General features: G+C 38.5%; 5 protein-coding genes across 11 annotated transcripts in view; 3 read left to right on the top strand and 2 right to left on the bottom strand.

Annotated features, from left to right (window-relative positions):
• The window catches only part of LOC121387629 (bestrophin-4-like), a 50,087-nt gene extending 15,944 nt beyond the window's left edge, over window positions 1–34,143 (bottom strand). Inside the window, exons 1-6 of one of the 3 annotated variants that reach the window (XM_041518799.1) lie at window positions 34,019–34,143; window positions 5,197–5,457; window positions 4,477–4,611; window positions 2,780–2,946; window positions 1,597–1,751; window positions 357–434 (exon numbers count right to left, since the gene is read on the bottom strand). In XM_041518799.1, coding sequence (XP_041374733.1) covers window positions 357–434; window positions 1,597–1,751; window positions 2,780–2,946; window positions 4,477–4,611; window positions 5,197–5,375 — 714 coding nt within the window. In that variant the 5' untranslated portion in view covers window positions 5,376–5,457; window positions 34,019–34,143. Of the gene's footprint in view, window positions 1–356; window positions 435–1,596; window positions 1,752–2,779; window positions 2,947–4,476; window positions 4,612–5,196; window positions 5,461–5,946; window positions 5,964–34,018 lie in introns of those variants that run through there. The other 2 variants (XM_041518800.1, XM_041518798.1) reach the window with 2 other exon arrangements.
• Window positions 34,144–39,733: 5,590 nt separating this feature from the next.
• LOC121387683 (coiled-coil domain-containing protein 103-like) lies at window positions 39,734–51,710 on the top strand. The gene is given in 5 exon segments (XM_041518872.1): window positions 39,734–39,861; window positions 42,503–42,657; window positions 45,896–46,031; window positions 51,301–51,444; window positions 51,446–51,710. Coding segments are annotated over 4 exon segments (684 nt in total). The 5' UTR covers window positions 39,734–39,861; the 3' UTR covers window positions 51,695–51,710.
• A 4,557-nt stretch (window positions 51,711–56,267) lies between these two features.
• On the bottom strand, window positions 56,268–118,311 carry LOC121387353 (DNA topoisomerase 2-beta-like). Of its 5 annotated transcripts, none has more exons than XM_041518403.1 (33): window positions 118,255–118,311; window positions 116,728–116,762; window positions 113,511–113,768; window positions 101,854–101,947; window positions 100,770–100,833; window positions 99,306–99,451; window positions 97,290–97,387; window positions 95,646–95,858; window positions 93,530–93,703; window positions 91,677–91,778; window positions 88,375–88,512; window positions 87,736–88,032; window positions 85,699–85,935; window positions 84,586–84,691; window positions 82,733–82,935; window positions 81,856–82,092; window positions 81,515–81,663; window positions 80,333–80,564; window positions 77,524–77,723; window positions 76,682–76,817; window positions 75,360–75,555; window positions 74,554–74,651; window positions 73,685–73,825; window positions 71,959–72,042; window positions 70,174–70,365; window positions 69,560–69,746; window positions 68,015–68,167; window positions 65,912–66,038; window positions 65,287–65,423; window positions 64,747–64,866; window positions 63,371–63,490; window positions 59,876–59,986; window positions 56,268–58,880 (listed from the first exon to the last, which is right to left on the bottom strand). In XM_041518403.1, exons 2-32 carry the CDS (start codon window positions 116,752–116,754, stop codon window positions 59,919–59,921), a joined length of 4,734 nt encoding a protein of 1,577 aa, XP_041374337.1. In that variant the 5' UTR covers window positions 116,755–116,762; window positions 118,255–118,311; the 3' UTR covers window positions 56,268–58,880; window positions 59,876–59,918. The 5 variants fall into 5 exon arrangements, with proteins under 5 accessions (XP_041374337.1, XP_041374336.1, XP_041374340.1 ...); XM_041518402.1 differs by lacking the exon at window positions 118,255–118,311 and adding an exon at window positions 117,186–117,251; XM_041518406.1 differs by lacking the exons at window positions 63,371–63,490; window positions 118,255–118,311 and adding an exon at window positions 117,186–117,251.
• Window positions 118,312–121,312: 3,001 nt separating this feature from the next.
• On the top strand, window positions 121,313–128,498 carry LOC121387556 (ubiquitin-conjugating enzyme E2 G2-like). The gene is made up of 5 exons (XM_041518711.1): window positions 121,313–121,438; window positions 123,220–123,301; window positions 124,051–124,169; window positions 124,560–124,700; window positions 128,158–128,498. The coding sequence occupies exons 1-5, from the start codon at window positions 121,396–121,398 to the stop codon at window positions 128,268–128,270; spliced, it is 498 nt and encodes a 165-aa protein (XP_041374645.1). The 5' UTR covers window positions 121,313–121,395; the 3' UTR covers window positions 128,271–128,498.
• An 8,700-nt stretch (window positions 128,499–137,198) lies between these two features.
• The window catches only part of LOC121387666 (mitogen-activated protein kinase kinase kinase 13-like), a 103,141-nt gene continuing 96,160 nt past the window's right edge, over window positions 137,199–144,179 (top strand). Inside the window, exon 1 of the mRNA XM_041518853.1 lies at window positions 137,199–137,319. The gene's annotated coding sequence lies outside the window, so the exon portion shown is untranslated. The remainder of the gene's footprint in view (window positions 137,320–144,179) is intronic.

Genomic DNA, 144,179 nt, shown 5'->3' with positions numbered 1-144,179 from the left:
TCAATCTTTTTCATTCTGTTGATCATACAGTTGTTATTGTTTTGTTTTTAGTAATTTTTATTGTTTGAATTTGCGATTTTCTGATATAAAAAAAATTCCACTTCTGACCCCAATCGTCCTTCAATATCTTTGGTGGTCATAAAACCTACTGTAATACTGAACTACCGGTTGTAATGTTTGCCCAATTAATTCACTATTATCATATAACTATTCCCCACAGCTAATATACCTTACAATTTTTACAATTGTAAATTCTTTTAAGAGTATATGTGGTGTAAACAGAAATAAATAAACAAAATCCACACAAACACAAAAATAATCTGCAAACAAAACAGCCACTGTCACTTCGAACTGACCTGTGTATAAACGAGGGGAATGCTGATCCAGTCATACACAAAACACAGAGAGCACTTGTCCCGGAAATCAGCTAGTTGCTACAAGTAAATAAAATATTAAATACTTAAACTTAGTGTTAATTTTCACAGGTTGAAACTAGGATCTGTCCCTTTAACTAAACGTAGTGTTAATTTTCAGGGTTGAAACTAGGGTCTGTCCTTTTAAAAAAACAAGGTTATACTCACATTGGTGGATCCAGTAGGAGGTCAGTGGTGCAGGGCGCACATTAAGTCAATACTTTCCTTAATGTGCCGGGCAAGTTGCTTCCCTCTATTTGGCAAATTTAAAATGGCGGTGAAATTTTGTATGTTGTTGTTGGAATATTTATTTGGTTAATAATGATGCAAGTACTTCAATCGGGATTTAGTGAGTATGGTAGGTTATACATTTCTGGTTTGTGTGACCATTTGTTGCACTATTTCGGTTGAGAAACGGTTGAAACATGATGCCACAAGTTTTGAATACCAGCTATATAAAGGGTATGTAACAATATTCGGACGTAGAAAGAACCACACTTTCTACGTCCCTTCGGACTAGGGGGTCACATCAAATTATCTTCACCCCCATACAGATCTCGCTATCTTTGGGAGCTAGACCAAACAGTCTGGTTTTTTAGAATTTTGTGACCCATCGTTTATAAAATTCTGGATTTCAATTAAGTTGTATCTTCGGGTGATTAATTTTGAAAATCAAATAATTACAGTTAAGGAGCCTTAGTTAATTTTATTACATTTCACTGAAACTGAAATTCACGAAAAATTATCATTTTTGGCATGCTTCCATCAGATAACTGTTCAAGCTCGCCTGTCGTGGACACAACATCTGACTCCAGCAGATAAAAATTGGGCGTGGCTACCAAAAAGATCGCAAGATGGCTGCCCCCAGTTAGTAACAAAAATCTTGGTTTTTAATTAATTCTAAAATTACGCGTTTTTTCTTTTCTTTTTTTTAAACTGTCGATATGTGTTACTGGACCGAATATGCATCTTTCCAATACACCAGGCTCATATTTGAGTTTACCCTTCCTTTAACACTGGCGTAGCCGGGATGGAGGTGCATGTTATGAGGGCCATGTCCTTCAACTCGACTCATAAACAGAGTGGTTGACCCCTCCCACTCAAATGTGGGTGTTCACCACCCCATCCCATTATGTCAGTAACTGACTGGGCCCAGCTTAAAGCCTGGGGTCCGACTGATTACCTCTATAACCATCCTGAGACCGAAATCTGTCTCTATCTTGTTTTCTTTGCGGGACTTGACGAGGATGCTGTTGGCCCAGACAAGTGGAACCCAAAACTTGTTGTATTCACACTGGGCGTCCTCATACGCTATGGCCTCTTCCTTCGTGATGAAACCTGCAATATTTACACCAGAAAGTAAATCAATAATCACCTTTAAAATTATGTGTCATAGAATTTTTTTTTTTTTTACAAAATTAATATGAAACACTCCATTAGAATCGGTCTCAGTGGTTTTTCAAATACATTATACTTGAAATTGTAGTATCAACCAACTTTTATTTGCATCAATAATCACCTTTAAAATTATGTGTCAGTATTAATATTGGATTTCTGATTAAAACACTCCAATTAGAGTATCAGCCATCTTTTATTTGTATCAAATGTCTGACTAATGGGATATTATACGAGCCTAAAACCTTCCAGTCAAAACCAGATGAAGCCACTACAATGGCATCTATAACGTCTGCCTGTCTGTCTGTCTGTCTGCATGCCTGTTTGTCTGTTTGTCAGCCTGCGTGCCTTCCTTCCTGCCCGCCTGTCTGTCTCTGTCCATAGGCATACGGGCTAACAACATTTATTGATATTAGCTTTACTGCCAAAGAGCTATATAGGGTTGCATACGAATCACTGCGCATTCTTACTAGTATGAATGATCGAAATGCATGGTAAAAAGGTCTCAGGTTAGCACATTTTTTCGATTGTTTGTATTAGGGTGGATAAGATATTAAATTCGTTTTGGTAAAATATTCGACCGTTAACACACACACACACACACACACACACACACAGAAAGAGAGCGAGAGAGAGAGGGGGGCGAAGCGTGGGAGGGGGTGCACCGGGGCGGTTGCCATGGCGCACAATTCTGGACTGGTGGAAGGGACTCGGGGAGTGCTAACGGTCCACTGGTTAGGAGCCGCAATACTTGCCTTGCTCCATGGCGCTGTCAACCCACGCTATGCCACTACACACACACACACACACACACACAAACAGATTTAGGATTAGAGTTAGTTTTTAGGTTAGTGCGAAGTTCCCTCTTCATACATGTATCAATATAATGAGGTGGGGGGAGGGGGTAAGGTAACAGGAGAAATATTTCCTTTATTTCAAAATCACGTTTATTGTTTTAATTTCTCAGTTACCTGCCTCACAAATATGCTCGATGGTGGGGAATCTCTTCATGACGGCCACACTGACGGACCGACAGATGAGAATCAGACCAAACAGCATGTAGCGTGCAATGGAGCGACGCATGATCCGTGCCCGTTCGTCGTGTCCGTGCAGATACGTGTTCAGGATGAACAGTGTCCTGAAAATAGTTTTTATATAGAGTACTTTTTTTCTCAGAAATTATACATGGAAAGGTCGGGAGGAAATAATAAAATTATTTTTAAAAGAGAAGAACAAAAACTGCAGCAGTATATATATATATATACCCATATCAGTCATAAAATAATAAACAGGGAGCCTCCCACCTCCCCATGTAATAAATACCTAACGCCATTCCGTGTCAGTGTACATATACACGTACTCTGTAAAAAAGAAAAAGAAAAAAAAAGCAACTTAAGTTTGGGTGAGGGAGTTGTTTTCTTCTTCTTCTCCAGAAATTATCATCTTTCCAATTGTATGTCGAACTATTTTGACAATATCAATAATATATCATAAAATATTTTTAAAAATTTGGGAAAGTATATATTATTTCAGCTTTCATTTAAGCGGGTGAGGCATGCGTAATCTTCAGAGTTGGAGGTCCATTGACCCCTGTCCCACCCCACCCCTTCCCATGCGCCTTTATGGAGGAAGGGTACCAACAAGTACAGTTTGTACATTCGTGAATATCTTCATAATGTTTAGTGGCCCACTAAGACAAAAACGAAGAGAGAGAGAGAGAGAGAGAGAGAGAGAGAGAGAGAGAGAGAGAGAGAGAGAGAGAGAGAGAGAGAGAGAGAGAGAGAGAGAGAGAGAGAGAGACAGACAGACAGACAGACAAACAGAGAGATATAATAAATTTTTATGCGATATTGTGTATCGTACTGATTTTACGAAACAAGTGTCAGGATTTGTGTATTGTCCGAACGAGAGCGAGGTTAATACATGAATTCTGACAGGAGTTTCGTAAAATCAGTACGATTCACACGCGAGTTTAATAATTTCTTTATTATCTGTATTATTTATTTTATTTATGAATAACAAGGTATACTGCTCATGTATTTATTAATTTGATTTGGTAAGCGACTTTATCTTCCCTATCTTAGCTCTCTGCATTCTCATAACTGTATTTAGGTAGAACACTATTTGTGAAAGTTAACTGAGATTTATTTATGAATGAAAGCCTTTTTGCATCCAGGGCTGTAGCTAGGATTTAAAAAAATATTTTTGAGGGGTCGAAGGGGGGGGGGGGGGGGGCAGATGAAATCTTGGATCGAACGAGGCATGCCTCCCAGGCAGTTTTGAAATCTAGAGACTCTGAAATACCATTTTGCAGCCATTTCAGGGAGGTTAGATAGTTAAAACCAAGAAGAGGATTTTCTTTAAGTTTTTATTATTTTTACCGGGTTTTTATTTATTGACTCCCCCCCCCCCCCCGCCACCCACACCCCCACCTCACCCCACCCCATACCCCGCTAGCTACGGTCCTGGCATCTATGTTTTTCAAAATAAAGAAACAAACAAGTGTGTGACCCTATACCTGGGAAGGTCAATGTCACTTTGAACCAATCAAATGCGCCGTAGCTTCTGCAAAGACATGGCATATTGTTATTACACGAGTGCCTCGTATGATTTTTATTAACTCGGTTATGTTCAACCATGTGGATAATAAAAAAAAATATCCACCTACCTATCTGGCCATGGTATGTTCATGAACTGTTGCCACCATCGGCTCACCACAATGGCCACAAAGAAGCCGAGAACGAAAGACACTGGAATGAGGCTTGTGAAATGGTTGAAGTGAATCACGATCTGTTCAAATATTCTGAAAATAAATAAATAACAAAATGAGCGTTTAATTTTTGTTTTGTTTTGTTTTGGGATGTTTGTTTTTTCGTTGTTGTTGTGTTGTTTTGGGGGGGTTTTTGTGTTTTGTTTTGTGTTTTTGTTTTCTTAGTTTCTTTATTAAATATGTACTTTTAATCTTTCATAACTGCTTACTTAAACTCTTATTAATTGTGTCATGTGTACTTTTATGCCTCGTTGTATTATTTGTATTGATGCATTTTGTTATGGGGTTGTTGTTGTTTTGGGGGGTTGTTTTTTGGGGGGCGGGGACTATGTTGTTTAATTATGTTATTATTATTGTTGTTGTTGTTATTTTGTTTGTTTATTTTTTTTTGGTGGGGGGGGGGAGTATTTTTGTTTTTGATGCTGGGTTGTTGTTTTTTTGTTGTTGGGGGGGGTCTTTTGGGGCGATTGTTGTTTTTTGGGGGGTTGTTGTGTTGGAGAGGGGTCTCTTTCTTCTTTTTTTCTTTGTGTTTTTTTTTTCCTTTTAAAAATAATTATTTTGATAAAAAATTATATATATTCTAAACTGAACTAAATTCCGCTTAAATTAAAGCAGCACCTCCTGTGCGGTTCATTGAGTAGCAGACGATAGATGAGGCTGATGGCGGTGTAGCAGACGACGAAGAGGATCATCTCCTTGTACATGAGCTTGTAGACGCTGCCCTTCCACGCCGCCAGCAGTTTGACGAACCCCCCTAGGGACGCCGTGGCCACGCGGTACTGGTAGGTGATCGTCATGGTGAACCGTGCACGCGGTTAGCATGCCAAGCGGGTCGTGGGTGGGCGGGAAACCGGGCTCCACTTCACACCAAGCACGTTCCTAGAAGAGAAGAAAGAGGTTTCAGTTTTTAGATATCAGACTGACTGACTTACCTTCTAACTTCAACTTATTTTCGTGCTTATATCCAAATAAGGTTCAAGCACGATGTTCTAGACACACCTCAGCTATCTGAGATGTCTGTCCAAGGTCCCGTTCTACAAAGCGATCTTAGCCCTAAGATCACCTTAAGTGCATAGCTACCTTATGCACTAAGGTGATCTTAGTGCTAAGATCGCTTCGTGGATCTGGGCCCAGGACAGTGGGTTAGTGGTTAGTGAGAGAGAAAGAAGGAAGGAAGGACATGTTTTATTAAACGACACACTCAACATATTTTATTTTCGGTTATATGGCGTCAGACATATGGTTAAGGACCACACAGATATTTGGAGAGGAAACCCGCTGTCGCCACTTCATGGTCTACTCTTTTTCGATTAGCAGCAAGGGATCTTTTATAATTATGCACCATCCCACAGACAGGGTAATACATACCACTGTTTTTGATATGTCAGTCGTGGTGCACTGGCTGGAACTAGAAGAGAAGAAAGAAATTTATATATCAGACTGACTTACTTAGGGGCCATTCATAATTTTCAACATTTTCACGAGCGTACAAACCGTACCTGGGGGGGGGGGGGGGGGGGGTTAAGGGCCAGCGTACATTCTTTTTGAAAATGAAAAATGTCCATCAACATTTTTCATTTGGGGGATGTACACATTTGGGGGGGGGGGGGGGTTGGTCAAAAGTGTACTCTTTGTACACTTGTGAAAATGTTGAAAATTATAATAATTCAACTTATTTTCGTGCTTATATCCAATTAAGGTTCAAGCACGCTGTTCTAAGCACACACCTGAACTATATGGGCTGTGTGTCCAGTATAGTGGGTTAGTTGTTAGAAGAGGGTGTAGTGGTCTTACATCTACCCATTGAGTCGATAAAAATCGGCCTGGGTGGGAGCCGGTACCGGGCTGCGAATCCTGTACCTACCAAGCCTTATGTCCGATGGCTTAACCACACCACCGAGGTCTGGTATCAGACGTAAGTGTTTGAGGTGCGTGAATGCGATCGCGCGTAAGTGCTCTCCTTAATTCAGGCACAAGGATGTGAAGCCCCTTATTTCAACAAAAATCATTCTTCTCTAAATGCGATTATTTTCAAAAGTAGCCCTGTTGTTTTCCCCATCTTGCGAATTTTTCTCACACATGAAATACATAATCGTTTTAAAAATAAATTTTTATGCGTGACGGTGTGGCGTCATTCTATATAATTTGAGTCAGGACTCTAAAAATTTTAATGGGGCGAGAAGTAGCCCAGTGGTAAAGAGTTCGCTTGATGCGCAGTCGGTTTAGGATCGATCCCCGTCGGTGGACTTATTGGGCTATTTCTCGTTCAGTCAGTGCTCCACAACTGGTATAACAAAGACCGTGGTATGTACTATCCTGTCTGTGGGATGGCACATATAAAAGATCCCTTGCTGCTAATCGAAAAGAGTAGCTCATGAAGTGGCGACGGCATATTTCCTCTCTCAATATCTGTGTGGTCCTTAACCATATGTTTGACGCCATATAATCGTAAAAATAAAATGTGTTGAGTGCGTCGTTAAATAAAACATTTTCTTCCTTCCTAAAAGTTTTATAAGCACGAATTATTCTCACCTATCGCACGTTTTGATATATTACCGGCCTCGGTGGTGTCGTGGTTAAGCCATCGGACATAAGGCTGGTAGGTACAGGGTTCGCAGCCCGGTACCGGCTCCCACCCAGAGCGAGTTTTAACGACTCAATGAATAGGTGTAAGGTCACTACACTCTCTTCTTTCTTACTAACCACTAACAACTAACCCACTGTCCTGGACAGACAGCCCAGATAACGGAGGTATGTGTGTGTGTGTGTGTGTGTGTGTGTGTGTGTGTGTGTGTGTGTGTGTGTGTGTGTGTGTGTGTGTGTGTGTGCCCAGGACAGCGTGCTTGAACCTTAATTGGATATAAGCACGAAAATAAGTTGAAATAAAACGTTTGGATATAGATTCACGAGCTTCTGAATGAGTTTCGTCTTGTACAAGTTTAAATAAACTTTTTTATTTTTTTTTATCCCACTAACACCCCCCCCCCCCCTTTCCTTTTTGAATTCCATCTCATTTCTTCCCGATCTAGCAACTCCTTCTATCTTTCAACTTCTTTCGCTGTTCACCTCCACATCCCATTCCTTGTATTTCCAACCGCGACATGTGCTTGTCTCTTGTTGCTTGCTATCTGTGCCACACACCTGCCATTCCCCATCAGCTTTTAGCTTTGGGCTTAGTCTGACCACTTCGGGGAGTGTTCAGTAGTTACTTCTGGCATTGTTAAAACGATGATGTCAGGTGAGTGCAGAGAAATACACAGAGACTGCACCCGTGGAGGAATGTTGAGACAGGTACGCGATGGTGTGGACAGCTCAGAAGACAGAGTCGGAGGAAACTAACAGAAAGGGTCGAAACAGACTGAAATCGTGGGAGAAATTGGAAAGTTTTTTATATTAAGAATATGAGAATGATAGGCAGAAGGTGATAGATGAGAAAGATGAATGAATGTGTGAGCCAGCTTTGACGGGAGTTGAACCACTGTCGTCAGCTTGATAGTCCAGCAGCTTATTCACTAGACCACGGAGCACACCTTAAATAAACGTTGTCTTTAACCAGTTTTCAAAGTGGCAGTCCTCCCACAGACACAGTAGGAAGAATGTGAAGTGATAGTCAAAACCGTTGACACAGCGGCCGTGATATTGTCAACATGTCATTTTTACTTTGCCTTGTGCAAAGGTATGATTTTGAAAACCTAACTAATGTTTTTTGTCGTTCAAATAATAATGAGTTCAAGCAAGCCTGTCTTCCACACACCCTGTACTGAAGATGTATCCAGGAGAGGTGGCCACCATCTTGTTATAATGGAGACATTGTATGACAGTTCTAAAATATCTCTATTTATCATCCATTAAAGGCTTTTGTAGGAGATATCGCTGGCACTAGAATTTGTGATATCTCCATTTCTTATAATCTTGATTGGTCAAATTTTAATCACAAGACAATGTTTTGTTACGTCACTGTGTTTGTTTCAGCGCTAAACCTACCATTAGTGACGTCACGCCACTGCCGTTCTGCTAGTTAACGAGTCTACCGCTGACATTCAACCCACATTACTGACACTGTTTACAACTTTCGCAAATGAAAAGGATGATAATGGATGATAAAAAGAATACCCCCCTCGTGTCTTGTGATATCATAATTTATCAGCACTCGTTGATAAAAGTATAAAATCCTCGGCAAGCCTCGGATTTCATACTTTTATCAACTCGTGCTGATAAATTATATCACAAGACACTCGGGGAGTAACCTCTATCTATACAAAGCAAAAAATTTAAAGTTTAGTTTCACGACACCACTAGGGCACATTGATCTATTAATCATCCACTATTGAACGTCAGGACATTTGGTACTTACGACACGTAATCTTAGAAAAAAACCTTTTAAATTTGTTCATAGGTAGCAAGTGATCTTTTATATGCACAATCCCACAGACAGGATAGCACATACCACGGCCTTTGATATACTAGTCGTTGGGCACTGATTGCGATGGGGAGGGGGGAACAGTCACATAATAGATCCACTGAGGTGGTTCGTTTCTACAACCTAAGCACATTAGGCGAACGTTCTACCGACTGAGCAATATGTCGCCCCTGTACACGAAGCAGATCGTGTCATTCTGTGTGTACTAATATATATATATATATATATATACTAGTATGGTGATGGTGATATATATATATATAATTTAAACAGCTAGGTTGTGTTCATCCATCTGCTAATGATTCATGATATTGACGAGGAGTTAGGAGATGAATGTGATGATGTTGGCGGAGGTAGTGATGGTGGTGGTAGTAATGATGACGATGATGATGGTGGTGGTGGTGGTGATGATGATGGTGGTGATGGCAGTGGTGGTGACGATGATGGTGGTGATGGTGATGATGATGATGGTGGTGGTGGTGGTGGTGGTGATGATAATGGTAGTGGTGGTGATGGTGATGGTAGTAGTGGTGGTGGTGGTGGTGGTGACGATGATGGTGGTGATGATGATGATGATGATGATGGTGGTGGTGACGATGATGGTGGTGATGATGATGATGGGCCATCGTTCGATGGTATTTGAGGAATACAAATGTACATATATAATATAACAGCATCAAGATGACAGGGTTTGAAAAAAACACATAAACTGTAAATAATGAAAGTCTTAGGAGGAACAGAAATGTTTGTTGATAATAGTTGAATATATTTACATCTATATTCTGTAAATTTTGTACATATAAATAAGCAGTACAATAGATACATTTCCTGTTTTCATATAAAATATTGGTCCATCTTCCTGTTTCAATAGGTAAAAAGTGGTTAGCTATACGAAATCTAAGAAATGTATTACACATAGTTTTATCAAGTATATTAAGATATGTTTTAAATACTAAGTTCTCTTTAAATAGTCTGTAAGTTAAACCTTTACTGGATTTTGAAATGTCGCTTTGTCAATTCTGTAAAAAACTGGTCTGAGGCTTTGTTTGACTAATGTCTTTAGCCATGCTACTGAACTAAACATTTGCTTGTCCCAGATATTATTTAGGCCAAGCTTATAAAATATATCTCTAACACTGATAATCCATTTATGGTTTGTTCCACATTGTATATAGTCATGAAACAATAATTTATAGATTTGTACTGATAGCTTGGAACATTTACCTGTCAGAAGGCGAGCCCCAAAACCACACAATACGCATGGACATCATAAGCAGTAGTGGTTTCTTCCAAACTCTCCATATAACATATATACAGGTGTGCTTTTTCTTGCATTTGCTAAATATCGTACAAACTGGATATGTACACTTTCTAATATAATAATATTTTTAAATCCACAGATTTCACAACCATAGAGTAATATAGGAACAACAATTGTATCAAATAATTTTAAACGAATTTCAATTGACAAACAATATTCACTTGATTTCTTATGATATAAAACATGACTTTGCCAGCCTGTTGTGCCAAGTGTTTTTTTGCATAAATTGAATTTATGAGGGGGGGGGGGGGGGAGGTCGAACCATATTCCCAAGTATTTGTATTCATTTACATTCTCAATCTCAAAATTGTCTAAATAGAAAACTTTCTTGTAGTCCTTTTTCGAACCTCCAAATATGACAATCTTTGTTTTTGACACGTTTACGGTTAAATTCCATATATTACAATACTTGTCGTAATCATTTAACATATGTTGAAGGTCATCTTCGTTTCTAGCCAAGATGCCAGTGTCATCAGCATATAACATAATAAAAATCGTTAGACCTATGTCAAGATATATATCAAAATCAAAGGCATTAATTGTAATACCTTTGCACTGCTGCAACTTTAAATAGACCTCCAAATTATTTAAAAACAACCAGAATACAATAGGGGATATATTTTGTCCTTGTCTCACGCCTATGTCGCACATAAAATAGTTTGATAGTTCCCCGTCCTTTCTGATACATGATTTAATTCCACTTTACATACCATGAATCACTCCGAAACATTTCCTATCAATGTTATATTTTAATAGTTTAGACCACAATCCTATTCTCCAAATGGTATCAAAAGCTTTTTTGAGATCGCTAAAAGCACAATATAATTTTTCTCTTTTTTTATTTTATTTTTCCCATGACACTGATATTTATTTTATAGGTCTGGGTTTGCCTCCGCATTTTTTCCTCTCTGGCTACGCCCCAGATATGTCACTCCTATCGACATATTCAGTTAGTCTGTTGTTAAGAACGTTCGCGAACAGCTTACTAAAACACGATAATAAGGTTATGGGTCTATAGTTCTCAACATTGCTCATATTTCTGTGCTTTTTACATATTGTTCTCATAATTTCAACCATTCGTTCTTCTGGGAAGACACCTAATAGCCGATGTATTTTTCGTGATGGGGTGTCGTTAAACATTCATTCATTCATTCATTCATTCATTCTGGGAAAGTTCCACTGTCCATAATTAAGCTTTTATGCAGCCCTATAGTATGTTCGCCAATTCACTTCATTAATGAAATATGTACTGTCATAACAATGCTAAGTGAGCGCAATTTGATGTATGGTGATTGATGTGTTCAACATACATAAGACGGGGTCAAATTAACATAATTTATTATGATTAACATGATGGACACGTCTAGCACGTGCTGGCCTCTCAATGAACATCTCGCCTCATTTCGTAACTGTCTGATTGGTAAGTTAACGACGTTGTCAACGGCAACCGACAGTCGACCATTGAATAACAATGTCACCGACAAACTGACAGTGTCAGAGATTTATCTTCATAAAGAAAGAGCTAACTCAATCAAACACGACCTGGAGGTTTCACTAGGACAAATCAATTCCCAGTGCCGATACTGTTAACAGACTCTTAATATCGGTAAAACTGATATAAAAAGTGTTGGTGTTTTAACGACACTACTAGAGCACATTGGTTTATTAATTATTGGCTGTTGAATGTCAAACATATGGTAATTTTTACATGTAATCTTTGATAGGAAATCCTCTACATTTCTTTTCATTAGTACTTAGCAATGGATCTTTTGTATGCATTTTTTTCACAGACAGAACAGCACATACCAGGGCCTTTGATATATCAGTCGTGGGGCACTGGTTGGGACAGAGGGAAAAGCCAATTAGATAGTGGGGCTACTGAGGAGGTTCGATCCTACGACGCAAGCAGGCAAGCCCTCTATCGACTGAGCTTTTAGAAAAAATGAATTAATGTTTTAAGATCCATAAACGTACGAGACAGGGGGTCAGGGATGACAGCCCCCCCCCCCCCCCCCTTTCACATTTCGAGTACAGACAATGGAGACGTTCGGCGGAAATGTGCTAACCTGAAATCTTTTCACCATGTATTTCCATCATTCTACCCGCAATATTAGTTGTAATCCATGAACAAATACGTAGTGATTCGTAATGCAAGCCTGTACGTCTATAGGTGTGTCTAGCAACACCTCAGCACGAAAAATACATCGGTTATTGGCAGTCAAACAAAGGTAAATATCTGACAGACAGACTGACAGAAACAGACAGATTGACACAAAGATGGAGACAGGCACAGAGAGAAAGGCAGTGACAGCATAGCCGTAGATAAGGGGGAAGAGTGGCAAAAACAAATCCGGTAAAAATAATAAAACCCTAAAGAAACTCCTCTTCTTAACTGTTTGAGTTTTAGGTATGCGCATAATTTATCTGCCCCCCCCCCCCCCCCACACACACACACAAAATCCTGGCTACGGCCCTGGACAGAGAGATCTATATGGATTTGTATCTGCCTAACTGGCTTCTCCTTCCGAAAAGCAACGAGTGATATCTTGTTTAAACTTTAACAGTACTCCATGACTAGTATGCATATTATTTTGTAGCACTTGTTGAACCAAAGTTACGATGGTGGAGATTGGTCAATCCTATGACCTTCCACACTGTGTCTCGGAGAATAACGGTTGAGAAGAATTCTGTTTTGATTTTCACCGCTGAATTGTTCACAAAAACATATTTAGCCTACTTGTGCATTCCATTCAGTTGAACTATGTAGGCGGGCCTTTAATACACCAGCGACGGGTCGAGAATGAATGCACTGTGGGTGCACTTTTTAAACTTTGCATCCCTTCCCTAAATATTGGACGTGCCCTTTTTGAAACGTTGCAGCCACTCTCTAGAAACATGCTGCATCCAAGAGACTGATCTATTTCTTGGGGATGGGTCAGGCACACACACACACACACACACACACACACACACACACACCCTAAAAAAATATTATCGTAATTATCCATTGGGATGCCCTTTTGATGAGTTGGTCTATGTGTTCTTTTCCCATTAGTCCCCACCTCCACCCCCTTCCGCAAAATATATCCTGGATCCGCCCCAGCACCAAGTTTGTATTACCGTTATACAAGTGGTCAATGGAGGACCGTAGCATTCCCTGAACACTATTTTAACAGTTCTTTTTTGTGTACATGAAAAAGACCCTCTGGGGAAGACGGCGGGACATAGCCCAGTGGTAAAGCGAACGCCTGATGCGCGGTCGGTCTGGGATCGATCCCTGTCGGTGCACCCATTGGGCTATTTCTCGTTCTAGCCAGTGCACCACGACTGGTATATCAAAGGCCGTGGTATGTGCTAACATGTCTGTAGGATGGTGCACCTAAACTTTATTACTCTGCCCTGATTATCTCTGGTATTGCCACCCCGTTTATCTTTGGCTAGGTACGGTCCTGTTGTGGCTGGGACAAAGTTAAAGTTTGTTTTGTTTAACGATACCATTAGAGCACATTGATTTATTAATAATCGGCTATTGGATGTCAATTTTTACATGTAGTATTAGAGAGGAAACCCACTACGTGTTTCCATTAGTACAAGGGATCTTTTATATACACTATCACACAGGAAGGATAGCACATACCACGGCCTTTGATATACCAGTCGCGGTGCACTGGTTAAAACGAGAAGTAACCCAATGGGCCCACCGACGGAGATCGATCCCAAAACGACCGCGCATCAGGTCAGCGCTTTACCACTGGGCTACGTCTCGCCCTCTGGCTGGAACAGAACTACCAACACTACAAAAGAACACTCCTGATGGCAACAGCATGCATAATTTAACCACTAGGCTAGTTAGGCCATAGGAAACGGTAAGTCTAGGCAAGGTTCACCCCCCCCCCCCCCCCCCCCCTCCCCATCCTCGTTCCATACGCTTATGCTGAACAAGTAAAGAGAGGTTAGTCATATAATAAAGTCACAAACACACCTGACAGCTGGGCCCAGGAAAACATCGCAATACGAACGTAACAATATTACGCAATTTGATTATGTCACAGGCACTTACATTATATCTCAATTAGGCCATACTTAAAATAATGGCTGTGTGTTAAGGTATTTCGCGCTCTAGGCGAGTGTCTACATATTATGTATAAGGTTTGATAAGTTAATGTTACTAAAAATCCTTATCTTTAATTGTTCTCATGTGCCATAGGCCGGGTTTTCATGTGCATCATGGAACAGACTGATTTTTGTTTGTTTTGTTTAACAATACCACTAGAGCACATTGATATATTAATCATCGGCTATTGGATGTCAAAACACACACACACACACGCGTGCGCGCTCGCACACACACAGACACACACGCACCTAGTTATTTTAGGCTAGTGACGGCCTTTGTTATTCTTATGCATATGCATGACTTAATTTGTAATAAATGGATGGTGGAGTTAATAAAAATAATTGCCTTCCGTCTTGACAGTGCTTTTCATGGATTTATGTTTGGAACAACCCTGAGAGGATATTTATATTTTGACAAAACGCGCAATAATTATTATAAAGTGAAGGCGGATCCAGAGGGTGCGCTGTTTCTGACTTAATTTAAAACCTGACACTTTATTCGGTATACTCAGGCCTTCACACGACAACATATGAAGGATCGAATCCCCTCGGTGAACCCACTCTTTGACTGGTTTTCACCCAACCTAATCAGCTGTGGTATGTGCTATCCTGTGTAAGGAAAACTACATATAAGAGATCCCTAAAACATGTAATCGGTTTCTTTCGAAGACTACACAATGACCAAATGTTTGACATCCAATAGCCGATGATTAATAATCAATATGCTCTAGTGGAGTCAGTAAACAAAACAAACTTTAACAAACATTTCCCATCTGCTCATTCGTTGACTAGTTTTTACCTATGTCCTAATCAGCCGTGGTATGTGCTGTCCTGTATGTGGGAAATTACATATAAAAGATCTCTGCTACTGGAAAAATGTTGCAGCTTTCCTTTGAAGACCGCTTGTCAGAAATATCAAATGTTTGACATCCAACAGTCGATGATTGATTAATAAATGTGGTCTAGTGGTGTCGTTAAACAAAACAAACTATAGCTTTGTGAACAATGTACCAACATTTCCCACCTGCCCATTCGTTGACTAGTTTTACCCTCGTCCTAATCAGCTGTGGTATGTGCTGTCCTGTCTGTGGGAAATGTGCATATAACAGATCCTTGCTAATGGAAAAAAAATGTAGCGGGTTTCCTCTCTAATACTACTTGTGAGAACTACCAAATGTTTGACATTCAATAGCCGATGATGAATAAATCAATGTGCTCTAGCGTAGCTCGAGTGTCCTAACAAGATAGGCTAATATTTCACAGCCCCTTTTTCAAAGACCCCCGTATCTACTACACCCGATATGTTGTATAAAAATACTTATATGTGTAAACCGAATTTGTCTTTTTCTTTCAATGAATTTGAAACATAAATCCATTCTAAAAAATGTGGAGTTGCAATAACACAGGGGTTTTTTTTATCTATCTTTGTTTCTTTTTCTTTATTTTGTTTATGTATTCTAAACCTCTTATTAAAATGGTAAAAAATAAACCAAAAAACCCCCAAATACTTACGATACGTGTAAACAGAATGTTCTTTTTCTTCCAATGAATCAAAACATAAATCCATATTGAAAATGGCTGAGCTGCAATAACACAGGGTTTTTTTTAAATCTTTCTTTCTTTCTTTTCTTTTTCTTTCTTTATTTTGTTTTTAATGTTCTAAACCTCTTATAAAACGAAGAAAAAAGAAAAAAACCTACACGCGATTTACGTTGCACTTGTTTTTTCCATTCCAGTTGTGTTTTCTCAAAAAATGGAATGTGTTTTCTTTAAACTTGTTAAAGAGGCAGTTCTGAGTCGGGCTCGCCTTCTATTGTTGAACATGTGTGAGTTCTGTGCTGGTCAGCTGGAAAGAGTTCTGATCCTGACTAGACTTTCCAAAGTCTAAAGGCGGCGCCACACGGTACGATAATAACAGAGTGCATAGCCACCTATGAAAAAAGTTTGTTTTGTTTAACGACACCACTAGAGGATATTGATTTATTAATCATCGGCTATTGAATGTCAAACATTTAGTAATTCTAACATGTAGTCTTAGAGAGAAACCCGCTACATTTTTCCATTAGTAGCAAGGGATCTTTTATATGCACCATCCCACAGACATGATAGCACATACCACGGCATTTGGTATACCAATTGTGGTGCACTGGCTGGAAAAAGAAATAGCCCAATTGGCCCACCGACGGGGATCGATCGTAGATCGACCACGGATCAAGCGAACGCTTTATTATTGGGATACGTTCCGCCCCGTAATAGAGTAGCCACGAGCATAACCGCGATCGGTAAATAGGATCGAGTCCCGTCGGCGGGACCTATTTGGGCTATTTCTCGTTCCAGACAGAGCTCCACAACTGATGTCACAAAAACCGTGGTATGTATTATCCTGTCTGTGATATGAATGGTGCATATATATAAAATATTTCTCGCTGCTGATCGAAAAGAGTAGCCCATGGCGTTACGGCAGCGGGTTTCCTCTCTCATTATCTGTGCGGTCCTTAACCATGTCCGAAGCCATATAAGTAACCTTAATTAAAATGTGTTTCCTTCTTTCCAAAATTTAAAGGGTGTACACCACCAAAGCAAATCACTGATTAAAAGAGTAACTAGTGTGGGGAATCGGTTGGATTGTTATTATCGATCATCGGTTATAATCGGTTGGGACCAACCGATCAACGTTCTATTTCACAGCCGGTTATAATTACATTAACCACGGGGGAGGGGATGGGGGGGGGGGGGGGGCAGGAATAAGCCCAGGGGGTAGAGCGCTAGCCTGCGATGGGTCGAAGAATCGATCAACCTGTGGACGGGTTTTTGTTTTTTCTTCTTTTTCTTTTTTTCTGTCTTATCCAGTGCCCCAAAAATTTTATATCAAAAATCACCTGGTCAATGGCCGTGTTATGTGCTGTCCTGTTTATGGGAAAGTGCATATAAAAGATCCCTTGCTGCATTAGATCAAATGTAGCTGGCTTGCTCTGATGACTACGTGTCAGAATTGCCAAATGTTTGACATCCAATAGCCGATGATTAATTAATCAATGTGTTCTAGCGGTGTCGTTAAACAAAACAAACTTTCTTTTTGATATATCCAAAATCGTGGACATTGGTTAGATTCCTTGCTGCTTTATCGATAGGTGAAACATATATGGCGAAAGCGGGTTTCTTCTCATTGCCATAGGCGTACGGGCTCCCAAATTTTGTAGTGGGTTGGGGAAGGCTGATTTTTGCCCGAATTAAACGAAAATGCACTAGTCTGAATTATAACATCTGTTTATATTAGTATTACTGCCAAACAGTTATTTAGAATGGTAAACAGATCACTACGCATTTTTACATGGATTACAACTAATAGTGTGGGTAGAATGATTGAAATATATGGTGAAAAGGTTTCAGGCCTGCCCGAATATCTCTCGTGTTTGCCAGAATTTGATATTTTGGCCGTCCCCTGTCTCATACGCTTTAATAGTCTTTCTGTCTCTCAACAAAATGTCGAAATAACCATATGTTACACACTAAATAGCCGTTTAAAATGCCTCTAGGTCTCGTCAGTAAATAAACATTCCTTTCCTTTCCGTTCAAACCTCTAATACACGCCCTGCTCATTGGGATATTTCTCATTCCAACCAGTGCATGGCCACTGGTATACCAAAGGCCGTGGTATGTGCTATCATGTCTATGGGGAAAGTGCATATAAAAGATCCCTTGCTGCTAATGGACAAATTTTAGAATTACCAAATGTTTCACATCCAATAGCCGATGACTAATAAATGTGCTCTAGTGGTGTCGTTAGACAAAACAAACTTTACTCTTAGACTGTATATCACGCCCCATTCAAATAAAACCAGTCTAACCTGGGCGAGTTAGACGCCATATTGGTATTTAACATTCGTAGAGAGTAAAAGAAAAACAATGCTTCAAGTTCTCGCTAGCTTCTCTCTCTCTCTCTCTCTCTCTCTCTCTCTCTCTCTCTCTCTCTCTCTCTCTCTCTCTCTCTCTCTCTCTCTGTGCGTCTGTGTGGCTCTGTGTGTGTCTGTGTGGCTCTGTGTGTCTGTGTGGCTCTGTGTGTCTGTGTGGCTTTGTGTGTGAGTGTGTGTGTGTGTGTCTGTGCGTGTGTGCGAATGTAGCGATGACGTATGTGTCCTGTCAGTCGTGTGGAAACCATAACATAAATAACGGTCGCCACATTGTTCTTCCTCTTCCTTTTGTTGTTGAAAATAAACAAGTAGGGCGGATCAAGAAAAGAAAATAGTTTGCTGGCGGGGGTGGGGGGGGGGGGGGGGGAGATGACTAGCGGAAAATGGGCACATGGACCCACTCATCAAAAGGACATTCAAATGAGAGAAAAAACTAAAGACGAAAAAAGGACAAATAGAATATTGTTACGGGGCGGGGTTTTTATTTTTCGGGGGTGGGGGGGGGGTCCGTTCCAACCAATGCTTCACGATTAGTATATAAAAGGTATGTGCTGTCCTGTAGAGTGGTTTTGGGGTTTTTGGGGGGGGGGGGGGGGGGGGGGGGGTAAATCTATATTGTAAAATGTAGCTCGGTGGGCCATGATATAAGATTTTTCCCTGTTGGTCAATCCCAAAAACCGCTTATTTTGTATGACGGTAATAAATAAATCAGCATTTGCGAGGTCAGCCGGGACGATTTCTGATGTGTGTGAGTGGGGTCGGGCTACACGCAGATCAAGGCGTTTTAGGTACTCTACGGTAGTTGGTCTTTACCCCAGTTATTCGAAAGTATACAATATGCAGTCATCTTATACCAATGATCAAAGATATGCTATATTTGGTAGGAGAAAATGATAAATTTTATGGAAATGGTTTGATTCCATCCTGAACTTGTTTTAAAATTCTTATGGAATTCAGAATTTTATTCCAAATTTTATAGATAGTTAGAGAGAGAGAGAGAGAGAGAGAGAGAGAGAGAGAGAGAGAGAGAGAGAGAGAGAGAGAGAGAGAGAGAGAGAGAGAGAGAGAGAGAGAGAGAGAGAGAGAGGGAGAGGGAGGGGGAGGGAGGAGAGGGAGAGAGAGAGAGGGAGGGAGGGAGAGAGGGAGGGAGAGAGGGAGGGAGGGAGAGAGTTAGAAAGAGAGAAAGACCGAGAGCGATAGAGATGACTGGGAAAAAACCTACATATTACGATGACTTTAGTCTTTTATTACACTTCGCTAGATACGTCCTGCTTATGTATTGTGTGATACACACACACACACACACACACACACACACACACACACACACACACAGAGAGAGAGAGAGACGGATAAAAACAGAGGCCGATCAAGAGCTCATGCATAAACCCACCCGTTTGAATATTTGGAACCGCCCCTAAGATGGTGTCATAAAGCAACTATTATTAGAGTCGTATAACAAAGCATGTAGTCTTTCAAACTATGTGCATGATATTATAACGTTAGTCGTAAAAAGAACATGCATATTTAATGAACTGCATGAAGTAAAATATGCGCATATTTAATGTCTGTATACTTCGTCTTAGGAAATTGTTTTCAAGACACTATCTGGCCTTAGCAGGATTTTACATTTCTACTAATATAACAACAACAACAACAAAAAATAATTAAATCTTAGGCAATTGTTTTAAAGACACTATCTGGCCTTAGCAGGATTTTACATTTCTACTAATATAACAACCACAACAACAACAACAACAACAACAACAACAAAATTAAATCTTAGGCAATTGTTTTAAAGACACTATCCTGCATTAGTGGGGCGGGACGTAACCCAGTGGTAAAGCGCCCGCTCGATGCGCGGTCGGTCTGGGGTCGATCCCTGTCGATGACCTCATTGGGTTATTTCTCGTTCCAGCCAGTGCACCACGACTGGTACATCAAAGGCCGTAGTATGTATTACCCTGTATGTGGGATAGTGCATATAAAAGATCCCTTGCTGCTAAACGGAAAGAGTAGCCCATGAAATGGCGACAGCGGGTTTCCTCTCTCAATATCTGTGTGGTCCTTAACCATATGTCTGACGCCATATAACCGTAAATAAAATGTGTTGAATGCGTCGTTAAATAAAACATTTCCTTCCTTCTTTCTATCTTGCATTAGCAGAATATTACATGAGAAGGAACAGATAATTTGTTTTGGTACGGAAAGTCGCAGTGGCTTCCAAATTGTAACTCCGAGTGGTAATAATATGATTAAATACAAATATTTATTGCATAATGAAAATATATCTGTATTCTTATTGCTCAAAAACCAGTCACATGACCTTCCGTAAATAGTGATATTGTCCTGAGACGGTCCGACCGGTCCGATAAAAAGTGATATTGCCCTGGGAGATTTAACCAATGAAAATAAAGATGAAACAAAATTCTATCCAATTAATGAGTAGGTAACGTAATGCAACGTCAACTGCTAAATCTAATTTAAACAACCTCGGTCAGTATCAATTTCTTCGGTCCATAAAACCTGATATTGCCCTCAATGACGGTCAATAACTGATAAATATATGACTGGTTTTGCTGTTTCGGGGTACCTTTGGGGAAAATGATATATCGCAAGACCACGCAATTTAGTAACTCACTCTTTACTAGTTTCAAGAGAAATAAGAGGATGTGAAGATATGGCTTATTAGGAACTGGTTGACTCGTTTAAAAAACAAAAAAATAAACAAACAAACAAACAATAATATATTGGAGGTATCAGGTTTTGGCTTAATGGTGAAGAATTCACTACTGATAAAACAAATTAGTAGTATTTTATTTTGCAATGGTTAAACGAAAAATAACCTAGTAACTTTAAAAATGATATTTTAAATTTTATTTTCTTTACCCTTGAGTGGCAGATGTCTGTGTAGCTATACCGTGAACTGATGTCTTTTCTAAGTTTCTGTGTCCATGTGGGAAATTGGATGTTTTGCAGGTTCATCAAAGGGGTGAGGGTGGGCAAGGTTAAATGTTCACTATTTGCTTCTAGAAGCCAGCAACTGATCTGGGGAAGAATGTTTTCAAAGGCTTTTATATATTGCTTGGAATGAGTGTCTACCTTGGCTATGCTACCATGGAGAGGGGTTCAGTGCTGACTATGTTCACCTTTTGCTTCTGGAAGCCAACAATTAACCTGCGATATGTTTTTAAAGGCTGTTTTATATTACTTAGAATAGGGCGACTGGTTTGGCTATGCTACCATGGAGAGGGGTTCAGTGCTGACTATGTTCACCTTTTGCTTCTGGAAGCCAACAATTAACCTGCGATATGTTTTTAAAGGCTGTTTTATATTACTTAGAATAGGGCGACTGCTTTGGCTATGGCACCACAATGGAGGGGGGGGGGGGGGTGTCAAGGCTAAAAATTGTCCCACTTTGGCTTCTTGAAGCCAGCAACTAACCTAGGGAAGAATGTTTTCAAAGGTTTTATATATTGCTTGGTACGGGTGTCTACCTTGGCTGTGGTACCATAGAGAGGGGGGTCGGTGTTAAATATGTCCACCTTTTGCTTCTGGGAGCCAACAGGTAACCTGCGATATGTTTTTAAAGGTTGTTTTATATTGCTTGGAATAGGGCGACTACTTTGGCTATGGCACCACAGTGGAAGGGTATGTCAAGGCTAAATATGCCCCCCCCCCCCCTCCCGTTGCTTCTTGAAGCCAGCAGCTAACCTAGGGAAGAATGTTTTCAAAGGTTTTATATATTGCTTGGAATGAGGCGACTACCTTAGCCATAGCACGATAGACGTCATCATCATTTGTTGCATACTTGAACGTTTTGTTGAAAGCAAATATTCAAGGCTGGCTCATGTGCAATCTGATTAAAATTAGTTCTACTGGGTCTAGCCAGTAGATCTAACAGCATTGCATGGACCGGAAATACTTAATCGTAACCAGCAGAATGTAACATCTCGCGAAATGCGATTTTAAGCTAAGTCCTCTTTCGTAAGCCACGCCCTCATATCACAAAGGAGTCTAACGTTTTCGCGGGAAATAAACATACATATGAACGAGTAGGCCTAATTCCCTACTATATTGGTAAATTATGCCAAATATAGATCTGTGTTATTGTAACGAGCATTTAATAAAATATGAAGTAATACAAATCAGTTCTATAACTCAGCGTTTTTCAATGTGTTGTTTTCTTCTAATCTGTACTTCCGATGTTTTGACGTACCTACGTAGTCCGATACAACTGCCGTCAATTCAGTAACTGAGTTTATGACAGATGTATCGGACTACAAACAACGCTGCATAGTTAATCGTTTGTAAACGTGACACAATATTAATAATACGTGAATAATATAATATATCGCATAAGTTTTTGTTGTTGTTTTTTGTTGTTGTTTTTTTAACGCCTGTATCAGATATGTAAATATGAATATATATACACAGTATATGTAAAAATTAATATATAATCGTGAGTTAATTCATTATCTATCACCTACAGGTAAGGTGAGGGAATGGGGTTAAATGACCTAACAAATGACCTAACAATGTGGTACGTGCTATTTGGCTAATGTCAGGGTTTTAGATTGCACCAAAGCTGCACATGTAGTTTTTGCAAAAATTATAAACTTTAGATTTCAATTTTATCAGGGTAGATTTCCCATTTTATATGTAATGTTAATTTCAGCTAAATAAATGTCTTCTTATGCAGACACTGAAAATTAAATATGAATATGATGGATTAATCCATTATCTAAATGATCAATTTGTTATTTGTAATTCTCATTTTCTATTTTTGTAAAAGTAGCCCAGTGGATTAAGCGTTTGCTTGATGTGAGGTCGGTCTGGGATCAATCCCCATGGGTGGACCCATTGGGCTATTTCTCGTTCCAGCCAGTGCTCCACAGCTGGTGTAACAAAGGCTCTCGAATGTACTATCCTGTCTGTGGGACGGTGCATATAAAAGATCCCTTCCTGCTAATCGAAAAGAGTAGCCCATGAAGTGGTGACATCGGGTTTCCTTTGTCTATATCTGTGTGATCCTTAACCATATGTCTGATGCCATATAGCCAGAAAACAAAATGTGTTGAGTGCGTCGTTAAATAAAACATTTCCTTCCTTGCTTTATGTTTGTAAAAATATACCGGGTATGTGAATAACCTTACTGTATGTTTCCTATCCGTGCTAGGAATAGTTGTAGGAAAATGAGACACTTAAGAATTTAATAGGTTGGATTTTAGAGTACCTTAACCACCGACAGTACAAGATCATCCACTGAGGGTACTTTTTCCTTAATATGGTATATTAATTTTTGTATTTGTTAGCTATTGTATATTTCAACTAAGTAAACACCTTCTTATGTAGACACTAATAATTAAATATGTATACCCATTATCTATAAGAAGGGTCGATTTTCAAATTATAAGAAATTATTATTTTTTCTATTTTTATTATTATTATTTTTTAATATTTGTGAATAACCGTACTTTATATTTACTATCAGTGCTAGGGATAATTCTAGGAAAATGAGACACTTAAGATTTCAATAGGGTGGATTTTACGGTACCTAACTATCCGAGGGTACAAGATCATCTACCGAGGACACTTTTCCCAAAATATGGTATATTAATTTACTTATTTGTTAGCTATGGTGCATATAAAAGATCCCTTCCTGCTAATCGAAAAGAGTAGCCCATGAAGTGGCGACATCGGGTTTCCTTTCTCTATATCTGTGTGATCCTTGACCATATGTCTGATGCCATATAGAATTTAAGAATTTAATAGGCTGGATTTTAGAGTACCTTAACCACCGACGGTACAAGATCATCCACTGAGGGTACTTTTCCCAAAATATGGTATATTAATTTACTTATTTGTTAGCTAATATATATTTCAGCTAAGTAAACACCTTCTTATATAAACACTAACAATTAAATATGTATATGATGGATTTCCAAATTATAAGAAATTATTACTTTTTTTATTTTATTATTATTATTATTATTATTATTATTATTATTATTATTTTAACTATATGTGAATAACCTTACTGTATTATCATCCACCAAGGGTACTTTTTCCTTAATATGGTATATTAATTTATGTATTTGTTAGCTATTGATTTCTCATTCCAGCCAGTGCACCATGACTGGCATATCAAAGGCTGTGGTATGTACTACCCTGTCTGTGGGATGGTGCATATAAAAGATCCCTTGCTACTAATCGAAAAGAGTAGCCCATGAAGTGGCGACAGGGGGTTTCATTTCTCTATATATCTGTGTGGTCCTTAACCATATGTCTGACGCCATATAACCGTAAATAAAATGTGTTGAGTGTGTCGTTAAATAAAACATTTCCTTTCTTTGTTAGCTATTGTATATTTTATCTAAGTAAACACCTTCTTATGTAGACACTAATAATTAAATATGTATAGGGTGGATTAATCCAATATCTAAATGATAAGGGTAGATTTCCAAATTATAAGAAATTATTATTATTATCTTTTATTTTTTATTTTTTATTTTTAAAAATATATGTGAATAACCTTACTGTATGTTTACTATCAGTGCTAAGATTAGTTCTAGGAAAATGAGACACTTAAGATTTCAATAGGGTGGACTTTATAGTATCCAACTACCGGGGGTACAAGATCATCCACCGAGGGTACTTTTCCCCAAATGTGGTATATTAATTTACTTATTTGTTAGCTAATATATATTTCAGCTAAGTAAACACATTCTTATATAGACACTAACAATTAAATAAGTATATGATGGATTAATCCATTATCTAAATGATCTGGGTAGATTTCCATATTATAAGAAATTATTATTATTATTTTTTTATTATTATTATAATTTTAAAAATATATATATGAATAGCTAAATGCCAATTTGGGTTCAAAGTGTGCACAATTTGGTGTACATCAATAATCTACCGGGTACCACCCGGGCACCCTTGAAGAAAAATCCAAGGTGGCAGCCAAAATGGTGACCAAATCAGGGAAATAGCTATAGCTTGCTTATGAATTGACAGATAAACAACAATTATTGCATCTACCCTATGCTTTTAGGAGGGCACTGGTGCTATCAAAATTCAGATTTAAATAAATGGGCCATTTAAATACATGATGGTCGCCAATATGGTGGTCCAAATTGAGAAAATGACAATAACTTCCTTATTATTCGGTACTAAAATGTAATTCTTGCATCTAACCCATGGTTTTAGGGGTCATGGAATACGATGAAAGTAGTTCAATTTTTCTATACAAGTTAATTTTAATTAATTCAAGATGCCAACCAATACAAGCAATGTACCTAAGGAGATGGAACTGTTAAAAATAAAGTGCCACTGTATATTTGTAAAATGATTAACACAGTCATTAAAAAAAACCTGTGGGTTTAAGATAATCAATTAATAGTAATAAAATAATTTGACAGATGTAAAGAAGAAGTTTGTTTTGTTTAATGACACCACTAGAGCACATTGATTAATCAATCATAGGCTACTGGATATCAAACATTTGGTAATTCTGACTCGTAGTCATCAGAGGAAACCCGCTACATATTTCTTAATGCAGCAAGAGATCTTTTATATGCACTTTCCCACAGACAAAAAAGCACATACCATGGACTTTGACCAGCTGTGGTGCACTGGTTGAAACGAGAAAGAACCCAATTAGTTGAATGGATTGACAGATGTAAAATGCATTGTAACATTATTTTACAGTGACCTTTTCTTGGCCAATTTAAAACTCTAATAGAATGTAAGATATCTGGTAGTGCTGTGCATGGTGTAGTATGTATGATGTAATTTTGTTAATTTGCAATGTGACAGGCCTCGGTGGCATCGTGGTTAGGCCATCGGTCTACAGGCTGGTAGGTACTGGGTTCGGATCCCAGTCAAGGCATGGGATTTTTAATCCAGATACAGACCCGGAGTGAGTGCTGTGCAAAGCTCAATGGGTAGGTGTAAACCACTTGCACTTGCGCTCGCTTGATGTGCGGTCAGTTTGGGATCGATCCCCATCAGTGGCCCATTGAGCTATTTCTCGCTCCAGCCAGTGCACCACGACTGGTACATCAAAGACCGTGGTATGTGCTATCCTGTCTATGGGATGGTGCATATAAAAGATCCCTTGCTGCCAATCGAAAAGAGTAGCCCATATTAAAGGAAAACTACCCTCGGTGGATGATATCCATGTACCCTCGGTAGTTAAGTATGGTAAAATCCACACTTGAAATTTTAAGAGTTTCCTTTTCTGAAAACCACTCCTGACATGGATAGTAAATAAGCAGTAAGATTATTGACATCTTGTTATTAAAAAAATAAAAAATAAAAAATAAAAAATAAAAAACTTTCACACATGGAAAGAAAATCTACCCTGATCAGTTAAATAATAGATTAAGCCATCACATTCATATTGAATTGTCATGTCTACATTAGAAGGTGTTTACGTAGCTGAAATATACATTAGCCAACATATGTGTAATGTAATATAACATATTAAAGGGAAACTACCCTCGGTGGTAGATATCCATGTACCCTCAGTAGTTAGGTACCATACTGTAAAATCTACCCTTTTGAACTGTTAAGGATCTCCTTTTCTGAAAACTACTCCTGACATGGATAGTAAATATGCAGTAAGGTTATTCATGTCTATTTTTTTTTTTTTAAATTAAAAATTAAATTTTACATATGAAAAGAATATCAGTTAGATAATGGATTAAGCTATCATGTCCATATTGAATTGTTATGTCTACATTAGAAGGTGTTTACTTAGCTGAAATATACATTAGCCAACATATATGCAATGCAGTATACCATATTAAAGGAAAAGTACCCTCGATGGATGATATCCATGTACCCTCGGTAGTGAAGTACCATAAAATCCACCCTTTTGAAATGTTACGTGTCTGTTTTTCTGAAAACTACCACTGACATTGGTAGTAAACATACAGTAAGATTATTCACATCTACTTAAAAAATAATGATATAATTTTAATGGAAATGTAAATGCACATATGTAATAAATGGAAATTTACCCTGATCAGTTAGATAGTTGATGAATAATTCATATTCATATTTAATTTTCAGTGTCTACATAAAATGGAGGGGCCGGACGTAGCCCACTGGTAAAGCATGGTCGGTCTAGGATCGATCTATTTTAATTGGACTATTGTGCTATTTCTTATTACAGCCAGTGCACCACAACTGGTATATGTATATCAAAAGCCATGCTATGGTGCATATAAAAGATTACAGGTCTGCTACTAATGAAAACAATATAGTGGGTTTCCTCTCTAAGACTATATGTCAGAATTACCAAATATTTGATATCCAATAAATCAATGTGCTCTAGTGGTGTTGTGAAACAAAAAACCCACAGTGTTTAGTTATGCATATGTATTTTCTGGTGGTGCAAAAACAATAGGTTCATATTCAAACACCCCCCCCCCCCCCCCCCCGGTCCATATCACGCTACGCCCCGTGTGTATTATTCTCGAGTGTAACCGGCGTCATCTCATTTTTTGGCAAGGGGAAACCCCTCTCTCCCCCCCCCCCCCCCTCCGCCTACGGCTCTGCGCCTTCGGCGCTCGCGTTTGATGAGTTCCGTTTACATGAAATTTCGATTCCCCCCCCCCCCCCCCACCCTCTCCCCGCTAATCATGCTGGCTACGGGCCTGAAGTTATATACACTATTCATAAGTTAGACCAAACATCAAATTAGGATCGTATCGGGTTGCATGGGTCTACCACACCGGAAAAGTTGCTGCACTTTATATTATGTATAATCATGTACGTTATAAAAACGTGTGATACCTGCATACCATATCAATATATAGGACTTCGCCCTATGCTTGTAAATGTGTATCAAAGAGCTGATGGTATCGCTAACGATCTCGACCAATGTTCTCAGGTACAAAATACAAAATAGTAACCAAACACTATTGTACATACTGATATATTTTTACTTCAAACTGATCTTCATGTACAGAAGAAGATGTCATCTTCTAAATTCTTCAAAACAAACAACGCAAACAGCATGTCAACTTTTATTTCCGCGTTTACATGTGATGTCAAACTTTGAGCCGCGTTTACTCGGTTTCTGACGTCATGCTAAGTTGTAGGTTTTCGCCTGTGACGGCTCATATATAATTGGGCCTCTAGAGCTGAGCTTTGTACCCACTCCTGTTGTCTGTGGTAAAAAGAATGTTACATTTTTATTCCCATATGCAAACTACGGACAACATTATTTTACAACATGCTTTCTTTGAATGCACAAGCCTTGAAAAGAAAAATATTGGTTGGCTTCACAAATTATATTATTACATTGGTGAGTTGAATCAAAAACGAAGCACTGTCAATTATCCCATTCATCTTATAAATATAATTAAAACTAAGTATCACAATATTTTAAAAGAAAACCTTATAGCTCCAGCCAAAAGAGATGGATCCAGTAATAAGATGTGAACGTACAAATTATATAAACACAATATTCAACTAGAGCCATATTTATTACACTGTATACATCCAGAACACCGTAAAGCTTTTACTAAATTACGTCTCAGTGACCACAAATTGAAAATGAGACTGGGCGCCATATAAAACCCTTCACTCCAGTGGAAGAACGTTTCTGTGACCACTGCAATGTAATTGAAGATGAATACCATCATATCACAATATGTAAGAAATATAATAGTCAACGTGTCAAATTATATGCACATCTAACTTTCCATAATTACCTATTTACAAGTATGAGTATGCAAGAAAAAATTATATATATTATGCAAAACCAAAATCCAGCCTATGCTGGTGCGATATGCAAATTTGTTCACGATTATACACGTATTGCCCATAATTAGTCCTTATTTAGTCATTTTGTTTGTTTCTTGTTTATGCATATGTTTTGCATCCAGTTCCGTATGTGGAATGTTTATATGCAATAAAGTTTTTATCTTTTATCTTTTATAATAACTATGTTTTAAAACTTAGTAAATATCAGATATTATTTCAAGTGAAGTTGTATGTATCTGATAAAAATGATGGTGAAAATAAAATAAAATAAAATAAAAGAATAAATAAAATAAGATAAATAAATAAGTAAATAAATAAATACATAAATAAATAATTTGTGGATAGACATGTAAGATTGATTAGTAGTTGTACGACTGTCTTTTTTTAATGAAACGATAAGAGGAAAATAGAGCTGTGATAAAGGTCTGTGTAAGTTAGGGGTTTTGTTGGGTTTTTTAGGGGGAAGGGGAGGCATATTTTATTACTGATACATGTGGAGAATTAAACATCACTGGAAATCCGCGTGAGTATTTAATTATAATTCTAATTGTTAAAAGTAAAAAAACACATTCCACTAAAGTTAATTTTATTGTATGAATCTTTTAATTTTGCGTTGTTAAAATACTCTTGACAGGCAGCTCCAAAGACTTCGTCTAAGTTAATATTTCACTGTTTTTGGTCTTAAACTATTCCGATGTAAACTTTAGTAGACCGTTTTACGCAGCCATTTTAATATCTTATACGAAATATGTACGTTGGTCGCTAGAGATTCACAGCTCCTACGAAGCTACTCACGACACTCATGACAACTGTCGATCATGCCCCCCAATTTGTATATAGCCTCGATACCGTCCAATTCGGCAAGGGACGGTACTTTGTGCGCACATGCGCAATGGGAATGTGAAAGAGGTCTATTCCTGACGTGACACGTTTGGTATTACGTAACTACCAGCTCGCCAGAGGGCGTATTCACTGGGAGGGTACAAAATGGCTGCGCCCGTTATATATAATAGCCGTCACATTTAACCGTTTTATTAATTAACTATACGATTATACTTGTTGATATTAAGCAATAATGTGCATTCTGTATCGTTGAATATGCACACCAGTCCAAAAGCCTTGCTTTAGTATTCCTTTAACCACTGCGCCACCGAGGCAGGTTACACACACACACTCACATTCACACACAGAGACACACACACACACACACACACACGTACGTATGTATGTATGTATGTGTGTATGTATGTGTATGTATGTATGTATGTATGTGTGTGTGTATGTATGTATGTATGTATGTATGTATGTATATGTATATGTATATGTATATTAAAGGTAAATGAACCTTCAGTGGTACTTTATTCAAATCTATTTAATAAAAATCATACTTTAAAAAATAAAGAAATAGAAATCTACTCTGATCACTTAGATAATTGATTAATTTTGTGCCTACAAAAGTAGATTTTTACTTTTAGGAAATAGACATAAGCCAAGAAATGTGTAATTTGTTAACTACATCAGTGGATGACTTCATGTAATAGGCCTACTTGGTAGTGAGATAATGTATTTATAATCCAACCTACTGAAATCATAAATTTATAATTTTCCAAAAAACTACCGTAACTACGGTTGTGTTGTTGTTGTTATTATTTTTATTTAGGACAATTGTTATTACAAATAATTATAATTAAAAGTAGTGGACAACATTTTTCTAATCGGTTTGAGCTGTACTCATTTATACAGTAATTATTTTAAATTATATATTCCGTACTTGTTGGATGATTTTTGTTGTTGTTGTTTGTTTATTTGTTTATGAAATTAAATTGTACAGACGTGCATTACAATTTTGACGTTTTGATAACCGTAACAACTGGTGTAAAATTCATCAAAATATCGGCGGAATTATCCCACAGAAGAAGAGTAGGAAAACAACAAACAACGACATTGATATACGCTACGTAATATTCAATTACACAATTTATTAACCACACTGTATATTATTAAATATTTGTTATATTAATATCTACAGTTGGAATAATTTTTTTATATACACCAGGACATTACTCGATGTCATAAAATCTCGATGTCGATCAACCGTTTGCTCATGAATATTCAGTAGACTCTCACTAGCTGACGACTCTCAATGTCTACGATTTAGTCTCTCCCTTGCATGGATTGCCATGTCCAGGTGACATTTCATCTATAAATAACAATTTAAATATCGACCAATTACACTTCGCCTTTTATAGCGTTATTCGGAAGCACACAAATTCTAAAAATATCGGGCGAGACTATTTATGTAATAGGCGAACTTGTTGGTCTATTTCAACATTGAAAAAAAGGGGGAAAAGTGCAGTAATAAACTTTGGATTGTATACTAGTATAAACAGATTTTATGGCTATACCACCACGGGTTTTTTTTCGTCTTGAAACAAATTTTATATAAAATTTTATATTGTAATTAGTTTCCGGCATACTTCATAATTCACCCGAATCATTTCGTATACCCTCGGCATAATCCCGAATGTTTTCAAATTCTTTTCAAATCACTGGCATGATTTTGCAAGTAAGGTTTTGATTGGTCGAATGAAAGGTCAACTGGACATGAGCTCCAACGGGCTGCTGTTAGATCCACATGTAAAAGTGGAGCTAATTTTAATTAGATTGGCTCATGTGCTGTAAAGACAATAGTTGCACCTCAATCTACTAGCTTCTGGTACAGCTGCTGGAATGCTGGGGGTCACTTGGGTGCACATGCAATTTGTGTGACTCAGTCAACAGATCAAAGACAGGTATGGCTATATCAAAATGTAATGTAGCATAATGAGAACCTTTAAGATACTTCAAATCCATCTCAATGAAGCATCCGCCATGCAGGCTGATAGATCTCCTGACATCCCGATAGTCTGTGCTTCATTCTGGAGACTGGGCGGGACGTAACCCAGTGGTAAAGCGCTTGCTTAATGCGCGGTCGGTCTGGGATCGATCCCCGTCGGTGGGCTCATTGGCTATTTCTCATTCCGGCCAGTGCTCCACGGCTAGTGTATCAAAGGTCGTGGTATGTGCTATCCTGTGTGAAATGGTGCATATAAAAAGTCCCTTGCTATTAATGGAAAAAATGTCACGGGTTTCCTCTCAGACTATGTCAAAATTACCAAATGTTTGACATCCAATAGCCGATGATTAATAAATCAATGTGCTCTAGTGGTGTCATTATACAAAACAAACTTAATTTTGGAGATATGATCCCTCAAAATCAACATGGTAGAAGCATACTCATTGGTAAGCATCAGTTATCAACTGAATTGCACAGTCAATCGATGGATATGTGAATGTTGAAGCACGTCTGTTATGGTCATACGTGCTTGAAATGCTCATCGTTGAGGCTGACAGACTTGTCTGGTTTTGGGGCGCTAATGGGGATAAAATTAATTTGCGTGATTTCCATGGCTTGTGGTCACAGCCGAGTCATACAGTCAAAGACTTGTTAGTAATGTTTGTTGCCATTGTTGGTTCAGTGGCCAAAACATTTGAGTACTCGGTGGCGCAGTGGTTAGGCCATCGGACTACAGGCTGGTAGGTACAGGGTTCGCAGCCCGGTACCGGCTCCAACCCAGAGCGAGTTCTTAAGGGCTCAATGGGTAGGTGTAAGGCCACTACTCCCTCTTCTCTCTCACTAACCACTAACCAACTAACAACTAACTCACTGTCCTGGACAGACAGCCCAGATAGCTGAAGTGTGTGCCTAGGACAGCGTGTTTGAACCTTAATTGGAAAATAAGTTGAAATGAATGAGTACATAGGCCCTATTGTCTCTACCTAACATCGCCTATTTCAGACCATGATATTATGATGATACTTATAGATCTGTTACGCATTAATTCTGGGGGTGATACATTCATTGTGAAGAGTAAAGTAAAGTTTGTTTTATTTAACGACGCCACTAGAGCACAGTGGCGTCGTTAAATAAAACAAACTTTACTTTACTCTTCACAATGAATGCAATAACAGTTTTCAGTAATTTTCAAACGTTTCAGTTGTCACAACTTTCAGGGTATGTACGGGGGAGGGGGTTAGCATCAGTTAACTGATAAACCAAAATAAAGGTTGTTTTGTTTAACGACACCACTGGAGCACATTGATTAATTAAACATCGGCTGTTGGATGTCAAACATTTGGTAATTTTGACATAGTCTGAGAGGAAACCCGCGACACTTTTCCATTAATAGCAACGAATTTTTTTATATGCACCATCTCACAGACAGGATAGCACATACTACGACCTTTGATACACTAGTAGTCATCAGAGGAAACCCGCTACATTTTTCCAAATGCAACAAGGGATCTTTTATATGCACTTTCGAACAGATAGGAAAGCACATACCACGGCATTTGACCAGGTGTGGTGCACTGGCTGGAACGAGAAAACCCCCAAATCAGTTGAATGGATCCACTGAGGTTGTTCGATCCTGCGACACAAACACCGTCTGAGCTAAATCCCGCCCCCTGATAAACCAACGTCAGTTTTGCAATTAGATTATTCCTATGTTTTAGAGAGATATTTAGCTGTTTGGGGTTTTTTTTAAATAAATAAATAATAATAATAATAATAACAATTTTTTTAAACATTTTCAAAATAACATAATATTATAATACTGTGGACACCATCAGACGTCAAAGTATCAGGATGCCAAACACACCCACTACATCACCATCTTTGATAGCAAGGTGAACCTCAAATATGAACAAAAGTGTTGAAGAGTTGATGACGGGATTTTGAGAAGGTAGTGGGAAACTTGAAATACAAATATTCATGTACTACACCACTGCCCATGACAGCGTACTTGAACCTTAGCTATGATGATCGTTAGACTGTGTACTTACCGAGGTAAGAGCTCGTCCTTTTTGTTTGGAATAAAATCCGGTAATAAAGATTTCCTTTTTGAGACACTCCGCGACGTCATGATAAATTGCCCAAGACCACGTTACGGTTAATATGTCAAGCCAGACGACATGTCGGCTGTTCGCGCTAAAAACGAATTATGGATTGCGACATTAGACTTGTCGTACTAATGTATGCGTTGTCCGTTAAACAGTGGCAGATCTAGGGGAGGTCAGTGGATCTGAGCCTCCACTTTGAAATATATAGTACATTTCAGGACTTAAGACATCCATTTCCCCCAGAACCTTATTCACAGAGACGGATCCGGGGGCGAATCCAGAAAATGACAGGCGGAATGCCAAGGGAACTTTGGGGGAGGTTTGGAGGGGGGGTCGCCCCCTTCATTAATATATAATAAAATTGTAACTCGCAAAATTTAGGGCACCCCTAGATCCGCCTCTGGGGGAGACCCCCCCCCCCCCATATACTCCAGTGCCACAAGTTGGTTCTTTGCACTTTTCCCCTTAGTCTCCCCCCCCCCATAACAAACAAACAAACAAACAAACAAACAAAACAAAACAAAACATTCCTGGAACCAGCCCTAACTCAGACGATCAAATTAAACGGTTAAGAAGAGAATTTTCTTTAAGTTTCTGTAATTTTTTCCGGATTTTTTTCTGCCCCCACCCCTCCGCTAGCTACGGCCCTGAATATTATTTTTTCCTTTGTACAATATGGAGGGGTATGTTTCACATCCAATAGCTGATGATTAAAAATCAATGTGCTCTAGTGGTGTCGTTAAACAAAACAAAAACTTCAAACTTGTACAAGATGGGGGGGGGGGGGTTGCAGGATTTGGCTCACCCTGGGATGCCTGGATCGTAATTATCAAACCACCTCGGCGGACCCAACAAGTGCTCCATGACTGGTATGTCAAAGCCATGGTATGTGCTGGTCTATCTGTGGGAAAGTGCATATAAAAGATCTCTTGCTACTAAATGAAAAATGTTGCCGTTTTTTTCCCCCTTTCTAAGACTACGTGTCAGAATTACCTCATTCTTGCCAGCCAGTAGCCTATGGTTAATAAATCCATGTGTTCTGGAAGTGTAGCGTTAGTTGGCCAAATTTGCCGTTAAATAGCTGAACGGACTATTCGGTAAGTTATCACAGGCGTACGGGCTCCCATTTTTGTAGGGGGGGACAGGCTGATTTTTGCCCGAATTAAACGAAAATTCCCGAATCTGGATAACAACATTTATTCATATTAGTTTTACTATCAAACAGTTATATAGGGTTGCAAATGAATCACTACGTGTTTGTATGTACGCTTATATCAGTTATAATCGCTTCTAAAGGTCAACTCATACTGTGATTGCCGACCTCATGCGCAACTGAAATTTAATTCTTTATTAGGTAAAAAGCGTTGAACGAACACGCACTAAAATTGAATATGAAGTGTGTTAAAACCGCACTGAATTGACTGATAAATAAGGATTAGGTTTAAACAGAAGCAGGACTGGGCGAGTCAACTACTAGCTGCGGTGACGTATAAATCTAGCTTAAGATTATAACCCGTTGCTCTCTAGCTCACGACAGAATATATTAGCTTTAATTTGTTTTTGTTTGATTTTCTTACACACCCGTTGGTGAGAACACTATGCGTTATTTTTGATAACACATGGTCACCACGGCCATACATCCAATGAAAACTGCACGATGGAAATCGAGTACATTGTGACGTATAGTTAACTTGACAATCATGGGTCTGTAAAAAAGTAAAGTTTGTTTTATTTAACGACGCCACTAGAGCACATTGATTTTTTTATTTTATCATCGGCTATTGGACGTCAAACATATGGTCATTCTGACACTGTTTTTTTAGGGGAAATCCGCTGTCGCCACATAGGCTACTCTTTTACGACAGGCAGCAAGGGATCTTTTATTTGCGCTTCCCACAGGCAGGACAGCACAAATCATGGCCTTTGTTGAACCAGTTATGGATCACTGGTCGGTGCAAATTGTTTACACCTATCCATTGAGCTTTGCGGAGCACTCACTCAGGGTTTGGGGTCAGTATCTGGATTAAAAATCCCATGCCTCGATTGGGATCCGAACCCAGTACTTACCAGCCTGTAGACCGATGGCCTAACCATGACGATCATGGGTCTGTGACGCGTAAGTTAGCTACAAGTGCAACGGCTGTAAATAATTTTTAGTCGAAAAAGATGTTAAAATGTGCTTAAAACCTGTTTTTGAGAATACGTAAGAAATACAATAATCCATTCGTGTCCGTTGGATACCATTTATCTCATAACTCGTTGTTTAAAAACGTATAAACATTAGATACATTTTATAACAACTCGTGAGATAAATGGTATCTAACGGCCACTCATGTATTATTCTCTACACAAGGTGAGAATTAAGTCGTTTCACAATACCACCAAACTACGTTTCATTAACACCCCCTCACTAAAATGGCTAGATCCGCACCTGTTGTAGAGGATCTGCCACAGGTGACGTTGATCCCAATCAGTGAGTTCATTAGGTTACAAATACAACCAAGGAAAGAAAAAAAGTTAAAACTTGTTTTGTTTAACGTCACTACTAGATCACATTCATTTATTAATCATCATCGGCTTTTGGATGTCAAATATTAGGAACTTTTGACATGTAGTCATCAGAGGAAACAAGCTACATATTTCCATTAGCAGCAAGGAATCTTTTATAAACACGTTTCCACAGACAGGATAGTACATACCACGGCTTTTGATATACACTGTTTGGGACGGGAAAACTCAAATGGTCCGCCGAAGTACAAGGAAAGGAAAACAATATATCTAACAGGCCTCTGAAAATTACGAGAGCGATAGTTTCGCTCGCGCGTCGCTCTCGTAAGTGTGATTTGCGTAACCCATTTTTTTGCTCGCGCGTTTAATTTATGATATCATTTACAGGGTTACGTAAAAACGAAATAGGTTACCTGAATTTGTTTTTGCGTAACCCATAAATGGTTTCCGCAAATTTTCAGTGCTCACACTCCCGATTTACTGGAGGTATGAGGAAAGACGTGTCTGTCTGCGCTCACGAGCTGCCCCCCCCCCCCCACCTGGGGTGTGTGTGTGTGTGTGTGGGGGGGGGGGGTGTCTTTTAGCCAGTTACGGGGTTTTGAAGGAGTATTGCGTCACGTACACCGGGTCACGGGCGACCGTGACTTTGGTGTACGGCGATGCCGATACCCCAAAGAGGAAGAGTAGAGGACGTGGGAAGATGAGACGTGCGCCAGGGGCGGCACAGGGGGAACCAAACCTGGCGGCTCAACCGCCAGCGGCGGTTCCGTTTGCGTTACAGTTTGTGGCCGGCATTCAAAATTTTATGTTTGTGTTTTTTATAAAGAGTCCGACGCAGTTTATTTTGGCAGCCCGTCTAAATTGCTCAAATCACCTTAAAACCTTTTCGGTCGAGCACCCTAATTTTATTGTTTGGACTTAAATTTTTGTAGCTCATTTTGGTTTTCGGTCTTTGACCTAACTACTAAATTCGTATTCCAAATTCCGCCCACCTCCAACTTACCCTCCCCCCTGGCCCGGACCATATAGATCGGACTTTAAACTTTTAGACCTTCGTTCAAAATTGTATGTCGAAATTACTTCTTTTTTAAAAATAGTATATAAATAGTCCGATCCTCTCTTCTTTCTCTTATTTATTTTTGGACTGTCCTTCTAAAATGCTCCAAATTATATAAATTTTCGACCGAGCAGTCAATTCATTTTATTTTTGGCTTGAAACTTTTTTTTCTTTCTTTTTTTAAATTCTAATAACTTTTTTACTAATTGCTATATTCAAAATTCTGCCCATTTTCAACTCTAACCCCCTCCCCCCATCCCGAGTCAGACCACCGATCTTATCTAATTTCCTTGGTCAAAATCCGGGGGGGGGGGGGGCACTACTTTTTATAAACAAATGAAACACTATACAATTACACCTTGAGATGTGTATGCTATTTTCTGGAGTTAAAAAAAAAAAAAGTGAGATTCTCGGGGGGGGGGGCAACTGCACCCACCCCCACCCCCCTGCCCCCAGAGTGTACGGCCCTGGATAGTGAGAGAGGACACCTTCTGCTGCCGCATAGGCTACTCTTACGGAATAAGCAGTAAGGTTTTTTTTTTTTATATGCACTTTATTACAAACAGGACAACACATACCACGACATTTGGAATTATATTATAATCGTCGGACATTGGCTGGGGTGGGATAAAAAAAAAATCGCTTTGACTTTGATCATGAGAGTTTCAAACTGCTGGTAGGCCTATATATAAAAGACAGTGGCATGTGTTGTGTCCTTGCTGCTAATGGGGAATTGTAGCCGGTTTTCTCTGAAGATTACACGTGTTTTAAGAGTATGTTTGGTTTTGGTTTTGTTTGTTTGATTTTGTTTGTTGTTGGGGTTGGGGATTTTTTTTTTGGGGGGGGGGGATTTGTTTGGGGTATTTTTTTTTTTTTGGGGGGGGGGGGAGTTTTGGGATGTGTTGTTTTGGGTTTTTTCTTGGGGTTTTTATATAATGTATATATAGGAGCCCGTCGATCTCGCCCAACGTCGATCTCGCCCGTGACGAGTTAGCCGTAAATCCCATTTCCTATTGGGCGAAGTCGCCGTACACATTATATTTAAATGGAAAGGATAAACAATGCTTAAAATGTTTATATGACTAAAATTAATTAATGTATAGACTTATTCTCATTTAGTGTACTCAATATTCGTGCATCATGTCATTTCGTGCCCTAACAGGAAATGATGATATTTAGCGTGCTCACGCGCTGCGCGAGATTTGCATCTGTTAAAATAAAAGATAAATGTCATTTTATTTTGAGGAACCGATTAGGATATAAAATATGCCACAAAAATTTAAATAATAACATAATGAATTATTAACTTGGAATTTTACCACTTTTCACTAATACCAAAATGTCCGCTTCCAAAAATAGCCACTAATTTTAAAGAAAGTCTGCTTTGTTAACATTCTCTACCAGGATATGACGTCGATAAAACATTTATTAAAGGCCAAATACATTTTTGTATTTGTTTCGGGGAACAGGAAAAATTGTTTTTGTTTGTTTACACTTTGTATGATGTTTGAACAACGACAACATCCAGACCAGCCCATACATAAAAATTGGCCTCATTTGTTTCAGATAGTATACTTTTATACTTAATATTATTGTTCTTTATACATATTTTGTCTCCTATTATGTAAACATTTCTATGTGATTCATATATAGAAATAAATGATTGATTAATTGATTGACTGATTGTATTATGTTTGGTTGTTATATTATAAATCAAATATAAATTTCGTTATTATTGTGTACAATTATACACATATCATTTAGGCCTAATACTGTTCACCTTTATAATGCACTGCTGGTGGGCTTACAGCTCAAAGATAAATACAGATTGAATTATAATTTACTGATTAAAGTTAACGGTAGCCTACTTTGCCATTCAAATATAGTCATTACAACAGTTAATGTTTTTATAATTTATATATATATATATATATATATATATATATATATATATATATATATATATATATATATATATATATATATATATATATCCAATAGCCGATAATTAACTAATCAATGTGCATTAGTGGTGTCGTTAAACAAAATAAATTTTTAACGGCTTTCGATTTATTACATCGGGTTTTTTTTTCTGTAGAGTAGCTTCCCTTGGATATCTCTAAGGACGCTTCCGGAATGCTCTGAGGTCGAGTTAGTTTTTAATGTTTCAAGTTTAGTTTTCTTTTTAACGACATATTTCTATTCTGAATTTAGTAACAAGGTAACATTATTATAATATAACATATTATTAACCGTGTAGCTTAATAATGATCGATTATTTTGTAATCAACTTATTATTACTAAATCGTATGTTCGTTGTATCTGTTTCCGTACATTCCTGAGTCCGATTCCCCTAATAGAACATTTTAAAAAAAAAGTACAAAAAAACCCCAATCACATTCATTCAAAGAGTAAGTGCTAACAGCAGGTCAGACTTCCCTATCCACCCCCACCGCACCACACACACACACACACCCTCCCCCACCCAACACATTTTACAAAAATATATTTGAGTTTAGGTTTATATTAGGAATTGTCGGTTGTGCTTAATGCAACTCTGAGTTAATTACATTACCAGGTAGGGGTCGGGGAGAGAGTTGTGGAATTTTTTACATAACAACATTATTCATAAATATTTAATTATATGTTTTAAATCACTCAAACAGAAGTTATTTTGTTTCGTTTTTAAGTGTATATGTAGTGCAGGGTGCACATTAAGTCCATACTTCTCTTAATGTGCAGGGCGAGTTGCTTCCCTCTATTTAGCAAATTTAAAATGGCAGGGAAAGTTTTTGAAGGTTGTTGTTGGAAGATTTATTTTGTTAACAATAACGCAAGTACTTCAGTCGGGATTATTGAGTATGGTAGGTAGTGTTTCTGCCAGAACGAAATTTTTGGGTATAGTGCTATGGAATTGAATGCAGCCACAGTCAACAGGGTTTGGAGGCCTCCCTCAGAAAGAGAATGGGCTAAGTTTAGTGTTAGGGTTAAGAAAATCATACAGTAATGATAAGAGTAATTAATTTTGCCAAAAGGTTAACTTGAAGAAAAACAAATCGGTGCAAAATTGTTTTGGGTATGGCGTCATACCCATTTTACCCTCTGGCAGAAACCCTGGTAGGTATACATTTTGGGTTTGTGTGTCCATTTGTTGCACTATTTCGGTTGATAAACAGTTGAAACATGGTGCCACAAGTTTTGAATACAAGCCATATACATGTATAGGGTAATGTAATCATTTTCGGACATAGAAAGAACCACACTTTTTATGTCTGTTCGAACTAGCGTACACCTTCAACTGATCTGTTTACGTTAAATTATAGAAAACATTAGCAGTGCAGATAACAGTTGTTCTATCAACACTTGTCTTGTTTCCTAATTGGTAATCAACTATTTCTAGGTCAGTCCACAAGAAATGATTCTGATTAAATTTAAAAACACTTAATATACTGCACATGCATGGTGTATTGATACGGCACAACACTATAATAAACAATGGTGCACCATGTCAAAGGATATGAGTTCACAGGGTGGCCTAGATTGTTTTTAAAATGACAGTTGAAAGGGTGCAGGAGTTCTGGGCAGAGGAACCGGCCGAGGTCGACACCTGCACCCATAACAGGCGTGCACTACAACAGCTTGTTCTGAATGTGCATGTTAAAACCTATGACCTGACCTGACCGGAGTGCAGGTGGAAATATTTATGTCTGTGGTAGCATCTAAGCATGTTGTTTTTCATATTTATAATTATACACAACTTCTTCAGTAGATCTGTATACTTGTCATCTTTTTATGCTTACAGTTATAGACAGTTTACATTTACAGTTACACATCTAACTGCATTCAGCACATATAGCTGTCTACAGTTTACATTTACAGTTACACATCTAACTGCATTCAGCACATATAGCTGTCTACTTTTTACATTTACATTTACACACCTAACTGCATTCATCACATATAGCTGTCTACGTTTTACAAATTTACAGTTACACATCTAACTGCATTTAGCACATGTAGCTGTCTACTTTTTACATTTACAGTTACACACCTAACTGCATTCAGCACATTTAGTTGTCTACTTTTTACATTTACAGTTACACACCTAACTGCATTCAGCACATTTAGTTATCTACTTTTGTACATTTACAGTTACACACCTAACTGCATTCAACACATATAGCTGTGTACTTTTTACATTTACAATTCAACTCGGTTTTTCTGCCAGAAAGGGGTCATTCTGTGTCATATCACCCAATGGGTTAAACCCGACCGTCTCAGATTTTTATGATCCCACAACACCAAATCTGAAATTTTAGGCCAATCGAACCAGTGGTGTGGGAGATACGGCCCCTCAAATTTTGAGATTTTCGGCCAAAATGGGCGTGGCCGCCAACCTTTGAACCCTCATATCTCAGGAACTACTGGGCCAATCTTCATAAAATTGGTATTGTTAGAAAGGCAATTTAGGTGGGTGGAGGTCCCCAGAAAGAAAATTAATTTTAGGGTTAGGGTTAAGAAAATCATACAGTAATGATGAGTAATTTTGTCAAAAGGTTAACTTCAAAAAATAAAATCTGCAAAACAATTTGGGTATACCTATTTTATCCTCTAGCAGAAACCCTGAGTTACACACCTAACTGCATTCAGCACATGTAGCTGTCTACTTTTCATGTGTACAAGTATAGATGTATCTGCAGTCGGTACATGTACTGTAAATATAGCTGTATTGTTTTCTTAAACACCTTCATACTTGTACATTGTGTCAATAAAAAGTGACATTTTATAAATGATTATGATTGTTTACACTGACATATTACAGTCCCTTGTTGTTGTTTTTGTTTGTTTTTTTTGTATTTTAGATGTCGACTCCGTCTCATGATGACAATGACTTTGACTTTGATAAATTGGAACGTGAACTGAATGCAGCTGTGATTGCTGATGAACAGTACAATCGGGAGAACGACGCCAAATTCCGAGCTGTACATCAAAGAGTGGCAACATATGAAGAGTTCAAGTTAGTTTTATTTACTAATTTAAATATTTGATGGGTGGGATGTCGGTCAGGTCTTGAACTTCACAATAAATAAATGAATGTATGTATAATGACATAGCAGTACGAAAAATATACCGGCTATTGGATATCAAACTCTCTCTGAGCTAGTACTGCTATTTTATTAATACATGTTTATTGTCCAGTGTTTTTACAAGTTGGTTTCTTTATTTATTTACATCAAGCCAAACTGAAATAATTGTAAAAAAAAAAATCCAAACACATGAAGTGGAAGGAAGGAAATGTTTTATTTAACAACGCACTGAACACATTTTATTTACAGTTATATGGCGTCAGACATATGGTAAAGGACCACACAGATATTGAGAGAGGAAACCCGCTGTCGCCACTTCATGGGCTATTCTTTTTGATTAGCAGCAAGGGATTTTTTATATGCACCATCCGTTGGTGGGTGAAACACATTTCAATCAAAAAACAGTTGGTCTAGGATCGATCCCTGCCACTGGGCCCCATTGGGTTATTGCTTGTTCTAGCCAGAGCTCTACAACTGCTATATCAAAGGCTGTGGTATGTGCTATCCTGTGCTTGGGATGGTGCATATAAAAGATCCCTTGATGTTAATCAGAAAGAATAGCCCATGGAGTGGCGAACATGGGTTTTTTATATTATTGTCTGTGTGGTATTTTTATACGCCAGTCTATGATGGGTCGTATTATGGTATGATGTTGTCCGTCCATCCATCTGTCCATTTGTTAACTTTTTCTTGTCCGGACCATATCTTGCATACAGATGCATAAGGACCATCAAACCTCACGTGTAGGAACAACTTGGGATAGTAGTGTGTCACATACAATTACTAGGTCACTGATACAAATAAATCAAATAATTTATCTATATTCTGAACATCTTATTTAGCCTTTGAAGAAAATGCTAGACAAAATTTCCCTTTCTAATAAAGAACAATAACTTCATTAATCAGACAGCACTTTCTCCAATGGTTACAGTATCATCAGTAGTTGGTCCAAAATAAACTGTTCATCCATCCCATTGCAAACATTTCACGTAATGAGAATTGAATCATACCCGTAACATATTTATTAATATCTATGGTTTTCAGTCAAACTCCTGATGGGTGTATCGTGTACCTCACCAGTACTCTTGTGAACCATGTTGGACGGCATATAACCGTAAATAAAAATATGCTAAACTGGAGTGCATTGTTAAAATAAAATAAAAAATCAAGGCGTTGCCATTATGACAAACACCTGAATCACTGTAGTCTTAGCTTAATAGACACACTTTTACATTTACCCCTTTATTGAGGTTTCTTGGTGCATTTCTGAGGTGACAATATACACATGTATTATGTTAATGCATTATGACATTCATGAAGGAAGGAACGAAATGTTTTATTTAACGACACACTCAACACATTTTATTTATGGGATATGTGGCGTCAGACATATGGTTAAGGACCACACAGACATTGACAGAGAGCAAACCTGCTGTCGCCACTTCATAGGCTACTCTTTAAATTAGCAGCAACGGATCTTTTGTATGCACTATCCCACAGATAGGATAGTACATACAACGGCCTTTGATATACCAGTCATGGTGCACTGGCTGGAACTAGAAATAACCGAATGGACCCCACCAATGTGACACAATTAGTTTGGTAAAGAGACTCAAATGTTCATGAGACTGATAATTTTATATAATTTTAACATGCACAAAACTTGATGGGATTGATTCAAACTGAATAAATTTACATAAATTAAAGAAAAAAGAAATTAATATTCGCGGGGTTTTTTGTTGTTCGGTGTAGATTCACATACCATGGCCTTTGATATACAATGTACCAGTTGAGGTGCACTGGCTGGAGCGAGAAATAGCCCAATGGGCCCACCGACGGGGATCAATCCCAGACCGACCCCATATCAAGCAAACGCTTTACCACTGGGCTACATCCTGCCCCGCTAGAAGAAAAGAGTGAGTTTTAATGGCTTAATGGGGAGAAGTACGGTCACGACATCGCCTTCTCTTCCATTAAACACAAACAACTTAACACCTGTCCTAGAAGAAATGACATAGCCTTCTCTTCCATTAAACACAAACAACGTAACACCTGTCCTAGAAGAAAAGAGTGAGTTTTAATGGCTTAATGGGGTGAAGTACGGTCACGACATCGCCTTCTCGTCCATTAAACACAAACAACTTAACACCTGTCCTAGAAGAAAAGAGTGAGTTTTAATGGCTTAATGGGGTGAAGTACGGTCACGACATCGCCTTCTCTTCCATTAAACACAAACAACTTAACACCTGTCCTAGAAGAAAAGAGTGAGTTTTAATGGCTTAATGGGGAGAAGTACGGTCACGACATCGCCTTCTCTTCCATTAAACACAAACAACTTAACACCTGTCCTAGAAGAAAAGAGTGAGTTTTAATGGCTTAATGGGGTGAAGTACGGTCACGACATCGCCTTCTCTTCCATTAAACACAAACAACTTAACACCTGTCCTAGAAGAAAAGAGTGAGTTTTAATGGCTTAATGGGGAGAAGTACGGTCACGACATAGCCTTCTCTTCCATTAAACACAAACAACTTAACACCTGTCCTAGAAGAAAAGAGTGAGTTTTAATGGCTTAATGGGGTGAAGTACGGTCACGACATAGCCTTCTCGTCCATTAAACACAAACAACTTAACACCTGTCCTAGAAGAAAAGAGTGAGTTTTAATGGCTTAATGGGGAGAAGTACGGTCACGACATCGCCTTCTCTTCCATTAAACACAAACAACACCTGTCCTCAAAAAATAGCTCATATTGCTGATATGTATGCCCAGGATAGTGCGCTTGAACCCTTAGTGGATATAAGCATGAAAATAAATTCAAATGAATGGATGAATCAGAATGGACATATGGATGGATAGATGGATGGATGGATGGACAGATGGATGGATGGATGGACAGGCAGATGAATGAACGGACAGACGGACTGGTGGGTGGGTGAATGGATGGGTTTTGAGTGGGTGGATGGCTGGATGGGTGGGTGGGTTGATGAATGAATTAATTAACAAATGAATGAATGAAAGAAAGTCGGCCATCACTAGACTCGGTGATGTTGTAGTTTTGCCATCAGACTTGAAGCCAGTAGGTACAGGGTTTATATCCCACCCAGAAAAAAATGTGTAACAATTGAATTACTTTTTAAAAATATGTTACATTTTAACCTATTATTTCAGAGACATAGTTGCAGCGTCCCATCTGAAACCTCTGGACAAGGGTGATAAAATTAACAGTCACTTTAAACAGCCGTGGAACATGCTCGCGTCACAGGGGAAAACCGACACTCTCACCAACTCTACACCTCTCACACAGGTAAAGTTTAAAGTTCAGTTTTGTTTAATGACACCACTAGAGCACATTGATTTATTAATCATATGCTATTCAGGGTTTCTAAAATTACAAATTCTAAAATCTTCAAGGGATCTTTTATATCTTACCTACAGCAGCACAACACATACCTCAGCCTTTTATAAACAGGTCATGGGGCACTAGTTGGGATGGGAGGGGTGGGACGTAGCCCAGTGGTAAAGCACTTCCTTGATGCACAGTCAGTTTGGGACTGATCCCCATCGGTGGGCCCACTGGGCTATTTCTCATTCCAGTCAGTGTACCACGACTGGTATGTGCTATCCTGTCTGTGGGGTGGTGCATATAAAAGATCCCTTGCTACTGATGGAAAAATGTAGCAGGTTTTCTCTCTAAGACTATATGTCAAAAATTACCATATGTTTGACATCCAATAGCCGATGATTAATAAATAAATGTGCTCTAGTGGTCTCATTAAACAAAATAAGCTTTTGGTTGGGATGGGGGAAAAAACAATTCAGAGAATGGGTGCACCAAGGTGGTTCGATCTGTGAACCCAGGCACCTCAGGTATAAGCAATCTATTGAGCTAAGCTACATTCTGCCCCACCACAAGTAGGTCTAGCTGAGCTACATTCTGCCCCACCACGAGTAGGTCTAGCTGAGCTACATCCTGCCCCACCACGAGTAGGTCTAGCTGAGCTACATCCTGCCCCACCACGAGTAGGTCTAGCTGAGCTACACCCTGCCCCACCACGAGTAGGTCTAGCTGAGCTACATCCTGCTACCCCGAGTAGCTAGCTGAGCTACACCACGAGTAGGTCTAGCTGAGCTACACCCTGCCCCACCACGAGTAGGTCTAGCTGAGCTACACCCTGCCCCACCACGAGTAGGTCTAGCTGAGCTACACCCTGCCCCACCACAAGCTAAGGTGTAACATAGCCCAGTAGTAAAGCACTCGCCTATCGATCCATGGTTGGTCTAAGATGGATTCCCTGTCGCTGGACCCATTGGGCTATTTCTCGTTCTAACCAGAGCTCCACAAATTAGTGTAACAAAGGTCGTGGTATGTACTGTCCTGTCTGTGGAACAGTGCATATATAAGATCCCTTGCTGTTAACTGAAAAGAGTAGCCCATGAACTGGCGACAGCGGGTTTCCTCTTATTATCTGTTTTCCGTAATCATATGCCTTATGCCATTTAACCATAATTAATACGAGTTGAGTGTGTCATTCAACAAAACACTTTAAAAAAGTGTGTGTAATTCATTTTTCACTCTCACATCAAATTTAGACCATCGTTATCAATCGTGACATGTTAAGCAAAAACATGATAACTAAATTTGTTTTGGATCACCCATAAATCGCAAAAACTTTACGAGTTAATGAAATTTGTTTTTGCATCACCCGTAAATGTAGCTTGAGTATCCTCTAGCTCGGTTTTATTTAAGCTATACTTAGTGTTACAAAATGGTCATTTTTAAAAATGTCCACTGATCGAAGGGTCGTTAAGTATGGTGGCCAAAATTCAATTTCTTCAGTGTGAATCCAGAGAGATTTATTTTGGTTATATTAGGGAAAATAGTATGTTTCCAATTGGCACAGACACTACAAGAAGAAATCCAATACCTCTATCCAAAACGTGGTCAGCCAGATTGGGGTATCAGGCTACTTGTAGCATTTGCGCTAGTAAATTTAATGGTACAAAGAAAGAAATCTTTGATTTAATGACACACTCAACACATTTTATTTATGGTTATATATATCAAGAACCATACAGATATTGAGAGAGGAAACCCACTTCTTTGGCTACTCTTTTCAATTAGCAGTAAGGGATCTTTTATATGCACCATCCCAGACATGATAGTACATACCACGGCCTTTGTTACACCAGTTGTGGAGCACTGGCTGGAACGAGAAATAGCCCAAGGGCCCACCGATAGGAATCGATTCTAGATCAATCATGCATCAGGCAACTGCTGTACCACTGGGCTACGAGAAATAGCCCAAGGGCCCCCAGACAGGAATCAATCCTAAATCGATCGTGCATCAGGCAAACACTGCACCACTGGTTACATACTGCCTTTAATGGTACAAGTAAACTTGAAAAGGATGAATATAAGTCTGTGAAGAATTATGTGTATTTTAGACCAACTACTTGCCAACAGTTTTGGTTGTACAAAATTGACAATCTGTTCCATGGAGTGCACTCAGTCATATTCTCTTATTATATGAACAGAATATGGCTCGGGGACAGTCTATAGCAATACATGTATCTGTCATGTTTTGTTCATTGTTGTGAAAATGTCTATAGTTAACCCACAGTGGTTACTGATCAGTCATTCACAGAAGTAAGCTATACAACTTGTGGTGGTCAAGGTCAGGTCATTTTGTACAATAGTGACAGTCACAAAAATGAGTGTTTATTTAACCTCCACACATTTTAAACTACAGCTATTGATTATGGGGGGGGGGGGGGGGGAGAGAGAGACAGAGACACAGAGAGAGACAGACAGACAGAGACAGACAGACAGAGAGAGAGAGAGAGACAGAGACAGAGACAGAGAGAGAGACAGATGAGATAGATGGGGGGGGGGGGGGGGGAGAGAGATAGACAGAGATATAGATATTGATAGGTATTTTTTATGTATCAGTTGTTGGCACGGAAAAAACTTTATTGATCGTACAACCAAGTAAAAGTTTAGCAAAGTACTCTAAATCTTTGACATACCAACTGGTATATGTATATTGAAAGTCTTAAGCAGCCATACACGATCAATTTAATTGACAATAATATTGATACAATATTATTGATGAATATTTATTGGCCACCAACGACGCAGTTATTTACACAATATTTTAAGTCATTTGTCCTCTAGTCATTGCTCTAAGCTATTGTCTTTGCTTTTGATAAGCGAAAACATAAAAAAGAAAACCATGGTCCAAACAATGGTTAGTGCAGAGAAAAAAGTTTGGCCATGTTCAACTGCTTAAGAAAAAAAATTAGCAGGCGTATTATCGATATTTTCTTCATATGGATGCAATAGCAAATCATTATTAAATAATTAACATTATATTCATAAAGATACTAATTTGTCTAGTTTTGCATTAATGATGACATCAATAGGTAAATATGAGAAAATGCTTTTGAAAAAAAAATGCCAGTAAATATAGCAAGAAAACATAATTCAAAGTTAATATATATTTTAATAAAAATAAAAGAAATAAAGCAGATAGTGGATTGATAATTTTATTAATGTTATATTTATAAAGAAGAAGAATTTTTCTCTCTTCTTTTTCCTGCCTGGACATGTTTATCCTTAGATGACTGGCTTCAGAATGAAATAGTGTGCAATAATTTGACAAAATGCCATCAACGACATAATAGTTATTAGAAACCTTCAATAAATATCTACCGATGTTTGATTCTGTCAATATATTGTGTCAATCAAAAACTTGCTTCAATATCACACACTAACGATCAATAATATTGTAAATTTTTATAATATAATTAACAATATTTTTGTCAATAAAACTGATGTGTATGGGCTGCTTTAGTTGTGGTGGGTGTTGTTTGTTAGATACCAAATAGCCATAATTTAAAATATACACAAAGAAAAAAGTTAAGCACCCCCAGATATGATTACTTATATAATATTGGCATGCATTGCAACTGAAATTGCAATGATGATTCTGACAGGCATGGCGTTCCATAGAAAGGATGAGATCGTGCAAGCATGACAATGGTGTCGCATCTCATCGTCGCATGCACATGCAACATGCCACCCATAACTTTTCCAAAGTGCAGTATGGGTGCGTGCCTAAATTGGGTATTTAATGTGGCCGTCTTGCACTGTTCAATCATTATCAGTGAAGATGAATCGAAGGAGAATATCAGTGGATCAAAGATCACAAATAATCGGCATGCGTAACGCAGGAATGACGTTCAAAGCCGTCAGCTGGGGTACCACTACACAGTAATTAGCAGACTCGTCAGGAAACATGCCGTAACCAACTCTGTGAAGGATTTGCCACGGTCAGGTAGACCTCGTGTGACATCAAACCGTGAAGACATAGCACTGGGGCGGCTGGTACGGCATCTACCGTTTGCAACAAGCACGGCGCTGAAATGTGAGTGGCTGCCCAATCGCCAGCTCTCTACAAGAACGGCGAGGAACCGCCTCAAACTGTTGGGATTGGCGTCCAAACGAGTCATCAAGCGTCCCTTACTGTCAGAACGACACAAACGCTTATGTTTGGCACAGAGAAGGATTCATTGGTCCGACGAAAGCCGGTTCCTGCTCCACGTCACGGATGAGCGAATGAGGGTTTGGAGGCGGAAAAATATGGCTTATGCAACCAAGAACATCCAACCGTCCCATACGGAGGAGGCTCGGTAATGATTTGGGAGTGCATCTCCCATGACTGCAAGCTGGACCTGGTCACCATTCAGGGCAATTTGACAGGTGACCAGTACATCTGTCAGGTTCTAGAACCAGTTGTCGTGCCACATTTCGACAACCACCCACTCGTTACAAGGCCTCAGTACATGGATGACAACGCCAGGCCTCATAGTTCCCGGGCTGTGACGGCACATCTCCAGAAGAATGCTGCGACGACTTTGCCTTGGCCCGCCATGAGCCCCGATCTGAATCCCCTGGAGCACATTTGGGACATTTTTGGCAGTCGAATACAGAAACTGGACCCCCCTGTACAGAATCTGAGAGAATTGGAAGCTGCTTTGCATCGCGAGTGGCTGTTGCTGCCTCATCAAAAGATCCGACACTTGACTGGGAGGGTGAGGAGCAGGCTTGAGGCGGTCATCAGAGCACGTGGAGGGTACACAAAGTACTGAACGTTTGTACTGTCAGTGTCGTCTAGGTAACCGAACGTAACTTTTTACCCAGAATTGACAACCTGCAAATGTCGTATGGACTCTCTGTAGATCCATACTTATAACGGGTATGTTTTGGGGTGAAAACACGACTGGTGAGGTTGCGACCATATTGTGATTAAAAATTCACCACAGCTGACAATTGTGTTTTCCTATTGTCAGAATGTTGTTCTTGCCTTTCACATACATTGCCATGACTTCATTACGTCAGTAATTGCATGCCAAAAAAAATTCATTCGTCAGTCAGAAATTTCGTGGGGGTGCTTAACTTTTTTCTTTGTGTATATATTGAGGTGAATTTAAACAAACATTCATTCCCAAAGTCCACAAGCCAGTTCTCGTTTTCAATTATGACCATATTTTTAACCATTTTATTTTAACAGAGCAAAGAACTGAGGATTCCGGAGACATCACTAGTGTTCATTCGAGAATGGCGTCACGTACACAAGACCGTCACCGAGAGATACGACTTTCTTCTCGCCATCGGAGCGACGAGACTAGTGGACATTTTCAGAGGAGAAATCGGTTTTTGGATTACTTGGTGATTTCCTGTTGGTGCTGTTGAACGGTACAGAAAGTGATTCATCGCAGGTCGTCGAAATACTCGAGCAATTGAGCACAACCAACAGATTTTCATTGACCGTGCAGTTTTTGAGTAAAACAGAAAAAGATGAGTGTCGGAAACTGCTTGCAAAATTAAAAGCTGACAATGCAGATTCTGTCGACATTTTGGACAAGATTGAAAAGTTGAAGGTTATTTATGAAGTTAAAGAATAAAAAAAATATTTTAATATTTGTGATGTTGGGGTTTTTTTTTCCAATTGGTTTTTACCAATGAATAATGCAAATGTGGATTGAGATTTAATTTTTGAAAATTTGAATTTAGCGATAGTGTAAATTAATTAGAAAATTTATTAGGAACTAGTATTTAAAATTTTATAATTGTGATGATCCCTGAAAGGTACACAGCAAATCATGATACAAAACTGAACAAAATATTTCCACGTATACGGGTTTCCAATACCATTAGCGTGATCCCCGTCAGTAGGCCCATTTCTCCTTCCAGCCAGTGCTCCACAACTGCTGTAACAAAGGCCGTAGTATGTACTATCCTGTCTTTGGGATGGTGCATATAAAAGATCCCTTGCTGCTAATCGAAAGAGTAGCTCATGAAGTGGTCACAGCAGGTTTCCTCTCTCAATATCTGTGTGGTCCTTAATCATGTCTGATGCCATATAACCATAAATTAAATGTGTTGAATGCATCGTTAAATAAAACATCTTTTTCTCACGACTATATTTAGGTATCCTGGGAAAGTGCACAATATAAAAGATCCCTTGCTGCATTAAAGGGACATAACACTAAGGCATATTTTTTACTATTAGAGCCGTTTTTGATAACTGAAATCGTACTTTACTTAGATTTTAGTGTTTAGATTATCCATTTCCGTTTTTGGTCATCCTAGTGTTTTTAATTTCACAAAATGCCCTTGTGATATTTTTAAAAACGCACATGCGTCTGATAAGTAACAGCTATGGAGTCTATTTTTAGAGGGTATTTCACCATTTCAAAGTCACAGACTCGTGTTTCACTTAATTGTAACTTCATCCAAATGTGTTACAGGTTTGTAGAGTAACTGAACTTAGTGTTAATTTTCACGGCTTGAAACTAGGGTATGTACCTTTAAGAAAATGTAGCGGGTTTCCTCTGATGACCGACTTCCTCCAATATGATTACTTTGAGGTCCGATCAGGTTGAAAAGAAATAACCAAACTGCAGAGAGATCTGAAAATTTACTACATAACATGTTATTATTTGCTGTAGTCCTCGGATTCCAGGTGTCCTGATACAGCTATTTACACAGCATCGTTACAGATGGACAACTGTAAGACAGAGTGATGAACACAAATACAAATGAAAAATGCTTCAGTGTAAGGCCAAAATAACATCCACTGCTAAGGAAATCCCACAAGAAATGCTTGGTGTTTTCACACTTGTATGATAAATGTATTAACAACAACATTGGCCAAGTACAAAGTACTTCCCATAGTGAGAAAGGCTTAGTCTAGGGCTGTTCTTCGTGTGCACTTTTCTCTCTCTCACATTACAGATGTGATTACCACGAACCACATCACATATATGGAAATGATGTTATTAATTACAAAAAACACGCACATAAAAAAACAGCCCTTACTTGTGTAAATGTTTTATCTATGATGTGAAATAATTTTCACCCATGGTACATCTTTCATTAAGAATGAGTCTGTCTACCTTTGTAAAAATGTTTACAAACAGAGCCCCATTAACAAATGAACTCCCGATATGAAATATACCTGCATGTTTACAATATCAAGTGTCTTTCAATGTGTTTCTGGTCACTCTTAATGTTTCTAGTCCGATTAAAACTGGATTTTACAACCCAATAATTTCACACGTATTAAAAATATATATTCGAAAATAAAATAAAGTTTACTATAAAATTAGGACAAGAAACACATTGAATATTCCGACACTACTATAAACAAGAAAATGTATTTAATACACAACTTCAATTACTAATAAGGCTTTGTTACTTTTTGTGGGAAACATCTTTAAAATAACCGCAAACTCGAGACATTCTCCTTAAGAACTAGTGTGAACGATAGGAAATGTATCCGACAACGAAATGACTGGTTTAATGAGAGATGAAAGAAAGTGCATAAATGTCCCCGTCCCCAATTTGCTCTTGATGTACATTCTAAATGTATATGCTATTTTGCATCATACCCCTGAATAACAAGAAGTCCAAAGGATTCAATGTCTCGCCCACCAATAATTTGTGACAAATCTTGTTCTTTTGAAAAATAAAATAACAAATAAATTAAACATTTCTAAAAAAAAAATTAAATTTAAATTAGTTTAATTCATTTTAATATACATTAATATGAACATTCAGATATGCAACTACAAACCAAGTTTTCTCGCCTTTTTACTTCAAGGGAAGACAAAAATCAAAGAACATAATTCCAAGAATTCAGCAGATACATCAAATATGCATCAAGTTAAATCTTCTTTTTTTAAATTGACCTTGGAAGCATTGACAAGTACACTCAGGTGAAACAGATTATTTAGGAAGTTTTAGTGATAGAAAAAAAAAAGAGCTCTTAACATATCTAATAATACACTGACTGAATTCACAAAAATATTATTTCTAAATACTTAAAATTTGGACCCTCAGGCCGACACAAATTTCATATTATTTTAAAACACTTCGTTACTACATATATAATACATGTGTATGTATGGGTGTGGCGTTTGTTGTGTGTGTGTCTGAGTATATAAGAAGTAGGTATGTAGTTAAGTAGTTAGGCACATATGTATAATGAGAAAACAAAACGAATATGAACAATGTCAGTTTTTGTCAAAGCTAAATTCAAACATGAAATACTGGTACAAGCCATTCTTAAACAGCCAGAGTTTGTTACATTTTCTTTGGCTAATTAAACCTTTAGTTTTTTCACTCACCAAATCTGCGAAATTGTTAATAAATTTGGAGATCCAGTTAAAAGCCTACAGTATTATCCACATGGCTCAACATAACTGGGACGAAGCACACGTGCAATGACGTAATTTTGGAAAGCGTCGTCGTAACATGACGTTGCTTTCTCGGGCCAAACACACTGTACGTGTGAAATATGACATCATTTCATTCTCTTCTTCTAGTTGTAGCTGAAACATTTTGAGATGGCCCTCGTTATTCATAAAAAATGTACACTAATAATATGGATAATAAAGAAATTATTACTCTCGCGTGTGAGTCGTACTGATTTTACAAAACTCATGTCAGGATTCATGTATTACCCTCACTCTCGCATTACAAAAATCCTGACACTCGTTTCATAAAATCAGTATGTCACACAAGCTCGGATAATAATCTCCATGTGGTTTCCTTGATCATGACAGAGAAATGAAAAGAAAAAGATGGGAGGGAGTATGAATGAAGTTGATTTACGACTACTGTAACTTCCTGCATACTGCCTACAATCATGGACAGAAAATTTAAAAAATGGGAGTGTGAATGATTTTGATTTGTGACTACCGTACTGCCTGCCAGCTATACATATGTGAACACACCATTACAAACATCCTCTGCAGTTTATCTGACAGTGTGGGTAATGTGACCGTTTTCGTTTTTCCATGGCTTAGAAAACATGCAACAAATACAAAACATCTGTTTCACACAGACTGTGAAACCAAGGAAATGTTTTATTTAACAATGCACTCAACACATTTTATTTACAGTTATATGGCGTCAGACATGGTTAAGGACCACACAGATATTGAGAGAGGAAACCCGCTGTTGCCACTTCATGGGCTACTCTTTTCAATTAGCAGCAAGGGATCTTTTATATGCACCATCCCACAGACAGGATAGTATATATCACAGACTTGTTACACCAGTTGTGGAGCACTGGCTGGAACGAGTAACGTGAAACAAAGCAAAATCAAGTAAACAATGGTATGTCAACATTAATTTTTGGTGGAAACTACAATAAAAACCAACTCATTAGCAGTCAGCTTATACCATGTATTTGAATTTCAGTTACGGTGAAGGGAACGGGTTCCTAAACATTTTGAATAACAAGAACATGTTCCTGTTCTCAAATCCCACACTACCTCAGCCATTCGCGAATAGTTTCGAAAACAGGGTTCACAGTGGTCATAATACTTGACTGCCTTTCATGCATTTAGTCCAGACTGGAGAAGAAATCTATCTTTTTGCTAAAATCAGGTTATAGTTGGTTGTTGTCTTATCCAGTTTAGCAAGGCAATATGCAGGAAATTACGGTAAACATAATGAGAAAGAAAATGGTGACTAGAAAGCCAGTATGAAACATGGATATCTGCTGATAAAAAAAATATGACAGATCATGAGATTCCTGTATTGCCCTTCTCCCTGATAATGACCTAAAAGACAGTCAGTAAGACTTTTGGGCACAAGCGCATTTTGTTTTTCATGTTACGCCAGACATCGAAATAAGTTGAGAACGGCCATTCAGGTTATAAGTGAGGTTACATCCAAAAAAAAAAAAAAAAATCAAGACTGATCTTTCCAGTTCCACAAACACTGCATCACACATGCATTTTTTTTTTAATGCAAAACAGGTACGCATCTTAGAAATCACGATACAGTTAAAGTTTGTTTTATTTAGAGCACATTGATTAATTAATCATTGGCTATTGATGTCGAACATTTCATAATTCTGACTCATAGTCATCAGAGGAAACCTGCTACATTTTTCCATTAGCAGCAAGGGATCTTGTATATGCACTTTCCCACATACAGGATAGCACATACCAGTCATTGACCAGTTGTTGCGCACTGGTTGGAACAAGAAAAATAACCCAATCAGCTGAATGGATCCACTGAGTTGATTCGATCCTGCAATGCATGCATCTCAGGCGAGCGCTCAACCTACTGAGCTAAATCCTGCTCCGTATCGCAATACAGCTGCCATAAATCAGTGCATTGAATTTGTTCCCACGAACTAATCTAAGCTTATTCCGATGCCTGCTTAGCTAAGCACACAATAATACACAAATCTTGGTCAATATTTCACAGAATTTCTACAATAATAGTTCTCTAAAAACACAATGTTATCTACCAACTAGTGACTAAAAGTTCAAATTAAAAAAAAAATGTATGTACACAAAAAATAAAGTTATGGAACATGAATGGTACAATGATATTCACAAATTTAGGATGACTTCTGTTATGTGGTGATATTAGCAAGAGAAATCAGTGGAACATATACCATATTAATCTCTGTATTTCACAATATATCAAACTAAACTGTCTTCTTACACAAGTACAGGGTTCGAAATTAAGTATTTGTTATGCACAGCAATTTATTTTAAAACAATTGATGTGGGTGAAACGGTTCACCGATGGCACTTTTGAGCCTGCCTATGACTATTTTTAAAGTGACATTTGCACCAAATAAACATTGAAAGGTAATTTTGCAGTATGTAGACATATTACAAATGTACAATTGTTACAAAGTGGCAGATAATGTACACCAGAGTATACATTTTGCCGTTAATGACAAGGTTTATCGACAGCAGTAATTTCTATTTGGCGACAAAAGTGTCATCAGTAATGCTCCCGCACAATGACGATTTATATCTCAATGACGGCAATTCCTGTTGGTGCCATCGTTAAGTTTGAGTCCTACAACAAATTATTTGTATCCTCATTCCATAATGACATAAAATTGCATCAGTCCTCGCACAACAAACTTAATTAGGTGTCTGATCATTCAAAATACAGCGAAACCTCTCAAGACCGGACCCTCTGTAAACCGGAATTCCCTCAAAACTAGCCGTTTTATAAGAGTCCCTTTTTAAAAACCAGAACAGAACATAACCTTCCTTAAACCAGATCCCTTTTTTAACTGGACAATTGTCTTGGCCCAAGCGTGTCCAGTTTAGAGAGGTTTCGCTGTACGTGTAAACCATTTATTGGTTATCAAACTGCATTTGCATTCGTGTTTCATAGAACAGCAAAAAATTTCTACCAAAATGACACATGAAGACAATAAGCTCACTGGCATTCTGCCCAATATTTCCTGTTGATTGTAGTTGTGTGTATGCATGCATGTGTGTGTCCAAATTAGTTGATATGTCGGTTTTATTTTTTCATTGTTCATAAACAGAAATACTTTTTTCCCCAAGGATGTCCAATTAATGCACCAGCTACACTCATATATCACAAGACACCTTTTATCAATCAAGCAATTTGCAGTGGGGTTTTTTTGTAAAAATATTGGGTTGAAATAGTTTTAAGAAATGAAGTCATATATATTTAAATCGACATGCTTGATATGAAAATGGTAACTGCCATACAGACGACTAAAAAAGATAAAAATAAGAATAAAATCACTTCTTAAATGTCTCATCAACTACTAGTGAACTTTAAATATGTCTTTGATATTTATACATGGATTTTTGTGTCGCATGTATATTGAAAATATTGTATTACAATGTTTGTTCAACCCTTCCATCATCACGAACTGCTTTCTTTTGGTTCTGTCATGGGTTAACAATCAGATTGAGTAGGATCTATACAGATGGTTCTAGACCTCTCTGAAACCTATACTTCAGAAAGACTCAAGTGTAAAATTCTTCAATATTTGATTTAACTTTTTGAAAAAGTTTACGATAATTCAAGAGTATTCGATAAATAGACAATTATTCGATAATTTCATACCGAGAACTGTCAGATTAAAAAACAACCATTTCTGCTAAAAATCACGTTGTCTAAGGGCCGTTTTCCATCAATGTGATGCCATGTGCGGAAATGTGCTTTGCCTTATCTGTGTTTTCACACGTCCAATACTATCAAAGTGTACTTTTAAGCCGAAAGTAAATACTTTGAGTTATGACGTCACCACACTGAAAAACATCTTGTGCTGATAAATTAATAATCAGTCAACTTCTTTTTTCAGCGTGTTGAACGTCTACATGCGAAATCGCTTCTATGGAAAAGGTCTATGTACGTATGCACTGTATCGACAAATTCACGTCAATGGAAGGCGGCCCCAAGACAAAAAACTAATTTAAATAATAAAACTTTGACAATGACTATTGTTTCTCAAACAACCAGCTGCAAAAGTCTGCCATCTTTCTTCGTCATCTCACTGGGACAGCTGCAAACTGTACTCGACAATTTCAAACATTGTTTGAACACTCTAAACGAGTGTATTTTCTGTCAGTTATCACTGGATATCACACGTCCTTCGAACAAGCTCGTCCATTAATTAATTAACGACTCTTAACACATTCAAAAGTCATCATCATCATCGTCTTCGTCGTAGTTGTATTTGACCGGCGCTCTCGATCGCCCCGTGGTGCGGCCGGGCATCGATGAGACAATGTTGCCGTTGTCAAGAGCCGAATCGTCGTCGTCACTTGATGCATACGTCTACAAAACAACAAAAACACATAGAAAGCAAAGCAAAGGAATAGTTAACACCACCTCAATACACGTTTAAACTAGAACTATCTGGAAACAAATATTTCTTTCAGACTTCTGAAAATTGTGAGAGCGATAGTTTCATTCGCGCATCTACCCATTTTTCGTTTACGCACTGAACTTATGACACCGTATACCAGTTCATGACAGGTTACGTGAAAAGGAAATGGGTTACTTGAATCTGGTTTTGCATAACCCCTAAACGGTCAACGCAAATTTTCAATTCTCAGACACCTGTGTTTAATGTCTAATAATGACACCTTGGCATGTCTTTAAATTATCGCTGTTTGGAAACGAATATTAGTATAATGAACCACATCACATATTTATATTATCGCTTTTTGGAAACGAATATTAGTTTAATGAACCTCATTACATATTTAAATTATTGCTATTTGGAAACAAATATTTGTTCAATGAACCTCGTTACATATTTAAATTATTGGTATTTGGAAACAAATATTTGTTCAATGAACCTCAGCACAAGCCTGGTAAGAAAAAAATATGGCTTGCCGGAAATAAGACTGTACAGGATGAGTGGAGGGTTGGGAACAGTGTGTGGAAAACTAGGACCTATGAGAGCAGGCATGTGATTCAAACATTTCTAAAAGAGTTCAAAATGATACAGGATCCCAGACCCCCTAGATGACTAGGGTGCCTGGGGGCATGAAATGTTTTTTAAAGCAGAATTCCGCCAATTAGCGGAAGAATTACATGCATGGAGAGGTATTTTAGATATTAAAACATTAAAATGTAATGAAATCACGAACTCAGCCTCGGCTAAATAAAAAATGCGATCATCATATATACATGGATAGTTGTCACGTGTCTCCTGAAAAATGACCTGCGATTTTTCTGTAATTTTTATTTCACCCACTAGCTATAAACAAAAATGGACTACATTTCTGAGGCCGCCATTTCGAGTCTTGCCTCAGTGAGTTTACCTTGGATTTCTTGGCGACAAAACCGCCGTCCGAATCATCAGAGTCAACAAAGGTAGGTCTCTTTACAGGTCTTCTTCCTCGGTTTCTTCACCTGTGTGCTCGTTTCTTTCTCTGAAAAAACCCAACCAGAACAACATTTTATGTCAAACTGTCTCTGCCCTGTACAAGCTTCCATTTTGGCTTGATGTCAACAAAAACAAAACAAAATGCTTTGGAAGTGACAAAATTGTTCTATTTTTATGTGCAATTCATAAACAGAAACTGATCATAATTTTTTGTTTTCATCATGCATACACACAAAACATTACTAACAAACTAATAATCTAGACAAATTCCTGACTATGAGCTGCAGACAACATTCTTCACCAAGGGCAAGTATTGCTGGGTTTTGGGGTTTTTAAATCCCACTGCCCCTTTCCTTTCTCTTTTAAGTTCCATTTCATTTCTTCCCAATCTGGCAACTCCTATCTTTTAACTTTTTTTTTAGCTGTCCACCTCCACATCCCAGTCCTCGTCTCTCCTTCCGTGACAGGTGCTTGTCTATTGTGGCTATCTATGCCACACACCTGTCATTTCCCATCAGCTTTAGCTGCGGGTTTAGTCCGACCACTACGGAGAGTGTTCAGTGGTTACTTCTGGCATTGTAATCACATACTATACTCCCCTACTACTGGCAATCGTTATCTAGTGCCATGGGTCAGACCAGCTTTATAAGCAGCAAAGGACGAGGATGTCAGGTGGGTGCAGGGAAGTACTCAGAGACTGCACCCGTGGAGGAAGCTGAGACAGGTAGGTGATGATTGGACAGCTTTGAAGACACAAGTCGCAGGAAATTGACAGACACGGTCAAAACAGATTTGAAATCGTGAAATTTTTTTTAAATGTTTATATTAATATAATGAGAATGGTAGACAGAAGGTTATAGATGAGAATCATGAAGTGTAAGCCAGCTTTGACCGGATTTGAACCACTGATCCTCCAGCAGCTTATCCACTAGACCACTATTGCAGTTTTATTTATATATTGATCAATCAATGGTTTTACAAGCTGCATATATATTTTTTTGTTCACTTCTAATTTGATTGCACGTTTCCTTTCCTTCTCACATCAAAGTTTGTTTTGTTTAACGACTCAACTAGAGCACATTGATTTATTAATCATTGGCTATTGGATGTCAAACATATGGTCATTTTTGACGGTCATAGAGAGGAAACCTGCTACATTTTTCCATGAGTAGCAAGGAATCTTTTATATGCACTGTCCCTTTCTCACATCAAGCAAAACTGAAATAACCGACAAACGACACATAAAATGGAGGCAGGTAAGGAGTATAAAGATAAAGGCAGTGAAATGGGTTCTAACAGCAAACATGAACAAGAAATTTGTTTACATTAAAGAAATAGCAAGCAAAAAATCATGTTCTAAATCTAATGTATACATACTAATTAATGTAACCTATTGGTAACATTGGCATACCTAGAATGACTACTATGGCTACTTATTTATTTACAAAAACAAACAAAAAAACCCCATCTTTTATCACCGACTACATGAAAATTTAAAGACATTCCATTTCTACATAACCAACATTAAAAGTTTTAAAACTTCAGTTCCCAATATTTTCATTACAGGTACATACAGGTAAAATATGAAGTAATTTTGTGCACATTTGTTTTTTTCCCCGTATACTACCAAATCAAATCCTATAGACGACAATAGTAACATATGTGGCTAAAACTCCTACTTGCAACGTATCAATCGACATAAACGCCACGGATATAAATACTACCACCCCTCACCCTTAAAGTAAATCACAAAAAAGTGGGTGTCAAGCTGCTCATTTCTGAGATAACGGGTAGCGTCTATGACTACCCTAGTTCCGCACAAAATTTGAGTACTTTTTTTTTACAGGTACCCCATACATGTTCCAAGCACGAGGCTATCTGACACAGTGGTACTAGATGAAATAAAATTGCATACATTTTTAGCCCAGATGAAAGTAATTTTTTTTACAACCAACACACTCACATTTATAACCAATCACAGGACTTGTGGTGTTCACTTCTCTATCAAAAGTTGGGTGCACCTCGAACTTTGACCCAGCCGGAGGTTATTTGGTTTAGTACTACCTGTATTCCGTGCAATTATAGTATTTAACCATGCAACTGGGAAGCAGGATACAGATTTTCAAAGCTATCTTTCTATGCCACAATATCGTAAAACCACCGTAATCTATTACGTCATTACAGTGTATGCCACAATATCGTAAAACCACCGTAAGCAATTTTACGTCATTACAGTGTATGCCACAATATCGTAAAACCACCATAAGCTATTACGTCACTACAGCGTATGCCACAATATCGTAAAACTGTGAACAATCAAAATTTTAAAAGCAAAATGTTTCCCCGGCAAAGAGAATAAGCAAGTAAGGCGATGCAATTATTAGTAATAACGTAACAAAAAAAAGCCGATGAAATCTCAACTATGGTTATAGTGTTAGTTAGAACAGATTTCAATGAAATGACCAACAACTGACAACAAACAATTAGTAGACAAAAAAAAAAGTAAAACGTACAATAAGAAATGTGACAGTCACAACAGTGAAATATACGACAAGAAATTAACAGATAGCACACTTTACTCCCCGACTGAAATCATGCTTATAAAACTAATAACATCTTGAGACTTTTAATGTCATGGCAGTCAGTTCAATTGTACTCTGTTGAATCGGAGTGTGGACAAAAACACAGAGAATGATTGTGAGGTGTCTTTAAAGTGCACATTGGAAGACTTTATATTTTGAAAGGTTTGACCACAATGGCACTTCTGCATTCTACCCTAAAGTGAAAGAAGGGGTGTAGAATATCAGCCTTCTGTTTTAATAAACAGCACTCAGGGTTCACAGCCCTAAAGACCAAACAAATTCAAAGACTTTCAAAAGACTTTTACTTACCATTTTCAAAGACTTCAAAGACTTTTACACAGCAGTCAAAGACAATAGAATGCGATAAAAATACCAAATCAGTTTGTTTACATTGCTGTCTATAGCAAGCAAATGGGCTTTTTTTTACAATGATCTTGACAGGTTAAACCTTGTAACTGGAAAATATCAAGTGCATGCAGCTGGAAAAGTATTGTGTTATGATATAGCTACACCAGCAAAAAGAAGGTCATAGTATTGATGCTGATTGAAAAAAATTAACAATAAAATAAAAGAATGCATACAATACAAGAATTTAAAGACTTTTAAAGACTTGCATTACAATTCAAAGACCTAAAAATCATTTGTTTCAAATTCAAAGACTTTGAAGGAATTTAAAGACCGCTACAAACCCTGAGCATTTCTCCTCTTACTTCCCATTGTTTTAAAGAGTGCCATTTTCTCCTCAACCGTCTGAATGCGATTTTTTCATGCTCGTGGGGGTTTTTCACTTCTGCATAACACAGAACATACAGTGCAGAAGATGGTTAGTAAAAACATCAACAACAAACCTGGACTGAGGGCAATTATATCGTCATCATCGGACAATTCTATCTGAGCACTAGATTTGAATTTGGTCAGTTTACTGGGCTTCGAGAACATGGTAGAAATAGATGGCTGTTTGGGGTCGGCTGAAAACATTGTAAAAATTACACACCTGTTTAGCTAAAAGGAAACAAAACTGCCAATATTTAGAGTATGGAAAGACGTCAACAATGATATGGAGTCGCCTAAACATATTGTTGAAATTACAGACTAGGGGCCTAATTCACTAAAGTCTCGCAACTTTGTGATCTTGCAGTGCAATGCTAAAAGACTTGCCAAGAGGATGCTTTGTTGTCTAGCAGAGCCTAAGAGACCTTTGTGAATTAGGCCCCTGTTTAGACAAGTGGGAAAAATAAAATATGCCAATATTTCATACAGCCTGCAGAGACCTTAATAACCAAGTGAGAAGGAAAACAAATACTGCCCACTCGCCAATCACCAAAGACGAACTGAAGTCACATTATAAAGCTGATAGTAAAAACAAGCCGTTTTTATTTTTTACTCACCATTCCCTATCACAAAGGCCAGGGTGAAAACAGGGAACAGTGTTTGTGGGTATGACCTAGGGATAAAACACTGCAAGTACGGTAGTAAGTAGCCACCTCTCTTAAAAGGCCACTTCTTTTTACCCTCTTTGAAGGCTGCTTAACAGATCTGATTGTAGTTCTATGCACATTTGTTTCACATCCGTACAAACATTAAACAGAAACTATTTTGGATTTTCAAACATTCTGTAAAGTTTTCTGGAAAATAGGGATTTAACATGTTTCACAAAGATCTAGTCAAAATTCGACAACAAAATTTGATGGATGGAAAACAAGACACAAAGTAAATCAACATCAGAAAAAGTTCCACCTCAAAAATGATAGCAGATCGAAACATGGAAAGCAAAGCACATATTCTAAAACATCTACTGTAAAATACGTTAAAAAAACGAAAGAATAATGCACAGATCACAGATGAAGGAAAATTAGTAAGTAAACCACAAATAACTACATAGAAAGGAAGGAAGGTAATGTTTTATTTAACACACTCCACACATTTACAGTTACATGGTGTCGACATATGGCTAAGGACCACACAGATATTGAGAGAGGAAATCTGCTGTCGCCACTTCATGGACTACTTTTCGATCATCAGCAAGGGATCTTTTATGTGCACAATCCCACAGACAGGATAGTACATACCATGGCCTTTGATACACCAGTCGTGGAGCACTGGTTGGAAAAAGAAATAGCCCAATGGGCCCACTGACAGTAATCGATCCTTGCATCAGGTGAGCGCTGTACCACTGGGCTACTTTTCGCCCCAAATAGCTCTCTATGAAATAAAATCAACAGACCTTTTTTAGCTTTCTTTGCTGCCGGCTTTTTCGTTTTCTTTTCTACTAGTTTGGGCTTTTCGGGCTCTTTTTTACTAGAGGCAAACATGTCACCATCACTGCTGTCATCAAATGTTATAGCTGATGAAGAAAACATTTTTTATTTTAAGTTATGCAAAATGTACATGAAATTAGAGCAGTTTATACATTGTAATAACTGCAAGTTGGTCTTGCAAAAGTAAAAAAATTTAAAATTGCCGTAGGTAGGCTAAAAAGTATCATTTCACCTGTGGCATTTTTGCTTAATTCTCAACTTCTAGCCCTGCCACACAATTAATGAAAGAGAAAATCCAATGCAGCCTTATAATTTTTAAGATCATATTTTAAGTTATTTATACTATAATATTTTAAGTTATTTGTAAGCAGTAATCCTACATTTACTAGTCGGCTGTGAGACTGTTTGTGTAAAAGGCTTGTAGAAATATTTATAAATTATTTTTGAGATATTTTAAGATATTTTTAAGATCAAAATTTTAAGTTATTCGTAAGCAGTAATCCTACATTTACTGGACGGCTGCGAGACTGTGTTTGTGGTGAAGGTTTTCATGGAGAAGGCTTCGGCGTCACTGTCGGTATCGGAGAAGTCCGCGGTGATCACGGGACTCGATCCTCGGTCCGGTTGTTTGACGGGAACGGGCCTGAAACAAAACAAATGTCTAATCAGGCTTTGTATTAAAAGAGAAGTGTTCACTCACATGCACCGTCATCCAAATAAACTGAATTTTAGGCTTGCTAACAATCACCCACCTAGGAAATAGGATATATTCTTACAGAAATAAGTTCCTAATGCACAAAACTAAATATTTTGAGAATACTGGCAGTAACTACCGGACAGCTAAACCTTTTTGCATTTAGGTAAGCTCAACTATAATTTTTTTTGCATAATTTTAAACCAAATTAACTAATCTAACATATCATTAAAGAAAAAGATTAAAACCCCACAAAAATAATACTTACCGACTCACATATGCCACAAAAATAAACTTACTAATTCACATACGAACATTATTTTATGTATTTATAAACATTTTACCTGAAAATATGTAAGTAAAAGTTATAAATTTGTACCCATTTAATGTGGTTTTTGTCATAAATTAATCCAGTAGTCAGAAAGTTAGTAACTCACTTGGTGTCTGCAGGCTTTTCTTTAATACTTTCAATTTCCACATCAGAATCGACTGGCTTAAACGACTGTTCTGATTCAGATTTAACTACCTCGTCATCCGAATCAAAGTACTTCACTTTTGTTGTAGCTAAAAATAACACACATTTAAACAATTACAAAACAAACATTCTGAGAGTACTGCTAAACCAATACATGTCCCCTACCGGGCACAACAAATTATTGGATTTCAAGGGTCATAACTCTGTAAGAAATGAAAAATGGGTATATCATCATGAAAGTCAAACTTGACCTGTAACCGTACATGATAAATCTATACACAAAATTTCAGCTCAATATCGTGAGACAATGTGAAAAAAAACATCCAGAAAACTATATGTGGAACAGACATACAAACAGAATGGAGACAAACCCTAGTATCCTTTGGGGACTTAAAAATGGAAAAATGTAGCAGCAGGGCACAATATTTCACGCGAACAGCCGTTCTGTTCGCGCGCCGGATATGCAAAATTAAATTTACGTGAACCACAAATCGGTTACGTCGTGACCTGTAGACGTTCAGAAATTAAAACTTGCAGACTTCACGATTACAGAAAATTTATTCATGCAGACATACTACTAGATTGATTTTTAGAAACTTGATGCGCGGCAAAGCAGTAGACAACGGTATACTAGTATTGCAACGGTTGTAACTTGAGACAAAAGGCTCAGTATAGAGTCGAGCGAAAAGTTTTAAAGAAATGTGCACGGACCGCTGTGGCGCATAAATTATCTGCTGCTATTCTATCTCTAAAGGAATATATGTAGACATAATATTGGACTGTCTGTAATTTTACAAAGGTTGAAAACGGTTTTAATGTAAACAAAAATGCAAAAATCGCATAATGAGCTTTAAATAACAACATTTGGAACATCACTGTTTTGAAATATTGTCCCCTGTAGCAGGCCTGGTGCTTTTAGAGTCTAGATTCGTCTGAGACGTGAACGTCATGGCAACGCCATACAAATTGTATGTGTCTGATGTCATTACAGATTGAGTCTGAACTCTAAAACTTTTATAAGCACAGGCCCAGGTTTCCTCTCTATGACAAAAGTAAAAATAAATTTTGTATCTCCTGAGTTCAAGGGCCATAACAGTGAAAAATGGATAAATCACCATTAAAGTTCAACCTGATCTGTAACCGCTCATGATAAACCTATAAACAACATTTGAGCTCAATATCTCAAAGCATTGTATAAAAAAAAAAACATCCAGAGAACTATGAGAATGGACCGGCAGGAGACTAAAAATGGAAAAATGTAGCAGGTTTCCTCTCTATGACTAATCATGTTTGAATTACCAAATACATAACCGATGATCAATAAATCAATGTGCTCTAGTAGTGTCGTTGGGGTGGGACGTAGCCCAATGGTAAAGTGCTCTCCTGATGCACATTTGATCTCCTCGGATCGGCCACGTCGGTGGGCCCATTGGGCTACGTCTCGTGCCAGCCAGTGCACCACGATTGGTATATCAAAGTCTGTGTTATGTGCTATCCTGTCTGTGGGATGGTAACTATAAAAGATGCCTTGCTACCAATGGAAAAATGTAGCAGGTTTTCTCTCTAAGACTATATGTAAAAATTACCGAATGTTATACACCCAATTGCCCATGATTAATAAATCAATGTGCTTTAGTGGTGTCGTTAAACAAAACAAACTTTAAGAATGGCAAAAACATGGAGGAATGAATGAACGAAGGAATGACAGAATAAATGAATGTTTAACAGCTATTGGGTGTTTAAACCATGGTAAATGCAAAAATAAAATGATGATCAACATCAATATGAAAATTCAAGTGTTAAAATAAAAACAGTGTCAACAGCCATGCAAAAGTATAAGGATAACAGTAAGTATGTGCAAACATATTTAAAAGTATTACAGTAAGTGCGAATAAAAATCAGCATCTCGTAGAAACCTCAAGACAAGTTCAGGGTGGAATCGAAATGATTCCAGCACATTTTGTCTACCATATATGTCTTTCCTCGTTGGTCCAAGATAAAATCTGGAGGAGAAGATGAGTAAAGATGATTTTAAAACAGCAATAGAATAAGATTCACACGTTACCTGCAGCCCTGCGTGGCACTGCTCGTTCCCGAGGAATGAAGGCAAAGCTGGTGTCGCCATTTTCTACGTCCGAGAGGTCGCTCGCACCACTTATTGAGACGTCAGAGTCGAACACCTTCTTCTTCTTCTTCGGGGAAGTCTTTGGTCTGGGAGCTACAGAAAGAATTAATAAATGAATGAATGAACAAATGAATGAAAGAAAGAAAGAATGAAAGAATGAATGCATGAATGAACAAATGATTACATGCATTAATGTTTAATGACACCCCAGCACAAAAAAATAGATTGGCTACTGGGTGTAAATGCAAACATTAAATGTTGAACCACATCAATATAAAAATTCAACAGTTAAGTTAAAACACAGTGTAAAGAACTGTGCAAAAAATACAAATATCACAGAGAAATAAAATTAAAATTTAGAATAAAAGTCAGTATCATGAAGAAATTGCAACAAAAGTTCAGGATATAATTTCGATTCCATCACATTTCTTTGTCCAAATAGATCTTTTCTAGTTTCCTTGAGATGCTTACGCTCCATCAAAATGTACACTGACAGTGCTGGGAATATTTTTTTTTAAAGTAAAACAAGCTGAATTATTATTGATGGTGAATTCTTCGGTTTCAGGGCTACAAAAACAGTCAAATAAGTTACAACATTACTGAGGGCTTTAGACTGCCCCAAAGCTGAGGCTATAAAGGGTGTGCCCAAAACAGGTATGCAAAAATCAATGAATTGTTAAGCTGTGCTTAGATTTTTAAAAAACCTTGAAATGCAATTCTGATTATGTACAACACTTTACCAGCTATTATTAAACAGACATACCCTAGTTTTTAAACACTAAGGCATATTTTTTACTATTAGAGCCATTTTTGATAACTGAAATCATACTTTACTTAGATTTTATGGTTTAGATTATCCATTTCCGTACATTCGAAGTGTTTTTAGTCATCCTGGTGTTTTTAATATCACAAACTGCATTTCTCATATTTTTAAAAACGCACGTGCGTCTGAGAAGTAACAGGTATTTAGTCGAGTTTTAGTCTATTTTTAGAGGGTATTTCACCATTTAAAAGTCACAGACTCATGTTTGACTCAATTGTAACTTTATCCAAATGTGTTACAGGTTTGTAGATTAACTGAACTTAGTGTTAATTTTCACGGGTTGAAACTAGGGTCTCTCCCTTTAACATGAGTGCACTAAACATACCTTTGTGTGCTCAGAACAGATCAAAAGCCTGTTGTGCCCAAATCAGTGAGATCTACAGCCCAGTTGGGTCACTGAAACTAGGGTGTGTCCCTTTAACATGAGTGCACTAAACATACCTTTGTGTGCTCAGAACAGATCAAAAGCCTGTTGTGCCCAAATCAGTGAGATCTACAGCCCAGTTGGGTCACTGAAGACTTGTACACAGTACGAGACTCAACGAAACTGGAACTATGTGGTATCATTACAAATTAAGGCTCGACCTAAATGTTTTATAAGCACGGGACCTGCATGTGTACTTTCAGGAATATACAATTCATTCCTTCCTTGAAATAGTTACCTTTTGTTGTGGCTGGTCCCGTCTTTGCTTTCGGTATCATCTTCTTCACCGTGACACCGATCCGCTCAGCAAGGCTTTTCGGTTCATCGTCCCCATTCTCCTGTTTGATGTCGTCCACGTCCACGTCCACGTCCACATCCATGGGTTGGCTCTCCCCATCTCCGTCAAACTTCAGAGTCTTCTTACCCTGGTAAAGAGAATCTTAGTTAGTCATTCAGTCTTATTTATCAGGTGCCACATGAAGTAGCCCAGTGGTAAAAGCACATGCTCGCTAGAGCACATCGATTTATTAATCAATGGTTATTGGATGTAAAAAATAAATTGGTAATTGTGAAATATAATCTCAGATAGAAAACCTACTACATTTTTCCATTGGTAGCAAGAGATCTTTAATATGCACCATCCCGCAGACAGAATAGCACACACCACTGACTTTGATATATATGTTATGGAACACTGACTAAAAACAACAAAAAATACCACAATAGGTCCACCGACGGGGATCAATCATGGACCAACCGCACATATGGCAAGGGCTTTACCCCTGGGCTGTATCCCGCCTCTCAAACTAAGCAAAGCATTCGACAAACGATGAGGTTGAGAGTTACTAATACCTTTTTCAGTTTGCGGGCTGCGTCTTTCTCCGCTTTGATTTTCATCCCCGAGTCGATCCTCGGCTCCACTCGGATGCCCAGCGGTGACGGCATCACCTCGTTGACAATCTTCCGTGGTTTCCCAGACTTCCCCTTCACCACCTTCGACTTTAGGTGCACGATGTTGTCCTCTCTCTCTTGCTGTTCAACTTCCTGAGACATAAAAAACATTGCACATTTTGGTTCGGGAACCGATTTTGTAGTTTTTTTAAAGCAAAAAAAAAAAAAAAACCAACAAAGAAATATAAATAAATAAATAACTGACAGACTGGACATATAGAAATTATTCAGGGAACATTTTGTTCAGTATTGTGTCACAATTCACTACACAAGTTTTAGAGATCGCTACACAATATTTATTAAAATATTAAAAAGTAGTAGTTAATTAATTTTCAATTGACTAGAAATATCATATCAAAATTCTGAAAAGAAAATGTCCCTTATTACTGATAAGAAAAAGAATCTGTTTTGTGCAACATTCACAAGTTGTGCAAATATCAATAAAAGTTGGAAAAACGTCCTTCATCGAGGTACATAGAGATGTGATAATGATTTACTAAAAACGCACATTCTGAGAGTACTACTAAAGCAATATATGTCCCCTATCAGGCACAACTAACTTTTACATTTCCTAAGTTCAGGGGTCATAACTCTGTGAAAAATGCATAAATAAATCACCAGGAAAGAAAGAAATGTTTTATTTAATGACGCACTCAACACATTTTATTTACGGTTATATGGCATCAGACATATGGTTACGGACGACAAGGATATGAGAGGAAACCCGCTGTCGCCACTTAATGGGCTACTCTTTTCGATTAGAAGCAAGGGATCTTTTATATGCACTATCCCACAGACAGGATAGCACATACCACAGCCTTTGAGAGTCAAACAGGATCTACAACAGCATGTGGTACAACTATACACAAAACCAACCGCACATCAAGCGAGAGCTTTACCACTGGGCTACGTCCCGCCCCCAATCACCATGAGAGTCAAACAGGATCTATAACAGCATGTGGTACAACTATACACAAAACCAACCGCACATCAAGCGAGAGCTTTACCACTGGGCTACGTCCCACCCCCAATCACCATGAGAGTCAAACAGGATCTATAACAGCATGCGGTACAACTATACACAAAATTTCTGCTCAATATCTTGAGACATTGCGGGGGAGGAGGGAAAGCACAAAAAACTTAATTTTGGTATCTCTTAATTTCAAGGACAATAACTCAGTAAAAAAAAAGGGTAATTGCCAAGAAAGTGAAATTTCATCTGAAACTACATAATAAGGCTATAAACAAAATTTCAACTCAATATCCTTAGACATTGCAAAAAGTTAGCTTTTTTACATGCATCATGACAGATTAAACCTTGTAAGTGGAAAATATCAAATGCACGCAGCTGTAAAAGATAACATCATTGCTTTGGCTATGATTTGTGAGAATTAAAAGACTTTCAAAGACTTTTATTACAATTCAAAGACTTTCAAAGACCTAAAAATATATTTTAATTGTTTTCAAATTCAAAGACTTTCAAGGAATTTCAAGACCGCTACAAACCCTGACACTGTAGGTGTAATGCAAACAGAAACTAATCAGGCTGCACTACCCAAATCAGTTCCCAATACTGATAAAGTGTAGTAACTTACATATGATCTACTTGCAAAAAGTAACAACAAAAAACCCCAGAGTCACATCTCAGTTAACTAATGTGTTCAGCAGCAGACACTTTGTACTCACATCGAGCATTTCCAAAAACCGTTCCAAGTCTTCCTTCCACAAATCACAGTACGTCTTCCCTCTCAGAATCTGCAGCTCACGTGCCTGCAACACAAACATCGAATACAGGTCAAATGATAACATCATTAATTTCTTGACATAAAACTGCAAATGTAGTTATACAGTGTAATCCAAATGTAATTATGTATACACAACACAGAATCCAAAATGAAAATGGTGGAACAAAAGAATCTGGGTTTTTTTTGCTGGGTTTTGCAAAGTAGTAGTTTACTGTAAACTTTTCACTACACAATAATTCAGCAATTAAATGTCTTGTCTACCATAAACGTTTTTGATGCACTGTCATGAACATCCATAGGTGCAACAACAAACCAAGTTTAATGGGCCTTAGACTTATAATTTAAGAGAAAATGTTTTAAATGTGAATCTTTTTAACGTTAAATTTTTTATGCTGGCGTGCTGCTATCGGAAAAATAATATCAATATCTTGCCCTTTAACTTCGTAAAGGTGAATTTTTTTGTGTAACAATAAACCAAGTTTGTGAGAAACTGATATAAACTTCAAATTTTAATGTGCCGTTGGAATAGTATGAGATATATCTTGCTTTTAATTTATCACTATGCTGTAGTGGTGTCACTGAATAAAATAAAACAAAATTTTAACAGAAAAAAGAAAGAAATGTTTTGTTTAATGATGCACTCAACACATTTTATTTACGGTTATATGGCATCAGACATATGGTGAAGGACCACACAGATATTGAGAGGATACCCAGTTGCCATCTCATGGGCTACTCTTTTCGATTAGCAGCAAGGGTTCTTTTATATGCACCAACCTAGACAGGGTAGCACATGCCACGGCCTTTGATATACTAATCGTGCGACACTGGATGCAATGAGAAATAGCCCAATGGTGACCCACCAACGGGGATCGATCCCAGACCAATCAAGCATTGAGTGAATGCTTTACCACTAGGCTATGTCACGCCCCCTGGCTGGAATGAGAAATAGCCCAATGGTGACCCACCGACAGATCAATCCCAGACCAACCGTGCATCGAGCGAACACTTTACCACTAGGCTATGTCACGCCCCCTGGCTGGAATGAGAAATAGCCCAATGGGCCCACCAACAGATCAATCCCAGACCGACCGTGCATCGAGCGAACACTTTACCACTAGGCTATGTCACGCCCGCTGGCTGGAATGAGAAATAGCCCTATGGGTCCACCGACAGATCAATCCCAGACCGACCATGCATCGAGCGAACACTTTACCACTAGGCTATGTCACGCCCGCTGGCTGGAATGAGAAATAGCCCAATGGGTCCACCAACAGATCAATCCCAGACCGACCGTGCATCGAGCGAACACTTTACCACTAGGCTATGTCACGCCCCCTGGCTGGAATGAGAAATAGCCCAAATGGACCCACCGACGGGACTCAATCCCAGAATGACCGTGCATTAAGCGAGTGCTTAACCACTGGGCTACGTCACACCCCCTAGCTGGAACGAGAAATAGCCCAATGGGCCAACCGACAGGGATCAGTTCTGGACCGACCGTGCATCGAGCGAACGCTTTACCATTAGGCTATGTCCCGCCCCATGGCTGGAATGAGAAATAGCCCAATGGGCCCACCGACGGGAATCAATCCCAGAGCAAACGCTTTACCACTAGGCTACGTCCCGCCCCATAACATTACCAGAAAATCTAAGAGCAAACTGACCTTGGCGTCCCTCTGTTTACACAGCTCGTCCTTCCTCTCCTTGGTGAGGTTCCACAGTGGCATGCTCAGGATGTAGTTGAAGTCGGGCCCACCGCCCGTCGAACTCTCGGCATCGTCCGCTTCGTCGTCATCATCCATGTTCTGTTGAAAACATCACAGTATTATCACACAAGGTTTTGTTTACGACAACTCGGCCGTTGTACACTAACGGCTATTTACAGGGCTAACTTTGGGCAAGGAGAACATTTTGCCAAATTGTTTATTAACCTTCTGACTACTGCAGGTGAGGTTATCTCGCCTGACTTCATGGAAGTCGACACACTGTACACTGTATACAGTGCATTCCACAATTCGTATTTCCCATCATTTTGCACACACCGGAAATAATAACAGACCAACAGGAAACAGATTATTTGATAGTTTGTCAGCTTTCGTTTTTTGTTTCTCAATGAAAAATACCTGGGTATTTTTAATTGAAAAAAGTAAAAATATGTGAGTAAAAGTTTAAGTTATAAATTTGTATCCTCTCGATATGTTTTTTGTCAAAACTTAATCCAGTAGACAAAAGGTTAAACATAAAAAATGTGCACAAATCCAGTTATTTTATTTTAAAATTAAAATACAAAAATCAATCATTACATAAAAATATTTTGCAAAATTAAAGTAAAATTTGCCAGCTGTTTTTAAAATTTGTAATATATATATACCAGTCCTAGAATACATACAGAAGCAATAAAAAAAACTTTAAATGCTTCTAAAAATATGCAATAAGAAATACCAGAAAACCCTGAAACATCCAATAAATTTGTTTTTAAAAAGGTGATGAAAAAGACGAAGAAAGGAATATAACGAGAGTATATGCATTTCACCTTCTCTTTGTCCTGCGAGTCTTTCCACGCCTTGACGGGGTCCGAGTCGTAACCTTTCCGCACCAGCATCTGAATGATGTCCTTCTTCGTCTTGTTTTCTGTCAAACAGACACACAATTCATTAATGAACCAACGAAGTGCCCCAAACAGGCTAAGAAAACAACTTTAAAGTTTGTTTTCTTTTACATCACAACTAGAGCACATTTATTTATTAACCATTCATTACTGGGCCCGTGCTTATAAAACTTGAAGTCTAGACTTTAAAAAGTCCAGACTTTAATGTAATGCCATTTCAATGGCGTTGCCATGACGTTAAAGTCTGGACTTTATTAAAAAAACATATTAGTGACTGCAGCTTTAAAAAAAATATTAGACTAGCTTTTTAAAAAAAGAAGTAAAACGCAGCTTTAAGAATAGAACACTTTAGAATGTAGCTTTAAAAAAAGGAAATATCAGAACCTGCAGCTTTAAAAGGTTTATTTTTATTAGATACTGAACATTTGAAGCCGCAGTCTCTTAACATTTTCTTTTTTAAAGCTGTAGTAAAAAAAATAAAATATTAGAGACTGCAGTTTTAAATGAACTACTAACCCCCTCCCCCCCAAAAAAAAACTTGTTTTGTTTAATGACACCACTAGAGCACATTAATTAATTAATAATCAGCTATTGGATGCCAAACACTTGGTAATTCTGATTCGTAGTCATCAAGAGGAAACCCGCTACATTTTTCTCAATTCAGCAAGCGATCTTTTATATGTACTTCCCCATAGACTGACCAGTTGCAGTGCACTGGCTGAACTACTAACCAATGACAATGGTTCCTTCAATCTTTTCGAGAATGAAGCGTGCGATGTTGTCCAGTTTGAGCGACTCGGCAGCCAGCATCCCGTCGAGGTAGGCCTTTCTCTTCTTGTACATGTCGAGACGGACCTCGTAGAATTCCTTCAGAATCTCCTCCACAGCCTGGAACCGCCGGATACACCCGTTGTGGTCAAACAGAACCTACATAAATAAACATTAAAAAATAATGTGTTATAATTGTTTATAAACTACAGATGAAATGTTTATATTGAGGCCAACCAGGGTAAGCCCCCCTCCTAGGGATGCCTGGAACCGCCGGATACACCCGTTGTAGTCAAACAGAACCTACGTAAACATTTGAAAATGTTTTATAATTATTTATAAACTGCAGATGAAATGTTTACATTTATTGTAGTCAAAGAATGAATGAATGAATGAATGAATGACTGAATGAATGAAATGAAATGGATGAACACAATATGAGAATTTAAATACTTTTAAAGACTTGTATTACAATTCAAAGACTTTAAAAGACCTAAAAATAATTTTTTCAAATTCAATTAAAATTAAAGACCGCTACAAATCCTGCTTTTGGATACACCCATTGTGATCAAACAACAGCCCAAATTTAAAAAAAGAAAAAAGATTAAATTTAAACAGATAAAAAAATAGATACTCAGTCAAAAAGCATTGACAATTTGTATTTATAAAGTTAACTTCACTGTGATAACCAACAGCAACATGTGCATAATTTTTTTTTTAATAAATTAAAAAAAAGAGAGGTTTTCCAGACCATAGAATAAAAAAAACCATTCAGTTGAAATTTTAAAGTTTAAAAGTTTGTTTTGTTTATCAATACCACTAAAACACATTGATTTATTAATCATCTGCTATTGAGTGTCAAACATTTGGTAATTTTAACGTATTGTACCCGCTATTTTTCCCTATTAGTACCAAAGAATCTTTTATATGCCCATCCAACAGACAGAATAGCACATACCACAGCCTTTGAAATATCAGGTATAATGCAATGACTAGAACGACAAAATAGCCAAATGGACCCACCGATGGGGATTGATCCTAAACCTACTGTGCATCAAACGAATGGTTTACAGGGATGTGAGAGGGGCTGGAACAAAAAAAAGCTTACTGCAGCCAGGGTCCAGTCAAGGGAGCCTGAAGGAAAATTCTTGTTTGCAATCCCTGGAACTGCCAAAAATTGCTAACAAATCTACACTGGTTATAAGTTATAATATATCTTAAGTCAAAAGTTTACCACTGGGCCACGTCCCGCCCCAGTTGAAGTTTTGAATACCGAGTTACTTACCATGCTGTTGGTTGAGATGGTGGTCTGCAGCTTGAACACTTTGTGTAAACCGGAATGTTCGGCGGCCGTCAGCTTGTCGGAGTCCATCTTCACTGTAAACTTGACTGTCGTGTCCGTGTGGTACTCCTTGTAGTCCCTGTAAGTAAACACACAAACTATTTTCACAAAATCTAAATTATATTGACGACTGAAAAATTGCTGCTGTCACCGATATTAATTGCCGTGGTGCTGTTGGTAAAGTTCCTCAATGATGGCAAAATGTTTACACCTGGCCTGGTGCTTATGAAACTAAAATTTTAGAGTCTACCTAAAACAAAATAACCTTTCCATTTTTATTTATTTACTGCAAGTCTTTTTGTATCTTTTTTTCAAATTGTCATGGGCAGGCTTAAAATTGACGTCAGAGGGCTGGTTCACACACAGCAATTTCTTTTTAAAACTGCTGTGGGAGATAAATTCTTAAGTTTGAACCAAGAGTTTTGTCTACATACGTGATCATGGAAGGCATTTTGTCTCATTACATGATGGAAAGAGTTTTATGCCTTTAAATTATGACAGTTTTGTCTACGTACGTGATCATGGAGGGCGTTTTGTCTACTTACGTGATCATGGAGGGCGTTTTGTCTACGTACGTGATCATGGAGGGCGATTTGTCTACGTACGTGATCATGGAGGGCGTTTTGTCTATGTACGTGATCATGGAGGGCGTTTTGTCTACGTACGTGATCATGGAGGGCGATTTGTCTACGTACGTGATCATGGAGGGCGTTTTGTCTACGTACGTGATCATGGAGGGCGTTTTGTCTACGTACGTGATCATGGAGGGCGTTTTGTTTACGTACGTGATCATGGAGGGTGTTTTGTCGGTGCCGTGCAGCATGGGTTCAAGCACTTCCTCCTTGTAGTTCTGCGTCCACGAACGGATGGGCAGCTCAGAGATCTCAAGGGTGTTGTCGTCGATGATGGAGATCTCGCCGCTGACCACGTAGCGGTTCTCGGACAGCTCCTCTATCGTGCCCTTGAAGTTCTTGTATGACGTTATCTGGTGAACAACGAAAAATCAAACAGAGAAATCCTTAAATAAATGTCTGTGGAACTTTAAAACAAAATTGTTCTTTGCACATATAGAATGTATAACACTACAATAGCAGCCACGATGGAAAAAGAAGAAGTTTGTTTTGTTTAACAACACCACTAGAGCACACTGATTTATTAATCATCGGCTATTGGATGTCAAACATATGGTAATTTTGACAGTCACAGAGAGGAAACCCGCTACATTTTTCCATTAGTAGCAAGGGATCTTTTATATGCACCATCCCACAGACAGGATAGCACAAACCACGGCCTTTGATATATCAGTCGTGGTGCCCTGGCTGTGATGAGAAATAACCGGCCACGTTGGTGTCGTGGTTAAGCCATCAGATATAAGGCTGGTAGGTACTGGGTTCGCAGCACGGTACAAGCTCTCAACCAGAGCGAGTTTTAACGACTCAATGGGTAGGTGTAAGACCACTACACCCTCTTCTCTCACTAACCCTCTATCCTAGACAGACAGTCCAGATAAGTGACAGCGTGCATTAATCTTAATTGGATATAAGCACAACATTAAGTTGAAATGAATTACTACAACTGTGGTTTAAAATTAAACATATACAATATGCCCACTGGCCTTTTTAATTTTTTTAACATCAAATTGTGTTTATTAAAGATCATGTCAAAGGCGGACAAGAACTTATGTCATACACTCTGTGAAAAAGATGGTAGTTCTATCTGTCTCATTTTTTATTCTTTACTGTATTTTTAAATTTATTTCTTTGGGGTGGGGAATGGTGGTTGTTTAGATTTACCTAAAAAAAATTAAACTTTATATAAAACTTGGTTATTCTTTAAAAACATGACATTGGACATAATTAGTTATGAGCCTATGCTTATGAAAATTTAGTCCAGACTGAAATCTCTAATGACGTCACATGCATACATTTTGTATGGCCTTGCCATGACATTAAGTCTCACACTCACAGAGTTAAATTTTATTTTGTTTAACAACACCACTAGAGCACACTGATTTATTAATCATCAGCTATTGGTAATATTGACAGTCTTAGAGAGGAAACCTGCTAACAACAAGGGATCTTTTATGTGCACCATTTCACTGACAGGATAGCACATACCACAGCCTGTTATATACCAGTTGTGGTGCACTGGCTGGAACAAGAAATAGCCCAATGGTTCACCGACGGGGATCAATCTCATACCGACTGTGCATCAAGCGAGGGATTTACCACTGGGCTACATCCCACTACTAGTCTATAAAGAGTCTGAGCGTAGACTTTAAAACATTTTATAGATGCACAGGGCCTGGTTGTAAGCTCTCTTTATTTCCAGGACTCAGTGTTACAAAGCGATTTTATTTCTAAGACTTTAAAATGTTTTATATATGCACAGGGCCTTGGTTGTAAGCTCTCTTTATTTCCAGGACTCAGTGTTACAAAGCGATTTTATTTTTAAGACTTTAAAATGTTTTATATATGCACAGGGCCTTGGTTGTAAGCTCTCTTTATTTCCAGGACTCAGTGTTACAAAGCGATTTTATTTCTAAGACTTTAAAATGTTTTATATATGCACAGGGCCTGGTTGTGAGCTCTCTTTATTTCCAGGACTCAGTGTTACAAAGCGATTTTAGCTCTAAGACTTTAAAATGTTTTATATATACACAGGGCCTGGTTGTGAGCTCTCTTTATTTCCAGGACTCAGTGTTACAAAGCGATTTTAGCTCTAAGACTTTAAAATGTTTTATATATACACAGGGCCTGGTTGTAAGCTCTCTTTATTTCCAGGACTCAGTGTTACAAAGCGATTTTAGCTCTAAGACTTTAAAATGTTTTATATATACACAGGGCCTGGTTGTGAGCTCTCTTTATTTCCAGGGACAAGTTTTACAAAGCAATTTTTGGCCCTAAGATCGCCTTAAGTGCACTGCTACTGTATGCGCATAAGTTGATCTTGGCGCTAAGATCGCTTCATAAAAACGGAGCCCTGGGTCCCATTTCACGAAGTGATCTTAGCACTAAGATCAACTTAAGTGCATAGGGTAGCTATGCGCCTACGGTAATCTTAGGGCGATCTTAGTGGCGATCTCTGGTTACAGCCGTATGGGATTCTCAGCATGAAGGGGATTAAGTTAAGTAAGATCAGTACAACAAGACGGCCAGTGGCGATCTCTGGTTACAGCCGTATGGGATTCTCAGCATGAAGGGGATTAAGTTAAGTAAGAACAGTACAACAAGACGGCCAGTGGCGATCTCTGGTTACAGCCGTATGGGATTCTCAGCATGGAGGGGATTAAGTTAAGTAAGAACAGTACAACAAGACGGCCAGTGGCGATCTCTGGTTGCAGCCGTATGGGATTCTCAGCATGGAGGGGATTAAGTTAAGTAAGAACAGTACAACAAGACGGCCAGTGGCGACCTCTGGTTACAGCCGTATGGGATTCTCAGTATGAAGGGGATTAAGTTAAGTAAGAACAGTATAACAAGACGGCCAGTGGCGATCTCTGGTTACAGCCGTATGGGATTCTCAGCATGAAGGGGATTAAGTTAAGTAAGAACAGTACGTTAAGTAAGAACAGTACAACAAGACGGCCAGTACCATCGGCAGTGCGTCCAGTCCATCGAGCAGTCTCTTCAGATTGGCGACGATCTCGCGGACATCGAAGTTGGGAATCTTCGTACTCCATCCTGTGCCGATCCCCTCGGCCCCGTTGACGAGCACCATGGGTAATATCGGGCAGTACCATTCGGGCTCCACGCGCAGGCTGTCGTCGTAATTCGCCTTCAACAGCGGGTCGTCGTGGATGTTGAACACCAGGCGAGCCAGTTTGCTGGAAAAAGTAAAGTTTGTTTTATTTATCGACGAGTACATTGATTTTTTATCTTATCATCAGCTATTGGACGTCAAACATATGGTCATTCTGACATATTTCTTTAGGGGAAACCTGCTGCCGCCACATAGGCTACTCTTTTCGATAAGCAACAAGGTCTTTTATATGCACTTTCCCAGACAGGACAGCACATACCACAGCTTTTGATGAACCAGTTGTGGACCACTGGTTGGAACGGAAAATAGCCCAAACTGCAAATGGGTCTACTGAGAAGGATCAATCCGATAACCGACTGCTTCACAGGCGGACACGCTACCGCTTGAGTTACATCCCGCTCCCTTGCTAGAGATTATATAGGGAATAAAAGGTTAGTCTTAAGATATTCGCTTTATCCTGCAAAGGTTGGAATGGTAAATGCAGCGAGTCACCAAAAATATAAGAGATTTATCTAGTCATCATATCTTGCCAATGCATTGCTGGATAATTTGGGTTTAACACAGGCAATCAAAGTTAAAGTTATGAATTCATCTTTCCTTCCAGATTCTTGTCATTCCTTAAAGTTTGTTGAATGACACTACTCAAGTTAAAGTTTGTTTTGTTTAAAGACCAGAGCACACTGATTTATTAATCATCGGCTACTGGATGTCAAACATTTGGTAATTTTGACATAGTCTTAAAGGAAACCCACTACATTTTTCCATTAGTAGCAAGACATCTTTTATATGCACCATCCCACAGACAGGGTAGTACACACCACAGCCTTTACTTTACATTGTGGTGCACTGGTTAGAACGAGATACAGCCCAATGGACGGGGATCAACCTCAGACCGACCGCGCAACTAGTGAGTGCTCTATCACTGAGCTACGTCTCACTACCTGGCTGATCAAACATTCCTATAAGATTCTGTGTAAGGTCTATAAAATCAGACAACGGGTTCCCTCTAGTTACCTCAGACTGGTGAAAATGTATCTGGGACTGGCTGCATCCTTGCCGCCATGTAGACGAGTGCCAAACTGACCAATGGGAAGCAGCAGATTCAAGTTATTGGAACCAACAAAGTTCTGAGCCAAGTTGATGATTGTTCCCATCAAAGATACCTAAAAATAAAAATTAAAAATAAATAATCGGATTTTGGTTATCACTGAGGACTTATACTTTAATTACGTAAATTAGTCTTTACTGTAAGTGAAACAAAATATTTATTCTTAACGGCACCACATATAGTTTTAAACTGATTGTTTTCACTGATAAGATAGTTTTAACAACAAGTATATTTTTAATGAGTTTACCTCTCCGTGGTGATAGGCTGCAATCTCAGAGACAGAGCCAGCGAGCTGCGCAACCTTGATCTCCTTGACAAGGTTCCGCTTGAAGCAGGCGAAGATGACCTTGCGCTGACCCGGCTTGAAGCCGTCGACGAGTGACGGAATCGACCGCACGTTGTCCATGTTGCTGAACAGAATCAGCTCGCGGTTGATGAACTCATTGAAGACGACTCGCTTTGTGTCTTTCCCGTACAGATAGAGCTGAGGACAAAAAATAATAATAAATAAATAAGCACAGTTTAAAGCCTTTTTTTTTTTTTAACAATTTAGCTAAAATGGTGATAACTAAAATGGTGGTAGATGTTAAAATTAGTTTTTTCCTTTTACAGTAAATAAAAAAAGAATTATTTTTTTAACGACACTACTAGAGCACATTGATTTATTAATCACCGGCTATTGGATGTCAAAACATGTAGTAATTCTGACATAATCTCAAGAGCAAACGGCTCCATTTTTTCATTAGTAGCAAGAGATCTTTTATATACACCATCCCACAGACAGGGTAGCACATACCACAGCCTTTGATATACCAGTCATGGTGCACTAGCTGGAGCGAGAAATCACCCAATGGGTAAATGGAAATAAATAAATACATACATAAATAAAAAATAAATACATACATAAATTAAAAAAAATAATAAAAAGTTAAATAAACAGATCTCTCGCCCACACCCGACCCTGCCCTTAATCATAAAAAAAACCCATTAAATATAATAATAATAAAGAAATAAATTAAAAAAATATATTACATAAATAAAATAATAAATATAATAATATAAATAAAGAAATAAATGATAAAAAGTTAAATAAACCAGTATCTTGGCCACCCCAGCTCCCTTACCTCGGGCAGTCCCATCTCGGAGCGCCGTTTCCGGTCCTCCATCCAGTTGGTGAGCCACTCCTTGCGCTCCTCGATCTTCTTCTTGCTGAAGGCCAGCTGTATGGACGAGTCGTCCTCGGCCCCCGCGTACTTGAACAGGATGCGGTGTCGCTCCATGTCCGAGAAGTACTCCTTCGCCTCCTTCGCCGTGCTCGTCCCCAAACCTGAAAGAAAGAAAGAAATGTTTTATTTAACGACACACTCAACACATTTTATTTACGGTTATATGGCGTCAGACATATAATTACGGACCACATAGATATTGAGACACGAAATCCGCTGTCGCCACTTCAAGGACTACTCTTTTCGATTAGCAGCAAGGGATCATTTATATGCACCATCCCACAGACAGGGTAGTACATGTCACGGTCTTTAATATAACAGTCGTGGTGCGCTGGCTGGAACCAAACCTGCAACAACGCACAGTTGTCCTTCATAAAAATTATCATGTTCAATAAGTGTTTATTTTGATGTATTTATGTATGTTTAAGACCAAAGTAAATTTGGCCGTATACAAGAAAATCTGTTTACAGATAAGATGAACGCAGGCGGTAGGATTTCAAATTTCACTGGAAACACTTTTTCGGTTCCGTGCCTTGTGATCATGGGAACCCATCGGAAACTGTTTTTAAAAATTATTATAGATATATTATTTTTGTTGAATAGTCGTACTCGATATAATAATCATAGGAAACAAAATTTTGGTTCTGTGATTTTACCAGGGTCCTGTGAATTAATGAATTATGTTTAACGACACCCCAATACACATTTGTTATTCAGTGTCTTGTTTAACGACACCATTAGAGCACATTGATGTAATAATCGTCGGCTATTGGATGTCAACACTTGGTAATTTTTATATATAGTCTTAGAGAGGAAACCCCCTACATTCTTCCATTATTAGCAAAGAAGGCCCTAATCTAGAATTGAAAAATGAGGAGAAGTGATTTCTCCCTTTCCAGAAGAAAGGGGAGAAGCTTAATAAAAATAGGCGAAGTGAACATATCAGTACACTGATTTAAAGGCAAAGACCCAAGTTTCAGCTTGTCAAAATGGATACTAAGTTTAATTAATCTCCAAATATGCTAGATACGGTTATAACAGAGAAAAGCTAGTCTGTGACATTTAAATGGGCAAAATACAGTCTATAAATTACTCGGATTTGTCTCAATAAGAATAACTTCTAAGACGAACATGTGTTTTTAGAATTATGAAAAATGTGTTTCAGGGTATTACAAAAACCTGGATAAGTAGTAGAACCACTTCAGGTGTATGGAAATGAATATCATAAATAATAAAATGTAAGAACTTCTAACTTACACCATCAAAAACGGCTTTAAAGGTAAAATTCTAAATAATAAAATGTAAATACATCTAACTTAAATGCTCAAAATGGCTTTAAAGGTAAAATTCTAAATAATAAAATGTAAATACATCTAACTTAAATGCTCAAAATGGCTTTAAAGGTAAAATTCTAAATAATAAAATGTAAATACATCTAACTTAAATGCTCAAAATGGCTTTAAAGGTAAAATTCTAAATAATAAAATGTAAATACATCTAACTTAAATGCTCAAAATGGCTTTAAAGGTAAAATTCTAAATAATAAAATGTAAATACATCTAACTTAAATGCTCAAAATGGCTTTAAAGGTAAAATTCTAAATAATAAAATGTATGTACTTCTAACTTAAAATTATCAAAAACGGCTTTAAAAGTTAAAAAAATATGTCAAGAGTTTAAAAACTAGGGTCTGTGGTCTGTCTGACACTTTAAATAACAAGAAAAGGAAAACAAAGAGAAAAAAAACAAGACCTTTGTAGTACTTTACTTTCCACGTGTGCCAGTTGTCCGTGTTGTTTTTCCACTCCTCAAACTCGGGCATGCTGTAGAAAGAATGTTCCGTTTTACTCTTCGACACCTGTAAGTAAAACAGTAAAAATACAACCAGAAAAAACAAAGAAAAGAGACCGCTTTCTGTTTTTTCATGAATACCTCTCAAAACAATACATTTCTCCCATAACCCACTGGTGTTCAAACCAGCTTAATGCAAGGGATCAAGTTGGGTCCTGGAAATTATTAGCTGTTACGCAAAATTTGGTCAGAAAGCTGTTAGCTGTATTCAAGTTTCAATCAGCCAGACAGCCCAACCTGATGGTAGATTTATAAAGATCAAGCAATTTTTTTAATTTGTTTTTTTTTGCTAATTAATTAATTATGAATTATTAATGGCAAATTAAACTGTAATTCACATTTGGCAATTTGGCAAATGACAGCTTAAATTCTTCTTATGAGTTGGGGATGGGGGTAGGGAAATATTATTAATGTTAAGATGTCAGGTTAACATATGAAAAGAATAATAACTCACAAAAGGCTACATAAAAAAGACCATATTTTATAGTAGGATAATAACAATAGTGAAATCACTTTGACGATGAGTGTGATAATAACAATAGTGAAATCACCGTGACGATGGGTGCGATAATAATAACAATAGTGAAATCACCTTGACGCTGGGTGTGATAACAACAACAATAGTGAAACCACCTTGACGATGACTGTGATAATAACAATAGTGAAATCACCTTGAAGATGGGCGTGATAATAATAGTGAAATCACCGTGACGATGGGCGTGATGAACTGTTCCACAATGTTGTGCTTGAGGGGGTTGGGCCAGAAGTGGTGTATGAAGTTGATGAGCAACAAAATAATAACAATAACAATAGTAAAATCACCTTGGTGACGGGTGTGATGATAATAACCATAATGAAATCACCTTGACGATGGGTGTGATGAACTGTTCGACGACGTCCTTGAGGAGGTAGGGCCAGAAGTGGTGTATGACGTTAATGAGCAATAAAATAATAATAACAATAATAAAATCACCTTGGTGATGGGTGTGATGATAATACTCATAATTAAATCACCTTGACAATAGGCGTGATGAACTGTTCGACGACGTTATGCTTGAGGAGGTTGGGCCAGAAGTGGTGTATGAAGTTGATGAGCAGACCCTTGATGTGCGACCCATCCTGGTCCTGGTCTGTCATGATCATGATCTTGCCATATCGCAGGGAGCGGATCGAATCGGGTGAGTCATACTTCTCCTTGAACTGCAGCCCCATGATCTTCACGATGTTGTTGATCTCCGCGTTGTCCATGATCTACAAGCATAAATCACACACATCAAAGAGTCTGATTTTGTTTTAACCTTCTGAGTACTGCAGGCGAGATATCACGCCCAACGTCACGTCAGTCGACACACTGTATACTATATACAGTGCATTCCCCAATTCATATTTCCCGCTGTTTTGCACACGATACTCACCAGAAATGAAAATATAATAAAAGAAAAAAGATTTCTTTTCAAAATGGTGGCTTTTGTTTTGATTTTTTCGATGGTTTTCGGCAAGTAATTTCGCTTGACAACAATAGCGGCACATCGCGGTCATTTTCAAGGATCAATAGCTGATTGTGACATCTAATTTGATAATAAATTTGATCGTTTTACCATCAACGAAAATCACCAATTATTGCAATAGGAATCGTAGTTCGGGTTTTAAAAAAATAATTCTGGTGAGAAAACCACTGTTAACGGGAATAATAGACATAAATACTGGACAGCTGGCCACAAATGCCCGTAAGTAAACGCAACTTTTTTGCCTAATTTTAATCACCATTAACTGATCTAAAAATAATAAAAATTACAAAAACCCACAAAAATAATACTTACCGATTCATATATGAATTTTATTTCATGTATTTATAAAACACTTAAGTGAATATATGTCAGTAAAAATTATAAACTCAATGTGGTTTTTGTTAAAAATCAATCCAGTAGTCTATAGGTTAAAGACATCACTACAGCACATCACCAGGGAATATTTTGTTCAGTGTAGTGTCGTTATTTCCAAAATGTTAAATAATAGTTGCTACTCAATTTTCAACTGATCACTAACTGTCGCAATTCATATATTTTAAAACAAAATATTTCCCGAAAAGGGTATGAAGGGTAAAGTTACGTACCCTAACATTTTAGAAATTTTAAGGATAAATTATTTTTTTGAGACATAATTTTTTTTATTAACAACACCACTAGAGCACACTGATTTATTAATCATAGGCTATTGGATGTCAAACATTTGGTAATTTTGACTTGTAGTCATCAGATGAAATCCGTTACATTCTTCCATTAGTAGCAAGGGATCTTTTATATGCACTTTCCCATAGACAGGAAAGCATATTCCACGACCTTTGTGGTGCACTGGTTGGAACGGGAAAAAAACAATCAGTGTAATAAATCGACCAAGGTGGTTCGATCATGTGACGCAAGTACCTCAGTTAAATCCCACACACCCCTGCAATAAATCAAACAACTCAAAAGCTTCAAAGTTGAACTGTGGGAGGGAAAACAGGCAACGAATACCAATACTGCTCAAAATGCACAATATCTCAAGCAGCTATAGTACCGTCTTATTTCTGACAGTATTTTCAGATATATTGACAAAACTTGCACTCACTCAACGTGGTTTTTGTCAAAAATTAAACTAGTAGTCAGCAGTTTAAGACTGCCAAAAATTTAATCCTACATTTTCTTCCCGCCCTCCCCTTGTTTGTTTTTTATTGGCTGGATTAGTGGTATTTCTAATGTCCTGATTATTTTATTTTTTTAAATTAAACCCCAATACCATTTTGTAAAAAAAAAAAACGAATCTTAAGTACCTTCTTTTAAAAGATTTTTTCCATCACTGTAATGAGAAAATTGTTTAGTCTTTTTTCTTTCTAATTGATTGAAACATATTTTAGTTCTTTTTCTAAAAACAACAAATGGATTAGGCACAAGTTATACAACTTACTAGGCCTTCTCCACAATACATACAATGTCTCGACAGTGATATAGTTTTGAAGTTCAAATACGAACAGATACATATTATTGAAAGACCGAAAGAAACAAAGAATCCCACCTGCTTGTGGCTGGCTTCCCGCACGTTGAGGACTTTCCCCCTGAGCGGGAACACTCCGTAGCGATCGCGGCCCACAATCCCGAGCCCCGCAACGGCCAGCGTTTTGGCTGAGTCGCCCTCGGTGAGGATCAGCGTGCAGGAGAGGGAATTCTTCGTGCCCGCGTCGTTCGCGTCGTCCAGTTTGGGGATTCCCCTCAGCTTGGAGTGCTTCGACGCATGGCACTTCTTGTTGAGCTGAGCTTGTGCCTTGAACTTCATCCAGCTCAAGATGCTCTCGATGATCCCGCACTTGCTGACCTGGTGACAAGTAAAATATATTTTTTATTAATACAATTAAACACACACACACACACCTTTCTAAACCGGACTCCCAAGGGACCAAGTAAAATGTCTCGCTTTAGACATATGGTTAAGGACCACACAGAGTTTGAGAGGAAACCCGCTGTCGCCACTACATGTACTACTCTTTCTGATTAGCAGCAAGGGATCTTTTATTTGCACTTCCCACAGGCAGGATAGCACAAACCATGGCCTTTGTTGAACGAGTTATGGAACACTGGTCGGTGCAAGTGGTTTACACCTACCCATTGAGCCTTGCGGAGCACTCACTCAGAGTTTGGAGTGTTAATTAGGAATTACCTGTGTAATGAATTTCTCACTAAGTTGACATCTTGAGCCAAAACTTTTCGCTTGTAACGTCATGTTTTCTTTAGTCTGCGAGTCGAAGGTTGGATTCTCCACCAGGCAGTTCACAAATATCCACATGTGGCTTTTAACCTAAAAAAGAAGTAACCCGACATATACACGTACAATCTATACTCTCCAAAAAAAGTAGGGGAACTCGTAATAAGAATTTACAATTGCTAAAACTGTATACCAGCTGTGGGGAATGGTTATATGATAAGGCATAAAAAAAAAAACAGGTGTGTTTCCGGTCGACCGACCCTTCCTAGTTTTACCCCCCCCCCCACACCTAAATTTTTTTTCTCTTAAACTGAAAAAAAAAAAACAAGATGTAAAAATAAAAGAGAACATCACCAAACGAGTATTTCCTTCCTTGCACATTGTTTACGTACTATTATACGATACATTTTGCACATGTAATTCCCTTCCCAAAAACATCGAGAAATTATGGAAAAGCTTTTGTAATAGAGTTCCTTCGTCTTCACTTAAATCAACAGGTCTTATTATTAATGCATCTCAAATGTTTATATTTAAATTAAGAACAACGAAATTAATACAAATGTCCCATTAATTTAAGGAAATACACAAACAGTGCATACCAATACTACTACTACTACTACTACTACTACTACTACTACTACTACAACAAAGACAACCACAACAACAATAATGATAATGATGATAAATAATTATTATTATTATTATATTATGATAGTATTCAATTTAAAAAAAAAAAAAAAAAAAAAAAAAAAAAAAAAACTACCTACCTACCCTAATTTTTGGGGGGATGCAATCGGAAACACACCTATTTTTTTTTTTGGCCAAATAGTGAATTAATTGGGCAAACATTACAACCAGTAGTTCAGTATTACAGTAGGTTTTATGACCACCAAAGATCTTGAAGGACGAATGGGGTCAGAAGTGAAATTTGAAATTTGATGGTTTTTTAATCAGTAAATTGCAAATTCAAACAATAAAAATGACTAAAAACAAAACAATAACAATTGTATATCAACAGAATGAAAAAGATTGACAGAAATAATGTTCCACGGTGATTAATCGACTGTCCTGGAAATTGTCAAAATCAAGAATGACACCCCATGCACGTGTACGGGGCAACTGTGTGATGCACGTGCAAACTATGGAATGTTTTTCAGTGTGTTCATAAACAGACCTGAATTCTTTACTAGGATGTCTGTGGTCAAAACGTATATTCTGTCTAATAGTTGATATTAACATTAATATTTCAGGTTCCCCTACTTTACTAGGATGTCTGTGGTCAAAACGTATGTTCGGTCTAATAGTTGATATTAACATTAATATTTCAGGTTCCCCTACTTTACTAGGATGTCTGTGGTCAAAACGTATGTTCGGTCTAATAGTTGATATCAACATTAATATTTCAGGTTCCCCTACTTTACTAGGATGTCTGTGGTCAAAACGTATGTTCGGTCTAATAGTTGATATTAACATTAATATTTCAGGTTCCCCTACTTTACTAGGATGTCTGTGGTCAAAACGTATGTTCGGTCTAATAGTTGATATTAACATTAATATTTCAGGTTCCTCTACTTTACTAGGATGTCTGTGGTCAAAACGTATGTTCGGTCTAATAGTTGATTTTAACATTAATATTTCAGGTTCCCCTACTTTACTAGGATGTCTGTGGTCAAAACGTATGTTCGGTCTAATAGTTGATATTAACATTAATATTTCAGGTTCCCCTACTTTACTAGGATGTCTGTGGTCAAAACGTATGTTCGGTCTAATAGTTGATATTAACATTAATATTTCAGGTTCCTCTACTTTACTAGGATGTCTGTGGTCAAAACGTATGTTCGGTCTAATAGTTGATATTAACATTAATATTTCAGGTTCCTCTACTTTACTAGGATGTCTGTGGTCAAAACGTATGTTCGGTCTAATAGTTGATTTTAACATTAATATTTCAGGTTCCTCTACTTTCTTTTAAGTGTATATTTCATTAGAGAGAAAAAAACAAGCATTCTGAGAGTACTGCTAAAGCACTACATGTTCTCTATTAGAAACAAAAAAATTATGACTCCTCCTTAGATTTTTCAGTGCAAGAGCACAGGATTGAAACCAATCATGGACAAACACAATTTACAATAATTACAATTACAATTTTGCATCATCCTATTAATCTAGGCATAGTAACACATGGGAACGCCATATTGGATGACGTCACTATTTATTGGAACTGTGTCTTATTGAATGTTATTGTTTAAGAACCAAAACGATTATTTGAAATAAATTATCATCTTTTCGAGTTATTATTAGTAAGTTAGGAGATAACCATAGGGAGTTTTTAGACTTGCGGGTATTATTGTCTATTTGATCCTGCAAATGTCATTTTTGACCGAAGATTAAAAATGAAACATTTGCGGGCATCAACTCCATATGGTTATGTCCATTGTAAACTGAATTATTTTTCTACAGAACTAACTGTATATTTGGTATTTCTTGAAAAAATTATATGGCTACAACCTAAACCTTTGAACCATCAACTTGGCCTGTTCCAATTTCTAATGATGTCATTAGCTTTCCAGGTGTTACTTTCATTTGATCCCAGAAAAAGAATGTAATTAACCAATCACAATACAGAACACTCTTTCCATCAGTCTACAGTATGTTTTAAATTTAATTATATTTGTCTGGGAATTAATAAAAAGAAATCATTCGCAAACTTATGTGTGAAACGGCTTCACCGAGTCACCATTTGTGATCCATTTTTTTTCCCCCACACCCCAATGAAAGTAAAACATAATAACAGACAGAGTTTACTATGAATTTTTTATCAAATAATAATAACAGTTTTTAGGTAGAGCTGAAAGCCACAATTCTAAAGAAATCCACTTTTTACGAAACAAATTCTATCTATGGTAATAGGTAAATTTAATGAAAGAAAGTTTGATTTGTTTAACGAAACCACTGGAGCACATTGATTAATTAATCATCTGCTATTGGATGTCAAACAGTTGATAATTCTGAGAAAACCCACTACATTTTTCCCAATGCTGCAAGGGATCTTTTATATGCACTTTCCCACAGACAGGAAAGCACATACCACGGCCTTTGTCCAGTTGTGGTACACTGGATGGAACAAAAAAAACCTCAATCAGCTGAATGGATCCACCGAGGTGGTTCGATCCTGCGACGCAAGCACCTCAGGCGAGCACTCAACCAACTGAGCTAAATCCTGTCCCTAAATTTAATGAAGATGACAGCCCTCATACCTGGAATGGTTTAATGTTGATTCCACCTTTGTTCTTCCTCTTGACGATGTCTATCAGCTTGGTGACAAGCTGGTCCGTAACGTAATCCACATGCCGACCACCCTTGAAATAATAAGAAATGGTATATTTTAAAGTTATATCCCAATTAGAAAACAGACGCAAAGAAAAGAAATATTTGTTTAACAACACCTCAGCACATTTTAAACTACGGCTATTTGATGTCTAACATATGGTTATTTTGACACTTGGTCGAGAGTGAGAGGAAAGGAATGTTTAACAACACCTCAGCACATTTTAAACTAAGGCTAGTTGGTGTCTACATATGGTTATTTTGACACTTGGTCGAGAGTGAGAGAGGAAAGGAAAGGAATGTTTGTTTAACGACACCTTTGCACATTTTAAACTACGGCTATTTGGTGTCTAACATATGGTTATTTTGACACTTGGTCGAGAGAGAGAGGAAAAGAAAGGAATGTTTGTTTAACGACACCTCAGCACATTTTAAACTATGGCTATCTGGTGTCTAACATATGGTTATTTTGACACTTGGTCGAGAGTGAGAGAGGAAAGGAATGTTTGTTTAACAACACCTCAGCACATTTTAAACTACGGCTATTTGGTGTCTAACATATGGTTATTTTGACACTTGGTCGAGAGTGAGAGAAGAAAGGAATGTTTGTTTACAGGGTACCCACAGAATTTTCATATTAAAATTCCCTGTACTTTCCCTGAATTTTCCCTGTTGTAAAAGATGTTTCCCTGTCTGATATCCATGATTCTTTATTGTATACAACGGCCTCCTGCCACCCCCAATAGCCGTGCCTTCACCTCCAAATACCATAATCAACATATTGTGACAATATAAAAATAAATCTGATAGTTTTTGAAACATACACTAGAAATCACCAGTAGCTATCATTCAATACCATCATGAAAAAGACAAAGGAATCCAAAACACCACTATCTTAGGTTTATTACATTTGTACCTGATGTGGTATACATATCCATGTATATACAATATAGGATTCAACAAAATTCACTGATATTTTTCCAGATTCCATTACACCCAAATAAAATTCCTTGTATTTTCCCTGAATCAGACCAAAATTTCAAATTCCCTGAATTTTCCCTGCAGGGAATATTTTAAAACCATTTTCCCTGTTTTCTCTGTCCTGTAGGTACCCTGGTTTAACAACACCTCAGCACATTTTAAACTACGGCTATTTGGTGTCTAACATATGGTCATTTTGACACTTGGTCGAGAGTGAGAGAGGAAAGGAAAGGAATGTTTGTTTAACGACACCTCAACACATTTTAAACTATGGCTATTTGGTGTCTAACATATGGTTATTTTGACACTTGGTCGACAGTGAGAGAGGAAAGGAAAGGAATGTTTGTTTAATGACACCTCAGCACATTGTAAACTATGGCTATTTGGTGTCGAACATATGGTTATTTTGACACTTGGTCGACAGTGAGAGAGGAAAGGAAAGGAATATTAACGACACCTCAGCACATTTTAAACTAGAGCTATTTGGTGTCTAACATATGGTTATTTTGACACTTGGTCGAGTCAGAGAGGAAAGGAATGTTTGTTTAATGACACCTCAGCACATTGTAAACTATGGCTATTTGGTGTCTAACATATGATTATTTTGACACTTGGTCGAGAGTGAGAGTAAGAGAGGAAAGGATTATTTAACGACACCTCAGCACATTTTAAACTACAGCTATTTTGTGTCAAACATATGGTTATTTAGACTCCTCAACAACAGCGACATTTTGTCCCTCAGGATGGAACTGCTGTATCTATACCTCTGTGATAAATTCAATTAATCTATACCATTACTTACCTTTGTGGTTGCAATACTGTTGACAAAACTGGCCTGTTGGAATCCCTTATCGCTAAGGGTAACAGCAACCTCCCATCGATCGTTGGGGTTCTCGTGTACAAGTTTCAGCGGGGCACCAGCTTCGTCGTTTTTATTCTTTATGTAAAGGTCAACATAATCTTTGAAATTTTTCACCTACAAAACAAAAACCACATATGTAACAAGAACTCTGCACCACACATGTATTTGATGTTGCTTATAGCTGTATCCATAGATATTCATGCTAATGCATGTTAACAAAAAAAGAATAAAAATTAAATAACACTTTCTTTTTTGATAAAAACTTCTACCCCAAAAACCACCTTGAGGGGATAGAAATTTATAACTTTGACCCACATATTTTCACTTAAATGTTTTATAAACATACAAAATAATGTTTATATTTTAATCTAAGTATTTTTTTGTGGAATTTTTCCAATTTTAATGATATTTTAAATCAGTTACTGTTGATTAAAATTAGGAAAAAAAATTCAGAAAAAGTTATGTTTACTTCTAAGCATTTGTGGCCAAATGCACCGTATTTATGTCCATTATTCCCACAATCTAATTAAATTATATGTGGATCTAACACCAGCCAGTTGGAGCTCATGTCCACCAATCAAAACCTTACTTGCAGAATCATGCCAGTGATTTAAAAATAATTTGAAAATATTCCAAATTATCCTGAGGGTATACATGTTTCGTGTGAATTATGAATGCCTTAAAACATGTTTTATTTTATAAAATAAATAATTTGTAATGTAAAACTGAAGACTGATTTAGTTGGGGTTTTTTTTTAAATAAATAAATAATTTTTAATGTAAAATTGAAGACTGATAACCCACCCCGTACGTATTGGTATGGTTCGCTGTACTGCAGCCACTAAAATAGACTCGCCCGATATTTTTAGAATTTTTATGTTCCCAAATAACGTCATAAAAGGCGAAGTGCGATTGGTCAATATTTAAATTATTATTTACAGACGAAATGTTACCTGGACATTGGGGACTAAGCAGTGTTGTTAGCAATCCGATTAAAATTAGTTCTACAGGTCTAAATAAGGCATTCGTAATTCACATGAAACATATCGTATACCCTCAGGATAATTCGGAATGTTTTCAAATTATTTTTAAATCACTGGCAGGATTCTGCAAGTAAGGTTTTGATTGGTGGACATGAGCTCCAATTGGCTGGTGTTAGATCCACATGTAATAGTGGAGCTAATTTTAATTAGATTGTTTATTCCCAATGAACTATGATTCATATCCCAATATTTCCATTGTTGGTAAAACTGTCAAATATATGATCAAATTAGTTGTCACAATGAGCTATCAATTCCTGAAAATGACCGACCTTCCACCACTGTTGTCAATCAAACATACTTGCCAAAAACACTTTTACAATTCTAAATTTTCAGCTATTTCTCACGAAAAAATAAAAAATAAAAATAAGCAGCCATTATCAAGATTAGTTTCAATCAGTGTTGTTTTATTATTTCGGTCAGAGCCTTATGCGAAATGGCTGGAAATATGAATGAAGGTTGTTTTGTTTAACGACACCACTAGAACACATTGATTTTTTAATCATCGGCTATTGGATGTAATAGAAATATTTAGTATATAACATTGAGTGAAATATCTTAAAATATCAGTGAAATAAAAGTTTTATCAGTTACTCAGTGACGATAACACATTTTATGAGTGAAAATTTCACTATTCCACTCTAAAATGTGTTATCGTCACTGTAGAAAGTGTTATCTTCACTGTAAGAAAGCCGAACTATTTTGCTGCTGGCATTTTATAAATAAAGGTAAATTGCCAAAAGTTATATAATAACTAGAAAATTTTATGTTTTTTGTCAAATATGATTTATATCTCATCTCGTGAAGTTTGCAATCATAATACACTCGTCGCACAAACGTGACTCATGAGATATGATTGCAAACTTCACAAGATTATATCTAAATCATATTTGACCAAAACCATGAAATATATCCTCTACGAACGAGTATGTGTGCTGAATGCGGTATACAGTGTCGGCTTGTGTTGACGTTGGGAGAGGTATCTCACCTCCAGTAGTCACCAGGTTGAAAACTCACCGGTATTTTCTTTCCGTTGAGGAAGACCTTGACCCCTTTCGACGTGGCGGCGATGTCGTAGGCTCTGCGCGAGAACAGCGCCACCGTGTCCTTGTTGAGTGACGCCATCTTGAACTTGGTCAGGTCGGGGAAGAACGTCACCGACGTGAAATCGTGCTCCTTACTGTCGCCGATGGTCGGGTCTTTCGTCTTACTCATGTTGTCAATCCACGTCTGAAACAAAGACGATACTTACAAATATTGTAAATATACTACCAGCCCTCTACGTTAATTTTACCACGTAGGAGCCACATGGAGCTTACTTGTATTTTGTTTTTTTCATAAAGATAATACAGAGATGCCAACCCTAGTGGAGTGTCTTTCTAAAAATCGGAATTTCTAACAAGACAATCGTAATAGCTTAATCTATGCTTTAAATTCGTAATGATTCCACCAAATTCGTAATGGTTGGCATCTCTGGATAATATGAAATGTGAGTCACCAAATGAAAAAAATGGTTGTATATGCGACAAAATCAGTCACAATGTAGAGGGCTGACTATGTATTACGCCACAAAAGTACTGAGAGTGGTCAACAATGGGAAAGTACTTTCAAGGGCCTGGAAAAATTACTTTGAAATTCCGTAACTTTCCAGGTTTGATGTCCTAAACTGCATGTAGAAAGTATCATAACCTCAGCTGACTAATTACATTACTAGCACGTAGTTTTAGTAGCTAACCGAGTTGAAAGTTCGTACCCAGGGCTTCTAGATTATGGTAGCCCCACTCCCATGGCTAGTGATATTCAGTGATGGGCTAGTAAATAATTACTATAACTAGCCCAATGGCTAGTGGGAAAAAAACTTGTCAAATGCTGCATTTACATATTTTGTAAATAGGAATATCCTTCCCCTTCTTTCCACCCCAATCTAAGGATTTTTAAGCTCAAGCTCCCTATTTAGGTGACATATCTCATTATTACTATTAGTAAAATTGTACTTATTTAAAGTAGGGCTAGTGAATTTTTAATCATGGCTAGTACATTTTTAAAATCACTGATCCCATGGCTAGTGGATTTTTATAAAATTCTAGAAGCCCTGATACCACATCCATTAAACAAAGTTAGTCATTGTTATGATAGTCAAACCCGGGGCTTCTAGATTATGGTAGCCCCACTCCCGTGGCTAGTGATATTCAATGTTGGGCTAGTAAATAACTACTATTACCATGCCCGATAGCTACTGACAAACAGTTGTCAAATGCTGTATTGAACTCTCTTTTGTAAATATGAATATCCTGCCCCCACTCTCACCCCTCCCCCCCCCCCCCCACCCCCATCTTAGTGTTTTTAAGCTCTATAGATGAGATGTCTGTTCATTATTATTAGTAGTAGTAAAATCATATTTATTTAAAGTAAAGTAGGGCTAGTGGATTTTTAATCATAGTTTTAATAATTTTTAAAATTACTGATCCCATGGTTTGTGGATTTTATAAAAAAGATTCTAGAAGCCCTGCTGAAACCAGTGGAAGATACCTGTTTTGCTAGTTGGTAGTAATTTCCTCCATCTTTATGCAGAGCACTGCAGAAATGATAAAGTGTGGAGCTAACATTGTAAAACTAGTTGGTGTGACACATTATGGGAACGGCTGACAGACATAAACTGACCTGCTTGAAGCACTTGTGGTATTCCTTGCAGGAGGTCTCCACAATGAACTTGGTGCTGAAGATATTACACAGTTTTGCACCATATCCATTTCTTCCACCTGAAAAAAAATAAAAATAAATAAAAATATATATATATATATATATACTGTAAATCATGAAATTAATGCGAGCAAGTAATTAATGCGAAAAATGCATCGACGCAATAATAACTTGACGCATTTTGTTTAGTCTCATTCCCAATACAAAAAAATGTGCAGGATTTTACTATAATACTTCTAAATAAAATAAAACTTTTATAATATAAAGATAAAACAAAATAAAAAACAACAATTGTTGTTAAACATCTTTTTGTGAATACTTCAAGAATCTTTCTTTCGTTTCGATGTTGCCATTCTATTTTCACTTTCCTGGAATATCATAGTGGTTATATAATAGTGATGTTCCAAATGTTTTGTTTTTAAAAAGCTCATTTTGCGATGTGAGTATTTTTAAAATTTTCTTACACTTCTGGATTACTGTATACATTTAAACTGTTTTGAACATTTGTAAAATTATAATCAACAAATTTTATTACTAAATATATTCCTTTAAAAATTAAACAATAGAAAATTATATAACCGTAACCAACAATCCGTGCATATTTCTTCAAACCATTTGGCTCAACTCTATACATGGCATTTAATTTAGACTGGTCGCAAGTTGTCACTGTTGCAATATATCGCATTTGTTAACGTCTATTCCTGTGCTGCGCATCAAGTGTATAAAATCAGTCTAAAACATTTGTTAGAATAATAAGTCTGCGTTCGCGTGAAATATTGTGCCCTGTAATACCTTTTATTCCTACTGGTGGATTAATTAGAAGCAATTACCACACAAAAGTGCGAGGCATACCCTTAACAATAAGGTGTAGTTATACTAATTACTCTACTTTAAGTAATTAGGGCTTCCTGGTCAACCCACCAAGCGATTAGCTTCAGGTTATGTAGTAGCTGTGAAAACAATTACTGACTTCTTTTAACATTTAAGATGAAGCCCAAACAATATAATAACAACACAACTGTGGTTTTTATGTGATATGGACTTTTGCCCGACACATTAATAAAAATATAATGTACGGACGCAATAATATCATTACGTATTAATTACATGATTTACAGTATATATATATATATATATATATAAAACTGAAATTAAATAAATGACATACACTGAATAAGTTAAATCTGGTTTTGTTTACCACCACCACTGAAGCTCATTGATTTTATTAACATTCAACGCATTTTATTTACGGTTATATGGCGTCAGACATATGGTTAAGGACCAGTTTGAGAGGAAACCCGCTGTCGCCACTACATGGACTACTCTTTCTGATTAGCAGCAAGGGATCTTTTATTTGCGCTTCCCACAGGCAGGATAGCACAAACCATGGCCTTTGTTGAACAAGTTATGGATCACTGGTCGGTGCAAGTGGTTTACACCTACCCATTGAGCCTTGCTGAGCACTCACTCAGGGTTTGGAGTTGGTATCTGGATTAAAAAATCCCATGCCTCGACTGGGATCCGAACCCAGTACCTACCAGCCTGTAGACCGATGGCCTAACCACTATGCCACCGAGGCCGGTATCAGATATATGGTTAAGGATCATACAGATAGAGGGAGGAAACAGCTGTCGCCACTTCATGGGCTTCTCTTTTCAATGAGCAGCAAGGGATTTTTAATATGAACCATCCCACAGACACAATAGTACATACCACAGCCTATGTTAAACCAGTTGTGGAGCACTGGCTGGAACGTGAAATAGCCCAATGGGGCCACCGACAGGGATCGGTCCTAAACCTACCACACATCAAGTAAACGCTTTACCCAGACCAACCGCGCATAAGCCGAGCACCTTACTACTGGGCAACGTCCCCCCCCCCCCCCCCCCCTCAACTGTCTAATACCCACTAATAAACTATTTTTGTAAGAAATCATCAATTGTAGATGTCAACAGTAATCTGACGGTATCGACTCACCTGTAACTTTGCGCTCAGTGTCGTCGTAGTTGCTAGAGGTGAGCAGGTGACCGAAGATCATCGTGGGAACGAACATCTTCTCCGTCTTGTGTTCAACGACCGGGATTCCTTTACCGTTGTTCCAGATCTTTATCTTGTTGTTCTCTCTGTAAACGAACAGTCAGCGGACAATGTTTCAAAATCTTAGTGGTTCACATGAATTATATTTGTGTAATCTAATTCATTTAACTCAAACTTGCACTGAACATACAGTTTAATAAGCATCCTGAGAGTACGGCAGGGTTTTTGCCACAGGGTAAAATGGGTATGGTACCATAAGCAAAATTTAATTTTGTTTAAGTTAACTTTTTGACAAAATTAATGACTCTTTATTATTACTGTATAATTTTCTTAACCCTAACCCTACTCCTAACACATTTTATTTCTGGGGGAGGACCCCCATACCCCCTATCAACTGCTGTTGCATTCAGCAAACACATTGTAAATATTTAATTTCTTAACGCCATACCAAAAAATTTCTTTCTGGCAGAAACACTGTACGGCTAAAAGTAATCAGACATGATTGTGCACCCTACTAAAAAAAACTGATTTTACTCGAACATAGCGATGTTAATGCAGACTGAGAGATGAACACTTGTTAAAAATTGTAACAAGCGGAAAATAAAAATTGGTATCGGAATATTTAAAAAGCAGAAATCCCGTTTTGTAACGGAAAACAATCGTGTGCGAATAATACATGTCCCCTACCGGCTCAACAAATGTTTTGTATCTTCTAACTTGAAGGGCCACAATTGTGAAAAATGGGTAAACTGCCATGAAAGTTAACTTTATATGTTACAGTATTTGATAAACTAATAGACTAATTTCAATATCTTGAGGCATTGTGGGAAAACAAAAGTCTGCAAAACTACATGTGGGACAGATGGTCAGAAAGGACAGACAGCAGGCCTCTGAGAATTGAAAATTTGCATTATATACATATAAAATGGTTATCAAAATTTTGCGCGAATAAAAAAAATGGATTATGCAAAATTAGATTTACGCAAACAACTATGCACGAACAAAACAATTGTTCTTGCAATTTTCAAAGGCCTGCAGAAAGCGAGATTAATCGAACTTACTGTCCATTTTAAGGTGTTCAAACTAGTGTCTGTGACTAAGTGTCAACGATTTTTAAAAAGCTGAGCCCACACAACACTTAAATAAAAGTCATCGTACCCTTTATCTCATAGTAAATCGGTCTACTCTGTGGACATTATTTTACGAAAAACAAAGGCAAATCCGATACAATTCTGAAAATTCACATCGAATCTTGATAAATAAAATGTGAAGATTGTGTCAATAATCTAAATTTCCTCACATCTGCGAGAAGACAACAACAATTTTTTTTTTACGAATCTATGTCAATTTCTGTAGATTTTGTAAACAACTCAAGTGTGTTAAGATAACAGGAATATCACTTACGAATCTATATCGATCTTGATACAGTTCATACCAGGATCTCTTTGTTTGTTGTCAGCGGCATTCACTGTTAAAAAAAAAAAAGAAGCTTAAATTTACTGTTATGAGAACAAGTTTCACATATGGACGAGGGTAAAATATTAAAGTTATTGGTGAAAGGAACAAGATATACTTGAACAACTTACAGGGTTCTGTACAGTGGTGGAAATAACATTCCAAAGACAGGTTAGTAAAATTTAACCACCAGTCCGAAAGGGACAACCTCCTTGGACCCACCATTCAGATAATTAATTTTCTGCAGAATCTACTATATTACACAAGCTAAGATTGTAAAAAAAACCAAAGCAATGTTTCAAAAGATTTCAAGCCATAACCACCTAGTAGGGCAAGTTTTTCTTTATGTATCTTCCAAGACTTAATTTTTAGACCACCTCAATATCTAGCCTTTGCTTCCATGTTGAAATCTGAGAAGCAAAGTTTGCATTCCACGACTCGAAACAGGGCTTCTAGATTTTTTTAATAATCCACTAGCCATGGGATAGTTGATTTAAAAAATCTACTAGCCACAATTAAAAATTCACTAGCCCAACTTTACTTTAAGTTAATACAGTTTTACTAATAGTAATAATCAGACAGGTCACCTAAAGAGGGAGATAGAGCTTAAAAACAATAAGATTGGGAAGCAAGATATTTACATAAAATACATTTACAAAATAGAATTAAATGCAGCATTTGACAACTTTTTTTCATTAGCTGTCGTCCATGGCAATAATAGTTGTTTACTAGCCATGGCTACCATAATCTAGAAGCACTGCAAAATGAATTTCAAGCCCTGACCACAGTGGACAAAATCCTGTTATGGTGACAGAAAACCAGTCTAGAACTATGACTTAGCTAGCTCTGGGTAAGCAGAATCGTTCTGCAAATTTATTTAGTAAACTTAAAAAATGCACAAAACCAGTAATATTTTTATCAAAATATCAATTATTTAATGAAATTATCTTGCCAAATTAAAATAAAATGTGCCAAAGGTTTTTGAAATTCGCAGTTGGCGAATTTGTTGAGTGCCAAAGCTAGTCCTGCTTACCGAGAATTTCGTCAAATATTTTGTAGAGTCCAGGGACGAAGGTGATTTCTCGCTGAATCATATTTTCTTGGTCCTCATCCATAACCCACATCATCTGTAACACATCAACATTGTCAGTGTACATCAAAAAAAAGTTAGGGAACATTTTGTTTTCAAAATCTTGATTAGCAATATTTCTAGTCAGTTGAAAATTGATTTAGTAAATACAGTCTAATGTTTTAAAATTGTGTAGCAATCTCTGAAACTTGCCTAGCGAATCAGAAGACAATACCGAACAAAATGTTTCCTGAAAGTATGCCTACTGATACTGAATTTGGGCATTTATTTTACAGAATCATAAACGTGATTTAATATACATATTTTTTGATTATGTGTCATAATTTGTTTTGTATGCTTCCGATGCACAATTTGGGCTTTTGAGGAAGCACAGAATGTTAAATTCACAGCCGGGCTTCTAAACATTTGCATAAACCATTTATGGGTTATGCAAACACAAATACAAGTAACCTCATTCTTTTTGCATAATCCACCATGTCCTAAAATACCACATGTTAACGAAAACAGAGTTACGCAAAACCAGACTTGCACATGTGATGTGCGGACAAAACAATCGTTCTCGGCATAAAAATAAAACCCTGTACATAAACAGATATTCACATAAAACACACTTTCATCACCTATTACTGGCCTTAGTGGTTTCATGGTGTCAAAGTTAAGCCATCGGACATAAGGATGGTTGGTACTGGATTCGCAGCCCAGTACCAGCTCCCACCTCGAGCGAATTTTAACAACTCAATGGGTAGGTGTGCGACTTCTCTCACTACACCGACTTCTCTCACTAACCACTAACAGTATTTATTTTCTTATTATAACTGCTGTCTCAAGATGATGTGAATTTCAAGGGCTGCTAATTACTGAACACAGAAAAGCCTGTTACAAAGTGTTTTACAAAAAAACATGGGGTACTGGCTGGTACGGGAGGTAGGGTGGTGGGCGAATACATTAGTGACAGATTCCGCTATAGGCCCGTGAAAATTGCAAGAGCTATAGTTTGTCCGCGCATATATAGTTTGTGTAACCCATTTTTAATTTACGACATCATTTAAATGGTTGTGACGGGTTACGTAAATAAAAATGAAATGGTTACCTGAATTTGTTTTTGCATGACCCATAAATGGATTACACAAATTTCTAATTCTCTGAGGCCTGCAGAGTCAATGTAGGTGTCAGCACTGGCTGGGACGGGAGGTGGGGTGTGGTGGGTGGGGTGTGAATACCTGAGTGACAGATTCAACAGAGTCAATGTAGGTGTCAGCACTGACTGGGACGGGAGGTGTGGTGGGTGGGGTGTGAATACCTGAGTGACAGATTCAATGTAGGTGTCAGCACTGGCTGGGACGAGAGGTGGGGTGGGTGGGGTGTGAATACCTGAGTGACAGATTCAACAGAGTCAATGTAGGTGTCAGAACTGGCTGGGACGAGAGGTGGGGTGGGGTGTGAATACCTGAGTGACAGATTCAACAGTCTATATGTAGGTGTCAGCACTGGCTGGGATGGGAGGTGGGGTGGGGTGGGGTGGGTGTGAATACCTGAGTGACAGATTCAACAGTCTATGTAGGTGTCAGCACTGACTGGGAAGGGAGGTGGGGTGGGTGGGGTGTGAATACCTGAGTGACAGATTCAACAGTCAATGTAGGTGTTAGCACTGGCTGGGAAGGGAGGTGGAGTGGGGTGGGGTGTGAATACCTGAGTGACAGATTCAACAGAGTCAATGTAGGTGTTAGCACTGGCTGGGAAGGGAGGTGGGGTGGGTGGGGTGTGAATACCTGAGTGACAGATTCAACAGAGTCAATGTAGGTGTTAGCACTGGCTGGGAAGGGAGGTGGAGTGGGGTGGGGTGTGAATACCTGAGTGACTGATTCAACAGAGTCAATGTAGGTGTTAGCACTGGCTGGGAAGGGAGGTGGGGTGGGTGGGGTGTGAATACCTGAGTGACAGATTCAACAGAGTCAATGTAGGTGTCAGCACTGGCTGGCACAACAAATATGCTATAACGGACGTGCAATGACACCGTTAGAGCACGTCAAGGCTCGAATTTGGCAGGCGGCAGGCGGCAATTGCCACTCAAAGCGCACAAAATGCTTTCCAAAAAACCGTTTCACAAGCAGGTTTTGCTTTCCATCTGGTTTCTAAAATTTGTTTCCGGTATATCCTAGAATTCACGTTTGTCGCGCGTTTTCCGCATTTCAAATGAAGAACTTAAAATATTTAAAACAATGCTATATTTTTATCGACATGGTAGACGCGGCCATGTTACATTGGTGCGCACACCAATAATGGCAGAATTATCTACCAACAACATTCTCGAAACTCATTCGGATCACATCGGCCGATTACGGTTTTTCAAACACAAAGTTCAGCGACAGCGAGTAATGCAAACGTCCTGAGCTATTTGGACTGGTTCCCGGACTGGTCATTCGGTTTAACATGTAGCGTAAAAACTAGTCTAGCCAACGTTAGGAAACAACTACTGGTTGAACTTACGCTTATTTATCGATTGAATCAGCCGAGAAGTTCCGAGTGTCGCGACTTTCAAAAACGACTACAATTTTAGAGACTACCATCGACCAAGCTACTTTAGAACTTATTACAATCATGGCCGCGGTGGCCAAAAAATCTACTGTCGAGAAATGGGCAAGTACACACGCAAACTGGTTAGAATTTGAATGCGACGAAAAATCTGTCACTGTCTCAGGGTAATAAACATATAAACCAGGTACATAATTTGTTTGGACTCTTTATTTTGTATAGATTTAATAAAATAAGTGTAAAATAACAGCAATACCTGTGCTCTAGAACTGCTTCTCAAATTCAAACATTTGCCTCCCAATTAAAATTTGAAAAGCAAAGATTGCCTTCCAATCAAAAAAATGAATTTCGAGCCTTGCACGTGAATTCAACATTAATGGGAGGAGGTAAAAAAATAGAGGACTTACCCGTACCCAAAAAGCTCCTTTGAAGTAATGACATGGAGATAGGACGAACCACGACATACGGTAACAAGGAGTCAAAAAACTTTTGGGAATAAAAGGGGCTTCCCAAAAGAAAAACTCATCCCCATGAAAGGGAGGAAAAACATCTCCCCAGGGAGAGGAAACGGTAGACAACACTACAAAAAAAAACCTCCCTAAGAAAGGGTGGAGTGTTAAACATGTCCAAAGCGTGAATCGATGGCAGTCGGACGGAAAAGAGGTCGACCCCTTTCCGTTGCCCTGCGCACAGACACGACATGTTGAGCCGCAATGACTGTCTGGATCCTACGCGTACCGCCAGGACCAACCGCCATATCTCGGAAATAGAAACGGTCAAAAGTGTGCCATCCTTTCCAAACCCTGCATTCATGACCTTTATAATAACTAAAGAGTCGTGAAAATTCAGGGAAGCAGAAATGGCTCGGATCTCATGTAGTTTAAAAGAGAAATTCCGTAACACATGATCACCCGCCATCTCATATGTCAGCTTGATGGTAGCTGCTATCCATCGAGACGAAGCATTTTTTGTGACATCACCCGGCCTAATGGTATAAGAAATAAACAATCTCTTTTTACCCTGCCGCCGGTTTTTCGTACGCTCCAAATAATACTTCAATGCTCTCACCGGGCAAAGAAGTCTATCCGAGTTATCAGATAACAGTGTACGGGATAAACTGTGAATGACAGTAGGTGGAAACTTCCCCCGGAGACTGGTTTTTAGCAACAAAGATAGGGCCGGTATGTAAAGTGACAGACCCGTCCGAATTGTAATCAACCAAGTCATGCAAAAAAGCATGTATCTCACACGACAAGCCGCCAGTGAAACCAGAAAAAGAGTCTTCCACGTCAAGGCACGAAGACTAGCAAACCTCAACGGCTCATAAGGCGCACCCTTAAGAGCATGTAACACCAGAAAGACATTCCATTTCGGAATAATGGAAGGTCGTTCAACCGTGGATTATAATGATTTAAGTAAATCATGCAACACCAAGTTTGTAGAAAAGTCACGACATTCACACTGTTTAAGAGTAGTGAAAATCACAGCTCTGTGACTTTTCACTGTCGTGACTAAGTTTCCTTTCTTGGACCAACGCCAGAAAGTACTCTGCTAAATCGTTGACAGTAGGCGATAAGTGATCGAAATTCCGTGCGTTCGCCCAACGAACCCACATACGCCAGTGACACTGATAAACCGACTCGGTAGATTTGCGCTTTGCTGAAGAGACGAGATGCGCAATTCTTGTCGAAAAACCTCTGCGTCGCAAGTAAGCCCTGATAACCTCCACGCGTGAAGCCGGAAGACCTCCGGCTTCGGATGCCACACCGTCTGACTCAGTCGCTGGCTGAGTAGATCGGACAACACTGGTAACCGGAACGGGACTGCCACTAACAGTGACAGGAGCTGTGGAAACCAGGGCTGCGCCACCAACAGAGTAGCTATCAACGTCACGTGACAAGGTTCCTGAACCACTTTGGTCAACACCTTGCTGAGTAAGACAGGAGGAGGGAAGGCATAAAAATCCAGTCCCTTCCAATCCATACTTAACGCGTCGTACTCCAACGCCAATGTGTCCGGTACCGGGGGCAATTGGTTGTTCAACTGTGTGGCAAACATGTCCACCTGTGGACTGCCCCACACCCGAAGAACTGCTGCGACCACCCCTTTGTTCAACATCCACTCCGTCTGAACAGGGGTATGTCGATTTGATTCCACCCCAGCGATTGAGATATGCCACTACCGACGTATTGTCGCATCTCAACAGAATTTGATGGTGTCGAAGAACACACTGGAAATGAAGACAGGCACGATGCACTGCCTCCATCTCCAAACAGTTGATATGAAGCTTCCTCTCGGAGAGATTCCATACCCCTGAAATGTGTTGATCCAACAGATGCGCCCCGTACCCGTGCAGCGACGCATCCGTGAAAAGGATCAGATCCGGAGCAGGTGGGGTGCAACGGAACCGATAGGGACATGCACTTGTCCGACAGGCACTCCTGTATTGGATGAGTGAACCATGGGCCCAGAGACACTATCGTGTCCCAATTGTGACCGTCCCACTGGGGGACAAATGCCACTGGAGTGGTCGTTTGAATCGTCTGAACCGCACGATCAATGAGGCCAGAGATTCGAGGTGGCCCAACACCACGTGGAGAGATCGTACCGTAGTACTTTGCTCCCCCATCAAACGTTGTGTCGACGTTTGAAAATTGTGGATACGCACATCGGTGGGACGAACCGACGCTACCACAAGATCGAAGACCACTCCGAGATATGTGAAAATCTGAGCCGGCGTTAACTCCGATTTCACCCAATTGGGAATAAAACCCAATTGGAGGATCGTGTAACAAAACCAACCCGACATTGGTCTGACACTCCTGTTGTGACGAAGCTGGGATTAACCAATCGTCCAGATAGGTATGCATTCGAACCCCTAACAAATGAACATGACCTACCACCGCTTTTACCACACGTGTAAAAGCATGGGGACTCGTCGCCAAACCAAACGGGAGCACACGAAACTTGTACGCTTTCCCATCGAACAGGAAGTGCAGAAACTTCCAAAACGCATTGTGCACCGGGACATGGAGGTATGCCCCAATTTGAAGCAGGTTCCGGACCGAATGAACCGTTTCCATTTTCATGGAAGGAACATCGACGTAGACTTTCAGTGGCTTCAAATTTAGGATTGGTCTCCATCCCCATTTTTCTTCTGGGCGAAGAAAAGATGAGAATAAAATCCAGGAGTGTCCAGACTGACTCTCTGGATGGCCCCTTTGTCGAGAAACTCGGCAATCATACTCTCCACTAAAACGCGCCGATCCGCGGACAGTAACGGCGGCATTCTCGGAGTGGAAGTAAGAGGGGGCTCGAAGAAAAGGGTATTTTGTAACCGTGTCGAACGACCGACAGAACCCAGGGATCGAGACCAGGCAGCTTGCACCAATTTCGAAGGAAATGGCAGAGCCTGCCCCCCACGGGTATGGTTGCTAACGGTACCTCTGAAAGCAACCGCCGATCGTTTACGTACCCTCACCCCAACCGCTTACCACCCGTGGGCGCAACGCCTTTGATGGACTGAGAACGGAACGCAGTACGACGTTTGCGTCCTCGCTTAGCAGAAGACGGGTTGTTACCTGGTTGCCTCCTAGTGTCAGGAACCCTAGGGATCTGAGCCGACCGTAAAAAAGCAGCCTTTTTCACAGGAGGCTTGAACCCCGAAAACGTGGACCGACGTTTACCAGAGGTTGAGGGTTGAGTGTTCGGGACTGGCCGCGACAAATCCTTGTTTAGGACAATATTAAAATCGGGACCGAAAAGTTAATTTTCCCGTACCGAACGTGTACGAAAAAACGTCTTCGCAACATTTGACGCACTCAAATCCGCCAGGTTATGGTCACGCCGTAACAAAAGACTGTTCGCAAACAATCGGCCAGATAACTGAGCGATATGCTTAGAGGCTTTTGACGCAGCCTCCAAACAGCCTTTCGCCATCGCGGGAAGGCTCTCGACAGCCTTATCCAAGCCAAATAGGAACGTACCTAAATGGTTATTAACCTGGAACATCGACTTAGCCAGCCGTTCGAACGATTCCAGACCCGCGATTGGCAATGACACATGCGGCGATGGGGAACAAGCGGCTCGGACACTAGCGGGAACGACTGCTGGATGTTAGAGAAAATCCGCCCCCAACGTCTCATAGGAGTCGGTACGAAAAATGCGCGCTCCCGTTAAGATTTTCCCGGTAGGCAGTGCCGTTGTGTACTCATCAACACCCACTCCCAGGATACGATCACTGCCAGTGATCAACACATCAATACAAAGTGAACTGTGCGCCTCCTGTGCAAGTGGTAAACCCGACTCCTCACGAGGAGTGACCAAATTCAAAGAACGGTTCCCTGAGGTATAGCGTCCCTGCATACCTGTCGGACCTGGTCCCTGACAAAAGCCAGAACCGCCTGATAATCGCACTCCTCTACCTCCGAACCGAAGTGAGAGAGAGCTGGGTCAGTGACAGAATCCGGTCCAACCGACGCTTCCTCTGAAGCCAGGTCACTGTCCACTGGATCCCGAAGATCTACATGGACTCCTCCCCCTAATCGAGACGCCCCTGGGGCAGCGTCTCCCGAGACGGAAACAATAGGAACTGAACGACAATCCCTAACTGCATCGTCAAACTGCTGTCGAGACACAGTTTCTGCTGGTTTTGGCGGAAAATCGGGGGGGGGGGGGGGGGGGGGAAAATCAGGGGGGGGGGGGAAAGGAGGAGGAATGGGAGCCACACCCGACAGCGAAAGCAATGATCCCAACTGAGGCGAAGCGTTCAAAAATTCCACAAAACTCCGAAACAACGTTTCCTGAAAGCCTAACGGTCGTTCCTGCGCCAAGTGCGGAACGGTCGGAGTTTGCGGCCACAGAGTACCCCCAGTCGAGGGGTATCTGCGCGAACCTCGTCGAAGAGGTAGGGACCAAAGACGGTGTAAACTGTGAGGAGATGTCCGTTTCTACCGAAGTCACCGGACCCTTGGGGTAAACATATGCAAAAGGAAGACCCAAACGGGATGAGTCCTCCACCCAACGGTAAACATCGGTCGGGATGCCATCCGAGACGGATCCCGCCATCGGAACAACCGACTCAGCAGCGCTCAATTTTTACGGTCGTCCGGTCGTCTGTGACGACCTAATATTCAGTCGGGCAACTTAATTCTATGATACTAGTTGCCCGTCGGACGACTGACTTTTGTTTAAACACCAAAAGAAGTTGTGTCGCATAATAATGTGCAGTTTCCTTGCCCACAATCGCTTTTAAACTGTCGTTAGCTAAAGTAGAGGGGATGATTTTCCGCGATCACGAAAAACACGGACGGAATCGCGGAATTTAGTAACTGAAACGGAATTCGCGATTTAAAAAAAAAAATAATCAAACGTTGTATTTCTGGTTCAAGCACCATTATAAATTGTTTTGGTAGTTTTAAGATTCAATATTAATAATATATGCATATAGTGTTTTCGTATGCCTAAACACTACCAGAACTGTTCGTTCTCGGAAGTTACGCTGTAAGCTTGTAACAAAAGCATATTGACTGTTTACCCGTGTCACTTTACACAGTAAAATTTAATTTGAAATATGAAAATAAACAGGAACTAATACAATTTTAGAATGTTGATTATATAACAAGATTTCTAGTATGTTCAATTTCAATATTTTTTAATAATACTTATTACGATTCGTAAGCATAACCGATTTACACAAGGCTTTCGTTGGAAAACATAATTTCGTAAACGTTTGGGCATATTCGTTAATCTGTCTGTACGGAAGCAATTTACATTTGTAGTCGCTCCCACAGGGAACACCTTTTTTCATGCTATGGAATTTACTACACATTATTTATTTATGAACCGATTGTTTTCTAAATTGCACACAAAAATAGCATTTTACTTTTCTTCTTACTGGTTTATTCTAGTAGCACATGTGGCACGTGCTATGTACCCGCCCTTCACGGGATCCCACGGTGAGTAATTGTGTACATTTATGTTCCCCAGGTAATTTTTCCCCTCTCCCCGAAGGGGTTGAAAAATATATATCTTGGGAATTGGGCCCCGCTGTTATTTGTGCTATTGACCCCGCGAATCCTTAAAATGGTTCTGAATACATAATTCTAAACAATTGTTGTTGTCTGGGTTTTTTTAAAGGCCTTCATTTAAAAGTTATAAAACAATGTCAAAACTGTAAACGATCGACAGAACAGTGCTTAGTGTCGGTTCACTACCGCTGGCCTATATCCAGCTTGACCCGACCACGTTTGAATATGTAATTTGTGCACACGGCACGCTAGTTAGGATACAGAGAAACATACATGTGTAATCAAGTGAGTACTAGTAATTCTTACTTGTGTACATTTTTTTTTTTTGGTTCACGTTTTGTAATCATACTGAACCAAATAAAATGTTATCATGTATTTATTTATTTATATATTTTTGGCAACTAATGTAAGATTACAAACAATGCATTACCAAGTTCTTGTTAATATTTTCATGAAAATAGCGGGGTTTGTCAAATGTGTGTTTTGTTTATGAATCTTAACCATAATCCATTAAATGAAATGAAACTGAAAGCCACACAATCAACTATTATGTATTGTTTGAATTTAAGGGAGAATGGATCTCTTTATTAGTATTAAATAGAAACAATAATTAACAGTAATTAAGTTCGTAACTTTGTTTTAACTGCGGCTTATGTACGGACGAAGGTCGAAACTTTGTCTAAAACCAAGTGGTGCGGTTTATACACCAATGCGTGTAATAGGCCAGAAAATATGGTACACCACTTTTTTAGTCTTTATTAGTGGCAAGTAAACATTACTTAACTTCTTCTTTTTTTAAGTTTGTGTCAACAAAAATGTTTACAAGTATTTAAAAAATAGCAATAGCCAACAAGCTCAGAGCTGGAACAATAAAACACAAATGGATATAGTTTATAATAATAAAACATAACACTAATTAACACACAAAAAGGGAAAAAAACCACACGGAATTTGCAAAAATCTGAAACGGAATGTGGCAAAATATGAAACGGAAAATAATCCCCATCAGTCGAAATCACGTGGATTTGTTTGCCACTCGGAACTCGTCGGCCGATTCTGTGAGACATCAGAAAAATCGTAATCAGCTGAAGTATTCCGAATAGTAAACATTCCAGTGCATTCCATTGGAACATAGAGTGCATTAGATTAGAAAATAGCTGATGTGTCGCCAAATCACAACAATCTTAAGCAATTAGGCCCTATGTGTACACGTGTATAACTACAAACATTTAAAAACATTATTAAAAAGTAATGTATTTTATTGTTAGACAGTACATATTACATTTTACATTGACAACATATTAATTCCAAACCTGTTGGTTACTGTTTTATTGGAACAGGGCAACCAAATTTTTGGAGGGGCAACCTCAATGTGAACCCATACTTGCCCTCCGGGCAAGCAACCAAAATCCTTAAAATTGAGCACTGCTCAGTTCGAAGCAAACTGGCAGAACTCTCCTCGGGCCTTGAGAATGCTCAGGTGCCGAAGCGACTGTTAGCAATCGAAGGCAAAGTCGGGGCCACCTGCTCTGCGGACGAAGCAGTGGACCTATGCACAACGGAGTGCATGTGCTCGGTAACCGATGAAGTCGTCAAAACCGGTGCCGCGATGACTCCACCCTGCCCCCCTTCTGTTTGTAAAGGTAACCGTAATGACGATGGCGACGCCCGCGATGAAGCCATACAAACAGAACAAGGCGCCATCACTGACGAAGACGGCTCATGTACCACGGTCACAATAGGAGCCGGGGGGGGGGGGGGGGGGGGGGGGCGCGGCGGCGCTCTCCCGAAGTATCTGTAACTGTACTCGTAACACGGACCGACGAAGAAACACCCTTGTGTTTCCCCCCTTTCCGGACACTTTTCGAAGTGTCTACAGACTTATGGGACCTACCCACTAAGTCCGACTTGCCGACTACTGCCGAAGCAGACGACAAGATTTTGCTGGTACCCGAACCCTGAGTCTGCGAACCGAACCCACTGGTCAGGAGACCATGTGGTGCAGATCTCACACTGACGGTCTTGAGAACAAGACCGACAGTCCGGACACAACACGTGTGTGTCTTTACGTCGTAAAGGAAATGGACAATCATCTCGCGCACAAACTTTCCGTGCGCTAGCTGTCAACGAACTCGCGTCGGACATGGTAAATTCAACACAGAATTCCCAACTACCAACCATATGTCAAGTTCAACCGAAAAACAAACACAAAATTACAAGTAAAGAAAACTTTTTGCCAAAGCTTAACAGGTGTTAACAGGTGGACTGCAGAATTGAGAATGAAGTTACAGGTAGCCCGTGCAAGGATAGCATTGCGCATATCCGGCAAGGGAGAGAATTCTGCAGTGTGTAGGTATGACTCAGGTTGAATAGCATATTTGTTGTGCTAGCACAGTAAGTTGAATAAGACTATACCTGAGTGACAGATTCAACAGCCGATGTAGGTGTCAGCACTGGCTGGGACGGGAGGTGGGGTGGGTTGGGTGTGAATACCTGAGTGACAGATTCAACAGAGCCGATGTAGGTGTCAGCACTGGCTGGGATGGGAGGTGGGGTGGGGTGGGTTGGGTGTGAATACCTGAGTGACAGATTCAACAGAGCCGATGTAGGTGTCAGCAATGGCTGGGACGGGAGGTGGGTTGGGTTGGGTGGGGTGTGAATACCTGAGTGACAGATTCAACAGAGCCGATGTAGGTGTCAGCACTGGCTGGGACGGGAGATGGGGTGGGGGGGGGGGGGGGGGGGGGGAGGGAGGGTGTATACCCGAGTGACAGATTCAACAGAGCCGATGTAGGTGTCAGCACTGGCTGGGATGAGAGGTGGGGTGGGGGTGAATACCTGTGTGACAGCACTGGCTGGGACTGGAGGTGGGGTGGGATAAATACCTGAGTGACAGATTCAACAGCCGATGTAGGTGTCAGCACTGGCTGGGACAGAAGGTAGGGTGGGATAAATACCTGAGTGACAGATTCAACAGCCGATGTAGGTGTCAGCACTGGCTGGGACGGGAGGTGGGGTGGTGGGATAGGGGGTGAATACCTGAGTGACAGATTCAACAGAGCCAATGTAGGTGTCTGGTCGAAGCAGGATGTGCTCTAGCTGTGTTTTCTTCTGGTAGATTCTCTCCACCGACAGTCTCTTCGCGGATTTCCCTGATCCCTTGTGCTTCGCATCGCCGCCACTGAGAGCGTCGCCCGCCTCCCGGTGACCGTCCGGAGGAGCGACGGGAGCATCATCCTGGGATTTCGACTTCTTTATCGCTTTGTCCGTCTTCGCCTGCATGTTTTCAAACATAGCCTAGAAGCAGAAAATTAAAATCAAACATGGTATAAAATAACTATTTGCCAATTACAACACATGGCATAATATTTCACGAGAAACGTTGTTCTGTTCGTGTGTTGATTATGCAACTTTAAAATTACGAGAACCACCAATCGGTTAAGTGGTGAACAATTATATTCTAAAATTAAAAGTACCATATATCAGTAATGAAAGTGAAAATCAGTTTGTTTTTAAATACATTTGAACCACCAATGTCAAACAGAACTGTAGTTAAAGTGTTTTAGGATTACGTAGGCCTAACTCATCAGTTACGAGAATTATATTCACGTAACTGAACAATCGGTTACTGAAGTAAAACTCACATGAACTGACTTCCGGTTATTTAAGGAAAACAACAGTTATTTGGAGCAACAATGTGTAACATATTATGTTTTTAGTCACGTTACTGGCATCCCCTGAATAACCGGTTTCAAAATGATTTGCCAAGCTCGTGTAACAAGAATGTTTAACCGTAATCTGCAAAGTAGGCTAAATTGAAACAAAAAATAAGTTATTTAAAAAAAAAAAATGTACTGAATTCAGAGATGCCAACCATAGTTGAAGTGTCATAGGAATCCAGGCCTTCAAAAATAGGAATCCCACCCCCCCCCCCCCCCCCCCCAAAATAGGAATGTTATCAGTGATGGCTCAGGAGCGTGTTTTTCAACATTTTGGTAGTCAAGTTCAAGGCCGTACCCAATCAGCAAACATCAGGGCTGTTCAGAAGACCAATACTAGACTGGTATATTCTATATAGCCACGCTTGCTATTCGAAATCCACAAGTTTAAAGAACGATTGTTGACGGTGAAGAGTGAAAAAGTTTGTGCCTTCCAAAATACAATGCAACACCAAATACGCAAAATTACAATTTTCTTTCTAAAAATTGGAATTTCGAACAAGGCTATCGTAATAGCATAATCTATGTTTTAAATTCGTAATTATTTCGCGAAATTCGTAATGGTTGGCATCTCTGCTGAATTATAATAAGCTTATACATTAATTTATTTTAGTAACAGAACCATTTTAAATGGCAACAATCCCAATTAGTTAGGCCTGTGCATGTCCAGGTAAATTTATTGTTAGTTGTACACAGAAAAATCTAAACACCCACTTAATTTTTCAACTCTCGTCTAATTTATTATTATGCCAAATATGCCATAACCCCATGGGTAATTATTACAGCTGGCTTTGGATAGGAATGGTTACATTTTTGAAGAATACTGTTACCTAGACAGTGTTTAAATACAAAGTGGCTATATATATATATATATATATATATATATATATATATATATATATATATATATATATATATACACACACGATGGCCGAAATATTTTTGTTTAGCATTTCAATGTATTGGGGAAAACAGTGTTACAAAGTAATAAATAATTAATATAGCTGTTATTTTATTGAATATATTATCGTTCACAACTTGTAATGCTGTTTTAGCCATACGTTTTAATTTTTGGTCCCATTTTATCCAGTTTGGTTCTGTTTTCGTTTGGGGCCATTTTGTCACCGTTCCGTTTACGCTATAACCTGTTTCCAGAATGTCGCGTCTCCGCAGTTTGGATGTCCGAAGTCGGAAATGCAGTAAATGTCTTGTGAATTAAACTATTTCGTCATCCTTTTGTTTGAATGGTTTTGAATTCTGGCATGGCTGATGTGGAGTTGCAGATTAAACGTAAAAAAAATTAATTAAATATAAATTTACAGTTAGTCAGAAAAAGACGGATCGCCCATCGGACTGGTAGTTGCATTTTTTAACTATGGCAGTACACAAACTAAAAACAACAACAAAACAACAAATTAAAAAATAAATATATTTTCCTTGTTTTTTTTCAATATTTTCCGGGGGTGTCTTAAACCCAACCCTGTAAACTTTGCTCGCCTCAGTCTAGAACTCCCTTGTTAAAATCCCTGCACGTTCATGTGCAGTGATCATGTGTACAGCAGCTCCGTAAAAATGTTTTTAATAATAATACAAAAAATAAACACATAAATAAATAAACAAAAAGTGCAACAAAAAACTACAAAATAATAAACAAAAATTATGAGTTTATGTTCCAACTATTTATTATTTTATTTCAGCACATTCACGGTTATTTTAAATTATATTTAAGTTTCTATACACGGCAGTCATGTATATATAGCCTCATCAACACTCAGTTTTGTCGTACATTTTACACTCCTGATAAAAGAGTTCCAATTTTTTTAAATGAAGATTCCCTCAATTGTGGTACAATTAAAATGTTTTGGGTGATACAATAGTCAGGTTTGGCATTCCAAATTAATGTAGTTGCCACTAATAATCCACATTTGGAGAAATAATGTCCACTAAATCTGTGACAGTGCCTTTAAGCAAAATCATGGAACCAATACCATAATTACTAAAAAAAATTAGATTAGTTTAGTTCCTGGTTAGGAGTGTTATTCATAAAATCTGAAATTATGAAATGTTGGACATCCAATAGCCAGTGATTAATAAATCAATGTGCTCTAGTGGTGTTGTTAACTTGTTAAACAAAACAAACTCTTAAAACTATCTAAAAACTATCTTCAAATTCCAATCACCAATGTCTGGATTTATTTTTAAAACTACAATTGCACCATCTGCAACTCACTTTCAGAGGTCCTGTTGATGTCATGTTTAGAAAGAATACCCACTTTTTTCTTGAAAACAAAATAAAAACTGTTAATTCCAGATTATTCTTCCAGCCCTCAACAATAACAACCTTTGTAGGCAGTTGACAGTGTTTTAAATCAGACCGGCATTTTTAGCCAATAAGAACACAGAAAGTCGTTTTCATACAAACTGTTCACCAATCAAACCACGCAAAACAACTACGAGACCACGTGGTCTAGAGGCTTCAAGGCTGGGAAAAAATGCATTGTAATGAGAAAAAAAAAACACAAACGCAAAAAACTCACATTCCACTTGAGATCAGCTTCGGTCATTATGTTATCTGCAACATAAAGGAACATATCTTACACTCAGCAACACTGTATATGGCAGCATCACGTCTGACATCTTATGCAGCAAAATTAATCGCATTGGTTATCATTTATGTATTTCGTTTTATGAGACCTTTAAATAATAAACCATGAATCCGGAGACATTTTATAAGATCCCGGAAATACTGAAGGTTCAAATACATTGTACTAAACTGCAAATATATCGATGCGTGTGTCTAGATTCGTGTGTAACATCAGTTCCTAAACATTTGCCGGCCGATATTGGTGCCGAGTGTAGACGGCGAGACTAGACAATGAGACGCTACGTTTACGAATAAGAAAGACGCAAAATGGACACTGATTACATTATTTTAAAATCGCTAGACATGCTCTGTGTATCTAGTAATGATATATTGACAGCGGAGTAAACTTACTGTGTAGAGATGACGGGAAATAAAAAAAATTAAGAAAATAACTAGTCCGTCGGCAGATCAATAATGACGCGCCATATTGTCAGAAGACATAACGTTGATTTTCATTGGAAGATCGGTTTCACCGAAGTGTTGGGCTAGCCAATCGGTGTTGTTAATTTGTTAGTATGTACCCTGTATTGCTTTCCGCTGTAGTAACAGTCGATGTTTTATTTTTAACAGTCTGTAAAGAACCGAAAAGTACTATTATGGACTATTTAATAATACATTTTATTTAGTAGAATAAAAAGACAAGTTTGTTTTGTTTAACGACACCATTAGAGCGCATTGATTTTATAATCATCGGGGTTATTGCGCGGTCGGTCTGAGATCGATATATACGTCGGTGGAGCCCATTGGGCTAATTCTCGCTCCAACCTGTGCACTAAGATTATATCAAAAGTCATAGTATGTGCTATCCTGTTTGTGCATATATAAAAGATCTCGTTACTAATGGAACAATGTAGCAGGTTTCCTCTCTAAGACTATAGGTCAAAATTACTAAAAGTCTGACGCGTTGTTTTAAAAACAAAACCAAGAAACTTTTAACTCACAATTCTCCATGTTTGTAGACTGTTTCATTATGACTACATTTGATTATGAATATTTTAAATTGTTTTATAACTGTGTGTGTGTGTGTGTGTGTGTGTGTGTGTGTGTGTGTGTGTGTGTGTGTGTGTAGTGGCGTAGAAAGGTGCTAAAAAGTAGTGGGGGGCACACATACAGACACACACACATTATAAATACATGTATTATAAATATATATCGCTGCTGCTATTGGATCAAGAAAAGTGGGGGCATATGCCGCCCTTGCCCTCCCCCTCCCGCTTCCAATGTCAGTAGTGCACGTGTGAGAGACATCTCACATTTTATAAATGGCCACTGCAACGCAGGCTGCATCAGTGCATACAGTTTGCCTTCCCCTCCCCATGAATTCGAGACCACATGGTATCGACAAAAAGGTAATCTATGAAGCACTCGGTTCCATTATTAGACCCACACGCGTCATGTTGAGGTTATATGCAATACGCACCTACAGATATTGACAAGAATTCGTCAGATAAGCCGCAAAACGCTGTATTAAAAGAGTTGTTCTTCGGTGACGTCATTATTTGAGAGAATGACGTCATTTTAGCACTAGGATTACCCTGACTTTTATAATTATCTAAACTACAAAACCGTAATACATGTTCAGGGCCCCATCTCTGGACAGTGCAGTAGAATGGTTGTTGCAAAATAGTGGTTGGTTCCACGAATATCTATCTAGTGCTTAATTATTTATAGGAGGATAGCCACTCCCGAAGAGACCCCACAATGAGGACTGCCACTCCAGAGTAAAAAAGTTTGCTTTGTTTAACGACACCACTGGAGCACATTGATTAATTTATCATCGCCTATTGGATGTCAAACATTTCGTAATTGATACGTAGTCATCAGAGGAAACCAGCTACATGTTTCCTAATAAAGCAAGGGATCTTTTTGTGAACTTTCCCACAAACAGGAAAGCACATAGCACGGCCTTTGCCCTGTTGTGGTGCACTGGTTGGAACGAGAACCCCCCCCCCCCCCCCAATCAGTTGAATGGATCCACTGAGATGGTTCGATCCCACTTCTCTCCCAGAGTAGTTTACTAAATCAAAACTAGCACCGGAGTTAGAATAAGTACAGCTGTGATGACACGTACTCATAAACCGCATGCACAGTCATAATAGTGATGATATCAGGGCCTCGTTCAATTGATTTATACGTTTCACGGTAAATTAAATGATCACGTCGGGAATCAATCAAATAGTTTGCGAACTTGGGGCAGGTGTTTGCAAAAGATTAGCATATCCTGCCTCACCATTGGCACCCGTCATCAGTATTGCCAACAAATATGGGGGGGGGGGGGGGGGGGGGGCTGCACGAGTTTTACCAAAGATATTTTTTCTTTTAAGTAAAAACGAAAGAAATATTTTATTTAACGACGCACTCAACACATTTTATTTACGGATATATGGCGTCAGACATATGGTTAAGGACCACACAGATATTGAGAGAGAAAACCCGCTGTCGTCACTTCATGGGCTACTCTTTTCGATTAGCAGAAAGCGATCTTTTATATGCACCATCCCACAGACAGGATAGTACATACCACGGCCTTTGTTTCGCCAGTTAAATACATGTATTTAATCTGCATACAGTGAGCGTATCTTAGAAGTTGTGACACGTAGACACCAAAAGCTGGAACATGTTGTGACACGTAGACACCCAAAAACTGGAACAGATGTTGTGACACGTAGACAAAAAAAACTGGAGCAAAAGGTATATTGTTCGACATAAAGGGGAAATTGATTATTGATAATTTTGGGAAGCACAAATACGCATATTAATACAATTTACAATCGTTATTATGTGTACATGTATACGTCTAGATATAACTACCTACGTTAAACATTGTCGCCATGACATATAGCTTTTATGCTAAAAGGGGGGGGGGGTGTTCATTAAAAGACGTTTCGTAACGCTATTCAGTATGCTTACACTCCCCCCTCCTGTAACGCTGTATAACGTTTGGGTCTACATCCACCCACCCCAAGGAGCGTTACGTAATATTTGAATGGCCCCATGTAGAGGACCACTGCATCAGCTAAAATTAGCTCTGCTGTCCTCAAGCCTTGCGCTGTTTATATGTTGATTTTCCGAAAGCAACATAATAAACAGGACAGAGCTATATCTGCCGTTCGAGAGCTAGACGGAGGTCAGATCATAGGTTTTAACATGCACATTCGGAACAAGCTGTTGTAGCGCACGCAACCCTATTACATCATCGGCGCACATGTCGACTTTCGCCGGCTCCTCTGTCCAGAACAGGAAAGGATTTGTGGTGGGGTGGGAACACGAGCAGCCAGATCAGTAGCGGTAGCAGGGGACGGTTGGTTACCGGCCTCGGTAGTGTCGTGGTAAGGCCATCTGACATAAGGCTGGTAGGTACAGTGTTCGCAGCCCAGTACCGGCTTCTACTCAGAGCGAGTTTTCACGACTCGATGGGTAGGTGTAAGACCAGTACACCATCTTCTCTCTCACTAACCATTAACAACTAATCCATTGTTCTGGACAGATAGCCGAGATGGCAAAGGTGTGTGCCCAGGACTGCGTGCTTGAACCTTAATTGGATATAAGCACGAAAAGAAAGACGGTTGGTTTTGGTGCTATTGAATTTGTAAATGTCCCGTAGGATTAAAGTCAAATAGAAAATGCATCATTTCTTGAAGTAATTTTGACGCATAATTTAGTTCATCGAAAGGTAGCTCATTAGAGCTAGACGGACATTTGGACGGCAGAGTAAACCCTAACTCGACGGACTAAACTACAGTCGAGCTACAACTAAAATAATTATGTGGTATCCAAACATATTTATTTATTTTGTGTTTTGGGAGAGTCCTTTTTTTTTATATGTCTCAAACAGTTTCAATTTAATAATTACATTTTACATAGGGATATTTTTAAGTGGTCTTTTTCTGTTAATGAGTTATTACCTATTAGTCATAAAACTGAAAATTAAATATCATAGCTGTCTTGGTCGGCAGGCCTTTTGTTTAGAAACCATTTTTGGTTATTAATTATTAATTGGATATTATTAATTTTCTAAAGGTGTAAGATCCTTGGAATGATCATGTACCTATAATAAGTATGCCATGGGCTATTTCTTGTTTCAGCCAGTGCACCACGACTGGCATATCAAAGGCCATGGTATGTGTTATCCTGTGTGGGATCGTGCATGTAAAAGTCCCTTGCTATTAATGAAAAAGTGTAGTGGGTTTTCTCTCTAAGACTATATGTCAAAATTACCAAATGTTTGACATCCAATAGCTGATGATTAATACTGATGATTAATAAATCAATATGATCTAGTTGTGTCGTTAAACAAAACAAACTTTACTTTATAATAACTAATAATTACTCGAAGCCTCGGAATGTTTTTTTTCATCGCCCTCTGTTTGTAGTGCTTAGCGGGTTAAGCGGGTTTAATCGTGGTCTCGTTGATAACGTTTTGTTTCACCGAGACTAGGGGATCCCCGACTACTTTTATTTTTTATAGCGCATGCGCATTGTTAAATTAAAAAGTATACACGTATTTTCAGACACTGTCAACAAAAATAGTATTGATATTTGTATAAAATCAATAGCAAATATGGCTGGGTCAGCATTGAAGCGTCTTATGGCAGAATACAAACGTATGTTAATAATTACAAGTTTACGATTTGGACCGACGTTCATGAATTATTTACAACTGTCTTGCCGTCTGATCGAAAGTCGTTCTATGAACCGGAAATGACAACTTTCACAGATATTCTGCTAATTAAATATTAAATATAAGTTTAACTTCATTGATGCTGTTGGTGGCATTAGATTATTATTTTTTATGTTAATTGTGCGCTGAAATTTAGAGATGTTTTGGTCTAATTTCCGCCCGCAATCCCCCCCCCCCCCCCCCCCCCCACTTAGTATTTGTTAGAATTAGCAGACCTTTCTCCAGGATTTTTTAAGGCGCTTATATTTTCACTATCAGTTTAATGCAAATGCAAGTGCCAGTTTTGTTGTTTATGACAATTACTGAATTAGTAATTCAACTAATTGACTTGTTAAATGAAAGTTAGAGCAAGTACTCTGACTGTAAGAGAGCTAGACGGACATTTGAACATAAATAAGCTCTCATTACAGTCAGAGACCAAGCTATGTATTTTGTTGGCAATTGCCGACAACCAAAAAGTTGTCAAAGATTTCCGCTCTAATACCACAACAATCCTATGTTTGACGTCAAATACCGTTACATCGATCATTTTCGAGTTAATTGATTTAAAAAAAATCAGATATTAATCACTAATACACACTACAGAAAGAAACCCGACAGCACCCACATTCAGCTAAGCTTCGGCAAACTCCGGACAGCAGAATTCTAAGTTTTCCGACCTATATCGTGACGTTGCGTCACATGATCGCCCACTCAGCCATTCCGTCTTCCAGGGGCCGTCTTAAAACGACAAGTGCCCGACAATCACAAAAAAAAGTTTGTTTTGTGTAACAACACCATTAGAGCACATTGATTCATTAATCATCGGCTATTGGATGTCAAATATTTGGTAATTTTATCATAGTGTTAGCGAGGAAACCCGCTACATTTTATCATTAGTAGTGAGTGATCTTTTATAGGCCTATGCACCATCCCTCAGACAGGATAGCATATACCACGGCCTTTGATATGCCAGAGTGGTACACATGCCAAGCAGACTTATGACTTGTAGATGAAATACTTTTTTCACCTTGAGAAAACGTGAATATAATATTGTGTATGTGTGTGTACTACTCTCTGTCACTTTGGTGATTGTCCACAGCCCAGTGGTAAAGCGTTCACTTGATGCGTTGTCGTCTGGGATCGATCCCCAACTGTGGGTTCATTGCACTATTTCTCGCTTCACCCAGTGCATATCAAAGGCCGTGGTATGTGCTATCCTGTCTGTGGGATGGTGCCTATAAAAGATCATTTTCTACTAATGATAAAATGTAGCGGGTTTATATTTTGTAATCCAGTATCACTATGTTTTGCCTTTGAAAAATTAGACATTTGGACTATTCTGTGTAAAAGTTCCTCCACAAGGGTGCTTTTGGTAGAAATATAGCACAGAAGACACAATGAGGCATTATGGAACTAAACGTTTTATTCCATAGACGCTCGGTTCTTTCCGTCAAAATACACCCTATGAGATTTATAAGTATTAAAATGCGTTCTCACTTGTTGATCCACTGCGTGTCTGTGTGGTTACAGTGCTCGACTACAGTCCCGATGGTCTGGAGTTTGAATCCAGACCCTAGCACTACGTTGCTTGTAGTGTTTAATGCAATGTCCACTTGATATCGCTACCCCAAGGGGGGGGGGGGGGGGGTTGTCGGCAGGAATCTTTCTGTATATACTAGTACATGTAATTGTACATATAATATATTTTAATTTCTTTCGTAGAATTAACACTAAACCCACCAGAAGGCATTATTGCGGGTCCAGTGAATGAAGAGAACTTCTTCGAGTGGGAGGCATATATTATGTAAGTTGTGAAGTCAGTTTTGTTTAATGACACTACTAGAGCACATTGATTAATTAATCATCGGCTATTGGATGTCAAAATATTTGGTAATTCTGACTCGTAGACATCGGAGGAAACCCGCTACATTTTTCCATTAGCAGCAAGGGATCTTTTATATGCACTTTCCCACAGACAGGAAAATACATACCATAGCCTTTGACCAGTTGTGGCACACTGGTTGGAACGAGAAAAAATCCCCAAACAGTTGAGTGGATCCTGCGATGCAAGCACCTCAGGCGATCACTCAACCAACTAACACTGAGCACTTAAAATTAATGACGGACGGGAAGTAGCTTATTGGCAAAAATGTTCGTCTGTGGCACGGTCAGTCTAGCATCAATCTGCGTCGGTGGGTTATTTCTCATTCCAGCCAATGCACCATGACTGGTATATATCAATGGCTGTGGTATGTGTTATCCTGACTGGGATTGTGCATATAAAAGATTCCATGCTACTAATGAAAAAATGTAGCGGGTTAGGCTATATGTTAAAATTATCAAATGTTTGACATCCAATAGCTGATGATTAATAAATCAATGTGCTCTAGTGGTGTTGTTATAGTATAGTAATGTGATCTAGGTTTTAATCATCAGTTTGGAAAGTTGTGCAGCTAAAATCTTTGTCTCACTACAGTGCATTTTTATTATTATTATTTTTGTACATTTCCCAGTTTTATTCAATATTTTGAAGTTTGTTTGATCCTTTTTCAGGGGTCCAGAAGGAACATGTTTTGAGGGGGGTGTCTACCCCGCCAGGCTGACGTTCCCCCCAGACTACCCGCTCAGTCCACCGAAAATGAAGTTTATGTGCGAGATTTTTCATCCTAATAGTGAGTATATTCTTTTTTCGCAATGCCTCAAGATTTTGAGCTGAAAATTTTGTGTATAGCTCTATGATGTAATGTTGTGGATTAAATTTGACTTTCATGGTGATTTATCCATTTTTCACAGAGTTATAACCCTTATTGGGTGTAGGAACACACATTACTTTAGCAATACTCTCAGAAAGATTGTTAATCTATACCAGGGAACATTTTGTTCAGTATCACGTCGCGATTCGCTACGCAAATTTCAGAGATCACTACACAATTTTTAAACATTAAATAGTAGTGCTAATCAATTTTCAACTGACTAGAAATATCACTAATCAAAATTTGAAAACAAACTGTTCTCTGTATACTGAATTTATTTTTGAGACTGTGTAACTATATTTATTTCAGTCTACACCGATGGCCGTGTTTGTATATCGATACTGCACGCCCCGGGGGATGACCCGATGGGTTACGAGACGAGCGCTGAAAGATGGAGTCCGGTCCAGAGTGTGGAAAAAATACTTCTCTCTGTCGTCAGCATGCTGGCGGGTAAATTTGGGTTTTCATTTTAGTGGAGATGGTGGGATGTAGCTTAGTTGTCAATGTGCTGGCAGGTAAATTTGGTTTTTCATTTTGAGGGTTGGGGTGGAGATGGGGAATGTAGCTTACCCGGTAGTCGTCAATGTGCTGGCAGGTAAATTTGGTTTTCATTTTGGGGGTTTGGTGGTGGAGATGGGGGGGATGTAGCTTAGTTGTCAATGTGCTGGCGGGTAAATTTGGTTTTTCATTTTGGGGGGTTGGTGGTGGAGATGGGGATGTAGCTTAGTTGTCAATGTGCTGGCGGGTAAATTTGGTTTTTCATTTTGGCGGTTTGGTGGTGGAGTAGGGGAATGTAGCTTAGTCGTCAATGTGCTGGCAGGTAAATTTGAGGGTGGTGTGATTGAGATGGGATATAACTGGGTGTTACAAATTACATTTATCTGTCATCGGGTAAAGTTATTTTTATTTTATTTTTGATTGGGTAGGGGGCGGAGTGGGGAGATGCAGGGCTGCCAACCATTACGATTTATGCGGAATCATTACGATTTTCCATCTATTATTACGCTATTACGCCCGTAATCTGAAAGATTACGGCAAATCCGCATTTTCCTGTTTTTTGGGAGGTTTTTTGTTGTAATAACCTACCACCCCTACGAATCACATAAATTGGACTCGCCCAACTAGCCGCAAATGCGCACGGAAGTTTTTTTTGCACGCGCAACGCACTTCAGGATAGCTTGTGAAACAACGCCATTTTGTAAAGATGTCGAAAAAACGCGAACGATCAGAGCCATATGAACTGTGCAAAGCTTAGAAAAAGCTAAAAGCAGTACAGAAGTATAAACAGGACTATAGCAATGAGTGGCCTGTTTTGAAGGCCAGTTCTGTTAGTAATATTAGTGCATTTTGCACTTTATGTCGTGTTGATTTTTCTGTTGCCCATGGCGGGAAAAATTATTGCCAAAGGCACATCAAAATGAAGAAACACCAGGACATCGTTGAGGCCAGCGATAAAACAATTCATAAACAAATATCTGGATATTTTACACAGCAAAAGGGTTTATACGACGGGTCACAATTCACACGAAAATGATTACTCTTTCCCGTTTTTAAATGTTGGCAGCTATGGAGATGTAGCTTAGTGGTACAAATTACATCCGTCTCATCAGTACACTGGCAGGTAAATGTTTTTGTTTTTTTTAAATTGGGGGGGTGGAGGTCGGGTGGAGTAGGGAGTTCGCAGTATAAATGACATGTCTCTGTTGTCAGTATTCTTGCAGGTAAATTTGTTTTTGTTATTTGGGGGGGATGGGTTTAGAGTGGGGGTATGTAGCGTAGTGGTACAAATTACATCCGTCTGTGTTGTGAAATTAATTGTTTCAAAGAGCACGATCCTTTAAAATTAAATTATGTTGAAACTTGACGTTTACCTTTTTATTTCTTCCATGATTTGAAGTAATTAACGTGTAGATGGACAGGCCAATGTCCGTGATTAAATTATGTATCATTATAGTTCAGTAAATACTTAACTGAATATTAATATTTGAGTTATTTCATAAAAAACTTAGTATTTCTTGCTAAATGTTGTCTGCTTTGCGAGCGGAAATGCACGAGACGAACTATTTCCGGTTTGCTGTAAAGCACTGTTGGTTAATAGACCGGAACCGTAGTGTTATTGCTTAACCTGTGAAAACGATGTTGTTGTTTTGATTAATGTTATGGATTATAAATAACATTGATATTAGAAATATATGTTTAGATATTCGCTGATTTATGTATCCGTTGTGTATTGTAAGACCATATTGTGTTTTTCTCAAGAGTATATTTGACGTCATACTAGAGATTCAAAAAAGACCAGTGACGTCAATGTTGGGGTATAAATAGAACTGTTACGTCAGTTGTAAACAGTTGGATCCAAATTTTGACAACTATCAGCTGATCGAGCTAAACTTCACAGTTATAACGTTTCACTGAATATTTTTTTTACATTTTGGACAGCATTGAGAGGTAAATAGACAATTGTCTTTACAATCTTTCTAAATTAATAGGTTATCCAATTTAAATTACTTTAAAGTAGTTTTGGGATCCAACTCAATAATTACTCTTTCTTGTTTATTAAATTTAGGATAGATAATTCATTAACTGTTCATTGAGAGCATCTTGAGATAATGGGCGATTGTCCAGTCGCATAGTGTTGTTAGTCAGTCACTGAGAACACTCAATTGATAATGGGCGATTGCCTAGTCTTTTGGTTGTTTAAATAAATATCAGTAACTGTAGTTAAATATTATAGTTCTTTGGAGTATAACTCTTAACTAACTGTTCATTGAGAGTATCTTGAGATAATGGGCGATTGTCCAGTCTCCTGGTGTTGTTAGTCAGTCACTGAGAACACTCAATTGATAATGGGCGACTGCCTAGTCTTTTGGCTGTTTAAATAAATATAGATTTTTAACTGTGATACTTGTAATTGACATCACTGGTTAACTATATGTTTTCATAGTTTAGTGTTAATAGTATTCTTAGTTCATAACTTTGGTTGATATCTGCATAATATTTCATGTATAAAATTCCTGTGTTTTCAATGCAATAACAACCCATCTTTAAAGTGACATCTTGTTGTCTTGTTCATTTTAACTATTATTTATGTGGTAAACGCCTTCATGGTCACGCGTGCATTCGAGCGTGCGGTACGCACTCCTTGTCACTTACCCAGTACGTAGGTCCAGAGTAGTTGCACGACACATGGGCACACAACTCGCACGCACAAAATTCTACCACAGTCTGTCATCAGTATGCTGGCTAGTAAATTAATTTTGGGGGTCGGTGGGGTAGGGGTAAGATGGGATATAGATTAGGGGTACAAATTACATCTGTCTGTCATTCATGTGCTGGCTAGAAAGTTAGTATTTCATTTCGAGGTGCAGGTAGCGTGCCTGAGTGGTACACAGTGTTAGAAAAACAGGAATACTGAACTTTGTTTTTAATGTGTCCAAGATGGGATTTCCATACAGTATGTAAATATATTGAACATTATGCCATGTTCTACATCAGTGGAACTTGTTTTATAGTTGCACCTATGGATGTTCATCACAGGGAACATTTTGTTCAGTATCACATCACAATTCACTATGCAGGTTTCAGAGATCAGAGATCACTAGACAATTAAAAAAAATTAAACAGTAGTTGCTAATCAATTTTCAATTGACTAGAAATATTGCTAATCGAAATTTTTAAAACAAAATGTTCCCTGCATCATAATAATATGTGAATGATTTTTATTATTATTCATTTAATTAACATTTTACAATTTGTTTTTTAAAGTTTATTCATTTATTTTAATTTTAAATTACTGTATTTTTCTTAACATGCATTGAGATAAACATCAATAGATGTAACAAATACATTTATGGCAGGCAAGACATTGAATTCTGTTGAATTCTTCACTTTGTTTTTCTTTTTTCAGAGCCGAATGATGAAAGTGCTGCAAGTGTTGATGCTGCTAAAACGTGGCGGGAAGACCGCGCCCGGTTCAATGATATTGCAGCGTTGACAGTGAAAAAATCTCTCGGATTGTAACACCGACCCCCCCCCCCCCCCCCCCCTCACCTCCCACCTCTCATCCAGATTCTTCGTCATCTCAGTACATTCTCTGTCATTTTGTGGTTGTGTCAATAGATTCGGACTCTTGGATTGATTTTTGTTTTTAAGTGAAGATCAATCACCGTTGCAACAACCGCCTATTTTGTAAAAAAAAAAACCCATACACACTTCCATGTAATATTAAATTAAGCTTGTAAAAAAAAACCCACGCAAAATACCGAAAACAAATCTGGTTAAAGGTGCACTATTATGTCATGTAGTTGTAGGTGCCATATTTTATTATTTTAAATTTTTTGGAGATAAAATAACATACATTTGAAACAAAAATTAATAAATAATATTGGCAATTATGTAACTTCAATAGGTCCCTTTATCACATCTGAAGACATTGGTTTTACAATGGCAGTTGTAGAATAGGTCAAGTGGTAATGGGGGATGAAATAGCCCAAAGTTCAGCCATCCATTTTTTGCTAACATGTGCGAACTATTTTGACTGGTTCCTGAAGTGGTCATTCGGTTTACTGTGAAGCGTAAAAACCAGTTTAGCGAACACTAGCGACAAGTGGTTGACTGAACTTGCCCTGCTTCTGCTCAGGCTACTCCATTAGCCAGGACTAGCTCTGGGTCAACAGAAAATGTTGCTAAATTATCTATTTAAACTTCAAAGATTGCAAAAACCCAGTTATTTTGTATCAAAATATCAATTGTTACATAAAATTATTTCACCATTTCTAAATAAAATTTGCCAATTGTTTTTTTAAGTTGGCGAATTTGGCGAGTGCCAAAGCTAGCCCTGATTAGCTGCAAGTCGACCATTTATACGCACATTTCTAGATACGGGACAGCACATGCTGAGGGCGGACAGAACAGCACATACCGAGGGCAGACAGAACTGGTTATGTCCAAAGTTGAGGGGTTTTTTCAGTATAACACATTTTAACATTATTTTATTATGAAGGAGAAGCATTAAAGTAGCTATCACATGACAAGGACTGGGTAAACAGGACTTCTTGGAAGATTTTAGCCATTTCATTGGCTATTGTGATATTGGGGCCGGTCCATTGGACTGGGTGGAAAGTGCCATTATATCAGAGATTGGACCAAAGTTCAGCCAGCTAACGTTCGCAAACTATTTAATGGGTTTCCGACATGACAGTTTGGTTTACCGCTTGTCGCATCAGGGCTTCTATAAAGAAAATTAAATCCACTAGCTATGGGATGTAAACACTTTACTAGCCATGATTAAAACTTCACTAGCCCTACTTTACTTATAGTTAATACAATTTTACTAAATAAATATAATAGTAATAATCCGATATGTCACCTAAAGAGGGAGATGGAGTTTAAAAAGCACCAACATTGGGAGTTGGGGTGGGGTCAGGATATTCATATAAGTTACAAAATAGACCTAACTGCAACATTTGACCAAAAACATTTCACTAGCCATTGGGCATGGCAATAGTAGTTACCAGTATTTACTAGTCCAACATTGGATATCACTAGCCATGGGAGTGGGGCTACCATAATCTAGAAGCCCTGCGTGCATAAACCAGTCTAGCAAAGCTTTTTTCTGCTTGGTCTGGCTGAACTCTGCCCTGGTTCAAGTAATCATTTAAAAAAAAAACAATCCATGTTTTGTTCAGTTTATTCAAATTGTATAGCTTTCCATTCGTCCTATTATATGCATATCCTCTTAAAGGGACAGACCCTAGTTTCAACACGTGAAAATTAACACTAAATTTGGATAAAGTTACAATTGAATGAAACGTGAGTGTGACCGAAATGGTGAAATACCCTCTAAAATAGACTAAAACTAGACTCCATAACTGTTACTTCTTAGACGCACATGCATTTTTAAAAATATGATAAATGCATTTTGTGATATTAAAAACACATGAAATATACAGAAATTGATAATCTAAACCATAAAATCTAAGTGAAGTATGATTTCAGTTATCAAAAATGGCTATAATAGTCAAAAATATGCCTTAGTGTTTAAAAAATAGGATATGTCCCTTTAACTAAATTAACTAAATTTAAAAAAAAAAGGAAAGCAAAATGGCTAACTCTGTCATTTTTGTAATGAGTGGATATTACCAGTTTTGGTTGTCAGCTTTTAGCTTTTAATATACCAGTTGTAGAGCACATATTGGAGACTGACGTAACCCACTACTTCAGTACTGATCTGTCAATCGATGTGGTGTGTGCTGTCTTGTTCTTGCAAGCAAGTATATAGCACATTTCCTGACAAGTGATGTAAAACCTATATTTGAAACTCGCACTGAATATTGCTGTGTATTTTTATAGCATTTTAAGTATGTAAATATTGTGTTTGTGTAAATATAAATATGTTATGTTGGGGAGCTGTTTGTATTCACACTGTAAACTGTGTTTTGGTAAAATAATGCTTATATGTATGTATGTAAACTATGTATAAACAAAAATGTATTTTAGTTTACATTGCCAGCAAAAGTATAACAGTAGTTTTGCTTGCATTGTTGACCATTTTCTTGTTTACTATGTACTACACAACCCACAACCGGCAATCATAAATACAGAAATAAAAAGTGTAAAAGTACCTTTAACAATGCCAATTAAACTGTATTGTTTCATTGCATAATGGTCACCTGTGTTATTATTAATTTAAAAAATACTTTATTAGAGGACTAACCTGCAAAATTGTTTTTGTTACAGGAAATTTGGCTGTGGTTTTTCTAGTCACTTGAATTACCTCCCTTATTCTGTTGAGTTTTGTCCAGTGAACTGTCCTAATGGAAATAAATAATTCCCTCACCCTCTTGTGAGCACTTCTGGAATGGTCAGTGATATTATTGGTAAACACTGGTGACAAAATTTGTTTTATTTATAATTATGTATTTGTATGAAAATGAGAATAAATTAAACTCACCATTGATTGTTGTTCTGATTATTGAATAATAAAGTATTGTCTTTTAATATGCCAGGGGAGAATCGTAGCCCAGTGACAAAGTGCTCGCTTGATGAGCCGTCGGTTTGGGATCGATCCCCATTGGTGGGCCCATTGGGCTATTTCTTGCTCGAGCCAGCGCACCACGACTGGTACATCAAAGGCTGTGGTATGTACTACCCTGTCTGTGGGATGGTGCATATAAAAGAACCTTTGCTGCTAATCGAAAAGAGTAGCCCATGAAGTGGTGACAGCGGGTTTTCTCTTTCTATATCTGTGTGGTCCTTAATCTTATGTCTGACACCATATAACCATACATAAAATGTGTTGAGTGTGTCGTTTAAACATTTCCTTCTTTTATATGCCTGTCAATTCTCCATCTTTTTGTTTCTGTTTTTTTATTTTTTAAAGTATATTTTTTTATTTTTAGCTTTCTTAATTCTTTAATACATATATATCATCTTATAGCAGAGTAGTGTTAAGTACAACTAGTTTCCTGTCTAAAATGAGTAGTCACATGACCCTCTCGATAGTGTTGTATTTTTCACAGAATATATTCTGACAGAAATTGTATTGAACTGCATATTGAATTAATGGTGGTGTGGAACCTTTAAAAAAAAATCTTTGAAATCGCAGAAGGCAAACACTCGGGCGAGTTTACTATTTAGCAGCTAGATTGAGCCATTAGAAAAACATGATTTGAACAGCAAAGACGGCATACTTGTCGGCAACAGCCTGGGGCCTAATTCACTAAACTCTCGCAACTTTGCGATCTCGCAGTGCAATGCTAAAAGACTTGCAAAGAGGATGCTTTGTTGTCTAGCAGATCCTAAGAGAGCTCTGTGAATTAGGCCCCATATCTCTATAGAAGACAGATCTCGCAGTGCAATGCTAAAAGACTTGCAAAGAGGATGCTTTGTTGTCTAGCAGAGCCTAAGAGAGCTCTGTGAATTAGGCCCCATATCTCTATAGAAGACAGATCTCGCAGTGCAATGCTAAAAGACTTACAAAGAGGATGCTTTGTTGTCTAGCAGAGCCTAAGAGAGTGAATTAGGCACCATATCTCTATAGAAGACGGATCTCGCAGTGCAATGCTAAAAGACTTACAAAGAGGATGCTTTGTTGTCTAGCAGAGAGAGCTCTGTGAATTAGGCCCCAATTCTAGAAGCACTCGCATATCTAAAAGACTATAGAAGCCTAAGAGAGCTCTGTGAATTAGGCATCTCGAAGACAGATCTCGCAGTGCAATGCTAAAAGACTTACAAAGAGGATGCTTTGTTGTCTAACAGAGCCTAAGAGAGCTCTGTGAATTAGGCCCCATATCTCTATAGAAGACAGATCTCGCAGTGCAATGCTAAAAGACTTGCAAAGAGGATGCTTTGTTGTCTAACAGAGCCTAAGAGAACTTTGTGAATTAGGCCCCTGGTCCCTGGGCCCTGATTCACTAAACTCTCGCAACTTTGTGTGATCTTACAATGCAATGCTAAAAGACTTACAAAGAGGATGCTTTGTTGTCTAGCAGAGCCTAAGAGATCTTTGTGAATTAGGCCCCATATCTCTATAGAAGACAGATCTCGCAGTGCAATGCTAAAAGACTTACAAAGAGGATGCTTTGTTGTCTAACAGAGCCTAAGAGAGCTTTGTGAATTAGGCCCCATATCTCTATAGAAGACCGATCTCACAGTGCAATGCTAAAAGACTTACAAAGAGGATGCTTTGTTGTTTAGCAGAGCCTAAGAGAGCTTTGTGAACTAGGCCCCTGGCATGTTATGCTAGGCACAGACTACCAACTGCCAACAGAGTTGGTCAACTCGTTTGATGCATTGTAATTTCTCCAACTCCCGACTTACGATGGGTGCAAGTAGATTAATAACTAATGGGTTATACAACGAGAATCGAGTTGTAAGAGCGCTCAGACTAGCCACTGGACTGTCATAGAAGTGAACACAGAAAGTTGGCCAATTTTTTGCTGACAGTTGGTAGTCTGGCACTAGCATTAATGGCTAGATAGAGCCGTAAGAAACTGGCGCTGGTGTATTTCCATCATTCTACTCACAATATTAGTTGTGATTCGTGTAAAAAGTTAAAAGTTTGTTTTGTTTAACGACACCACTAGAGCACATTGATTAATTAATCATCGGCTATTGGATATCAAACATTTCGTAATTCTGACACGTAGTCATCAGAGTAAACCGTTACATTTTTCCTAATGCAGAAAGGGATCTTTTATATGCACTTTCCCACAGACAAGAAAGCACATACCACATCATTTGACTAATTGTGGTGCACTTGTTAGAACGAGACAAAAACCATTCAGTTGAATTAATCCACCAAGGTGGTTCGATCCTGCGACGCAAGCATCTCAAGTGGAGCTACCAACTAAGCTAAAACCGCTGCTAAAGGGTCAATCCATCACAAATCAACACATACTGAGGGTCGCCCACGCACTTCGATCACAGATTCACGTGGAATTTGTACCAAATATTCTTCAGTCATCCACATGAATAAATCCGAAATTTGGGTAGTATATTCAAAGTAATGTTTTAGAAATTGTTATTTTGCTAACAGTAGTAGGTGTTAAAGTTAGCTCGAAAATGGCCACCATAATTTTCATGCTATATTTCAAGTTCCGTTAGCTCAGAAATAACATGGGCGGATCCAAGGGGGGGGACCAGGGGGACGCGTCCCCCCCCAAAATTGTTCAAGTGCCCTCAAAATGTCCAAGTGCCCTTTTTGTTTGTAGAATTTTTTTTTTTTCAGTAAACAATAATTATATTGTAGATAAATGAAATCAAGATTTTCGTGTACATGCGCAAGCTTGCAGATATGTGTCTGTGTTGAGTCTCAATGGGGCCCCATTGAGGTTCTAACGCGAGTGACGCCAATTTACTTCATTATTGCTAGTATATTATGACGTAGAACTGTAGGAATTCATATTAATTGTAAATATCAAAACTTGTAGTAAGGTGCCCTTTTGACGATTCAATGTGCCCTTCTTTTTTGGTCCCCCCCCTAAAAATATTTCCTGGATCCGCCCATGAATAATGTACATAATATGCAGACATAAAATTTTGTATGAGTAGGCTACTATAAGATTATGAAAGTCTGATATATAACAGACTGGTACTTTTCAGTAGTTACACTGAATGCTTAGAGACAAGTAAAGACTTTTTAAATTCCATTTTATCTTACGAGCAGCCCTTTGTGAGATGCTATTTAACACTGTTTTATATTCAGTATTACATACACTTAACTTTGTTCTCTTGATACGTCCACCCCAGTTGTTTAATGAGTGTTAAAATCACGCACAAACAAAAACAATTCTCAAGAAAGACGTCTATATGGATAATGAAATTTGGTACATGTATAGGCGTACGAGCTTCCCATTTTTGAACGGGGGTAGGCAAATGTTTGCCCAAATTAAACGAAAATGCCCGAATCTGGATAACATTTATTCATATTAGCATTACTCCCAAACAGCTATATAGGATTGCATACGAATCACTAAGCACTTTTACCTGGATTACAACAAATACTGTGGGTAGAATGATGGAAATACATGGTGAAATGGTTTCAGGCCAGCTTATTTTGCTCGAATATCTCTATCGTTTTTGCCCGAATTTTATCATTTTCTCCATTACAAGGGAGTTAGATGCCCTTCCGGCCCCTCTGTCTCGTACGCTTATGGGTACGCATACACTATACACAGTCCATTTTCAGGATTTTAACAATATACCCTTTTCTTTCTTTTTTTTCCCCATTGAAAACTACTTTAAAAGAAAAAAAATATATATATATATATATATCAGAAGGATGTTGTTCTATAATTGATCATCATAGTGGTAATATTTAACATTTATAAAGTAGTTGGAATGGACTTGACAGAGAATTTTTTTTAAATTGTACATGTAATGAAAGAAAGAAAGAAATGTTTTATTTAACGACGCCCTCAACACATTTTATTTACGGTTATATGACGTCAGACATATGGTTAAGGACCACACAGATTTTGAGAGGAAACCCGCTGTCGCCACGTCATGGGCTACTCTTTCCGATTAGCAGCAAGGGATCTTTTAGTTGCGCTTCCGAACCCAGTACCTACCAGCCTGTTGTTGACCGATGGCCTAACCACGACGCCACCGAGGCCGGTGTACACGTAATGAATATAAGACCGTGTTTTTTGTTTTAAAAAATGACTGCTTGTAAGATACAATGGAATTTTAAAGATTTTTCAGTTGTTTTAGCATTCAGTATAACGACTGAAAACTACCAGACTGCTGTATATCAGACATAAGCTTCATAGACTAAGATAGTGCCCAGGCCCGTAGCCGGGGGGGGGGGGGGGGGGGGGGATCGGACGATCCCCCCCCCCCACACACACACACACCGCAGGATTGAGAGTTCCACTCTAATGGAAAGAAAAAATCGGATTTTACATATAAAATGAGTCTTGTGAACGGACTCGAGTCTTGCTAGACTCGACCCGTGCCCGAGTACTCGAGTACTCGTGGAGACCCTAGTCTTCTGAGGTTCCATTTGCAGAAGTTTCTATCCTCCTCAGTGGGCCCGTTTGGTTATTTCCCGTCCCAACCCATGATTCGTAACTGGTCCATCAGAGGACGTCGTGAGAGCTATTCTGTTTGTGGGATGTGGGAAGTGCACATAAATATTCCTTGCTGTTATTTGGAAAGAGTAGCCATGTAGCGACAGCGGATTTCATCTGTGATCAAGTGTCGATATAACTGTGCGTTTGTCATCCAACAACCGCTGATTAGTAGTCAATGTGTTCCAGTAGACTTAAATTTGTTGACATTTTTGCCATGTAAGATTTATTATAAACACATTTGTACGACTGAAAACAAACGTATTTGTACGACTGAAAACAAACGTTTTTTTGTTTTTTTGTCGTGGCTCTGTGACCAGGCCATTTTACATGCATACCACAAGTTAATGCAACTTGTTAACGTATATTTCGCAACAAATGTTAGTGTATTATTCTCAAGTGTAACCGGCGTCATCACATTGTTTGGCAAGGGGTTCTATATATATAAAAATCTTGGGAAGCACACACACACACACACACACACACACACACACACACACGTCTACGGCTCCACGCCTTCGGCGCTCGCGTTTGATGAGATCCGTCCACATGAAATTTCGATCCTCTTCGCTAATCATGCTGGCTACGGGCCTGGTACCCATACAAAATGTCAGAGTTTTTTTGTGTGTACATTATTTGCTGGGATAACAGCATGAAACATGAGATAAAAATGTTGGCGGCAGTGTACGAGCTAACTATAATACCTACCATGGTTAACAATATTTATTCATGTAGATGACTGCGGAATATTTGGTACAACTTTCAAGTGAATCTGAAACCGAACTGCGTGGGACATTTGTTGGTTTGTAATGGATTCACCCTAAAAGGTTACGATGTCTGCAGTTTATTTCGGGTGGGGGTGGGGGTGGGGGTGGGGGTGGGGGTGGGGATGAATGAAATAAATGTTATTAACGAAACCAAAAAGCATGATAAAAAAAAAAAAAATCTTCGAAAGCAGCAGAAAACACGCCAGGATAGTGCTGTTCAGAGGGGTCAGTATTTCAACATTTTCTCGGGGAGCAACGAACGAGTTCTGTCTGATTCAAAGTCGACCCCCCCCCCCCCCCCACCATACCCACCTCCTACAAACACACACACACACACACACACACGTACACGCACACACACACACACACACACACACACACACACACACACACACACACACACACACACACGACGCTATTGGGCAAGGGGACATGTATGCAAAATCACTACATTATGCTGGTGCAACAAAACGAAAGCAAGACAGCAAACGAGGGTTTCCGAACGGAAAAAGGGCGTTTGTTACGGAAACTGGCGAAGCGTTCGGATTTCCTGTTTACGTCGAGTGTCTAAAAATAACAAGACACGTCACTTTGGTTTGGAGTAAATGGGATTCTTTGAGGTGACCATTTTGACTGTGCCGTGCCGAGTATTGTCACAGGTTATGTACTCTTGAACATCTTCACAACAGTGACTCATATTGTTCGTCTGAGGTATCCGTGAATCATTCGGTGAGTTGACAACAACAATTTATTTACGGAAGTACACGATCCACTAATTTAACGGAACTGTCAGTGTCACGGCGTCAGGTCTTCGATGGTAAATAACACGAAGTGCTGATGATAATGAAACTGACAGAACTCACTTTACATGTTTGAATCTAGGGTCTAGGGGAAATTTTTACCTTTTCGCTTATTAATAACATTAAAAAGGTTCCTGTGTCATATCCCACTACACAGGTGGTCCCCAATACAAAATCCTGCCAACGCCACTGACTGCAATGGTTTACTATAAGTTAAAGTTTGTTTTGTTTAACGGCACCACTAGAGCACATTGATTAATTTATCAATCATCGGCTATTGGAAACCCCAACATTTTTTCCATTAGCAACAAGAGATCTTTTATATATGAACTTTCCTACAGACAGGACAGCACATACCATGGCCTTGGATATACCAGGGCCGTAGCTAGGATTTTTTTTATTGTGGGGGCAACTGAGTAGTTAATAGTCTAAAACTCCTTTAACAGTTAAGAAGAGAATTTTCTTTAAGTTTCTATAATACTTTCCAGATTTGTTTTATGGGGGGTAACTTCCCCCTTGCCCCCCCCCCCCCCCCCCCTAGCTAAGGCCCTGTATACCAGTCGTGGGGCACTGGTTGGGACGGAGAAAACCAACAATCAGAGGATGGGTTTGAACCTACAATCAAAGCAACTCACGTGAGTGCTTTATCTACTATGTTAGATTCTGCCCCAATTAATCACACACAGTTCTGAGGAAAGTTTAAAGTTAAAGTTTGTTTCATTTAGCGACACCACTAGAGCACATTGATTAATTAATCATCAGTTATTGGAAGGAAGGAAACGTTTTATTTAACGACGCACTCCACACATTTTATTTATGGTTATATGGCATCAGACATATGGTTAAGAACCACACAGATATTGAGAGAGGAAACCCGCTGTTGCCACTTCATGGGCTACTCTTTTTGATTAGCAGCAAGGTATTTTTTATATGCACCATCCCACAGACAGGTTAACGCATACCACATCTTTTAATATACCAGTCGTGGTACACTGGCTGGAGCGAGAAATAGCCCAATGGGGCCACTGACGGAGATCGATCCCAGACCGACTGCGTATCATGCGAGCGCTTTACCACTGGGCTACGTCCCCCCCATCAGTTATTGATGTCAAACATTTGGTAATTCTGGCAGTCTCCAGAGGACAGCCATTAAATTTTTCCATTAGCAGCAAGAGATCTTTTATATATGCACTTTTTCACAAACAGGACAGCACATACCACAGACATTAATATACCAGGTATGAGGCACTGATTGGGACGGGAATGGGATCAGAGAATGGGTCCACCAGAGAGGTTTGATCCTGTGACCAAAGGACATCAGACGAGCGCTCTACCGACTGAGCTAGATCCCACCCCATTAAATTAGTGCTGAGGAAATTAACAGACTTAGCGTACCTGTTTGAGTCCTGAGACCATTATTTTAAAAACTATCTTTGTGCTATGATATCGTAAAACCGTCGTAAGCTATGATGTCGGTATGACACAGGCCATAGTGATGTCATAGCCCACAACTGTTTTATAATATCGTAGCTCTAAGATAGCTTCAAAAATCGGTAGCTAGGACTGTATCTAATGAAAAAATACTTCTATATTGCAATACCCTGTTCAGGGCTTCTAGAATTTCTACAAAATTCATTAGCCAAGGGATCAGTTATTTTTAAAATTTACTAGCCACGTTTACAAATTCACTAGCCCTAGTTTTACTTAATAAAACTTACTAATAGTAATATTCGGATGTTCTCAAAAGAGGGAGATAGAGATTAAAAACAATAAGATTGGGGGTGGTGGCAGGATATTCATATTTACAAAACAGACTTAAATACGGAATTTGACAACTTTTTTTCATTAGCCATTGGGCATGATAATATTAGTTATTTACTAGCCCAAGATTTGATATTACTAGCCATGGAACTGGGGCTACCATAATCTAGAAGCCCTGCCTGATTATTATTATCCCCCCCCCCCCAATTATTTTAGGTTTGGTATGCAGGACTCAAACTTAACGATGTCATAAACGGTAATTGCCATCATTGAGATATAAATTGCCATTGATCAGAAGCATCACCGACGACACTTTTGTGCCACTGGATAAAAATTACTGCTGTCTGTAAAACTCCTCGAAGACGGCAAAATTAATATATCTGGTGTACATTATCTTTCAGCATTAAACATTTGTACGTTTGAAATATATATACTAGGTCTCCACGAGTACTCGGGTACGGGTTGAATTTAGCAAGACTCGAGTCCATTAAAAGGACTTGAGTACCCGTACAAGTGAGACAAAGTAGAGCATTAATTTTAGCAGTAACTAATCAACAATAATCACATTATCACATGCTAGTTTCTCTTTTTAATCTGTCCGTCCGTCCGTCACAATACTGAACATATCAACCGCTTTCTAAATGCAATACAATGGAATGATTTTGCATTCATGTTCAGCGCTTGAATTCAGATGCATGATGCTATTTTACTTTTTGCTTCAGTCTCATTATCATCTAGTGTAAGTGTCGGGTACTCGGGTCTAATATTATTATTTGCTGCAAAAGTCACTGTTTAAGAAATTGGCGCAGTCAGGCTAAGATTTGTCATCGGTGGGCCAATTCATTGACAGCATTTTTTTTGTTTTAAATGCCATGTGTGACAAATTCTTTAGTTCGAGTCCCAGGTATGACCCTGACTCGGATAACTGTTGAGGGGTGGGACGTAGTCCAGTAGTAAAGCGTTCGCTTGATGGGTGGTCGGTCTAGGGTCGATCCTGTTGGTGGGCCCATTGGGCTATTTCTCGTTCCAGCAAGTGCTCCACAACTGGTGTACCAAAGGCTGTGGTATGTACTCTCCTGTCTGTGGGATGGTGCATATAAAAGATCCCTTGCTGCTAATCAAAAAGAGTAGCCCATGAAGTGGCGACAGCGGGTTTCCTCTCTATCTGTGTGGTCCTTACCCATATGTCTGATGCCATATACCTGTAAATAAAATGTGTTGAGTGCGTTGTTAAATAAAACATTTCCTTCCGATAACTGTTGGGTGAGATCTAGCTCAGTCGGTAGAGCGCTTGCCTGGGGTGTTTGGGTTGTAGGATCAAACCTCCTCAGTGGACACATTCTCTGACTGTGTTTTTTCAACCGTTCCAACCAGTGCCACTTAACTAGTAAACCAAAGGTTGTGGTATGTGCTGTCCTGTCTGTAAGAAAATACATATAAAAGATCCTTTCCTGCTACTGGAAATATATAGCGTTTTCTCTAAGACTATATGTTAGATTTATCAAATGTTTCACATCCACTAGCCAATGATTAATCAAATCAACGTGCTCTAGTGTTGTTGTTAAACAAACCAAACTTTTAACTTACTGTAACAAATAATACCCAAACGAAATAATGTGTTTCTAATTTCTAAAGATGTAGCAAGTTTTCTCTAAGACTACATAAATTAATATATGTTATTAACTTTTAATTACTGTTCATAGGTTTCATCTCCATCCTTCTGTCTAGCTGTCTGTCTGTCTGTCTTTCTTTCTATCTGTCTGTCTGTCTGTCTGTCTGTCTGTCTGTTTGTTCATCTGTCCCACAAATAGTTTTTCTGATGTGTTTTTCACTATGCCTTGAGATATTGATATTGAGCTGAAATTTGGTGTATAGCTTTATCGTGTACTGTTACAGATCAAGTTTGGCGATATACAATGTTTTTTAGTTATGGCCCTTGAACTTAGGAGATACGAAAATATGTTTTCCAGACTGTTTTTCACAATGTTTCAAGATACTGAGCAGAAATTGTGACTGATAAAGTTTGACTTTCGTGCTGATTTACCCATTTTTCACAGTGTTATGGCCTTTGAACTTGGGAGATAAGAAAAGTCTTTTGGCCCGGAATGGGACATGTATTGCTTTAGCAGTTCTCTTAGAATGCTTGCTTGATTTGATAATAAATAATTACAATGCTGTTGTCACTATAGTCCAATACATCTGGTGCATTGGAAGTAGCCCAGTGGTAAACGCTCACTTGATGCATGGTTGGTCTGCAATTGACCTCCGTCGGTGGGCCCATTGGGCTATTTTTCATTCCAGCCAGTGCACTACAACTGCTATATCAGAGGCCATGGTATGTGTTATCCTGTCTGTGAGAAAGTGCATATAGAAGATACCTTGCTGTAATGGAAAAATGTAGCAAATTTAATCTTAAGACTAGATGTCAGAATTGAGGGCCACAAATCACAAATTACCAAATATTTTATTTATCCAACAGCCGATGATTAATAAATCAATGTTCTCTAGTGGTGTCATTAAACAAAACAATCTTTAACTTTTTTTTTAACTTATCAGTAAGTCCAGCTGTTGTTCAAGAGACATTTCTTTCAGATTTTCTTTCTAACTTTCTGACTGTGCAAACATTCTTTTCAGTACCCAGTACAAATTAGCTATGAAGACTGGGCTTCAAGGTTTGTTTTTCTATCTTTATGATGAAATGAATAGATTTTTGCTCTGAATACAATTCAACAGTGGTATAATCATTAAAGCACGGGCTGGTTGTATGTTTTAAAAGATCATACTGTTTTATAGGTGGTACGTGGCAGGTCTCACTTGACGGCTGTTGGGCTCATTATACATATGTAGTAGCCTGTGTTGTGTGTTTTCTCTGCTTGTCAAACAAATTAGTTCACTAGTATATATCAGCAGTAAACTCTCTGTGTGTCTCTCTCTCTCTCTCTCTCTCTCTCTCTCTCTCTCTCTCTCTCTCTCTCTCTCTCTCTCTCTCTCTCTCTCTCTCTCTCTCTCTCTCTCTCTCTCTCTCTCTCTCTCTCTCTCTCTCTCTCTCTCTCTCTCTCTCTCTCTCTGTGTGTGTCCCTCTGTCTCTGTATCTCTATCTCTTTCTCGCTGTTGCTCTGTCTCTTTTACTCTCTCACTCTTACTTTTCTCAGTCTCTCTCTTTCTTTTAGTCATTTGACAAAATATATCAGCCTTTTCATTAAACATTTCAATCATTTGTCAAAACATTTCACCAACTGACAAAACATTTTAATCATTTGGTTAAACATTTCAGCCATTTGACAAAACATTTCAGCCATTTCATTACACATTTCAGCCATTTGACAGAACATTTCAACAATGACAAAACATTCAGCCATTTCATAAAACAATTCAACCATTTAATAAAATATTTCAGCCATTTAATAAAACATTTCAACCATTTAATAAAATATTTCAGCGAAATGACAAAACATTTTAGCCAGTCTCTATTAATACTTATGACACTGGGTATAAAAACTGCTAGCGACATATTTCCCCATCTCTCCCATATGGTCAACTCCAACACGACTGTCAGAATATATACACATACTCTATTCATACTGGGTATAAAAACTGTTAGCAACATATTTCCCCGTCTCTTCCATATGGTCAACTCCAACACGACTATCAGAATATATACCCAGACTCTATTCATACTGGACATAAAAACTGCTAGCGACATATTTCCCCATCTCTTCAATATGGTCAACTCCATCATGACCCTATTTGTACCCAAACACTATTTATACTCAATACATTGGACATAAAAAAACCCAACTCTACTACAGTGCTAGCAACATTTTCATCACGCTATTGACTATGCACAATTCGTGCTATTTTCAGGTTCACCGATCACAAGTGTAATGGGACCTTGCATTTTGCCATCCCAATTAGCTTGTTCGTAAATCCGATATGCTGATATATTTTCATTCTGCTATCGACTGCGCACACACTCGGCTATTTTTGCTTCCTATAAGACATGGTCTCATACGTTTTCGTCCAATCAGGACGTCAGCTTTCCTGTGACGACAGTGATCAGTATTGAGCCATTTGTTTTCTTTATGCAACAAATGGCGAGCGGACCCCACCTAGTTCACAGGATATTGATTAGTGTTTGTCCCGATCACACGGTGTATATGAACGCAGCATCAGAAACACAGCATCGGTGTGTTCGCTTTCTGGGTTAGGGGCTATTCCAAAGATGATTGGAGGGGGGTGGGTGTGTGGAAGATACTCGGATGGATGCAAGAATGTTGTTTTATGTTTTTATCAGCAATAAATTAAATATGTTTGTGGATGTTGTCGAGTTCGCTTTTTGGGTAAGGGGCTGTTAAGAGATGAAGAAGGGGGTGAGATGGGGTGGGTAAGTTGGAGTGGGTGACACTCAAGGGGAGGATGTCTGATTGTTGTTTTATATTTTAATTAGCAATAAATTAAATTAATTATATGGATGTATAGTAGTTGTTCTCTGGATTAGGGGCTGTTCAAAAGATGATGAAAGGTGGTGAGATGGGGTGGGTGAGATGGGATGGGTGAGATATTCAGGGGTGGATTCAAAATAGTTATTTTATATTTATATTAGCAGTAAATAAAATTAATTTTGTGGATGTATAGTAATTGCTTTCTGGATTAGGGACTGTTAAGAGATGAAGAAGGGGGTGAGTTGGGGTGGGAGACACTCAAGGGGAGGATGTGACATGTCTGATTGTTATTTTAAATTTCTATTAGCAATAAATTAAATTAATTATGAGGATGTATTGTACATGTTTTCTGGGTAAGGGGCTGTTCAAAAGATGATTTAGGGGGTGAGATGGGTGGGTGAGTTGGAGTATGAGACACTCAGGGAGGATGTGGGATTGCTGTTTTATATTTATATAAGCAATACATAATAGATATGTGGATGCATTGTAAGTTCTTTCTGGATTAGGGTCTGTTCAAGAGATGAAGAAGTGGGTGAGATGGAATGGGAAAACCCCCCGGGATTGATGTGGGACTGTTATTTTATAG

The sequence above is a fragment of the Gigantopelta aegis genome, chromosome 13 (genome assembly GCF_016097555.1).
Source record: "Gigantopelta aegis isolate Gae_Host chromosome 13, Gae_host_genome, whole genome shotgun sequence".
In the NCBI taxonomy this organism is placed as follows: Eukaryota; Metazoa; Mollusca; class Gastropoda; order Neomphalida; family Peltospiridae; genus Gigantopelta; species Gigantopelta aegis.
Note: the sequence above shows the minus strand (reverse complement) of the source record. Positions and strands in the feature narration are given on the sequence as shown.

Excerpts from the sequence above, each read along its gene's own strand:
- LOC121387353 (XM_041518403.1), bottom strand. The coding sequence starts at position 116,754 with ATGACCGAAGCTGATCTCAAGTGGAAT. Across the intron at positions 97,388-99,305 it reads CACTGAGCGCAAAGTTACAG|GTGGAAGAAATGGATATGGT; the intron begins GTGAGTCGATAC and ends ATTTTTTTTCAG. Across the intron at positions 76,818-77,523 it reads AAAACACCCTCCATGATCAC|GGACTACAAGGAGTACCACA; the intron begins GTACGTAAACAA and ends GTTTACTTACAG.
- LOC121387556 (XM_041518711.1), top strand. The coding sequence starts at position 121,396 with ATGGCTGGGTCAGCATTGAAGCGTCTTATGGCAGAATACAAAC. Across the intron at positions 123,302-124,050 it reads GAGTGGGAGGCATATATTAT|GGGTCCAGAAGGAACATGTT; the intron begins GTAAGTTGTGAA and ends ATCCTTTTTCAG. Across the intron at positions 124,701-128,157 it reads TGTCGTCAGCATGCTGGCGG|AGCCGAATGATGAAAGTGCT; the intron begins GTAAATTTGGGT and ends TTCTTTTTTCAG.